The sequence below is a fragment of the Malaclemys terrapin genome, chromosome 6 (genome assembly GCF_027887155.1).
Source record: "Malaclemys terrapin pileata isolate rMalTer1 chromosome 6, rMalTer1.hap1, whole genome shotgun sequence".
NCBI classification, from domain to species: Eukaryota; Metazoa; Chordata; order Testudines; family Emydidae; genus Malaclemys; species Malaclemys terrapin.
The window spans coordinates 21,151,613-21,295,791 of NC_071510.1; positions in this window are offsets into that span (position 1 = coordinate 21,151,613).

Genomic DNA, 144,179 nt, shown 5'->3' on the forward strand with positions numbered 1-144,179 from the left:
GCTCAATAAATTTTGGAAACGAAAAGAAAATCTGAGACTCTGTGGAATGCAAACCCTAAAATAATTTTTTGCTTAAATATGGAGGAGCATTCTGTACTAATATTTTGTTTCTTCTACCTCATTTGGCTTCCTGAATTCTTTTCCCTTGTCCTCTTCAAGCCCCTAGTAGCAATTCTCACTGACTTCAGTGAAACTGGTCAGGGGGAAAGAATAAAGTACAGAAATCTCTCCTGCTGCTGAGCTCAGGCAACAAGCAGCCCATGGCTCCAGCAGATGTTTCTCCTTTAAACTAAAGACAATCAAAAACTTTGGAGACTCATTTTCACTACTCATCCAGGTGCAAATCCCAGCAGAGTACAGAACTAGAAACTTTTCACCTGACACCAGTAATGACGTGCTGACCTGAACAGTAATATCAGCAGTGGGTTGGACTAGATGATCTCCTGAGGTCCTTTCCAACCCTGATATTCTATGATTCTATGATCAGGATGTGAACTTGGGAGTTCAGGACCAGAACAACTGAGAAGGCTTCACCAAGACGCAATGCAAATGACTAGAGCTGGTCAAAAATTCTTCGATAAAATGTTTTCCATCAGAGAATGCCAATTAGTCGACATCAAAATGTTTCACAAAGACAATTCAGTTTTGACAAAGTCGCAGCAGAACCCAAGCAGAATTCAAAACCTGCCTGCCAAGTTTCCTGCCAGGTCAGCCAGCCAGGTCCTTGGCAGTCCACCTGAAAGCCCTGGCTCCTGAGCTCTGAGGCTCCCGGCTACCCTTCAGCCTGACAGGTGAGAAGATGGAGAGCTGGGAGGCCTGACTCCCAGGCTTATGGTTCCTCGCCAGTAGGACTACCCGTGCTTCCAAGGTCTACAGCATCAGAGCAGCCACCAGGCAGTCTCTCCTGGAGCCAGGGCTCCATTCTCTTTCATGAAAAATTTTGAGTTTTGGGTCCGAATCAGAACTAAACCAGATTTTCAAATACCAAAAGCTTCTGTGAAATGGAATCTTCTTTCTCTGCACAACTCTGCAAATGACTTATTTATTTTGCGCTGCTAGATTCTCTCTCTCTTTGGGCCCAGTCCTGAGGGTTGCTGCGTGCCTTCAATTCAGCACTTTGCTGGAGGAACTCAGACCCCTACAAAGAGGCAATGTTGCCTAGTGTATAGCGCACTGGACTTGGATTTGGGAGACCTGAGTGCTATTCCTGGCTGAACCACTGATCTTCTGCGTGATCTTGGGCAAGTCGCTGCACTGTGCCTCAGTTTCTCCATTTGTAAATTGGGGGGAATGATACTGACCTCCTTTGCAAAGCATTTTGAGATGTACTGCTGAAAACCACTAAGATGTACTGATGAAAACCATTATTACAGGATCAGCCCCAAACTTAAAAGTTCTTTCTTCTTTCTTTCTTTCTAATAAGAGAAGCTCTTCTCCTCCACTCCCATACCCTTTCAGCAATATTCATTTTGTTTTACATTTTTTATGTTTAAAAAGGCAAAAGCCTTCATGTAGTCTACTAGATCTCAAAAGAAATTGCCCTTTTGGCTTTATCGTTAAGGTACATTTATAAGTACCCCTTGCCCTATTCTTGACATGACACTCCTTGGCCATTTTTTATTAGAAATAAAATATTAATCCATTTGATTCCGTGATTTCCGAGGGGCATGAAGGAAATCTCATTTATGTTTCCCAGTGGAGAAACAGTTTCTCGAAAGGGGGTTTGTCTCTAATGCTCCTTGTGTGACCCACAGGAGAGGCAGTAATCCCACCACTTTCAGCAAAGCATTTAAGCATGTTTCATTTTAACTTTGGAGGGATTACGCTCACAGTGAAGTATATGTTTAAGATTTTTGTTGGATCTGAGCTAATCATTCAGCCTTCACATGAGGAACATTTAATAATTTAATCCTCAAAAAGGAGGATGCTCCAGTAACCAGGGCACTAGGCTAGGCGTTGGGAAACCAGGGTTCAAGTCCTTACTCTGCCACCGACTTCCTGGGTGACCTTGGACAAGTCACTTACACCTGGAACCTTAAGGGTACTTAGATGTTGCAGTGCCTAGGTGGCCTGCCATCCCAGAAGATGTTCAGCCTTGATTTGTGTGTCCAGGCCATGGTGAGTTGTAGACACTTAAGAAGGGGATTTTCGGAAGCTAGTAAGCTGACCTAAGCTAGCCAGAACTGAAATGGCAGGGAGAGGAGAGTGGCTAAGGAGCTGTCCTGGTGCACGTGACTGACAGGTGCCTCCATCTGTGAGGGATATCCTGGAGTTTGGCATGTAAGCCAGGTCAGCTGCTTAGGTAGCCCATGCTCTTGTAGCCAAAACTATCTTGCTCCTGCTCAATACCTCTCTTATACTCACCCTACATTTCCCTGTGCCCCGGCTGTCTTTTGAGAGAGTGCTCCCCTGCCCTTCCACATATTGGTGGCCTGCCTTTGGCCCTCCGGGGCTGGCAGGGAACAGATGTTAGGCATGCTCTGAGCACACTTACAGGATCAGGACCCACTGGGGAGATGTGATTCTCAAAGGCAGTGAGGCAACACCTACTTGGTAGACTTAGCCCCCTAAAGAGGCACCTCGGTACCTATAAGAATCTGGGCCGCAGCTCCCTATCTGTAAAATTTAGGTAATATTACCTTCCTATCTCACAAGGGTGCTGTAAGAATACTTTAAAGATTGTGACACTATAGTAACGGGTGCCAGACAAGTACCTAAGATAACGTCACATTGACAGAAATTTTAACCTGGTCTATGTTGTTCCAAGCCCCAGGAGGGTTAACCATATTTTTATCTCATACATATATGGCCCATGTAGTTACCCTCTATTACCTAAAGAGGCTGAATTCGAAATGAAGATGCTGAAAAAGGGAGAAAAAGTGGAGCAATTAAAAAAAAAGCAGTACAGAGGGACTATGAAAAAAAGACAGAAGAAAAAAATCTAATGAAAGATGGAAAATAGATAGATGTGTATGAAAATAATAATTTAAAAATAATAGTAACATAATTTTAAAATTCGGACCTGGTATAAATGCAACATTTATAGAGAGAGGTTATATGTATATATGGCCTGAATTTTAAAACTGCATGCTCGTAATTTCACACCCAAAACTGCACACATTTGTATGCCCAGTAAGTGGGAGCAGTAACCACAGCTAGAGAATTGTCTTGTGGATGGCTTCCCCTCTGATTTACAATAGGATGACATCCCTGGTGTAATAGCAATTGCATGGTAACTTGAGGAGAGTATTCCTGTATGTTTAGGCATCTTAATCACAAGTCTTTTTGTCCTTCAAGAAAAACTTTTACTCCATTACTTCTTGCTCTTCATTTCATCTCCCTCCTCCCAGCTAATCTGTTCCTCCTTCTCTCCTTCTGCACATGCTTCCTTTTCAACTGGTCCCGTTCTTCTCTGTTCCCCTATCGGTGCATCTCTGATGTGTGGTCTTCCTTCTCTCCTGTACATACTACCCATGTCCATTTTCCTCCAGACTGTCTGCCAAGTGACCTGGTCTTTCTCTCTCTCTGCTCCCTGAATGTACTGCCCAACACCCTGCTCCCTTCAACATCCCTTTCCCACTAGGATTTCCAGTCCTACTGGCAACGCCTAGCTCCTGCTGATAACCCCAGTCCCTCAGGGTGATTCCTATTTCTTTTCCTCCTACGTGGCAGTGGCCCTCTAGTGTTGTGCCATCCTTCTTTACTGTTACAGATATTCATTGCAAAGAAGAGCCTGAATACCGGTAAAGTAGTTGTAAACAGGAAAAAAAGACCAGCAGAGCAGAGATGGGACCGATCTGAGAGGATGTGTTGCAACTGGGACTACAGTCATATATATGATGCATAGCTCAACAAAGACATGAAGATATCCATATTAGAACACGGCATACACATTTTAACCTCTGGGGAAAAAAACACCACTATCAATCAATTCTGACCTATTTCCCAGTTGCAATGACCTTTCTTATAACTACTAGAAAAAAATATGGTGAAGAAATCTCCTCTAAAAGAGAATGATGCAGGTATGCAGTCTTCACATATTTGTATAGTAAGGTTCCAGTTCAGCACGATACTTAAGTACATGCTTAACTTTAAGCACAAGTGTAGTCCAGTCCCTGTTCAGCAAAGCAATTACCATTTGCTTAAGCTCCACTGAAGTGCTTTGCTATAGAGGAATGGGATTATTCCCATGTTTAAGATTAAGCACATGAATTGGGACCTGTAGACAAAAGTCTTGCAATTAGAGCTTTGGGCTATACCATTATTTTTCACAGTTTTATCCTGTTGCTGCAGTTTGCTGACGATTTCTTTCCACAGCTGTGAATCATCTAAGAAGCAGCAGCAGATGAACTAAGTGATATTTCAGTAATGTTCTGCGTTCATTAATTGCTGAGGGGGGAAATCCAGCATGAAGCAGTAGATGCAGACTGATTCACTCGAGGCAAATGCTCTTTGCCACAGCCTAAGCAGTAGCTGCTCAGGGGCTGAATGGATAATGAAACCTTTGGAACTTTATATTTTACTGATTTTTTTAATACAATTTCAATCTCAAAGTTTATGCAAGAAACACAGACGACTGGAACATTTTTATTTAGGGCTCTGATAGCAAAATATAAGTACCTTACTTGCACAGCAGAAAAGGAACTATTAACAAGATTTGCAGCTATGCTAGGGCACAAATGTGATTAGGTTTGGCAGAATGTGAATTTTAGTTTTTTATAATTGCAACAGATAATATCAATATTTATTTTTAAGTATTCTTTTAAATATTTATCAATTTAAATGTTCACAATTGCAGGAAGTTATGGGAGAGGTCAGACAACGGGGGGTGATTAAACATTAATTATTTAATGACAGAAGACACTAATATTTGAAAAGTTAAAGCTTTACCACTGTTAAAACACAAACTGTCAGCCTCACATATACTAAGTAAATATCCTTAATCAAACCACAATAATTTCTTAAATAGCATTTTTCTTATTTTGTCTATCTGTGAATTTTGATTATTATCGATGAAAATACTTTAAAGCAATTTGTGTGTGTGTGTGTATGCCAAAATGGACAATTACCAATAAAAATCAAATGCTTCCAAGCCTAAATATAATGTGCCAAATCATTTACAAGCTGTTGAAAACTTATTATTGAATGGATAAGCCTATCTTATGACTCAGGAATTTTTCAAAATATCCTCCAAAGTATGCAGTCAGGTTCAGTCTCACAGCTTGGACTCAGATCTGAAGGTCCCCCAGATTCGAGGAAAAAGGGACTGATTTGGAAATTTTGGTTCAGGCAAACCTACCATGTCTGGCAGAAAAAGCCTTTTGTTTTTATTAAACTAGCATTGTGGGTAATACTGGGGGAAACTCAAAGACTTTACAACTTTGGTTCAGACATGCTTTGATAAGCAAGGTTGTTGTGATTACCGCCCGTTGGAAATATCTCTGTTATTTTTTTCAGAAAATAAAAACAAACAAAAAATTACAACTCCCTCAGCCCAAAACACTCACCCACAAAGTTTGCAAGAGATGAAACACAAAACATATGTTATACATCTATGGGAGGGGAAAGATGAGGTTCATATGGGGTCACCCCTCCCTCCCGCATCTTCCAGACCCAACGCTGTACAGGATGACTTCTCCCCACCTATTAGTGCATAAAGAGCCATGTGGCACCTCATTCCAGAGCCATGTGGTCTGAGATGAAAACAAAATTCCAGGGAGGAGGCAGCCGTGAGGGTCAGAGAAACTCTCAAATTGGGAGAGCAGACGTGGCAGCAGTTTGCAGCAGGGACTGTGAGATGCTGATGTCATCAGCCTACTTTCCATACTGTTCATTCTGGATACACTCTTCTGTGCTGATTGGCTGGTTGCGCCAACCCTCTACTGTTCCTTGATCCCATTCTGTTCACTGCAGTCTCACCTCCACCCGTTCTCCATGCTCCCCTTCACTCCCTCTGCTTTCCTGCCCTATTCCCCTTATTTCCCTCCCTTCTATGACCCCTCCCTTCCCTTGTCTTTCCGATTAGATAATCCCCATCCACCCAAACCCACCCAACAAAAAAAACCCACTAAACCATTAAGTAAGAAAGAAAGGAATTTTACAAGCCACCACGCATAGAATTATAGAAATGTAGGGCTGGAAGGAACCTCAAGAGGTCATCTGGTCCATCCCCCTACACTGAGGTTGAATTAAGTATACCTAGACCATCCCTGGCAACTGTTTGTCTGTTCTATCCCTTTCTCCCACCCTTTGCCTGTCTTATACATTTTGGTTATAATCGCTTCAAGGCAGGGGCTGTCTATTTGTCTATAACTGTACAGTGCACAATGGGGACCTGATCTAAGTTGGGGTCCTTAGGTGTTAGTATAATACAAATAAATAAAATAATAATAATAATAGACTATGTTATTTATTTTGTAAGACTATTTATAATTCTGTATCTTAAAAACAGGAACACATTAACTGAGTCCTGCAGTTCCTTTGTATCTGTCCTTAGATACTGATATGCTCCTACCAATGTATTTACTGTTTTAGAACTTAATCTATTCATAAATTCAGAGCAAACTAATATGATTGTGACACAAACATGCTCAACCAACACAGAGCCGGCTGGATAGGTTAACAAGTCTTTTAAATATTGACAGAATTCTGAATTCACCTGTTCTGTCTTCTGTGAATTTACTTCCATAATTTCCCACTGTTGTTATGCAACAGTCTCTAACAGAGGCCTGGTCCACACTAACCCCCCACTTCGAACTAAGATACGTGAATAACGTAGCTGAAGTACCTTAGTTCGAACTTACCACGGGTCCAAACGCAGAAGGCGGGCTCTCCCGTCAACTCCACGTACGCCTCTCGCGGAGCAGAAGAACCGGCGTCGACGGCGAGCACTTCCGGGATCAAACCCAGAAGATCGATTGCTTACCGCCAGACCCGGAGGTAAGTATAGACGTACCCTCAGTCATAGATTTGGGGTAGAAATCAGAGTCTCCAATTTTAACTATTAGGTGAAGGAAGGGAATTCCTTTAGCTATATTTTAGCCTCTTATTCCTGTTCCAAGGTTAACCAGACTTTGTATTTTGTATTAGCCAGTTTGTAAATGATAAAAAGATGCTATAGCTTCTCTGAATTGGTTTTCGATTGTGTTCTAGTATAGTTTAATTTCTCTGTTGTCAATTAGATCCAGGCAGATCTCCACTGATACTCCAACAGTATTGTCGTCAGCCTATAATATGTTAATCCCTTTGAAAACGTATTCAATTGCTGTAGTAAATGTCGTGCTTCTGTGTAGAGTACCTCATAAGCATGTTTTATTTCAAAGTTCCTCTCATGCTTAGAGCAAATTTCAGTATATGTGTGGTAGTTTGATGGAAATGCAAACATGCAATATACCTGAGAGATCTTCTGAGTATCACTGGGAAACTTAGGAATCAATCCTTCTTTTACAAACAGCCAACCAACCAACCATTAGTTTGATGGCAATTGTAGAGAATTTTTTGAACTTTCACACTGGGATTTAGGACAGTATTAGATGCCAGAAGTTTAGGAAGATTTCACTAAAGGAGTTCTTCCCTCTATTTCATTTTCTTTTCATTGTTTGAGCAAATTACAAAGACTTCCTTCTCATTCTTTAACCTCCATTCTTAAGAGACATCATCAGCAATATGGATATATTCTTCAGCTTTCTTTTCAGACATAGACTCAATAGCATGAAGTAGGCATATGGATATATGGATGTTTCTTGGGTCATTTCTCAGGTTTGACCAACAATCTTGTATTAATGTCAGTATTGATTCCTTTTAGTTCTTCCCTCAATTTTCCCTCTTTCCTCATTTGCAACAGCTAGTAGTGGATCATGTGACTTTAAATCTCTCTGGAGAAGTGAAAACAAAGTCCTTCGGTTATTTATTTAAATTGCTCATTTTGCCCTACATTGAATGAGATGTTAACTTAAAAGAAGGTTGCAACTTTTGTGTAAAGTTCAGACCTCTGTCTTTCAGAGGTTTTTATGGCATAATCATTATTTGAGGTCTGCAGTAGTTTGGTGTTGAAAACAACTAGTGATCATCCCTGAATTAAGCTGATTTTGAATTGCTACTGGAAGGCCTGGAACTGGGACTTAAATGGTCATTATGGAGCTACATTTTAGGGATGGCAATGGCATCAGGAAAGTCTCACTTGTAGGATCATCAAACTCATTGATGCTTTGCCCTTCTGCAATGTTTCATTCAGTGGCACATTTGCTCTATAAGAATTTGAAGGCACCAATTTTCTATACCTTTTATGATGACCACAAATATTTTCTATCTTGCTCCTTAAGAACTTTTGACCGTTTACATTTTAGTTTAGCAGAATTATCTGTTTTCATTAGTTAAGTCCATTCAATCGCTTTGTTCCTCTCACTATGTCAGTTTCGGACATGTCTATATAAGACTATTATATAAAGACATACAATAATATTTGGTAACTACTGAACACTAATCGCCTTTTTGCAGTATTGATTAGCAGCTTTCACATTTACTACAGTTAGAATGAAAACAACCAGCTAGTGAATTAAACATCATGAAGACTGATAAATAAGATGAAACTAGCCAGCTTTATATACAACGACATCATCAGATGCCCTGCCCAACTTCCAGAAGTTTCTAGTAAACTAGTTCACCACCCCAACTGATCTCCCTTTTTCAACATACTGTGATAGTTTATTCCACCCACTAGCTATACTTCTCTCTCTCTCTCCAATCATGAATGCCTCACTTATTCCACTTCCCTTCTAGGCTTTACTCCTTGGGGGATTCTGTGGGACAGAAGACACCCCTCACTCCCGCAGATTTCCTGTGTTTCCCTGCAGAAAATGACAGGGAAGCAAGGCAAGCCACGCGGGGGAGGAGAGGGGGGGCAACCGTGGGCACAGTTTTGGGGGGGATTGCCCCCCTCCAGAGATGAGGCATGAGAAGGAACACAGGGTTACATGGCACTGCCCCCCCTCATTCTGCAAGCGCACGGCTGCCCAGCTGAAGAGGCTGTGTCTCCGTTTCCCTGACTCAGCAGCCGAATGCCGACTCCTGGGTCCAGGTGCCAGTCAGGCTCCCAGCACACAGACGGGGAGCACTTCTGTTTTCTATTCCGTGCAACAATGAGTGCCCGCAGTGGGGCTGAGTTAGGGGGGTGGGGGAAATGACAGAAGGGAAGGAATGGGGGGAACAGGGCAGGGGGAGGAAAATGTGGGAATGAGGGGAGGGGAGTGGAGAAGAAAAGGGAGTAGGGGAATTGCGGGGGGAAGCGGGAGCCCAGCATGTGGCATCACCTCGGCAGCAGCTGGGGCTCCTCCATCAAGCAGGCCCATCTAACCCTCAACCTGACAAGCCCTACCTCCCCCCACCTGGACCCCTCTTACGAGCCCCCCACACCCAGACCCCCACCCCACTGATCCCCAACCAGCTGAACCAGGACCCCCACTCTATCAAACCTCACTCCCCCAGCACCTGGACCCCACACACTGAGTCCCCCACACCCAGCCCCCCCTCCTGAGCCCCAACCCCCAACACCTTCACCTGGATCCCTTGCAGAGTCCCACTGGCCCTGCACCTAGAACACCCCAACGAGCCTCTGTGCATCCAGATCTCCCACTGAGCCGCCCTCACTCACATTGCCCAACACAGAAACTGCTCACCCCACACCTGGATCCCCCCACACTAAGCCCCTCCACACTTGGATCCTACTGGGCTGACCCTGCCCACCCACACCTGGTGCACCTGGTACAGAGGGGCGGGGTCCTGGGGTGTTTCTGGGACAGGCCCAGCCCTTGCACTGTGTCAGAGTCAGGTGCAGCCTCACTGCCGAGTCGCTGTACCAGGGGAGCTGAGGGCTTCAGGATGATCTTCCAGCTCAATGCAGCCAGTGGCCTGTGCTCCCCACTACCATGCTGGAGCCACATTTATTTATTGACAAATAAAATTTGCAGAATTTTAAAATATCGTGCACAGAATTTTAAAATTGTTGGCGCAGAATTCCCTCAGGAGTAAGGCTTATACACAATTCTGTAACACTCTTATTATTTCCTAACACTAAGGGGGGGGAGGGATAGCTCAGTGGTTTGAGCATTGGGCTACTAAACCCAGCATTGTGAGTTTAATCCTTGAGGGGGCCACTTAGGGATCTAGAGGAAAATCAGTACTTGGTCCTGCTAGTGAAGGCAGGGGGCTGGACTCAATGACCTTTCAAGGTCCCTTCCTGTTCTAGGACATAGGTTTATAAATTAATGGAGATATCCTCATAGGCATGACAAGAACTTTGGGGTTTTTAACATTTGTCCTCTAAATTTTTAGAATGAAGTTTTCATTCACAGGATGAAGAACACAACTTTCATGCACAGCCTAATGTTTATAGTCTTAAAAACCTTTCAAATGAATATTATGTGTATGGCTAATAGTTCAGCTTCACATAGAAGTTAAAAAGTGATTTTTTTTCCAGTTTTTGCCCATTTTTTTATGAATTACAATTGTAACATCACAGCAATCGCTCCTTGGGCTGGCTTTTCTGCACTGACTGTTTTCTTCACAATACATTTTAATTGGACACAAACTTAGTTGTACAATAGTAGAAGGAGCTGCAGAACCTCTTTTCACAGCATTGTTTCTTGTGCTGTTTCTAGGGCAGCTAGCTACACTATGAAACAGATAAATTATATTTGTTCTGACTACTAGCACAGTAAATGCCGTGCCATACCTTGGTATACTGGATAAAAAGAAACTATCGCTCTTGTTCCTTTTGCTTCTTGAAGTCATATATACACGATCTCTTAGTTCTTGTTAAGAGCACATTTTGGTCTCTACACATAGGCCCACAACAGTTACTGTATACTCTGGGCAAATCGGGAGGGACTGGCTGGGGTCTAGAGCTAGCAAACTTGATGGTAAACACTGGAAAAGCTCTAACTAAGCCTTTCAGTTAAGATGGGAAACTTCTGTTCAAAGGATATGCTCTTCAGTCCTGGGTTTGCTTTCATGACAAGTTGACCAACTCTGTACCACAGAACCAGTGGGTTCTTCATGTTTTATTTTCCTGTCATTTAAAAAAAATGGCTAAGGGTTGCAAGCTCCACTATGCAACCAATTTGTTTTGATGGTTCCTCCTTTTGGACCAGAAAAACAGGTACATTTTCCTGTAAGACTTCCTTTCCTCCTGTCCCTCTACCTCCGCCTCTCCTTCCCCCTCCATATTCTCTCTCTCCTCGAATTTTATTGCTCCCAAAAGAGCCAGGATTATTCTTCCTATACTTCTCATTCACTTCTCAATGTAATTCGATTTATTTTCAGATACATCCTGGTTATCAATCAGAGCTAGCACAATAGCATGAGAGCTGAAGTTTCTGTTGAACTGTTTCTAAATAACTTAGATTCATTTCTCTGTCATTCTGTATTTAGAGGATGACAGAATTTACAAAGGGTAGATTTCTACCCAGACTTCAATAGATCTGAGCTTTTCTGTTTTAGGAACAATGGAAAAATTTATCCAGTCAGGTTTTAGTGGTATTGATGGAAATAGGTTATATTTTTATTTTTCCTACCACGGGTACCAAGTTAGCTACATGTGACTGCATTGATTCTACTAGATGTAAGTAGTTCTGTTGTCTTGTTTGATTTTTCTAAATCCTCTTTTTATTACGATGGCTGTGAGAGACAGACTGATGTGTGCGATTTGATTAGATTGCTATTCTGTGTCCATAATGTGTGTTTGCATGTATGAGAGAGTGACAACGTTGTAATGTCAGCTTTGTAAAATTGATAAGCACTATAGAATGGAGATGAAAGCAAGGAGAAATTATATGAGCCTAATATTCATGAAACTATACTATTCCATCAGAAATAAAAATAATAGTCATCTGCTTCAAATACTCACTCTGTTATTTTTAGTCACAGAGCAGAGAATTTCTTTTCATTCCTTTATTTAGCCCTTATGTTCTCTCTATTTATTGCAGGTACTCATTCCTTTCATCTTTTTATAGATATATTTATTTACATATGTTTACAAAGGAAACTTTTTTCTGAAAACACATTGTTTGCTCAGTCTTTGTCTGTACTGTTGTGCCCATACATTATCAGGATCTACATCTTACTAGCTTTATTTAACCCGTCACCTTTGTTTAAAATCCAGTAATACCTGTGTGACTCAGCTTTATTTGTATATATTTCTGTTTCCTAAGGTTTGGGGGAGCATGGAGTAGCCTTGTACAGCTTGCAAGGGTTGTTTTTGGAGGGCCCTCTGGTAAGCCTCCTATGACTTAAGAGGGTGGAGGTAGATGGTAGAAGCAGAATCTTTAAGGCTTCTAGGACTTGCAGGATGGCCCACTAGCCACCCAAAACCCATGTTGAGGGGAACTAGAGGCCCTGATGAGCCCCTGCCCTCAAGCACTGCAGGGGTTGGGGAATGGTCAGGCCTCACCAGCAAGTTGATTCACTTGCTGCCTCTAGGTTTTATTCATAAGGTTGCCTCTGGTTGTGATATGTGAACACACCTTTTTTAGACCTTTCCTAAATCCTAGATCTTCTGCCTCCAGTATAAGCAAAATGGTGCTCAGCTGCTTTCTCAAATGTACAAAGAAACACAACCACACCAACACTGTTGTCAAACAACTCCACTTGCCCCCACTGTACAAGGAGAAACATCCGTGCAGCTGCTGCAGTCTGTAGCTCAGATCTAGTCTCTCTCACACTAATGTTAGCATCTTCTCTGTCCCTGCTCTCACTTTCTGCACCAACAGCATGAGGATTCCCCCTGTAGCTCTTTCACCTTGTCAGCTCACATTTCCTATCTCAACCCCCAGCACAGCTTTTCCCCCCTCACTCATGCAACTTAGTGTGTCTCTTCCTCTGTTATTGGTTTTGTTTCCGAACATAGTCATTTATTCATCATGCACTATTTTTACAGTACACAGTTGTCTGTAGCAGATACCACATACTGATTTAATCCTGTTGCGGATCCAGTCTGTTCATAAATAAAGTTGCATTGCACTGTATTATTTTCTACAACAAAGGTGGTTGCATTCACCAAGAAAGATGGCAATTGTGTGACACTGTATCACTCGTGTAACCAGGAAAGATATATTTTATAATATATCAATTTTAGGGCTGTTGATTAATTGCAGTTAACTCACGTGATTAATTCAAAAAAATTAACTGCAATTAAAAAAATTTATCGTGATTAATCGCACTGTTAAACAATAAAATTCCAATTGAAATGTATTAAATATTTTTGGATGTTTTTCTACATTTTCAAATATATTGATTTCAATTATAACACAGAATACAAAGTGTACAGTGCTCACTTTATATTTATTTTTATTATGAATATTTGTACTGTAAAAAACAAAATAAATAGTATTTTTCAATTAGCCTAATACAAGTACTGTAGTGAAATCTCTTTATCATGAAAGTTGAACTTACAAATGTAGAATTATGTACAAAAAATAACTGCATTCAAAAATAAAACAATGTATAACTTTAGAGTATACAAGTCCATTCAGTACTATTTCTTGTTCAGCCAATCGCTCAGACAAACAATTTTATTTACATTTGCAGGAGATAATGCTGCCCGCTTCTTGTTCACAATGTCACCTGAAAGTGAGAGCCGGTGTTCACATGGCACTGTTGTAGCCAGCATTGTGAAATATTTACATGCCAGATGCACTAAAGATTCATATGTCCCTTCATGCTTCAGCCACCATTCCAGAGGACATGCATTCATGTTGATGACAGGTTCTGCTTGATAACAATCCAAAGCAATGCAGGCTGACACGTGTTCATTGTCATCATCTGAGTCAAATGCCACCAGCAGAAGGCTGATTTTCTTTTTTGGTGGTTTGGATTCTGTAGTTTCCGTATTGGAGTGTTGCTCTTTTAAGACTTCTGAAAGCATGCTCCACACCTCGTCACTCTCAGATTTTGGAAGGTACTTCAGATTCTTAAGCCTTGGGTCGAGTGCTGGAGCTATCTTTAGAAATCTCACATTGGTACCTTCTTTGCGTTTTGTCAAATCTGCTGTGAAAGTGTTCTTAAAACGAACATGTGCTGGGTCATCATCCAAGACTGCTATAACATGAAATATATGGCAGAGTGTGGGTAAAATAGAGCCGGATACATATAATTCTGCCTCAAGCAGTTCAGTCACAAATTTAATTAACGCTTTTTTTTTTTTTAATAAGCCTCATCAGCATGGAAGCATGTCCTTTGGAATGGTGGCTGAAGCTTGAAGGGACATACGAAAGTTTGTCACATAGATACCTTGCAATGACGGCTACAAAAGTCCCATGCAAATGCTCGTTCTCACATTCTGGTGACATTGTAAATAAGAAGTGGGGCAGCATTATCTCCTGTAAATGTAAACAAACTTGTTTATTTTAACAATTGGCTGAACAAGAAGTAGGACTGAGTGGACTTGTAGGCTCTAAAGTTTTGCATTGCTTTGTTTTTAAGTTCAGTTATGTAACAAAAAAATCTACATTTGCACTTTCACGATAATGAGATTGCACAACAGTATGAGGTGAATTGAAAAATACAGTTTCTTTTGTTCAGTATTTTTACAGTGCAAATATTTATAATAAAAATAATATAAAGTGAGTGGTGTACAAAACATTCAAAATATTTAAATAAATGGTATTCTATTATTAACAGTGTGATTAATCACAATTAATTTTTTAATTGCTTGACAGCCCTAATTAATTTACATATTACAGTTTATTCCGCTCACCTGAAAGATGCCCAGGGTATTTTTATGTGGAAGACTGAACAAGGCATTTTATCTGCCAACTTCAATGTATCTTCCTTACACATGAAGATCTACTATGGACATAGTATAAAAGCAGTAATCAGAGGCATTGAAAGTCACATATAGGAAACTAGGGAAATAGATATAGATAGAATGGAAGTACACGAGTACTTAGGGCCAGATCCTTAGCTAATGAAAATTGGTATAGCTCCACTGAAATCTAGAAGTGGGCTGATTTTACTGTGGATGCTTTCTCCAAACTGTCCTGTGTTATGTGGGAGAGAATGCAATGAAAGAGTATGTATTTGCTCATGTGCCTATAGACAGAATGCATGAAAAAATTAATAATCAGCACTCAAATAGTCCAGCTGTGCTAGGGGCTCTCTGATTCTGTCTGGGGAATTGCTCTTGGGCAGTTAGCAGGATTGGGAGAGACTTTTTATAGGAGCAGGAAAACGAAAACTGAAATATGGGATTGAGAGTCAGAAGAAGGAGAAATTACTATTCCGTAGTGAGTTCTTCCGACAGGGCTGAGCTAGTTATGTTTATTTTTGAATCAGTGGCAGGTTGCTTCATGGCATGATGCTACTTCTGGTCATATCTTTTTTGCTTCTAGGATTAGGCATAACTTTTTCTCATTGCTTTTAATGGAAAAGCTTTTATGGTTTCTGATCATCAGAGGAAAAATCTTCCTTCCACTTCCTTATATTTTGGACTTGGGAATAGAAAATATTTTCCCTTCTCCCTTAATAGATTGGTAGCACAGACATTTTTTCTCAGGGTTTGTGCTGTTTTATATCAAACTCTTGCTACCTCTAGTTTACAGTAACTAATTGTGTATTTGGTAAGAATCTGACTTAGTTCACACACAGGCGCACACACATATACTAACCCAAGTAATCAATACAGTATCATTCAGAGTCAATAAGCAATGCTATTACTGCAGCATCATTTAAACATCTGATGGCATGTCATTATTATTAATTATTGCTATTATTAATTATTATTATTTCCTTCTTCCCACCAAGAAAAAAAGAACCCAAGACGAATACTCCAAAGGGGTGTGAAAAGAGCTCATTGGCACAAGCATTACAAGAACTTTTCTAGCTGTCACAAAGAGCTGTGTGATCTGCTTACTGTCTAAAATTATTGGTGAAAGCACTTCTGCTGCTACCACTACCACAAGCTTTCAACTTCTGTCTCTTCTTGTTTCTAATTATGAACATTTCTTCCTGGACTGCACATATCTTTGGCTGAACCTCAGGTTCAACACTGGCATAGCCAATAGAAATTGACATTTCCCACATCCCAAGGTTATCCTAACATTGATTAAAACAACACACTGCATTGCACTATTAACCTCTTTCCTTATTATTTTCATAGATTTTTATGCTGTTTTCAAACTAAGGTATTAACTAACACAACTCCAAATAGAACTGAGTGTCAGACCTATTCACATCCTTACCATGGTCAGACTTACATGTTGATGCCATTTACAGGAATGATACTTTCAGAATGCAATAATTTTATCAGAGAAATCATAATAGGTACCACTATTATGAAACATTATGCTCCCCACAGACAGAATGAAAACTGTGAACATATCAGAAAACAAAAACAAACAATCCCCCCCACCCTCTCCCCCAAAGAACTTTAAACCAAACCCCAACCTGACTGAAACAAATCTATTACATCACCAAGGGCCAAATTATGAGCCCTAACTTGAACAAAACTCTCATTTAAGTCAAGTAAGAATTATCCCCCCACCCAGCACACCATGCTATACGCAGTATGCAACATCCAAACACATAATCCAATAGTGCATCTTTAATGACTTTGTCCAGTGCCATCTTAGATGTAGAGATAGGCCCCAAACACAGACTTTGGATCTAAACCTGGATCTGAACTTCCCCAGATGATCATAATGGTCCCTTCTGACCTTAAAGTCTATGAGTCTATGAGTAAGTATCAGCATGCTTGAATCTGGGGGGTTGTTTTAATCTGTTGTAGATATATTGGCCTGTTGTGAAGCAAGGTGTTAGCCAATATCATATATTTCTAGATGACTTGTACCGAAGCTAAGCTGTTACAAACCAAACTCCCAGGATGCCAAGCTTCACTGTGTATTATTAGCAGGTAAACTATTATTTATGTATGCAGAACCTTTCAGAAGTGATGCCAAATATAAACAGTGTTCTAGGATAATTGGAAAAATTGGTACAGGTCTATTTAAATAGATAAGGTGCTAGAAATAATGGGGATAGGTGTGTCTGTACCCTGAAAAACAAAAGGTATGAATTAGATAAGATAAGAGGAGAAAGGTCTGTAATAATTGAGGTATTTTCTGTTTGATGTTAAGAGATAGGGTATAAATGGAGATTGAAATGAGGTCATACCTTTGGAGTAGTGAGAATGTAAGCTGCAAGCCTACTCCCCAGACTGGGTAAAGTATTAACTCTTTCTGTACAGTGCTGATATATTTTTGATTTGTAATCTGATTGACCTTGGTTATCTGGTGTTTTTTAATAGAAGAATCGAACCCATTGGTATTAGAAAAGACTGCCTAAAATTCAGAAGTGTTCAAATCTGGAGTTTGGGTTCAGGTTCATCTCAACTTACACTGTGGAAATTTTAAATTCTTGAGTTGTTGGCTCAAGAAAAGTACTTTATCCATTGAATCTGAAACATAGGAGATTAGAATTACTTAAAACATACAATTTCTGTATTCCCTGAGACTAACTGGAATTCATGTATAGAATACTCTGGTACCTTTCTGCTTCACTGAGCTTCTGGTTCCACTTCATTAGCTCAAGATCAGGATGGGAGTTTATGTCACAATCTCATCATAACTACAAGTCTATTACTAGGTACCATACATCAATATATGGCTGAGAAAAATACCTGAAATATCTGGTGGGAACTTCCAAGTAGCTTAATTATCAAATGCTTTGGAATTGGTTCGTTCAGTAAAGACTGATCACATCATCTATCTTTAAAAAAACACATTTTTGTGGTTCTACTTTTTATGAGGAACAGAGAGAATCTGTTCTGGGTAGAAATAACCAATACGGTACACAAATGCATAATTTATAGCATACAGCAACAATAATACTTATTGCCTCATTCTTCTAAGCCAGTGGTTTTCAACCCTTTTTTCCATTTGCAGACCCCTACGAATTTCAAATGGAAGCATGGACGCTCCACTGTTCTAAGCCACACATTGCACTGTCCTATATTTTATTATGTGAGATGGTGGTTCCCAAACAGAGATGCAGCTGCTTCCCAAAAGGGTTTTACTTGTTCTCAGGCACTATTCATAGGCTACATAGCGCCCCCACTGTTCTTGTGACAAGGAGTGCCTGCCCATCGATATTGCCAAACTCCCCTCAGATCTCTTCTTCTGGTCTGCAGCACAAATCTGAGCCCTCGATGCAGCTTGCTTGCTAATTCAGGAGTCTCCTGTGTCTCCAGAGTTCTCTTCTGTATTTCACTCTTTCCCCTTGGCTTCAACTTCCACCCCTCTTCTTTCTGTAATTATGTACTAAACCCTGCCCTAAAACAGCCTCTGGGGCACTGTCCTGTTACGATGGCATCGCCCAATCAACTTAAGTGTTACACTGATGTGAAAGATTCCATAAAGGCTGAACACACTCTGCTGCTCTCTGAGCTACCAACAAGGTGACAGTGCCATGCACTCTGTCACACCCCCAGGGCAAAGGTGTGAAATGCCTTTGAACTGAAACAATCTCCCCATGATCAGCACAGTGCATAACCTGCAATTAACCACAAAGCTAAGGGAAAGGGCAAGAGAGATGGAATTAAGGTTTTGACAGTTGGAACTGTCTCTTTCCTAGGTTTCTTTTAGCTTAAAAGAGGCTGAGCTGGAGCAAGAGCTGCAAGGACAGTAAGCGTTGTAATCACGGACACATATTAAAAAGGCGAGCACCGCAGAAATACAAACACATACAACGCTATTGAGATTATGTAGTTGTGTTGCGGTAGAATCTGGCGGCCCAATTGACAGAGACACTGTACAGACAAACAGCCGCTGCCCTACAAACACACCATTTCACTAGGTGTTCCAGCTTTCCCTTCTCGTCACGATAATATGGGATGACACCTACTCCTCTTATCTAAAGACAAAAACAAGACACTCCTAGTGCCCCAGCCCTCTTTGCCTCCTACTCAACATTTTAATGCCCATGGGCATCATAGTCATTTGTATTAGCAGCTTCAGCTCACTTGCATGGGGTTGGGAGTGGGACGACAGCATCATGAATTATTTTGTGTCTGAACTTCAAACTAATTAACATTATGATCGAACATGTACAGTTTTAGGCCTTGCCAATCTTGAGGTTATTTATACTGATTTAGATATGCCCCTAATGTAAATTGCACTGAACCACATTAAACCAAGCCTTGCCCTAGTGCAGATCTATGAGTGTAACAACACTGGTGCAAAACCCTCCAGTGTAGATGAGACCTTATTTTCTAAAGTAGGCACCTAAAATTAGACACCTAAATGGATGCTTACTCTGGGGAGTTAAAACAGCTGTTGAGGCATCCAAATATTGTTATAGGGACCTAAATGCAGATTTCAGTGCTGAACTTTAGTCTCCTGTGTTTGAAAATTGGACCAACAGTTTGTTAGTGCCAAAACCTTGGGCTAGATAAGCCTGGATTTCGAATGCCAAGGAAAGAAAAGGCAAAGGCAGAGAACAGCAGCAGTTCAGGAGCTTTCCAATTACAGTGTGGCCCATTAGTGTGATATGAGCTGTCGAAAAAGACTCCAGTGCAGAATTAGTTTCTAGAAAGTACTCAAGGTTGAAGAGTTAGAAAAAGTCACCAATGGTCAAAGATATTGTCTATTTTGGTTAGTGGCCTATGTTCTTATATTATATTCAGCCTTATATCGCTATGAATGCAAAATACCAGAATGAACATGTTAAGTTTGAAGTTGTCGTAAACAGATAGTTAAGGGTTAATGCCTCTTTTACCTGTAAAGGGTTAAGAAGTTCACCTAGCCTAGCTGAAACCTGACCAGAGGAACCAATGGGGGGATAGGATGGTTCAAAAAGAAGGAGGGAAGTTTCCTTTGTTTAGTTCAGTTTAAGTTTTGACCGGAGTGGGAAAGCTCCAAAATTCAGCCTCTTATCAAGTAGTAAGTATTCGTGAAGGAAATAAATAGGTTTATGTTTATTTTTTTGTAATTGTCCTGGGCATTAGGGAATAATCAAATTGGGTATTTTTTTGTGTAACTAAGTCTTCTGTGTTTTAAATCTGTTGTCTGTAAAATCAGCTTGTATACTGTCTCCCAGAGGGTTTCTTTTACCGTTCTTTTCTTTAATTAAAAGCCTTTTTTTAAAGAACCTGATTGATTTTCCCTTGTTTTAAGATCCAAGGGATTGGATCTGGACACACCAGAAATTGGCTGGGGAAAGGAGGGGGGATGGTTAAATTCTCCTTGTGTTAAGATCCAAGGGTTTGGATCAGTGTTCACCAGAAAATTGGTGAAGAAGTCTCTCAAGGCTACCCAGGGAAAGGAGTTAGAACTTGGGAGTGGTGGCAGCAAAACCAGATCTACAGAAGGGGATCTGGGGGTTATAGTGGACCACAAGCTAAATATGAGTCAACAGTGTAATGCTGTTGTAAAAAAAGCTAACACAATTCTGGGATGCATTACCAGGAGTGCTGTAAGCAAGACATGAAAGTAATACTTTTACTCTACTCTGCACTGATTAGGCCTCAACTGGAGTATTGTGTCCAGTCTGGGAGCCACGTTTTAGGAAAGATATGGACAAATTGGAGAGAGTCCAGAGAAGAGCAACAAAAATGATTAAAGGTCTAGAAAACATCACCTATGAGGGAAGATTGAAAAAATTGGGTTTGTTTAGTCTGGAAAAGAGAAGACTGAGAGGGGACATGATGACAGTTTTCAAATACGTAAACAATTGTTATAAGGAGGAGAGAGAAAAATTGTTTTTCTTAACCTCTGAAGCTAGGACAAGAAGCAATTGGCTTAAATTGCAACAAGGGAGGTTTAGGTTAAACATTAGGAAAAACTTCCTAACTGTCAGGGTGGTTAAGCACTGGAATAAATTGCTTCGGGAGGTTGTGGAATCTCCACCATTGGAGGTTTTTAAGAGCAGGTTAGACAAACACCTGTCAGGAATGATCTAGATAATACTTAGTCCTGCCACAAGTGCAGGGGACTGGACTAGATGACCGCTCGAGGTCCCTTTCAGTTCTATGAAAACAGTGAAGAGCTGAGTCAGCCCTATCAGGATCTGAACTCCTGTTTCTAAGGAGTCAGGTACTTCCCAACTGGACTTTAAGATTTAATTTTCTAAAGCACCTAAGTGACTTAGGAGCCTCAGTTCCATTTTTAAAAAGTGCCTTAGGCACTTTGGAACATAAGTCCAATTAGCACTCAGTGATGCTATTATTATTTATTACTTTGATCATTTATTTGTATTCCCGTAGTTCCTCGGAGCTAGAACACAGAACAAGCTTGTAAGTGTTTAAGTCACTTTTGAAAATGGAGCTTAGGCTCCTCAGTCACGTAGGTGCTTTTGAAAATTCCACCCATAGCCCGCCACACTCTTTTTTCCCCTCCCTCACCTAAACTACCCAGATCCAGAGAATGAACACTGTGGAAATCTTTTTATAATTCTTTTAGTTGTAAATTCCACTGGTGTTGTGGTCTTTCCCTTCACCTAGAGATACCATACTTTAGAAGCACAGGTTCAATCACAGAATTGGATGGTGGATGTTTTTCTAAAAGCTATGCTCTTGTTCAAACAAGAATTATGTCAGGTAAGTTCTATTGTCTGTGTTAGCAAGGAGGTCAGACTAAATGATTGCAGTGGTCCCTTCTGGCCTTAGGCTATATGAATCTCTATCTATCTATATATGAATGTTTCATAATGGCTGCCTCTTTTCCAGTCCCTTTTAAAATTTTGCAGAAAGAAAAATGAAACAGTTCTGCATTCTAACCCTCCCCACACCCCGCTCCTTCAATAGGCCTCATACTAAACTAAATGGCTCATTGCTTGGAATTAAAAAAAAAATCCCCACTTCAGTTTCACAAAATCACTGAACAGTAGCAGCAGTAAATTACAAAATTCCAGATATATACAATTTAGCACTGACTAAGCCCACAGGAAGGGTTTATGCTTGTGAAGTGTATACAAGACCTTTCTTGCATTGCAGAGGCCTACAAGCAGGATATTCATGAGTTTCACTGCGTCCTGTAGTGATAATCCATCTTGTGCCATTCAGGCCCACAAAGTTGGTGTCCAAAAGGTTTGATTGTTAGGAGAGGTGACAAACCTTGCACCATAAAGGTCTTGCCTGAAATGTTGGAGTTGGAAAGGACATGATTGTACTTATGTTTGCAAGACATTCAGAGAGAGACTGAATCCCATGTTTAAGAGACTGTGATACAAGTTCACCCATGCTGTAACTCCAATTTTTTTCTTGGAATTCCAGCAGGAATAGATTTACCTATTGCTGTCTTGTTGATTTTTCTCCCTTCTGCCTTCATGGAGGAGGATAGAATTGCAAAATAAGCCAGATATTTTATGGGGTAGGAACAGAGTTTTTCTTCTTCTGCCACATCAAGTGTTGGCAGGCTACCAGACTAAATGGACTATTGGTATAATCCCATATAGGAACACTTATTTGCTCTTCCTACATCTGAAGCTGAGATTTTTTATATAGGTTTATAAAAACAGTTTTCCATACAATTACATAAGAGAGCTTGCATTTTTCTAGCTTCTTTTTCAAGCAAATGGGTGCACAAACATGCATATATTTGTATGCACAGATCCTAATTCAGATCTCTCTTATGCTGGTTTTACTCCTACATCAGAGGTTCTCAAACTGTGGTCCGTGGACCATCAGTGGTCCGCGAGCTCCAGGTGATCCGTGGATAGTTCCCTCTAAGGTGTGGCCACACATGAGAGAATGAAGGGCCACCCACCTAATTAATGGAGCCATGCAGGCATGGCTCCACTAATTAGGTGCCTGGACCCTGGAGAAGATGCACATGTAAGGTGAGTTGGTGGCCTTGGGGGAAATAGGGAGTAGGTGGGAGGGGGTGGTGGGATGAGAAGAGGGGGTGTGGGGAATTTGGGATGTGCAGGGCTGCGGCGGCCAGAGAAATAGGTGACTTTCCCCAGCTCCAGGGCTGCGGCTGCAGGGGAGAGACGGCCCTCCTTCTCAGCCCCAGCTTGGGGACTGCCACAGTGAGGAAGAGAGGGCGCATCATTGACCTACATCATTCCCATGAATTCAGAGAAATGGCTTCTCATACACTTGGCCTAAAGTTGATCAGAACCCAGCTCATAGTCACTTAGTGGCAAAGTTCTCAAATACTTCTTGACAAAACATTTCATGAAATTCCTATGTGAAACAACCTTTGATACATTCTAATGCAATGCCCATGCCACAGGAAGTGTTCACACGACTACAAATGTACTGAACCAGCAGTTTCTGCTTAGCGTATGCAGGTGGCATGTGACCAATTTTGGCATGTGACCAAATTTGGTCCTCTGGTTGGGTTATTAACTTCCCTGGCCTGGGCTGGGTACTGACAGAGAGTATAACTCCTTATGTTATAGCAAGCTGCTTATATTGCAAATACATTGACTGCTGTTAAAAAGTCAGCCATTACCCACAGTTAGAACTAAGCCTTTGAAATAAGAAGTAACTGGTTGGTATCTTTTGCCAAATGTTGACTAATTTTTCTTTGCCTTCCCCCCCCCCCCCCCCCGCAAAAAAAATACTAAGGTGAGAAGAAAACAAAGCAAATCAAAGTAATGTAATGTAATGTAATAAAGGAAAAGAAGGAAGTGGGGCAGTTTCCATCCACTAGGAATTAATCAAATAATTTTAAAAAGCCAGACCAAATCTTTTCAAATTTGTCTGAGGTCCCTCTTCCCCGCAACATTGCCTGCTCTTTATCAGCCATGTCTTTTAATCACAGCTACTGTGCCTGAACGCTGGACAAACTATTTGTCCTCTTAACAATATGACTGCATAGGATGGTCTATTTGTTTTTTGTTTAATGGAGATAAAAGGTCATCAAGTCCAGCCCCCTGCCTTCACTAGCAGGACCAAGTAATGATTTTGCCCTAGATCCCTAAGTGGCCCCTCAAGGATTGAACTCACAACCCTGGGTTTAGCAAGCCAATGCTCAAACCACTGAGCTATCTGTCCCCCCTAGTTGCCTGTTCTTATTTGCAAACTAGAGAAAACTACAGATTACAAGAGAGAAAATTGGCACATCTCTAAATATACCCACATGGTATTTTTTCTTTTAAAACATACTTTCAACTAACTTTCTGCGTCTGATGACCCTTTTATTCACTTTTACCTGTATCTTTGCTCTCTCTTTTTCTTAAAAGGTGAAATGTCCTTTTGAAAATCAGCCTTCTCTAGTGAGTGTGAAGTAATTGGTTTCTTTTATGTCAACCTTTTAACCACCAAAAAAAAAAAAAAAAAAAAGGTATAGGGCACTGTGAAATTATCAAGGCAATTGAACCTGCGTGTTTCACACTGAGAATTAGCATTGTTAGGTGAAGCTGTGAAGATAAAATCTCTAGCCTTGAGAATTTTTTATTGTGAAATGGTTTCCTTATCAGTGAGGTTAATGAAGATGTCAGCAAATGGGATGAGGTTTTGCCAAATGGAATTGCTTTCACCTCCAATCCAACTTGGAAAAGGTGTTAATCAGTACATTAATCTTATCAGCAGTTGAGAAGACAGCTTTGGAACTGGCCATTTCTACTTTTCATTAGGAAAAACTGAAAAGATAATTATTCTCAAAATCCATATTACCAATATTATTGCCCCTTCTCTCTTTACCTCAAGTGCATACTTTTGCAAAACAAAGACAAGGATGGATGGATAATGAAAGGATGGCTAGAAGAATTAGTCACAGACAGATAGGAAGCTTGCTTGAGAGTTTTTGCAACTTAGGTGAACAGTCATGTCTCTTTCTTTCACAAACAGGCATAGAACTATTTGAGGCATTTTGCACATCCATGCGTACTGAAAAACATCAAACAAAATATGGCATGGATATCTCTTAAAATATTAAGGAATGTAAGGCAATGTACCTCAGGGTTTACATGGTTGCAACTGAATTGTTAGTGAGCAATTTGTTGGTTGGATACCAAAGAAAAATGGGTGGTTGTAATTGTTGTTAATTGTACAGTACAGTGGTTAAAAAGAACCTCCGAGGAAGCACCTGGGTATATTGTACTTGGATTATGTTGGTAAATTTAGCTAGCATTGCCACAAAAAGTAACGTATTATTTACAATTGTGCAGCACTCTGTTTCATGCTATCAGTGTTCTTTGAAAGCAAAGCAATATGAATTAACTAGCACCTATCCAGTACAGGAGGCTGCTCTGAAAAAGAAATACTGGTTAGACAATGTCTGACATATGGTCATTTGGTTAAGTTAGTTTGTTTTAAACTAGACAAGTTTCATTTCTACCATTGGCAAATTCAATTTAATTGTCAGTTTCAAAATATTTTGAACTTTTTATTAATACCATACAGGATGGTTCTTGTGTTTGTTCAGAAAGAGTTCACGACTCCCAAGCTTACTCTGTGTAACGTAGGCCTTGTGTACCCAATAAGTTGTATCACTTCAACTATACCAGTATGGTTACTATGAACACAGTTATACTGATAGAAAAATACATATGCTGGTGTTGCTTTTCCCTCTATGGGAAAGGAAATAAGCTACACTTTTGTATCAGTATAACTACATCCACACGAGGAGTTACATTGATATGATTCTTACAATTAAAAAACAACACCACACTGCTAACTAAAATAGTTCTACCAGCACAAAATCTGGGTGTAGCCCAGGTCTTAAAGACAGGATTTAAATTGAATTATTAAAATCCAACCTTTTCTATCACTTCTATCAAATCTACTTTCTGAACTGAGTGGAGATCTCCATATATGACCCTACATCTGCATTTCTAAGAAAATACTGGAAGTCATGCAGATAGTGTTTTAACTAGAGTTTCCAAAAGAAAAAAGGTTATTGTCTGGCTATAGCTACTTTATAATTTCCCAATTGTGTCTGATTACACGAACTGATGAATACTCACCAAAAATCTCTGCTATTTCTCTACTGATTTTGATTTCTATCATTCTAGAATCTGGATCCCATCATCGTAGTGCTCAGAAACGCTGATACATGTATCCACCCAACACCATTCTAAGGTTTATTCCTGTGTTAGAAATGGAGAACTGAGGAACAGAGAGGCTAAGTGACTTGTCCAAGGTCACAGAGGAAGTTTGTGTCAGAGCCAGGAACTGATTCCAGATCTGAGTTCTGTTCCAATAGTGTTCTCAAAATCCAGAGACCTGTACATAGCATGTTCTGGTGGCCTCAAAAATGTCTTTGTCTGTTTATCTTCCTGTATACATTATATAATGCAAAGGAAGTAAAGAGGGAGGTGGATGATTCAGAGTCTGTTTGGATTACAGAGGGTCATTGCATGCTTGGATATGTATTTTCTTTGGGCCCAACACTTGTAGTTATTGTGAAGGCAGTTGCAGATTACACTGTATAACTCTGTGGACCATGACTGATCTGTTGGCTATCTGAACCTGCTTTTATTGTAAGGAGTCACACAAACACAAGCCTGTGAGAAAGGAAACATGTGAAGGAGAATCCCCAGAGTCCAGAGAAGGATAGAGTACAGTTCTGGTATTGTAAATATAGTATCAGGAAGCATTGAAATACAATATAAAAATGAATAAAAAAATGAAACAATTAAAGTGTGTTTTCTCAAAATTTAAATTCTTTTTTCTTCCTAAATATAATTTTTCTTTGGACCACAGTCAAACAGTAAAAAATGGAACGATAGAAGAGTAGTTAGTCACAGAGCAGCATAATGGATACTCGGAGGAAAAATTATAGGGTTAGGAATGTTCTACCAGCCCAATAATTTGATTCCCTTAACATCCTTAAAGTGCTTCATAATCAGGTTTTATATACTCTGGTTTAAATTCTGCTATCAGTTTCTATACCACTGACGTCAAAAAAAGTTACACTACTGTAATTAAGAGAAGAATCTGTCTTTGTATTATTTCATTTTTATTTGAGCAATGCTTCGCCTTCCATGTTTTGTGCCTTATACAATTATAGTTGAGTGTAACAGCACTTTTTCTGTTAAAAATCCTGCTTTTATGATATACAAAACTCAGACAGATAAATGAATACAGAACTATTCACTATGAGGACCAACAGAGGCTGGAAGTTTTGTGAATACAAGGCAATCATGTATGCCTTATCATCACCACCATGTTCTTCAGTAATGGCCCATGGACACTTTGGCTCAAAATAGTGGCACTGTAGGGTTTTGCACCACTAATGTAGATTTTTTATTTATTTTAATATCTAACAAAGTGAAGTGAAATGAAGGGAGGGTTCTCACAAAGCTCATCACATTCCTGTGGTCAGCTGAGGAACGGTGTTGATCCGTTCCAAAGGGAGTCCTGTCTGGTTCTTCAGCCAGGTGAATGATGGCTTCAAAGGGGCCTTGTGCGTAATGGAATACTGCAGGGCATTCTGAAGGCTCTCACAGTAGGATGGAGAAGGCCAAGAAAGAGAGAAAACACATAAAAAAAAGGTGCTCAAAGCTTAAACTTGATTTATAATATCTGACCCTCGGGAAAAAATAGCAACTTGAGATGCAAGGGTATAATAATAATTAAATAATAATAATAGAATTAATTCCTAATAAGACTGTCAGGAGATTAAGATTTTTTTGCACTTCAATAATTCAAAAATGACTTCTGAAAACACAATTTTGCAGAAGATTAATCCACAATCAGGGCCGTCTCTGGCTTTTTGGCTGCCCCAAGCAAAAACGGCAAAGCAAAAAAAAAAAAAAAAGAAAAGAAACCTGCGGCGCGGCCGGAGCGTGGGTGCAGGGGGACTGGCTGGGAGGGGGTGGGGGAGCGAGTGAGCGGGAGAGAGAGAGAAGGGGGCGGCCAGGGCTACAGCAGACCCCTCCCGCTGCGCCGCCTCCTGCCGCCTGCCACGAGAGCTCCTCTCCAGTAGGCGGGAGGGAAGGAAGAGGACTGCCCTGCAGGTCAGCCGGAGCAGAACAAGAACAAGAACAACAACAACAAAAAGCGGCCGTGCCGCCCTAGGATTGGGCAGAATGCTGCCTGCAACAATCTGCCACCCCAAGCACCAGCTTGCTCATCTGGTGCCTGGAGCCGGCCTTGTCCACAATGTGTGGACTAACCACTTTGACTATTGTAAAAAGAACAGGAGTACTTGTGGCACCTTAGAGACTAACAAATTTATTAGAGCATAAGCTTTCGTGGACTACAGCCCACTTCTTCAGATGCATACCTAACACGGCTGCTACTCTGAAACCTTTGACTATTGTGTTGTTTTCTTAACAACTGAGTTATTTAATTTTAATAATGAACTACCAAGCATGTTCAATATTTTTTATTTTGTTTCACTGAAAAAGGTGATAGGACCGATTGGAGCAATGATCTGCCACCTGAAAAAATGCACTAACACAGCCTTGATATGATAGACTGTAAGGTGCGTCAGAAGAGGCATTATAGACCATTACGTCAATGGCATGAGCACTGATCTGAGAGTCTGTGACACTTGAGAAGGAGCCAGTGCTGTCTGAGTGAGGTTACACACATTTTAAAAGTCCTTAATTAAGTATTTGCATGACAATTAAGAGAAGCCTGAGAGGCTATCTAGTTAATAACACATCTTAAAACTCCTTAGTTATACACACAACAAACAGCCCATAATGCAGCTGAAGGAGTTATTAGTGACAATTATTGTACCTAAACAACAGATCTTAGTTTTTGGCACAGGAACATTTTTGCCACATCAGATGAGGCCATTGGTCCATCAGGCTAATATTCAGCTTCAGGAAATCTTCATTACCAATAGTGTGGCTGATGCTTGCCTAAAGGAAGGCAATGTAACAAATCAAAACAGAAAATCCCACAGTGCTTATAATCCAGTGTGCTGTGTTGTAAATGGGTCAAAAAGTCCTTCCCAATTTTGAAGGCATTTACTTGGATGTGATCTGATAACTTTTATTTTACTTTGCAAATTGGGATCTACAAGTTTTATTATTGCTCTTAAAATGCAAGTACTATCATAAGTAAAACATGCAAGGGAATACTGCAATCTATTAAGGAAGGGCATTAATTGTATATGCAAACACAGCTGTTGTGGGCACATTTTAAAATGAAGATCTAGTTAATAATTTCCTTTGGAAATTTCGACTCAGACTCTTCTGTCTTGTGTAGGTTGAAGATAGAATGTGAATGTTACTTAAGTAGAGTTCTTGATGCTGAGTAATATACTACCCTGAGTTATTGAATGAATTACCAAAAATTTGTATATATTACTTAGGTTCATACACAAGAGAATTAGCTGAAGTATTTCAATGTCTTACCGAACTATGCTGTACTGAAATACCAACCACAGCCAGCAGCACGGTGACTATTCATGTGTAAGTCAAACAATGACATGGATAAATGAAGGAGGTATATTTCTCCTCTGGGTTCTTCAAGCTAGTTGCCCTCTTCCTTACGTCTTTCCTTCTGTTTCCTGAGAAAGCTATTAATTACTAAGCAAAAGCAAACAAGACATGATTAAGTGGACACGTCTTGCAAGAGGATTTAAAAGTGTTGAATAGTAGCTGTATTCTAACTATAATTACTGCCAACAGCACATCGTTATAGTGGCCAGAACAATATGGGCTTACAACTACATGATGGATTTTTTCCCTGTTAAATTAGGGTTTGGGAACTATATTGAAGCTGACGTTGTATACGTGAAGCATTCTATAGCCAGCCTGAATATCCAACGCCTGCTATATAAAATTGTAGATTTTAAGAAGCATGAGAGACCATTATTCTCACTGTTCTATGTCCTCCTGCATGACAGAAGCCACAGAATTTCACCCAGAGATTCCTGCATCAAGCCCATAACTTCTGGTTGAACTAAAGCATCTCTTAGAAAGACATCTAATATTGTTTAAAGACTTCAATTAACAAAAAACTACACATCCCTGAAATAGTGGGCTCATCCAGGATTGGATACTATTCCTTCTTCTCAATTATCAACAGAATTATTCACTCAATCCCAGTAAGTTCTACCTGTGCAATAACAATGCAAAGACAATGGGATTGTGCGACAATTTGGAGAATCTGTCTATGTAAAACTTCTGGATTCTGGTTGATGATATAAACTTGTTATTATGAAATTGTTGTATCATAGAATCCCTCACTGTGGATTTGGATTCCACCATTTGCTGACAGAGCTGTATAGCATCCTTCCCAAACCAGGTCCAACAGTGGGTTGTTACAGCTTTAATGGTCCCCTTTTGAGGTGGAAGCACCTTGGAATAATGGCTTGGATGAAGCCTACAGAAACCACCTCAATTAAGTTTTTCTGAAGGGGACTAGAGAGGTGGAGGAAAATCCTCAGCACCAAGAAGAAGAAACCAGGTGTTATTGATGGAACATATAAACTTAACGGATTTACAAAGACACACTGGAAGTTTGGGCAAGAGAGTGGGACATATTTTCATAGCAAAGGAGATCTTGTTTAACTGTTGGATGAGCCAAGAAAGAAGAAAGTTATCTGAAAGAGAGAGAAAGAGACTCTCCAGGAAGAGGAAAAGCCATGAGCTGCAGGAAAAAGATCCTGGATAACCCAGAGGACTCCACCCTAAGCCCAAAGACCTCTCCAGAGGAAGTGAGGAAACAGAGGCAGGGAAATGTGCATAGATGTGTTTATTATTTTGTCTAGAGCTATCTTGTGTTTCTTGTGCTAGCTAAGTAAAGAGTAATGATGTTCAGAATCCTGTGCAAAGTCTGTGTGTCTGTTTGCTTCACCTATCACGTGCCACTGCAGAGTTAAACTGTATCCCAAGAGACACAACTGACTGGAGTCATGGGAGAGAGCGTACTGAAACTGTGGGAGAGCTTGAGAGGTCAGCAAGGGCTGGGCAGTCGGACTATGGGTCTCAACTCTTGGAAGGAGGTGCTAGACCCTGACGTGTGCCTCAAGACACCAACTAGGGTCAATGCCTGGGCTCCATTCTAACTCAAGAGGCGTAAAGCACATGAGCCCCAAACCAAACAGTCTGGTGAGAGTCAAGCCAGCATGGGCAGTTCTACCAGACTATGGGTGTATGACAGATTGCACAGATGTAACTTTGGGCTTAATTTAGCTTGAAGAACCTTTGTTACAAGTGATCATGCACAAGAAGGGAAGAGTCCAGCTGGACTCTTGGATCCCAGGCTGAATTATCAGGCCTAACAGTTAGAACAAACATATTTTTACTTGCACTCTGACCACATTTGCGATGGAAACATTTGAGAGATACTAGTGATGGAAGCCATCACTCCCATTTTACAGGGTCACTTTTCCAGAGTGGAAACAAAGTTTGGCACTGAATGTGGTGTGCCTGGTTACCAATAACAGATCACATTCTGTAGGGTAGCATATGATTGTTCACCTTGGGCAGATAGTGTGATACCTCTTTGCAAAAAAAAACCCCAAAAACAAAAACAAGTCAACTGTAAATAGGCATGGTCAACACTTGTGTGCAGTTCAAAAGCTATAGCAGGAGAAAAAAGAAACTGACTTTGTTGCAGATTGCATAGAGTAGAAATGATATTGATATTCCGGTATAGATTGTGACAATGTACTGCCTTTGCTATTATCACTGGAAACAAATCAACAAAGGTTCAATCGCTGGGGCCTGACATCAAGACACGGGCTCCTTTGAGATTACTGGCTCATCACCTCTAGAACCAGCAAAGGGAAATGCCATCCTGTAAGATAGAGTCTTAACCTAGCCCTTCCCATACTTCTCAGTGAGAGGTACATCCTAGCTAGACCCCATAAAGATGGATCAGTCCTGGTATCAAAAAAGGAGGAAAAATAAAGGATGCAGGAGAAAAGTGTCAGATAGACGCTACCAGCTTGTACAGTGCTTCTCCTGCCAGATGGCTCCCCTGCAGGCCGGAAGGCTTAGTGCCCAATAAACTCCACAACCAGGTACCTGTTCCTCCTGCTGCTACAGATTCTCCTGTTTGAGGAGCCTTCCTTTCACCAGTTAATAAAGAGGCAAGAGGAAGGGGAACTGAGGTCCATCACATCTAGGAGAGAAGGAACTCTCCTGCTTTTACCTGAGGAAGGGCAACTATGCTTCCTAATACTCTCCCCTTGCATTAGCTCCCAGAACTATATTTAACCATCAGGATAACTACAAGAGAAATGATCTTATTGAGGCTACACCTTGAGGGGGGTGAGGGAAGAACTACATATGCTGCAACTCAACTGTTATATAAGACTTAATGGTGTCCCAAACAATGGGCTCCCAAACACCTACATTATAAGGCAAAAAGTAAGACATGAACTAAAAGACTTACCAATAACCTATCACAGACTCTCGTTTTGATTAGATACACACGACTACTGCACTTTCTGAATCAACATTCTTATTTCTTCAATTTACAAACATTTTCATGCTACCAAAAACAATTCCTTAGTGAAAACAATCGATGTTCTAAACAAAGAAGAATTATTCCAAGTGAACACTCTCCCTGTGTGTCTCTTGTCTTATCTGTGTTAGTCTTTTAGGATGTAATCTCCCTGGGCAGGGACTGTCTCTATTTACATCTCGTATAGCACTGAGCACACTGTCAGGACTAAACGGGTGAAAAATAAATAGGGTTGATCATTTCTCTCACTTTTTTCTTCTCTGGTTTGTTTGTACTTGGAGAACTGGTATTTGGTGGGCCAAATCCTCTCTCCTGGATGAAGCCAGGTTGAATGGGCTTTTCACAGGGATACTCTGTGATGGACAAAAATGCCCCTCCCCAGTCTGTGGCTTGCCAGTAGAGCCAGTAAAGGTCTGGCACTATAGCATCAGGGCTGCAGTAGAGTTCACAGCAGCTCAACCTCCTGCATAAGTGGGTGGCTGGTGGATCCTTGGAGAGGCAGGTATCAAGGCTTCTCATCTGCTATCCTATCCTACTCCTGAAACATTCCTCTGCACTACAGTGGAAGGAATCTCACAAAGCCCTGTTTCATGATGGGTGAGAGATGCAGCCCCCTCTGTGGAGTGATAGTGCATCTATTTTGCTGCCTTGTGGGCTGTACACTCCCCTGGGGAGGGCTGGACTCTCTCCATTAGTACTAAAAATAAACAGCTGTACAATGAGAATGTAGTATATAATTGTCATTCAATGGAATAAATAACGTGTATCTTGCTACCTTCCTTCTTTGCATGTACCCAAACCTTCTGTTTCTTGTCTATCCATATAACTAGAAGGTTGTTTTATATTGGTTGTGTGGAAATTCTGCACGTTTCAATCTCCATGTCACCCTATAATGTCCACAGCATACAGCCTTGAAAGAGGAAAAAATGAGTAAATTCAGGCTAATCCTGTCTGTGCATAGGGAGAAGCAAGTAGAGTTCCCCTGTAAAGGGAACATATATCTCATACTATCCTCTTGCAGTGACTGATGAGCAGACTTGGGATAAAATGTATGAAATGAGCAGCCGTATCTGTTTCCATGGTTGCCAGGCTCTTAGCATTGAGCAGTATGATAGCACCATAAATACAGTAATAGAGTTCAGCATGATCGAGTGTCATGAATGCAGCAAGTGGGTAGTATTAATTGCAGAATGCCAGTCATAGGCACAGTTTTCCTGCTGCCACACTAGAGAATGTGGTGCAGACAACAAAACAGTAGCACAGGGGTAGGCAACCTATGACACACATGCCAAAGGCGGCACGTGAGTTGATTTTCAGTGGCACTCACACTGCCCGGGTCCTGGCCACTGGTCTGGGGGGCTCTGCATTTAAATTTAATTTTAAATGAAGCTTCTTAAACATTTTAAAAACCTTATTTACTTTACATACAACAAGTTTAGTTATATATTATAGACTTATAGAAAGAGACCTTCTAAAAACGTTAAAATGTATTACTGGCATGCAAAACCTTAAATTAGAGTGAATAAAATGAAGACTCGGCACACCACTTCTGAAAGGTTGCCGACCCCTGCAGTAGCACAATCTTAGTGGTGTACAGGTTGTCGGTTAGGAGCCTCCCTAGCATATTGGACAACACCTCATTTCAAGGATTCCCTCTCCCCCTACACTTCTGCTGTGTACATAACAACAACGTGAACTCTTGTCAGGCTCTGATAAAAATGTGAAATGTTAGTTCATGAAATATGCTGCTACAGAGATCTTAATATCAATGTAGTCTCGTTCTTATTGTATCAGGGGGTAGCTGTGTTAGTCTGTATCTACAAAAACAACAAGGAATCTGGTGGCACCTTAAAGACTAACAGATTTATTTGGGCATAAGCTTTCGTGGGTAAAAACCTCACTTCTTCGGATGCATAGAGTGAAAGTTACAGATGCAGGTATTATATACTGACACATGGAGAGCAGGGAGTTACTTCGCAAGTGGAGAACCAGTATTGACAGGGCCAATTCAATCAGGGTGGATGTAGTCCACTCCCAATAATAGATGAGGAGGTGTCAATTCCAGGAGAGGAAAAGCTGCTTCTGTAATGAGCCAGCCACTCCCAGTCCCTATTCAAGCCCAGATTAATGGTATTAAATTTGCAAATGAATTTTAGTTCTGCTGTTTCTCTTTGAAGTCTGTTTCTGAAGTTTTTTTGTTCAAAGATAGTGACTTTTAAATCTGTAATAGAATGACCAGGAAGATTGAAGTGTTCACTTACTGGCTTATGTATTTTACCATTTCTGATGTCTGATTTGTGTCCATTTATTCTTTTGTGGAGGGACTGTCTGGTTTGGCCAATGTACATGGCAGCGGGGCCTTGCTGGCACATGATGGCATATATAACATTAGTGGATGTGCAGGTGAATGAGCCTTTGATGGTGTGGCTGATGTGGTTGGGTCCTCTGATGCTGTCGCCAGAGTAGATATGGGGACAGAGTAGGCAACGAGGTTTGCTATTGGGATTGGTTCCTGGGTTGGTGTTTCTGTGGTGTGGTGTGTAGTTGCTGGTGAGTATTTGCTTCAGGTTGGTAGCTTATTGTAGCTTTGCCAAAAGGAATGAATTCATTTTTGTATTGTGTCAGTCGGAGCTTTTCAGCATAAGGATAATATAACATACATTTATGTATTTCTGTATCTGTCTGAGCTACTTATAGATATATAAATATTATAGTATATGTGTTGGGTTTTTTTTCAAATGACTGATTGGCCGTCTCCCCTTTCCCTACAAAGGCCCAGATCCTTGGATCCAGTCAAGCTGCACTCGGCCCTGAACCTGAGTTAGGAGTAAAAGGAGACTTAAAGCCGCTTTTGTGTTCCCACATTTCTGGGAGCAACTAGGGACTGATTCAGCCCCTGTATGAGTGCGAGCAGCCTCGGGGTGCTCTAATTTATTTCAGATTATTATGCCAGCTAGGAACTCTCTGAGTACTAGGAGTTCCAAACACATCTTCCATCTCCCTTCACTAAATGGGCCAAAAGAAAATTGCAAAGAGCCAGCCAGAAAATGCCCATATGAATCCCCCAGATTAAATTATATTATTAGGACAACTTTATGTAGCTTTTGTACATTAAAGTAGCAAGGGTTGTATCAGGATTGGAGGCTCTGGAAAATGTTTACAGTCCCATTAAGCTGTATGAAGGCACAGAATGGTCATCTAATGAAAATGTAAAAATCAGAATTATACATGAGAATGACATACTTTATATTTTTCCCCCTTTTAAATTAAATTAATTCATACATAGTTAATTAGATAAGATTGAAAATTTAATGGGATATTCCTCATTCATCACACCATAAACCAAACACAATCTGCGTAGGCTAAGGGAGAAATGTCTACCATCAGTAGGTTATTGCATAATTGTTTATTTCAGGGCTTCTAGCACCATCTTCTGAAGCATTTGGTACTAGCCACTGTTGGGGACAGGACACTGGATTAGAGGCTGTGATTTGGAATAGCAGTTACATTATTGATTTAATTTTGGTTTGTAAGATGCACCAACCAGTTACTTAATTGGCCTCTCAGAGTTGGTAAGACAACTCCCACCTGTTCATGCTCTCTGTATGTGTGTATATATATCTCCTCAATATTTATTCCACTCTATATGCATCCGAAGAAGTGGGCTGTAGTCCACGAAAGCTTATGCTCTAATAAATTTGTTAGTCTCTAAGGTGCCACAAGTACTCCTGTTCTTTCAACCAGTTGCTATATTTCCAGTACTAATAAAAGATCTATAATGATCATGTGAACCTTATCCAAACTATTAGAACCTCTTGATTCTGCAAAACTGGGCTGAATTTCTCCTAAGGATAGAATACTTTCTTCTTCCTGTTGGATTGGAAATACACAGAACAATACAGTGATACTTCCTTGCAATAATTACATACTTCCATTTGCAGCCCTGGCTGGAACGTCTTGGTGGGCTTGTCTACACATGAAATGCTACAGTGGCACAGCTGTACAACTGTAGTGTTTCAATGTAGACACTACCTACACTGACGGGAGAGGTTTTCTGCTGGCATAGGTAATCCACCTGCCCAAGAGGTCGGTTTAACTATGCTGCTCAGGGGGGTGAATTTTTCACACTCCTGAGCGATTTAGTTAAACCATTTAATTTTCTACTGTAGATCAGGTCTGCTATACCCTGCTATCAGTATTTATACAAAGTCCCAGTTGACTTTAGTAGGGAGTTCAGATTTACACTGATGGAAATGATAGCAGTTTGTGCCTCCACAAGATTGTACAGAGTGAGATACAGAACTTGGCTCAATGGCCTTATGAAATGCTGCATAAGTAAAGAAAATTTGCAGATGGTGGTAAATTTATAACTAAGCAGACTATGGGAAATTTACCACAAGAATGATATGTTCTCATATAGTCCTCAAGTCAAGTTCTGCTATACTGTATTTTGTGAATAAGGCATATTAAGTGAGCATTGTCCCTGGATGCCAAACTGGATACAGCGCTCTTACACTGTGTAACAGTCACATCTGCTAAGGCAGTTTTTAGCCTGTGATCTTTCTCTCTGGCATAATGTGTACAGTAAAAGACTGAGGACCAGATCCTCAAAGGTATTTAGATGCCTAACTGCCATAGGAATCAGGCATCAAAATACCTATGAGGATCCGGGCCTAATAATCAAGACCCAAGAAGAGTCTTCTATGCCCAGCTCGGCCACTGATTGGCTTTAATAATCTTTGATAAATCAATTAATCCCTCTACTGCTCTGGAAGCCATCCTTTCGCGTGAAGATGCCCTGACAGAGAAAGATGTGCAGAATGGGCAGAGATGCGCAATGTCACAGAATACTCTCAGGACTTGCTCTTGGTGCTGTCTGTCTCAAAAAAAGACTCCTCTATGTAGTCCTGGTAGGACATTATGATAATCTGTTGTCCTTAACCACCAGATGTATCTTCTCTAATTTCACTGTGTTATTCAAATAGCTGGTGATGGAGCAGGAAGGAAAACAGAGTAGAAGTGATAAAAGTCCTGTTTGGGGTTGAATTTTTTGTTGCATAATTTTTTTTTTTTTTTAAATGCTATGCCATGATTGTGCAGGAAGTGAAGAAGAATGCCCCTGCTTCCAGTGTACTGTCCATGAAATCCTGATCAGGAGAACTGTTCCAAGTGCTTCTCAGTTTGATTAATCTTAGTTGTTTTTATCTAGTGACAGAGTAAAGTGTTTCTTGCTCTGAGGAGTTTTTGAGTTATTTGGTGAAGAAGATTGCTTGGCTCTGGAGACAACTTTCTTATATGCACAAAGACACAAAATCTCAGCTTGTGTTTCAGCATATGCTGAGGCTGTAGAGGTGCTGTGGGATGTATGGACCAAAACCCATGGGTTAGGCCATATCTCAAACCTGTCCTTAGGCTATTCAAGGAAGCTAACCCATAAAATAATCATAGCCTGTTCGGGGGATAGTGTTGGGCCTATGTGGTCTGTGAGCTGCCACCTCCTCTTCCTTGTCGTCGGATCCTGATGTGCCCGATATGAACCCAAAAGAGTGAAGGAAGCATACTGCTGCTGAATAGACTCAAGCCTACTCCACGGGAGTGTCTGTTTGCCTCAGGAGGTTCTTGTCTGTGGCTGAGGTAATGAAACCATACAAAGCGGATGGCATCGGGTTCTCCCCAGTTATTTACAGCGGCATTTTATGGCACAAACTTTGGATCCTCCACTTACCATTACACTTGCGCTTAAGTGGGCATCTGGGACAATACATTGGCAGGTGCATTTTCTTGGCCATGTACCCACCACACCCTTCGGCCATATTAATCCCGTGTGCAGCTTCCTTTGGAAATCAGCTGGGACCTCAAACAATATTTGAACACTACTAATATTGGTGCAAGTACCCAGGTTAGTAATGGCATCCCTCTGAAAATGTAGCCCACCATCTAAGATTCCTCTGACGAAAAGTTACCACAGTTCAAGCAAGCAAACGGGGAGGTGGGAACATAACTTTCAAGTACCAAGGTTTATTTTATTTTATAACCTATTTTCTTGTTCTGTGAAATGGACCCTGGCCCAGGAAATAAAACAGTTCGGTTTAAACTGTTTGGCAAATGTTGACAGAGTGGATAATTTTAAATAGCATAACATTGTATTTTGGAGCAGTCCAGAGATCAAACACTACACAGTGGCCCCACATTACAGCTTTGACTGAGTGTTTATGACAATTATTCAAAATAAATAGCTTCATCTCAAAACCTGAGCCACAGCTGGAAGCCAAATTAAGCTGAAGGACAGCTTGCCAGTGTCTCAAGTTCTATATTATTCCCAACTTCCAGCGAAAACTGCCTTTATCATTTTAATCCACATAATATTTTCTGCTATTATAAATTTATTAAGCAGATTATTATTCATCTGTGTGGTATGATAATTATAATTAATTTACTGAGGGCTCGTTTTGCTGCTTCTCTTAATGTGGATCTGTGGTTTTGAATCAGTTGGTCAAAAAACCTAGCAAAGTATATGGAAATCATCCAAACTGGCAAAGCAAGACTAGCTTCTCACCCCATAAAGAGTAAATATTTAACTTGCTAATTTTACATGTGGCTGAAATGTTCCTTGCCTCTCTTAACAGATCATGTACAGGTTTCTCTTTCATATATTTGAAAATCTGCAAAAAAAGGTCTCTTTGTGTATGGTCAAAGAATCTTCCCATCCAATAAAGGTGGAAGGGGAAGAGCTCAATAAAATATTAAAGGATTTTAGATTTCACACCCCCTTCCCATTCATTGTCAGGGAATTTAATGTAATGATGTTTGTAGCCATGTTCCCTTTTCATAAAAAGGCAATGGCAGGAACCTGAATATCTTTTAAACACTCACTCTCCCCCCCTCCCTTTCTCTCTCAAAAGTAAAAATTGAAACCAGTAATTATAAAAGGAGCACTATTATCCTAAAGAAAACAGCAGGGAAGCTCTTTGATTATTTATTGAAGATACTTTTAAAGAGGGTAGCACTTTGATCATGAATGTCCATTTTCAAAGAATCCCTAACCCTATTCACGAAGAAGGAAGAGAGGACTGTATTGCGATATTAAGGAAACACAGTTTTTCATAACAGCAATGGGCTGTATATGAACTGAAAAAGAGAAGTGTCTGTATATGAACTGAAAAAGAGAAGATATCATTGTAGCCTCGAGCAATGCCTAGGAAGCATTATTAATGGCCACATGAATTTAAGCATGAGCCATATAAGAAAAGACAAGGGTTTTCTATACAGATGATTGAATATGAATGATACCTTATCAGTGTTCCCCAGGAGAGTTCCACAGGATCTCAGATGCTCACTTATTGTTTATACAGTGTCATAAGACAGTCAACATCTATTTATGAGCTTTCCTTCTCCACACCAGAATTAATCTGATACCCCTTGCATTCCTAAAAATAGAGAACTACATTTTGCATGGGGGAAAAAAAAACAGATCTAGAGTCAGATCCTGCAAGATGCAGAGTAGCTCTTGTAAGTTTCTGAGCACTCTCAACTCAGTTCATATCTCCAAAGCTCAGACCCATTGAAATATATGCTGAGAATCCCATTGACTTGAATGAGAATTGGATTAGCTCCACTGAGAGCAGAGAAGGACTGAACCGATTAGGGAGAAAATAGATACTCCAAGCAGGCCTACTGGCCTACTTGCTGTTTGGGTGGGTATTACATAAAGCACAACTCTACTGTTTACCCTATTCCCAAGCTGTGCACTTTGGAGTAATGACTTTTTAAAACTGAGCATGCAGAGATTATCTGAAGAGAAACTTTGTGATGTCTGAAGAGACTCTCTCTCTTCTCAAAAACCTTCTTTCTTCTTATTTATTGTTTGCTGAGCACTGCTGAGGTCCTTGCCCCAAAGAGCTTAGACTTTGTGACTTCTGAGTGCTGTTAGCAGTCATTACATTTGTCTCTGACTGTGAGACAGGAGAGAAAGCATCTGGAACACTGGATAGCAAATAAACTCCTCAAACACAGTTAATCGAGATATTGCACAGCTGCATAGCTCACAGGAGAGCCACCACTGAAAAGGAGGCCACAGAGTGGCTGAAACCTTTCTACAGATGGCTCCATCCTGCTCACAGTTCTTGTTGAGCAACACAGCATTGATCTCCATGAACAGCACCACTATCCGAAGGAAGAAGAACAATGGGAATGGCCAATTTTACTCAGATTTGTTCCTCCCACATACATAGTTCTCTGCCTCCAAATGCTTCAATCCACTGTCACCTGCTGCTACCTGTCAGTAGCAGCTCGTCAGAGAGAAAGCAGATCCCTCAGCTCCACAATAGCTTCTGTCTAACCGGTCCTCTTAGCTGAGCTGCTCTGCTTCCTCTCTCCCATGAATGGTCCCTCAGCTGAGCTCATCTAATGGGATTGTAACTTTTAAAACCTCTTCTCCCCTGCTGCAGATATTAATGTTCTAGTTATGTTGAATAGTGCCTTGGGGCACAAAGGGTATGGAAAGTTCCCACATCTCTATAGCTGGGGGTTCGCCCAGTGTCGGGGAGACTTCAATAGACACAGAGGTGGTGTAGCTGGTTCCTACAACAGCCTCCCCTCCCCATCAGCATCGGGCATGTGGTAGTGGCAGTGAAGGAACATAGCAAAAGACAGTGTGTTCTGGAAATCCCCAGCTGGTGTCCAGTTCCCTGGAAACACAACAATTTCAGTTGCCAAGGATAGTAAAAATAATGTCTTATTACTCCCTTCAAATAAATAGATTTACCTCTTAAAACAAAGAGAAGCCATTTTAACAGGTGAGGTTATTTATGATTGTGGGTACCCCAGTGATGATGTTCTCAGAAGTCCCTAAATATCTCCTTCGTCCTTCCAACAATCCCCTCAACATCTCTTCCTTCCTCTCCTCCATCTGTCTACTCCATTGGTTTTTACAGAGTGTCCAAACATCCAAGGGAATTATAAGAGATTTCTGAAAATTTGTATTTACAAAAAAACAGGCAGTTGAAAACCTTGTCCCTGCTGGTGTACGCTGTCTCTCGCTGTCAGTCACTGTGGCAACCTAAGTCACTGTTTACAGTCTACAGGAGCCAGCGTGACTAGCAGCAAATGGCAGAGCATGCCAGCAGGGACATAGTTTTATTTCAAGCTAGAAAAGGTTACCATGAGTTAATCTCAGAATCCCTGTTCATTTATAAAACATCACAAGACAGAAATGACTCAAAATATGAGCGTTTCAGTTAAAATTGTTTAGAACTAAAGATTTTCATTTCACCTGTATCGTACAGCTCTCTTCCCCCCCTTTCTCTCCCTTAACAACTACATAGTTCATAGATCCATACATTCTAAGGCCAGAAGGGACCACTGTGACCATTTAAGTCTGACCTCCTGCATAGACCAGTCCATAGGACTTCCCAAAATCATTCCTGTTTGAACTAGAGAACTAGTAAAGCTTGAGATCTAAACAGGATAGGTCTAAGTCATGGATGCAGAGAATTAAATGAACTGAGATATTCTTTTACCCACCCTTTCTATTATTAGTCCAGTCCTGCAAGCTACTAAGCAACCCCTTCCAAAGTACTCAGCAGCTTCAACTCCTGTTGAAGTCAGTAGGAGCTGGGGGTATGCATCACTTTTCAGGATGAAGCCATGTTTAATTAACTATATAGAGTAGTTATAGTTATAGATATTCAAAATATATATAGCATTTTTAAAACTGGCTAGATTTGTTATTTCGGGGACTTTAATGTGGTTATATACAGGGGTGTAGATGCAGTTCCACAAAATGCCAGTAAGTTCTAAATGGGACTTTTCTGCATGATAAAGTTAACAATGGGAACCAGAGACTAATACAATCACTACAGGTACCTACCATAAAGATCATATATATGTAAATGATAGAGTCTGAACTGCTAACTTTGCACCATTATTACTTGAGAGACTTGGTTGCTCTGCAGTTTGGAGAGTAAAATAATTCCCAATATTATATACAATATTGATATATCAGTTTGAAAAAAACGAGGGATAGCCTATTGTGAAAGGCAACATACTAATGCTACGCACGTGAAAGAAATAGACCCACAGTAAAAAGTGTGCATTATTTAAGGTTATGAAAATGTCCTGAACTCTATGGAGCGGCTGAATTGTAGTGAAAAATATTTTCAAATGTTTTAGTCAAATCAAAGATACATCTTGGAAGCATTTTAGTGACCTAGTGGGTGTCTTCTTCACTGTCATGAGGGAGAACTGTTTCTTCCAAGATAAGAGGTGGCAACTCCTAAGGATGCAGCACATTAAGGGCAAAACACTCCTATATGATCATTCCTTTGATCTGCCCTGCGGAACTCCATTGCATGAATTCATTCCATGTTATGAATATCCTATTAAGATAAGAGGAGTCCAGCATGAATCAGGGGCCTGATCCAATCCCCACTAAAATGAATGGGAGCCCTTCTATTGACCAGGTGCTCAGGGTACGGAATATACAATAGAAATGGACACTGAGATTCAGAGAGAAAACATTTATGTCTACACTGCAAGTAAACAGCTGTGGCAGGCCCATGTCAGCTGACTTGGGTTTGGAGGGCTTGAACTGTAAAACTCCAGTATAGACATTTGGGCTCAGGCTGAAGCCTGGACTCTGGGACCCACCCCCTTTGTGGGAAGCTGATGCTGAAAAGCTGAAAAACATGACGCAGAAAAATGAGTGCCTTAGGTGCATTGGGAGAAGGGGGAGGAAAACACACCCTGAATGCTGATTGGCTAGAATAATGCAAAAGGTTTATTATGCATTTCATAAGGGTCAAAGTGACAACCAGACACAGTGGTTGTCATGTCAGCCACACTAGTGTAGTTGTGGAGTAACTCCAATTAAGTATCACCTTGCACATGGCTTAGAACAATAGGCTGGTGAGGAGTTTACTTTTCCTCTTATTAGAACATCCCTTTCCTATGAGAACATTCTCTCTTTCTGAGAAATGCATGATTCAGCATACATGACACTAGTAAAGGACACCAACTGTAAAAATAAAGTGAAATAAAATAAGAAGATTGAACAGCTGTTAGCTTTAATAGGTGAATTTAACAAGAAATTTTAAAATATTTTCCTACAAATGTGTCTATCACATTAATATACAGTTAAGTGCATTAAACAATTTAACTGTTAATAAGGTGTTAAGATAGTAAGATCATGTTTGAACAGAATTGTCACTCTTCTCTTTTATTTTATCTCATCTTTGATTCCTCCTCCCACCCCAAGAATTTATGCACATCCGTTTATTTCAGAATCCTGTGCAGGCACTTAATTTTACTGTCAAAAATAAAAGAATGCATTCTTGTATCTGTACAGAAATCAGCAGACTGTTGTCTTAGAGTCTTCCCCATCCTTTTGAAAGCATATATTTTATTTATTCAACAATGCAATCATTCCACTCTATCCCTTGACACAAGTCACTTTGTTGACACGTGTCTCTCATGTTAGTTGCTTATAAATGCACATAACCTGTTCTTTTATAGTAGACAGAAAAATCTAAGCTATGAAAACTGTGCTTCTAGATCTTTGTTCTTGTAGACATTATCCAGGTCATGACTTTGTTTTTTCTATATTTCTTACACAACTAATCTAAAAACTCTCCATCCTTTTCTCAAGTAGTTGTAAGATGGTTGTTATTGTGCTGTTTGTTTGTTTTTGCCAACCAGCAAAAATCATTTCTGAGAAAGTGGAGAATTGAGGCTCTTACTTACTCCCAGCCCCCATTTTTTTTTCAGTTACCCACGTCCAGTTTACTTATGTCAGTCAAGAAGTTGTACCTCAAATGACTCCTCCATAATGTCATGTCATGCCAGAAACAATCCATTTAAAGTGACTATCTAGAATATACCGGTCTAGAATATACTTTTCTGGTTAGCCTACACACAGCAACTTATTTCTGCAAATGCACCATCATTCTTCGTAGTGTTGGTGGATGAATTGAGACCTTACAGGAAGATTGAATCTGTGTGAACCAAGATGGGGTAGATGTTTATATCAAGATTACATGAAGGATTATAACCGCCAATGGAGAATAAGCAACAGCACTCATTGGTCAGCCTTAAAAACAAGCAAGGAAAACGGCTACTTGGGAACCTGTTTTTGGGGGGAACCCAGTACCCCAGGCCAATTCTGCAATTCATAGGCTGATTCATTTCCTATTGCAAACAGTGAGAGTAGAGGTGACTGAATACTTAGGCCTGTGCAACTGTAATTTATATTAGTGTGCATATGAATTATGATACAGTCTTTAATTATATGATCACATTGTATTTTACTCACAGGACCCCTGTCTCATTTTGTGCACAGTATGTGCCTGCTGTGAGGGTGAATCAAGGATGTGTAGTGAAGGAGGCTTTTGTCCGTAGGACCCTGCCTTTCTTTGTTTTTAAAATGAAACCTGAGCTTCTCCTTTACGGGGCCCAGAGGCTGGCTGTTTTAACAAGGGACTCATATGAGCCTCCTCCAGCTTATCAGTGCAGCATCCTATCTTCACCATCAACCTTCAATTGCCATAAACCAAGTTAATAAAAGGGGAGCAGGGGAATTTGGATCTGGGGGTCCAGTTTCCTCACATCCCTCGGTTTTCCAGAGCAGTCAGATTTTTCTGTGCTTGCCATTTATGCTATATTTCTACCATGCTCCATTTTCTCTATGAAGTGGGGTAGGAATTTGCAGTAGGGCCCATTCATGTGTGTGCATGCATGTGTGTATATGTAATGGGCTCGTGAGTATTTTAATAAGAAAAAGTGACCATGCATCTCCTAGTCGTTCATGTAAAGTGGCACAGTCAGTTACTAATTACTCTGTCACTAGGTGTAACTAATGCCCACCATGGCTGTTAGCTGCTGATTGCCTTCTGAGCCTCAATTCAATGTCATGTCAGGCAAAATTATTGTGGCAATGTAGCAAAACTAATTAGACAATGATGACCTCAATGGTGGGCAGCTATCTTTGGTGTCAGCCTGGATATCTTTGGTTTTAAGAAAAAGACGACAAAGTGCAAATGTATTTACAGTTGCAAAAACCTTGGTGCTATCATCTTTTATTTATAAGGACATGTGAATAATTACTATTTTATCAAACCATCCAAGTGAATTCACAGTTCTTGGCAGTTTTGCCACATACTGATTTGGCTTAACTGAGTGAGTATGTATTTGTGTGTGTGTATATGCACACTGGTCCCGATTCTTTTCTCACATTGTTTTCACACTGGTGTAAATTCATTGAGTTCAGTGCAGTTATTCTGGATTTACACTAGTGTGAGTGAGGTGAGAATAAGGTCCAATATACAGATCACATTTTCGAAATGGCAACCACCTTTCTCTGCAATTGCAGTTTGTACCTACAAAATGAACCTTGCATTTTATGCCAGCAAGTCAATCACAGGAGAAAATCAGCTAGTTACAGGTGCAAGTTCTCAAATTAGCACCCACGGTAAATTTTTTTGTGGTCACAGAATGCATCTACAAAGAGAGGGGTTAGAGCTCATCTGTTTAAAATGTGACCTTTTATGTGTTTCGTACAAATGGCTCTGTTGCATTACTTGTTTGCAATGTTAATGTGAAAGCAATGTGAGGTTTTCGTTTCAAAGCAGCGTCCTAATAAGGGAAGAGTATTTCAATAAATGGTTTCCAGCACAAATCCAAATTATTATTATTATTATTGACTATTTGTACTGTCCTAGCACAGTCTCCACACATGAGATCATGGACCCATTGTACTAGGTACTATGCATTATACTCATAGCGCAAATTATACAACTCCTTGCAGGCTTGCGTATTGCAATATGCTCTACATGGGGCTACAGTTTAAATCTGTTTAGAGATTAAAGTTAATACACAATGCACGAGCCTGCTTGATAAGTCATGAGTCCACTACACAGATGCTCTGGTATCTGCACAGGCTGCCTGCTGGTTTCCAGGTGGACCTTAAGCTGCTGGTTTTGACCTCTCAAACCCTGAAGGGTTTGGGACCTGCCTAATGGAGAAAGCCACTGTAGGGAGACAGGGTGGCTGCCCTCCGAACCTGAGGGTAAAGGGCCTTTCCCTCAGCCTGAGTGGGCGGGGCCAGCCCAAGCTCGCTCCACCCCCCGGAAGGGGAGGGGTGGAACAGGAAGTATAAAGGGCGGGGCCCTTAGCTCAGTTAGGGCAGCACCAGGGAGGGAGGCAGATGCAGATTGCTCCCTTCAGAGCCTGCTGCCACGCCAGGGGAGGCCCTGGACCCGTGCAAACCTCACCTGGAGGACGGACTGGGGCTGCCAGGACTGCCTGCTGCCGAGTACCCAGAGGAACTGGAGGAGTCAGAGGGGGAGCTGGAGCTGCCAGCAGCTGAGTACCCAGAGGAGCTGGAGGAGCCTGAGCCTGAGGGGGAGCCGGAGCTGCCAACAGCGGACTACCCCGACGCACTCACGGGACCAGAGGGATTCGGGCAAGCGATCGGCTAGGAAGTAGCCCAGGGACAGAGCTGCACAGTGGTGAGTCTATGTAGCGGGACGACTGCGCTGACCCAGTGGTGGGACCCTCGCCCTGCCACTGTCAGGGCCCTGGGCTGGAGCGCAGTGGTGTAGGGTGGCCTGCGTTCCCCTACCCGGCCGAGCCACGCCGGGACCTTTGCCGGCGCTCCCCTGCCTGAGGGGCGTGCTACAGACCTTTGCCGGCGCTCCCCTGCCTGAGGGGCGCGCTACTGACTCTGGCTGGCGGCCGCCCCACCGCTAATTCCCCGTGGACGGAGGCATGACCCAAGCCGGCCAGTGACCTCGTAGCTCCCCACCTCCCCCTAGCGGGTAGGTGGGCCGACACGGATCACAGCCACTCCTTTCCTTATGTGGCACACCACTGTTGTGATCAATAGAAACTCTCAAGGGGAATCCCTTCACTTTAGAGCCTGCATGTTCATTTTCCTAGTCCTCCTAATGAATTTAACTGATCATAAGGAGACATGTGACCTGATGCCTATGCCTCCATGAAGGGGAGTAAGGCGGTATAAGGGGCTTGCTCCCTGCATAGGCTACCCAGATTGTGGGTCACAGCAGGAAGAGAAGAGTTGCCTCCACAGGACAAATAGACAAGAAGAGGGCAGGTAGGCAGGAGTGGGCAGAGCCTGACTCTACCTATCTCAACTTGCCGCTGGTACAGTGGAGACAGCAGGGAGGAATAAGTAATCTGAGCCACATATATTGCTAACTCAGATTACTTCTCCAGTGGAGCAAGGAGAAAACCATAAACCAGATTGTGACTGAGGCACATTCTGATCACTAGTGTGCTTCCAGGGCAGTGCAACTGTGGGCTTACTCAGGGCTTGGGGCAAAGCCACGATCTAGTCCATTATGATCAAACTCTCTATATAACAGAAAATTATTCCAATACCCAAAGATCTGTGGTTTCAAATTTGCTGTGGAAACGCCAAAAAGTGAAAATCTCAGAAGAGAGGATTTTGCAGGAAATCTGCATATACAGGTACACAGAGCTTGACAAGAATAGATCAACACATTATTCCATGTTTAAATTTAAATTAAAATTAGTCAGCAGTGGTGATCATTTAAAATTAGAGAAGACAAACACAAGAGAAGGCAATGAAAAACAGGACAGCCTCAGGGGAGAGTGTGCAGACATGTTGGGAGGGATTGCTGAAAGAAATGGATTCATAGGAAGATGTGATGGATGGTGTGATTGGCAGAATAGAGTAGGCCTAGGAAGCCATATGATAGCAAGTATAGAGCCAAAAGTGGAAGGAGACAGGGGAGCGGCAAGGGAGAAGTGAAGGAAATGGAAGCAGAAGTGTCGGGAAATGAGAACAGAGATGTACAGGGGGTGGAGGCAGGTTTTAAAAACAGGTTTTTGGAGGCAATGTCCTGGAGCTTGAATTCTTAGTGGTAATACACTGGAAGCTAATGGAGACAGTCAAAGAGAGAGGAGACAGGACAATGCTTTCACTAGCAGCCCTTTGGAAAGGCTAGAGAGTAGGATCACTCACTGTAGAGAAGGATCATCCAGAACTCCCAGGCAAAACTGCCTTTTTCAGAAGTGATGACTCTTCTCTACTTCCCTATCTGTTACTGAGCTGGCTAGGATCAGAAGCACTAAAATGATTAAAAGGAAGGAGGAAAAAGGAAGCTAACCTTCACTGAGAGCAATGAATATTGCCTCATTTACATTTCTTTATTCTCTCCATATTACAGACTTCATTTTGGGCAATTGTCCCACATTTTATAGGGTCAATATTCCACACTTGGTCTTCGGTGGAATGAAAAGCATGATGGGTGAAGAGATCAAATTCAAATGTAAGTTACCATAGGGACCTGTAATAATGTTAATGAAAACTTTTTATGATAAAAGCCTATAATTATAATACTTTCGTTTTCTGCCTAAGTTCTAAAGTTCTAATTTGCAAGAACTACTGTTCCATATAGCAGGTCAAAAGTAGCTCTAACGCTAAGTGAAAATCAGCTTCTTGTACATGAGAACAATTTCCATAACACAGATGATTGCTGGAGATGTGGTGCTTCAGTGGAAAAAGACAATTTTTGAATTCCAATTGTAGCCTAACTCAGCCCAGAGTCGAGCAGTTTTGGCAATCATCTCAGTATCGACTGCACGTCATAACACAGCTAAATGAAAACCCAGCTAAACTGTATATGTTTAAAGAGACATGACCTCATGTAAATCTTTGTTTTAAAATTCTGTCTACAAAGCACAGAGTTTCTGCATTTCTCTTCTCTACTTTTTTATTAAAGACAATGGTATCCTTGGTTTTTTTTAAGAGAATGATGGTGGAATACAGGGAAAAGGAGGGGAGGATGAAGAGAAAGCTGAGACCAGAAAGGAGGAGCGCATGGGTGTTTTGGAAGGGGAGAGGATGATAGCCAGTGTAATGTGGATGAGGGACAGGAGTATATGTGGGTGAATATAAGAAGGATAAAAGAACAGAGGTGTACATTATGGGTAGAAGTAGAGTGTTGAGAGCAGGAAGGAAATAAGCTGGAGGGAAGAAAGGAGAAAAGGATTAAACCTGAAGCAAAATCTTCTTATCACGTCCTCAGTGACGCTTGTGCAAACCCTATTAACATTATGTATACAGTATTTAGTTGGCCACCTAACTTAAATGGTGCAGTTTCAGTTCACTGATTGGCTGACATAAGCATGATACATGACTATCCCTTCCATCTGTAACGAATTTCATTTAATTGTTAATCACAAAATGGAATGAAGGTATAGACACATTTCAAAGGTATACACCCCAAATTATTTTTTTCTGCAACCATTCATCTCAAAAAGCCTTGCTTGTATCTATGTGCATGAAAAGCCCTTTAAAAGCTGAAAGGAAATAGTCAAAATATGAGTCATTATGATATATGAGTATATCGGGCCTATCTACTGTCATTTGGGAGACAGATAAAATAAAGTAATTACCACAGTAATTAATGAATCTCGACAAGTCAGCAATGCAGCTCATTTCAGGTACATATACAAAAATCTAAGAGTGAAATCCTTTGAACTCAGTGGGAATTTTGCCATCGACTTTGGGGGGGGGGGTTGGATTTCATGCCAAAAGTCTAGGAATCTGAAATCAACCTAAATATGTTGTGAAATTAGGCTTCATTAAGAGATTTCCAGTTGCTCTTGGTTTTGAAATATCACAAGATCATCAGCCTTTCTGCCTGTGAACCTGGCCAAACCCAGGAAGTGTAAAGAAGTATGACATTCTTTCTTTAAAGTGCAGGTTTGGTTTGAGTTTGGGGTGAAAGTTCAGGTTGGTCCTTACTTTATTTGGACCTCTTTCTAGTGGGCTGAATTGACGTAATACAGAATGGATGGCTTGTAAACATGTTGCTACTCTGTTTTGCACAGACTTTCAATTAATAACTGTACCAAAATAAAATTCCTTCGTTGGCTTTGGATAGAGGCACGAGAAGGTAAAATCAATGGAACCATAAAAACCGCAATCTCTTTTCGTCACATTTTATGACCTCATCACAAAGGAGATCCTCGAGGTTATCATTCTTTGCATTACTCTGTTAATGGACTGAGCTTGATCATCCTATTCTATTGCATTACCTTTTGAACTAGTGTACTTTACAGGATAGCTCCATAATGGTCTGTTGTTGTTGTAATGAAATCTATGAGTATGATCCCATTAGAGAGCTAGATAAAGCCTCTGCATCTGAGGTCAGTCTGGGGTCCGGATAGCAATCATAATCCAGATTGTTGATACTAGACAGCCAATAGTCACATCTGAATTAAAGCCATTTGGCATCATGTGATAGAATACGGCATATCAGCACTGGCCCAAACAGTAAGTGGCTGATCATTTTATTAGGAGTTCATTTAAAAAGCAAGTGGAAAATGTGCCAACCAGTTACAAGATTCCATAAGGTCCTGAGAATGAAGGAGCAGAAGCTGTGTGGAAGGAGTCCAAATTGCCTTTGAATACAACTGAGAGTGCTGAGCAAAAACCAAGATCAGTCATTAGGTTTTTTTGTTTTTGCTTTTGTTTATGGTTGTGTGTACTACAGCCCTTCTTTTACTCAGTCACAGCAGCGAATATTATCTTTAGACTCTTTAGCAAATATAGATATTTTACTACTGACTTGATGGTTTAGTTTAGGAACACTACAAGCTTCCATAAGAAAGAGTCACACTTGAGGCAAGCTTGTTTTTTTCCCCCCTCCCGTGGGCTCAGTGTGGTAGAGGTATCCTAGAATTATTAGTGTCTTTTATACCATCTCCAATGGAGTAAGGGAGCATCAGCTTAAGTTTGTATTTGTGTAAAACTAAAGTTGCATTGTTGAATCCCACTACTAGAACAGCATGCAAATTGGCCAACTACCAAACTGTACCACCTGTCTTTTTTTCTATCTCAATGCTTCTAATCAAATAGTCTGATTACTGAACTATGCCAGTGTGAGCGCTTTTAAAATGCACCCTTTAAATCGCCCAAGCGTCTGAGTTACGCCTCTATGATTTCCATTGACTGCAACAGGAAATATATTACTACTTACTGTGCACCACTTAACAATGGGGGGCAAAGGGTTTCAGACTTAATATGTTGCAGAGAGTGGGTAAAGGAGAAAAAATTAGGACTCCCATCCCAATCCTGCTCCCATGAATTTAATGGACGTTTTGCCATTCATGTCAATGTGAGAAGGACAAGATCTTCAGTATGAATCTAGCAGTCACATTTCTAACTACCATAAATGGAGAAACATCCACCAGAGCACCATGTTTTTCCCTCTAGCTCCCACAGCAGTCATGAGAGTAGCAGCAGCAACATAATCTCAGTTGCCGTTTTGTTTCACATCCAAATGTGAAAGTGCCCAAAGTTGGGCTTCCTTAAAATGTCTGGGCAGAAGCTAAGACTGGGCTGAATTTGTACCTAAAACTAGGTTCAGTTCAATGAGCTAAAATCTGTTGGCCAGAGGCAGTTTTTCCAGTGTAAGGGATAAAATAATTTTAAAAAATCTTCTCCTTTGACCCAAATTTTACCAGACTAACAGAATCATTCCCTCTCCTCCAACACCACAAAGGCCTTTCTATGCAATCACCATACATTTGGGGCTCACAGATTTTGTGGGGGAATGCCTAGATGGGGGGAGGTGTGGGAAGCTGGAGAAAGAGAGCCATTCTTCACAGCATCATCTCCCTTCAAACCTGTGGGAATTTCCCATATTGAGCTGACACTGTCCGCATTACCTTAAGCAGAATTCCATTATTCCCTTCTATAAGATTAGATTTTCGCCCAGATGTCAGTGGGAAACTAATGAGAGCACAACTCCTGAAGGAACTTTGCTGCCACACGGGTGTGAGGAAAAGACCTTGTAGCTTGCAGGGTATTTGCTCATTATGAAAACATACCAGTTTCGTATAATGCAGTGGCAAATCCAAAGTGATTTTGGAGTGCCATGGCTTTTGCCTACTGCTGATCCCCGATAATATGATCCAAATTGCCTAGGGAGGTTGTGGAATCTCCATCTCTGGAGATATTTAAGAGTAGGTTAGATAAAAGTCTATCAGGGATGGTCTAGACAGTATTTGGTCCTGCCATGCGGGCAGGGGACTGGACTCCATGACCTCTCGAGGTCCCTTCCAGTCCTAGAATCTATGAATCAAAGGGAACTTTGAGAGTTCAAATGTGTGGAATTTCCAGGCCCTCCTGCAGATTTTCCAGCAGATGGTAAAATCTGGCCTCATGTCAGACCAATCCCAGTAGGCCTTCAAAGCATGGGTTGAAAAAAATTCTGTGGAGGACTGGACATTACCGTCACTTCTCCTGTGTCCCAAATGTCCTGGTTTCTTATGCCCCTCTTCCACAAAGTTTTCTGGTGAGGTAGTGAGAGCTCATGGGCCTGCCTCTTTGCCAAAGAAAATGATAATCATATTCCTTACAGTTCATTTACTTGATTATTTGCAGCTACTGCATCAAATGGTTGAATTATGAAGAAATCTTCTAAAGGATTTAGTTCAAGTTGTGAACCCTGGGAATTGTTAACTTGCTTTAAAGTGGATATCAGAATAAAACATATCAGCACTAGAGGGACAATCTGAAGAAATTAAGATAAATGAAGGAAGACATTAAGAAATTCAGAGAATTAAGGAATTCAATAAGGAGATTAAAAGATTCAGTTGGTGTCTTGGGATAAACAGTCCCTTATCAATAATCCTTCCCACCAGAAACCAGTTAGCCATTAACCAGTCAAGAATTTTCCTTGAGGGAATTCTACAACAAACAATATTGATACAGAAATCGGCTAAAAAAAACCCTTTTTTTCAAAATGCAAATGGGAAAGAATGGCAGGGTGAAATTTACTCTGAACCACATAGGAACATGCTTAACTTCAGCCTTACTTAATTTACAGGGAAAACAATGCAGACTCTCTACAAAAAGCATGGCCTGGGTCCAGCAATATTTTTCAGACCAGCGTACAGCCATCAAATGGTAACAGCTTTCAGATGCTGCTAACGTACACCTGAATCAAACCAGCAGTCTTTCAGTGAGAAAGCCTCACGTCCCTTGAGCCACTCAGCCCCACAACTAATCCCATTATAAAATTAATTACATATAAGATGTGTGTGTGTCTTGGTATGGAGGTTAACTGAACTTCAGTTCTTATTGCTCTACAGAAGCCACTTGTCAAATTTCACTGCTTAAAAAAAAGGCACCTACCACATGCTGACAGCAGCAACAATGATAAGCAACAGTAAAAGGCTGTGATATTCATAAACATATATTTTGTCCACTAGCAGCACTATTATCATCATTTCAATCTTCAAAGTATGATCACTCTCTAGTTGCCTCAAATTTAATATCAGAATCTCCTGTTACTAAATTGAAGAAATCAGTGCCATCTTCTCCTAAGCGGGGAAATTTATTCAATGTAATTTGATGTAAGATAGCTTTTGTACCCGTGGCCACTCTGCCCTCCCATATTAGAGTAATAACGGAATAAAATGAAATACCAGCAGAAACTTTACAGTAAAAATCTGCTTCCCTGACAAAGGTTGTAATGGTGAAAAAAATGGAGAGAGTCTCACACACAACACACAAAGAGCAAACTAATGAAGTCTGTGATATTTGCAATCGTTCAAATAGCTCCAAGAAAAGTAAAGCACAAAACACAAACCTCAACTTAATTTTAAATACAGTGATATTTAGCAATTATGCCCATGTAATATAAAGCATCATAGAGGTTTGGGGAACCTGTATATATATATATAACTTATGAATTCCAGTTTAATTTTATTTCTGCACTTTTAGGCATTATGGGTGTTTTACTGTAATTTTGCATTACACTTCTTGTGTCAAAGAGAGTTGTGCCTGGTGTCTGCCTCTGCATGAGATGCTCACTAAGGACCATCAACTGAATATGTTCTGCCAGAGCAGAACAATGGTTATGCTAAAGGGTGTGACCAAAGATGCAATAATCCAGTTTTTCAAGTCTGGACTCCAGCAGGGTGGTTACCAAGCAACAGATTACCTCACAGGGGACCTTGATCACCAGAGGGGAGACTTGAAGCTGATTAGGAGGGTCACCTGGCAGAGAGCAAAAGACCATGTCTGCTCAGAGCAGCTTTTTATCACTGACTAGAACAAAGAGAAGGTTGTACTGGAGGAGTAAGGTCCAGGAGTGGGGACCTGGACCTTTGGAAGGACACTGACCCAAATCCCAAAGAACACTCAAGAGTGGTGAGGAAACTGAAGCAAAAGATTGCATTCCAGTGTTTCTTATTTTGTAGGGAACTGTATATCTCTTGTGTGGTCCAAAAGCAAAGAGTGATTGGTTTAGAAATCCCTCTGCAATGTCTGGGTCTGAATCATATGTCCTCGAAGGGTTAAAAGGGAGTACCTACTAGGGTGGAGTTCTGGGGAGAAGATGTGCTTAAACTACTGGGGAGTCTTTGGGGTTCAGCATTGATCTTGGGCCCTAGGGCAGATGGACAGTGGGGTCCCACTTTTAAGATGGAGAGTTTATGCTCAGGGCGTGAACCTAGAGGTCAAAGGAAGTCAGTGCCTGGAGACTACTCAGGTCCAGGAAGAGTTTAAAGCACATGCATCCATCATGTGGGTCCAAACACAGCAGACTGGTGAGTGTTCGGCAGGGGGTTCTCAACCAGGGCTGTGACAATACAACAACAACAACTTAGTTAAAAAGCCCTTCAAGTTCAGTTGAAGTCACTTACCTGTTAAAAATGACACTATGACATGCAGATTTATTCTCTCCTGTGGATTTTCATATGATTACTAAATGTCACTCCTGAAAACTCAGCCTGGATATGAGAATCAAGCTGAGTTTTTTCTGCTCCTGGCATCATTATCAATAATAAAGATTATATGGTCAGAACTGAGCCAGAAGTGTTGTTGGTATGTGAACCAGAATGTAAAAAAGAAAGAGTGTAATTACACTGCAGTTACAGGGCAATTATGAAGTGTATCCCAAGTAGTTAATGCTCTAATTATGCAATTTTGTAATAAAGTATATTTATCAAAATATTCTGAGCAATTGCAGTGTATTAAATATTAGGCTACAGGGGTAATAAGTAATTCAGTCATATAATTAGCTTTCTAGCTATCTGTATTAGTGATAATTGCAAGAATTAAAATGAATAGCCACAGTGCAATTGCACTCTCCCCTTCCTCCACTATACTATCTCTGGGCAGCCTCATCTGCTCCCATGACTTTAATTATCATATCTATACTGATGACTCCCAGACCTCTCTGTGGCCCTCACCTGTCTTTCTCTATAAAGACTTGCATCTCTGGCTGTCTCTCTGACATCTCCTTCTGAACATCCCACTGCAAGTTCATAGTCAAGATTTCAATCACTGAACTACTTTTAAATCTTTCCTTTTATATCCTCACACACACACCCATCCCTTCCTTCTTCTCAGCTGGTAACACCACCATTCTCCCAGTTCCATAGCCTGCCACCATGTTCTCTCTTCCCCCCCCCCCCCCCCCCATACAGATATGGGATTAGACTCTCAGCTCCAGTGGAACTATATTGATTTACAACAGCTAAGAATCTGGCCCATTGTCACTAAATCCAATTGATCTATCTTAGGTACTTATACACACCATTATGTACTCTCTCCATTTTACTGGTGGGGAAATTAGACGTAGAACCCAAAGGTATTTAAGTGCTTAACCCCCAGTGATTTCAATGGGAGTTAGACACAGGGTATGTCTATACTTACCTCCGGGTCCGGCGGTAAGCAATCGATCTTCTGGGTTCTATTTATCGCGTCTTGTCTAGACACGATAAATCGATCTCGGAAGTGCTCGCCGTCGACGCCGGTACTTCTGCTTTGCGAGAGGAGTACACGGAGTCGGCGGGGGAGCCTGCCTGCCGCGTCTGGACCCGCGGTAAGTTCGAACTAAGGTACTTCAACTTCAGCTACGTTATTCTATTAACACATTAACTGTTATTCCTATCTCCTAGAACTGGAAGGGACCTTGAAAGGTCATCGAGTCCAGCCCCCTGCCTTCACTAGCTGGACCAAGTACTGATTTTGCCCCAGATCCCTAAGTGGCCCCACCAAGGATTAGAACTCACAACCCTGGGTTTAGCAGGCCAATGCTCAAACCACTGAGCTTGTTTCTATTGCCCCAAACCCTCTTCTCTCAGTCCAAGATGCTCATCTGGCTGCCTCTTTTCTGTCCTTTTCCTATGTCCACCTTCATGCCTTCTTTCTTGCTACCCTCTGTGGCCTTGTCTTCACTGCTAAATGGTGTGTTCTTACCTTGGAGTAACTAACCTTCACTGAGGTAAAAAGACAGTGAAGACTAGGCACTTTAGTTTTATCATGAGATAAAGTGGGGCCTATACCTTCTCCTAGGGTTGACTTCATGTGGTTTACCATTGAGTAAAACTCAATTGCTTTGTCTTCACTGTCTTTTTACCTCAGGATAGGTCATGCACATTAGTTACCCCAAGGTTAAAAAACCAAACACCTATTTTAGCAGTGAAGACCAGGCCTGTAACTGGTACTCTCTTCCTGACCCTGTCATGCTCTCTCCTCTCTTCTAAGCTGCCTCTCAAAACTGACTTCTACAAGAGGGCTTATGAGCTGTATTCATATTAATAACTACGGAAATTGCCTGTATGGAAAGTACAGTAATATTAGTCAAATATTCAATGCATGTTAGCTGTCTTCAGTGTGATCTAGCTGTTACAAACAAGGAGTAGATCCAGGACCATGTGACCAGCCACCTCTCTATGGACCACCAGCAACTGCTTCATGGTTCACTTATGGTCCACAGACCACAGTGTTTGAACCACTGCCTTAGACCCCAGTTCTGCAAGCATGGGTAGATGTCTTCACTCATAAGAAGTCCAAATGGCAATAATGGGGCACCATACAGTTGTGACGGTATGCTCATGCAGATCAACTTGCAAGACCAGGACCTTAGCTCTAAGCCTTAAATCATCTCAGAGGGTATTATGTGGTTGTTGCTGCTGTTGAGTAAAAGCAGGAAGGGACTCTTTTCTTTCATTTCTTTATTTCTGGGGACATAGTTTTAATTTGAACATGAGGTACCATATAAGGATAATGTGAAAGATTTGTACTCATAGTCATTCTGCCATAGCTCATAAAACACACTGTTGATTCCAGAACAAATAAAGCTCTTTCCTTTCATCAGGAAGTACAAATAATGGAATTCTAAAAACTACAGGATAGAATCTATTCTTTTTAATCATTGACTTTGGAAAGGAGATGGTTTTTCATGCTGCTCAATGAACCACACCAGAACACTTGTTTTTGATTACCACCAAAGAAGTCCCTACTGACACCATGTCATTGAACTCAGTTCTATTCATTAATACGTTAAATCAATGGAGAATTAAAGAAAAAACTTAAAAGGAATATAAAATGTAGCCAACTCAAGTTTGCCTCAAAAATTTGCTTGTCCATTTGACCTTAAATAAAATAATGGTATAACATGAAAACTTGTAAATCACTATGATTTCATTACTCTTAAATTCCTGCTTCTGAGACAGACAATTCCCAGATATAGACACAGTAGACAGTATTGGCAATATTTAATTCATGATATGGAGCCCAATGATGTTGTCAAGGAAATTCTCATTTCTTTTTTTGTCCTGCTACTGTACATGCACCTATATCCAGAAGAGAGGTACCCTGTGTACAACATCAAGCAATATGTTAACAGATCAACAGGCACCGGTGATGGTGCATCTGATGATGACTGCTGGAGCCAGTTGACAGAAATAGAAATATCCAAAGGGACAAGTGTGATCAACATGTTAGCTGCTTTGATGTTCACCAGAAGACAATGCTGGCTTCAAACAAAATCCTTTTGCATTGCTGGTCCAAAAAAAGCATTGGGCTACGGTGCTCACTGCAGTGGACATTAAGAATTTTTCCATTCATATGCACAGATATGTTTCTAAAACAAAGAAAAGTCATACCTCTGAAAACAATCTACCAGTACAGTCCCAAGATTTCACATCTTGAAAGTGGAATTTGGCCATTTTATTGACCATAAATCAACATCAACAGTAATAAAGAAAAATGCTTTTTTTTTTTTAAAAAGTAAAGCTGTCTAAAGTAATGAGTGCTAATCAGCCTATGTATATTAATCGAATCTAAGGGGCTTTATCACTCTGCAGGAATTTTCTCAAGACTTAATATTCTCTTATATAAGGAAAAAATTGGAAATGATGATTGGGAATGATTAAAATATATAATTGGAGGAAAATATTCATTTCAGCCATAAATGAAAATTGGCAATGAATGAGCAATGAATTTCTGCAGTGCTTAGTGATGCTATTTAAGAGAGAACTATAGTTCAGATTAAAATATGCTGAAAGAGATTTAGGGTGGAAAAAAGACATGCAGGTATTTTAATTTCTAATTAGGTACTCTGAAACAGTGAGCAATTTCATTGAGGCTAAATTGTCCTTGCATCTTAAGGCTTTAAAGCCAGTTTAAACAGTCGAACAATTCTAATCATTTCACAAGTGAAATCCACAGATTAAAGTGGAATTCTTTTAGACCACATAAAGGGACACATTCCTTTTAAGAAGACATAAAGGCCATGTTCCTGAAAATTCAGGACAGTATCCACATTCAGGACATCACTTAAGCACATGCTTACATTTCATTGAAGCCACTGGGACTAAAGCACAAGGTTAAAATTAAGCATGTGCTTAAGTGCTGTTCTGATTACAAACGTATATAAGCATGTGCAGTATTGTCAACTTTAAGCATTCAAAAAATGAAGCAACCCCTGATCCCCCACAAAAAAAACCCCCCAAAACATGAGACTGTCTTAAAATCATGAGATGAAAAGAAAATTGCATTGCTTTTTGCCTTCCATCTGGACTTTTATCTGTAGGGGGAATCTGCCTGTCCTCACTTTGCATATGATCATTTCACCTTCACAATTCACCAAGAAATACATACACAGAACTCAGGCCTCCCTGTTCACTGTTCTCAAGGGACTCTACTTACCCTCTTCTAGTTCTATCTCCTGGGGTGTGGACAATGGCCCTCCAGTCCTTCTTCCTAGCTATCCTGGAAAGGCATGTAGACCATTCATATTTTCCCTCCATGCACCTCCACAGTCTTCTATACACCACCCTCTCTCTACAGTCACTTGCCCCCAATATTTCCCTTCCTTTCCCCTCACTGTCTCATTCTCCTCTCTACTAAGTCACATCCTTCTGCACCTCCTTAGTCTCCCCACATTTCTCTACAGACCCTCAGTCTACCTCTTGCCCCCCACATTTCCCAGCACCCCTCAGTCTGCCATATGCTCCTCACAACCTCCTAGAGACCGACTGGTCCCCACAAGCAACCCAAATATTGTGAGACTCATGATAAAATTAGGAGAGCTGGCATCACTGCATGTACTTAAGTGTTTTCCAGAATCAGGACATTATGTAAGTGCTTGAAAGATGCCTCCTCAGCAGGACTACTTACCCATTTAAAATTAAGCATATACATAATTGTGTGCAGGATTGGGGCCAAAAAGTTTGAGAAAATGTTAAACAGATAGTACAGCTTCTTGAATGTCCCTCGGGGATTAAGAGGCTTGTGACCGCTAAATTAACTGGCAATATTCAGGGATGTATGGACAAAGCGAAGGAATTAAATTTGCATTTATTCTTCACTGAAGTACACTTTTTTGTGTAAATGCTTTCTGCTTTTTATATGTTTTGTTACCTGAATATTTTTAAGAAAAGCCATTTAAATGTTGAAATACCATTTATTATACAATAACAACAACACAGTCAATCCGTGACAGGACCAGAAATAAAATTGGGTGGGGAGCCTCCTTGTCCCCTGAGATATCACAAGAGAAGACACTCCTTCTCTCTTGATATAGGGCTACAAATAAATATGTAATCAAAATAATACAGCACAACATTTTAAAACCATATAGTTTCTAGACTTCATTTCTCCCTTTTCTCTGTTTAGTCGCCTTTCTGAGCATTTACTATCTTATTCCTCCAAACTTAAAGCTTTTTGTTACCACATAAAAAGCAATCAGCTGAGACTAGATGCTTCCCTCCAGAGAGAAAGCCTGCAGGAAAGGAAAAATTAACTCAGAATTCTCAGTGGCTTCAGGCTATAGTGAATCTAAATAAAGAGACTCTTCCTTTCATGGACTGGGGTATGCGACAGTGCAGAGGAGTTACAGAGAACCCTACTCCCAAGTCCATGGCTCTCCAAGACCTGCTCCTTTATACTGCCACCACCAACATAGCATCCCTAAATGACTGTCCCAGCCACAGTACATATGGTGTGTGCATATGCAGATAGTTCTACTAAGCAGCATTAACCCAATCTATATATCTACGAGTCAGTGATTGGAGCGTGTCATGCAACCTGCCCAACGCTCTTTCTCTCCATCCTCCGGAGTAATAGTTGCATAGTAACTGCAAAGCACCACCTCCACAGCCTCCACTTTCCATTTCCACAGTTAAAGGGCCTTTCTACACCTCCTTACTTCACACAGTTTGCTTCCAGGCTGCACAGTGGAAGTAGAACACAGGACCACAAATACCCACAACTGTTGTTACCTATTTGAAATGTTACAGAAAATATTTCTAGGAGTCTCTGAAATGAAGACCACTGAACCCTGAGTTGATGGTGAGTGTTTCCATTCAAGTAAACTTCTGCAAAATCACAAAACTCAGAGTTAAGGGAGTTAAACTAAAATTGGCGAAAAGGCATGTGAGAGAGAATGAGAATTAAATCCAATCTCCATTACACATTTTCAAAGGATGAATCTCGCCATGCAAATATAGGACAAAGGGTGCAGAGCTCAATCTCAGAATGATCAGAGATGCATATATCTAGCTTTAGTGCAATGTTTTAATCAAGCCGTTTATGTGATTTGCAGAGATGAAGCAAATCAGTTGTGGAATATGAATTATGTACCCATGATCCTGTTACTGGGGAAAGAATCTCTCCAGTTATCAATACATTGCGTATGTCCCAAATTGGCCAATTGATTATTAATTACCTTAGTGCTGAAAAAAGTGAGAGGGAGTGTGGTGCTGATGTATCTAAATGAGGACAAAGAATGCAACTGCAGTGTTACACAGGATAAGCGTCTCAGTAGATTGAAAATGACAAAATGATAGTATGGAAACAAAGATTCACTATCTGAATATGAGGGATATACACAAAATCATGTAGTGTAGCAGACAGATCGGTTTCAATAACAATGCTATTATGAATCCTCCATTAGGATATGATAACAAATCATAATCCCACCTTTAGGCATTTATAATTGTACCTCAAAACCCTCTTGCCTCAAAGGCCACAAACCTGCAAGCTGCTCTGCATAGGTGTGTGGGTCTCCTCACACCAAGTAGCTTGCAGGATCAGAGCCTAAAGGTAGAGATGACATGGCTCAGTAAGTCTTTCCCAAGGTTGGGTTCTTCTAGGTTCAGATATAGCCATTAAAACAAATTATACTTTATTGATTTTTCTTTTTAACAAGGAAGAGTGGTATATCTTTGGATACATATATTTAATCCAAAATATGCTGCTTTCAAATTCACTTTCATTACTGTGGAAGAAACAGTGTTGCTATGGTTATGTGTTTGTCAACTGTTTCCAGTATAAACTTCTTTTTATTCATGGGTATAAAACGTGGCCATCCATCGGAGGTACATTGCTGACACTACTGTGTGATGATGCTGTGGTCCATTTTATTCTGACACCATGCTTTATCTTGTTTTAGAACAAAGGTATTGGCATTCAGACACACAAACTGGAAAAAATGGTCTGTCCTTAGTAACTGAGTTTCTGCAGAAGTGACTTTTGAAGCGCTCCTAAAGTGATCCATACCTGATCACTGTTGTATTGAAACATGCATCAAGCTGTTCATGAAAACAACATTACATATAATCCATGTCCCTCAGTTGTGATGCCTGTAAAATGGGTTGGTAATACATCTGTTACTCAAAGGAATGATGCAAGTGTGTGTAGTGTCTGCTCAGTGCTTTGAAATACTAAGTGTTGTGGAAGCACTAGTTATTCTTATGAAATGCCACCATACTGACTTTTTTGAAAAGTAAGATTTTGTTGCATTTTTTAGAAAATATGTTCAGAGGAAAAAGAGAAAAATATAGTAATAAGGTATGTACAGTTCTGATAAAATATAGTAATACAGCTTACACATTTGTTAAGAGAAAATATTACCCTCATGGTGTCAATAGTCTTGTCTCAGTTGAAAGGAGATAAGCCTTAACTTAATGATTTAATTATTTAAAATTTCCCCACATAACTCTAAAAGCCAACATTAAATATTCAGGGTCTGAGTCTCCAATTCCTTATGCCCCAAGTGGTCATGTGGAGCTGCACAAAGGGGTGAAAAATGTTATGAAAAGCAAATGGAGTTAAAAGATATGTGACACTCAATAATTTTCTTAGCTACATTTAAATATACCTTTATAGGTTTAAGCAGACGACTGTGTCTGTACTCACAGTACGACTAGGAGACTAGCTCTATCTGCTCCTGACCCTCCCCCTTAACTGGCTGCTGCAATCATCTCTCATTTAGATACCCCACCCGCAACAGAATCATCCCCTGCTCCTGACAACCTCCCCAAATGGCGCCCACCTCCAAAACAGCCCAATGGTGAAGAACAAGCCCCACTCCTAAACTGCAAGTGGGACAACACTTCCCATGCTGATACCACCCAAAATGCTTCCCATTCCCAACACTGTGCAATTGAAGGGGAGGTTCCCTATCTCCTGACATTGGCTTCCCGAGAAGAGCAACCTGCACTTGCCACCCTGACTCTCATGGCCTTAGCAATAGCTTTGCACAATGCAGGATCCCTGCACTGGGTCCAGCAAACCAGCTCCCACTCTCCACCACTAATTACTGCACCATCTCTTTCCCAGGTTGTGGGGCGGGGGTCTCTTACTGCAGAGAGGAGCTGAACTCCCAACCTGCTAACATCAAACTTAACTTCAAAACCACAGAGTTCTTTTGCACAAAGCAGAAGAAAAGAGAAGGCATAATAATGGCATAATTACAAGTAGTGAGAGGAAATATCACAGCCCTACCATGACTCTACATTACTTCCTGCCATGAAACACTGTGGGTGCCTACTGGAAAAACAGGTTCTTTTTACACATTCATTTGAATTTAAACACCTACCTGTGTTCAAATCTAGTTTTTATATTTGCCTTCCATTAATATTCTAATGAACACATTTAGTGGCGGGAATGTTGGCTGCAGCAACACATTTTAAGCAAATGTTGAAGCATATTCACGGACAGCAATTTTCTCATTCACAATCATGCTTATTTGTACCAGAAGTCTGATTCTAAGCATTATACTCATCCAATCAAAGACCAGGCGTATACCATGTGACCTGCGCACCAAGTCAAAACAGCTCAAAATGTGAATGTCAAATACTCACAGAGAACCGTTTGCAAGCAATCTGCAGACTGAAACAGGTTAGTACAAACCATTCATAGAATAAATGCGAGCAAGAAACAAATGTGTGGAAATCATAATCAGTTTGCAGACAATAAGGGAGTAGAAAAGGGCTAAATTTGATTAATAAATAGCTTGCTGCAAATAGCTCATCAGCTGTAGTCTCTTGCTTCATTTAAATGGAACCCAAAGAAAGAGGAATCCAGCTTGGAGGAGTTTGTCATACACTTTCAATCATTTTTGTAGGGTATCTTGAGATGCCAAAAAAATGTGTCAAGTTTACAAGGGAGAGTGTTGGGAATATTTGATAAAATACATGTTCTGACTTACAACATGCAAATAAAGTACAGTTTTACTCCACCTTTATTTCTTTAATTTGTGCGCATGCAGTAGTGAAAATAGAGCATTTTCTAATTCAAATAAGCACCCTCACATAGTGAATGCAGGTTTAGTGTAATCCTGTTGAGAGCAGAACATTCAATTCATCCCAGCCTGTCATGCACTGTGGTCTCCTCAGTGGGAAATCCCAGCTTCCACAACACAATTTCACTCTAACGAAAAGAGTGTTTCAGTCTAAAAGGATTTAAAAAGAATTAGGGATCTCGAGAAAGAGGCCGAGAGAGAAACAGAGAGAGAGTGAAGTAGTTTAGTTTCTCAGCAAGTCTAAAACTGCAAGCTAGAAGCACATTTAACATTTGCACCAAAAGAAAAGTTGAACTTGCATTTGGAACAATCATTACCTAGCTTGGATTAAAGAAACTTTTGTACATGGATGCTGGGAAGTAGATAATATTAGGGACAAAATATTCAAAGGGGCGGGGGGCAAGGTCTGCTTGCAACTAACCTCTTTGCGTACAAGTACCTGGTGTACACATACGGTCTTGCTAATTGTACAAAGAAATGTAAACATATGATGTACAGAACTGATAGGCTATCAAAAAAGAACAAATACTATGCTGTCATCCTGGAGGTGAAAGAGTGTTAAAACTATTATTTACTCAGCTCCCTTGATGTGCTCAGCTCTGTACAAACAAACTCAGTTCCTGTCCCTTAAAATCCATCCCAAACACAAGAGGGTGCCATGTCCAAAGTGAGGCACAGATTTGGGAGAGATCAGTGAAAATCTTTGAGAAAAAAATGTGTTAAAAAAAAAAAAAGACCATGGGAGGGAGCATGTAAGCACGATCATGGGCTTGTGAATTTGAAAACCTGAGATTCAGTTCCAGCTCTGCCCAGGGCCGGCTCCAGGGTTTTGGCGGCCCCAAGCAGCCAAACAAACAACCAAAAAATAACCGTGATCGCGATCTGCGGCGGCAATTCAGCAGGAAGTCCTTCGCTCCGAGCAGGAGTGAGGGACCGTCCGCCGAATTGTCGCAGAACAGCTGGACGTGCCGCCCCTCTCCTAAGTGGCTGCCCCAAGCACCTGCTTGGTAAGCTGGTGCCTGGAGCCGGCTCTGGCTCTGCCATTAACCCACTGCATGGTCTGGGCAAGTCACGTCACTTCACCAATATGCTTCAGTTTGGGCATAAAAACACGCAATTAATTAATCCATTATTCAACAACCTGTTGAACATGGTCCTTTGTCTGAAAAGAACCTATGATTGGGCTGACTCTTGACGCTGAGTTATTATGCAGTCTCCATGCATGGTGGCACATAGCTTTCGCTGGAATTAGGAAGGCCCAGGTAGTACCACCTGTGGTTAATTTTTTTCTTCTTTTAGTCATAATAGGTTTTTTGTATTTACAATAAAGTTTTAAAGTCCACAGTAAGGTTGGATTTCAGCTTTAGAAATTTTTGTTCACTGCTTTTCTAGGTGTCATGACCAGTGGCATCAACATGAGGACATCCTTGCAATTATATCCATTATTAATTAGAATACTTAGTATTTACATAGCACTTTTTATCCAGGCATCTGAAAAAATCTATTTTTAGAAGGTAAGTAAGCTTTAGTTGGGCACTGATCCTGCCAACATTTCAATTAGATTTCAAGCCTTTATAAATGTTTCTGTTACTTTAAAAATAAAATTAAAGGAAAATTCAAAACAAAAGTTGTTCTGAACCAAAAAACCTAAAAAGTTTATTTTAAAAAAAAATGATTTTTTTTATTTCAGAAATTGTTTTTTATTTTTTTGAAGAGGATAATTTGGTGAACCTGACATGAATTTGAAAAATGATTTGGTGTTAGTGAATATGCATTTTTGCCCCCCCTCAAAAAATCCCCCCACCTCACCTAATTAATAATAATAGAAATAATACTATACTACATTTATATATCACTTTTCATCCCACTGCCTACTCTCCTCAGGGCTTCATCTTTTTCTAAAACATCTGCCTCCATTAGGGGATACAATTTATTTCTCCTCTATGCCCACTAGAGAAAGTAAGTCCTCATAAGGTTAACAGCCATAGAATGAGATTCAAATGTTTCAAGTTACCTAAATGTATCCCCTAAAATAAATACCTGTCCAATAGAAAGTAAAAACTGCTTTCTTTATATCACTGATAACTTTTGTATTGTATCATGTTCCCTGAAGCAGCAGGAAGTAACCTATCAGAGCTGAATATATTACAATAGACAGTCCTATACCTTGCTAAACAGAAAAATGGCAAAATAACTTGTCTTCTAAAGCAGGCTAGTAATTAGAGCAGAGCAAACAGTGGAGAAAATTTGATGTGAAAAGTCATTTGAATTCTAAACCAAATTCTCATTTGACCATGTGCAAGAGGCTTTAGTATTCACTGTCCAGGAAGCTTCAAAGGCTAAACCTTTACTAGCATGAATACTCATGAAAAGATAATTTTAAAATTATATACAAATTTCAGGTTGTGTGGTATATTTGGTTGTAAAAATTGCAGTGACTGTTGTGTTTAGTTATAAAATGTGTGTGCTATTGTTTCTGTTCCCTGATTAGTTAACAAACATAGTATTGTTAATATCACAGCTGAATAAACAATTGGAAATATGTTGTGTTGGTAAATTACCCAAGGAATTTGCATAAATTATAGACTCAGAGACTCATAGACTTTAAGGTCAGAAGGGACCATTATGATCTTCTAGTCTGACCTCCCGCACAACGCAGGCCATAGAATCACACCCACTCACTCCTGTAACAATCCCCTGAACTATGTCTGAGCTACTGAAGTCCTCAACTTGTTGTTTAAAGACTTCAAGGTGCAGAGAATCCTCCAGTAAGTGACCTGTGCCCCACACTGCAGAGGAAGGTGAAAAACCCCCAGGGCCTCTGACAATCCTTCCCGACCCCAAATATGGCGATCAGCTAAACCCTGAGCACGTGGGCAAGACTCACCAGCCAGCACCCAGGAAAGAATTTTCTGTAGTAACTCAGATCCCACCCTATCTAGTGTCCCATCACAGGCCATTGGGCATATTTACCGTTAATAGTCAAAGATCAATTAATTGCCAAAATTAGGCTATCCCATCATACCATCCCTTCCATAAACTTATCAAGCTTAGTCTTGAAACCAGATATGTCTTTTGCCTCCACTGCTCCCTTGGAAGGCTATTCCTGAACTTCACCTCTCTGATGGTTAGAAACCTTCGTCTAATTTCAAGTCTAAACTTCCTGATGGCCAGTTTATATTAGTTACAAGCCACAGCGCAAACTGTAAAATGTATATTTGATTGTAATATTTGCAATCTGAATGATTTGAAGAACCATGGAAAACCATCATGAATAATTCAGAATAATGAACACATCTGAGAATTTTGTGATCTGTTTGCAGACAATTTGTGAAGAGAAAAAAAGATGAAATTCACTGAATTAAATTATTTGTTGAGTTCTATAATTCACTGAACTCCTCTGTTTGTTAGCTAAGTGATGAACAGAGTCTATAGTGAAGTTGTCACCAATGTCTACAAGATATAAAGCAAACTTCTATCAAAGCATAAGAAGATTGCATGCTCCAATGTAAACTGTACACTTCTTATTCATAAGCATAATAATGCCTGCCATTCTCTTATGAGAATAAATAGCATCTCCTCCCAACTACTGCTGTGTAAAAATCTTACCATACTAGCAATTGTCTATAACTCAGATAGTGCTTTTGCTCAGTTGGGCTTCTGAGCGAGAAGTGTTTTCTAATGTTTCAGTTTTATACTTCGTTTAGTGTTTTAGAACAGATAAATTCTCCAAAAAGTGTAGGGCAAATTTAGGTGCCTAATGTTAGGCACCTAAAGAAACCTGCCTGACTTTCCAAACATGCTGGGCAGATGTAGCTTCCATTGAAATGAATGGGAATTGCATATGTTCAGTGCCAATTACGAAGGGGCTGCTTATTTTGCAGTCTCAATAGAGACCTGGATGCCTTGCTTTTGATACCAAAGTTAGGGAATTGTGGCTATGAAGAATACTGAGAGTCAGTTTTGATGAGGCTGATATTTTTGTATGTTTTAACTCCATACAAGTTAATAAGCCAGTAAAATACATGTATAGCTCTCTATTTTCCTACTGTGCTCCTGATGTTTCTAGCTCAGGCTCACTTCATCTTTGGTTTGTTTTAAAGGGGCTAAACATTCATTTATGATCTGTAGTCTCTTTGGATGGCTTTCATCTCTTTATTCTGGCTGTTTTCTTAGTTCTTTTTTGTATTTTTAAGTTCAGTTTTTGGTCATTAATTTGAGAGAATTAAAGTCAGTAATTTGGATTTTCAGTTCTTCGACATAAATTTATTGTCATGTTTTATTATTACCTTTTCATTTTATAACTATTCAAAGGAATTTATTATAGTTAATTTCATAGTAATGTGTCTGGATTCTGTGAAGTCCACTGCCAGAGATATTAAGAAACCCTTTCGAGTTTTGGCGATTTGTTTAGTGATATTTTCTGCTCTCATTTCTTCCCATTTGTGAGCTGTTAATTTTTGTGCCTTTCTCAAACTTGTTATTTCTGCTTTAGAAATTTTTTCCAATAGAGATGCTATCTTTGGTCTTCATTTTGCATACAATTCTTATATTCAGTTGTTACTTGCTGTAGGGGATTCATACATGTATAGTTTACAGAGGGCTTTTTGTGCCCTTAGTTTTAAACTACATTAAAACTCATAATTCATAACCCAGGCTGATCAAAATCCTGATTTGGGCTTTGTTTCTTCTTAGGCTTGTGCCAAATACAGTTAGTATATTGCCATGTCAGTTTTGAGTTTTACAAGGTGAGAAGCGAAGCCAGACAACAGTAGCTAAAGGTAAAATATAAATGGTCATTTAGGATTTTAGAAAGGGCAAATTGTGAGCAAGCATTCTGAGAAATATTCCAGCGATTTCTGTAATTTGGCAGGGGCAAAGTATGCTGTTGATAATGCAGCCAGTTTGGACTAGCAATCAAGACATGAAAGGATGAAGGAGTTGAGCTCCAATGTTGGTAGTTTTGCTGGATTTTTTGGTGGGGGGGGGGAGAAGAGGGTCTGCAGGGCAGATAAAATAGACCCCCGCCTTTCTTTCCCCCACCCCTCCATTTCTGGAATCTTCATACCCCGAAATAGGAACAGTCTTTAGCGTCTCTACCATTCCTGTCCTTCTCTATGAATCATTATCCCTAAACACGCTAGCTCAAACTGCACAGTCACACAGATGTTACCCCGTTGAAGTAATTTACTCCAATAGCTCCAATCCATTCTTTTTTTTTTTTATTTGTATCCCTTTACAAGTGTTACCGGGTAGCAGATTAAGTCTCTCTATATAACTGCTGGGCTCTTCTGTTGAGTCACTTTAGCTTAAGATGTTAAAATCCTGCATTAAGAGTCAGGGTAATTACTTCTGAGTCATGCTGGCAGATGGTTCAGTTAGCTCCAGGAGTTTAATTTTTTGTGGAGGAAAAGTAAGGGAAATCTCCCAAGCTCCAGCCATAAAATAAGCTCCTCCCACAGGAAATGTCGCCCAGAACAGATTGTACAATTCTTCAAATATGACTACACATGCTCTCTGGGTTCAGCTCCCTCTGAGTGAGGTCTAAATACACTCCTGGGCTCTGCATGGCTCCTGGGTTTAGCTTCTCCTTATAATGGCTAATTTGCTGGGCTGGGCTTCAGGAGCTGTGCTCCCATTTGTGGGGCTTAGATGCCCCATTGGTCTCTTTGGGCTTGGCTCCTTCTTGGCCAGCCGGAAAATAAAGTGGCAATATCTCCCAAGCTCACTCACTTGTGAGGACAAAATGGGCTGCCACATTAGATTGTGCAGATCTTCATAACACGATCCAAGATGATCCTCCCTCTCCTTTCTTACATGGTTTGATAGTGAATTAGTTGTAATGTAGCTATTTTAAGTATTATTGTTGGCAGCTGAGCTAGCACCCAATGAAATGAATGAGGCAGGTCACACCCCTTGGAGCTATGATTTGAAGTTCTGAAAATGCAGGCAGACATCACTGCATCACTTACCCATTTGTGATTCATGTTTTCAAGACTCTCTGGGCAAGTGTGTTGTCCAATGTTGTCTCAATCTATTTAGCTTATGGAGGAGAAAATTAAAAGGTAAACTTGAAAAAACTTTAAAACTTTAAATGTATCTACTGAGAATAGAGGACTCAAATTTAGCAGACAAATGCAGAACAAGCGTCAAATGCTGGAGGTTGATGCTTGACAAATTCAGAGTGGGAATAAGATGAACATTTTTCACAGTGAGAGTAATTAAGCATGGGAGCAACTTTCCAAAGGATGTTGTGGATTGTGCCTGTCACTTGAAATCTTTGACTCAAGATTGGTTGTCTCTCTAAAAGATAGGTTCTAACTCAACCAGAAGTTATGGGCTTGATGCAGGAATCACTTGTTGATATTCTACGACCTGTGTTATACAGGAGGTCACACTACATATCATAACAGTCCCTTCTGCCTTTAAAAATCTGTGAATGTATAATGTAGTTGCAGAAACTATACAGACCCCAAACAGCATACAATACATAACTTCCCATATTCAGAAGAAAAATATGCAAAAGCATTTTCATTTCTATACAGGAATACTTTAATCATTTAAATCTTATATGACATAATAGAGTAGCTTCTGAACAGCACTAGGGTTGCCAACTTTCTAATCACACAAAACCGAACACCCTAGCCCACCCCTGCCCCAAGGCCCTTCCCCCCACTCACTATATTCCCCCCTCCCTCAGTGGCTCACTCTCCCCCATCCTCATTCACTTTCACTGGGCTGGGGCAGGAGGTTGGGATGTGGGAGGGGGTGAGGGCTCTAACTGGCTGTACGGGATCCAGGGTGGTGCCAGAAATGAGGGGTTCGAGGTGCAGGAGGGGGCTCTGGGTTGGGGCAGGGGGTTGGGGTGCAGGAGGGGATGAGGGCGCCATCTGGGGGCGCAGGCTCTGGGGTGGGGCCAGGGACAAGGGGTTTGGGATGCAGGAGGGGGCTCCAGGCTGGGGGGTAGGGTAGAGGGGTTCAGGGTATGGGAGAGGGCTGTGGGTTGAGGCAGGGGGTTGGAGGTCAAGGGGGTGAGGGCTCCATCTGGGGGTGCAGGCTCTAGGGAGGGGCCAGGGGATGAGGGGTTTGGGGTGCAAGAGGGGGCTTTGGGGTTGGGGGGTCTCAGGGCTAAGGCACGGGGTTGGAGTGCTTACCTCGCCCGTAGGCACCCTCCCCCACAGCTCCCATTGGCCACAGTGTCCCCACCTCCTCCTGCCTAGAAGCCGGCATAGGCACCGACTCCATGGGTGCTCCAAGACTGAAGCACCCACAGGGAAAAATTAGTGGATGCTCTGCACCCACCGTCAGCCAAGCTCCCCTCCCTGCCCCACCTCCTCCTCCTCTGCCTCCTCCCCTGAGCACACCTCGTCCCCGCTCCTCCACCTACCTCTCAGTGCTTGCTGCCACCAACCAGCTGTTTGGTGGCATAGCAAGATCCAGGAGGGAGGGGGGAAGAGCGGGAATGTGGTGCGCTCGGGGAGGAGGCAGGGAAGAGGCGGAACCTGAGTGGGGCTTTGGGGAAGGAGTAGGAATAGGGGCAGAGAGGGGGCGGACTTGGGGTGGGAACTTTGGGGAAGGGGTTGGAATGGGGGCAGGGCAGGGGTGGAGTCGAGGTGGGGCCGGGGCCAGGGCCAGAGGGGGGTCGAGCACCCACTGGCATGAGTAGAAGTTGGTGCCTATGGAAACCGGACCTGTTGGCCACTTCTGGGGCGCAGTGTGGAGCCAGGATGGGTAAAGGATAGCCAGCCTTAGCTCCACATCACTGCTGACCGGACTTTTAACGGCCCCATCGGCGGTGCTGGCTGGAGCGGCCAGCGTCCCTTTTTGACTGGGTGTTCCGGTAGAAAACCAGACACCCGGTCACCCTAAACGGTACTGAAATGCTTGAATTATCTCAATTTCCTCTCTGCTTTAGCTTACCCAGATAATTTAGATCAAACATCAAAAGCCGATACCAGTGGTTCTCAACTTATTTACCATTGTGGGCCGCATATGCAACTCTCTATGCATTATGTGGGCCACATTCACACAATATATACACTACCTCTATGGCCCTGAGGATGTCACATGGACCACAGCTGTGTGATGATTGGGCCCCAAGTGGCCCATGGGCTACGGGTTGAGAACCACTGGCCCATAGTATTAGCAATCTCTCTCTTACAGGATTTTAAAAACAGTGGGTAATCATAGGGTATCTTACATGCTGCAACACCCAGAGTGGGCAGAATGTACCTAATTATTGCTTTGTGATGTGAAACCTCTCAAGTTAAAGTAACAGATATTCATACAGTCCGGGGTGGGGAAATCACACAACTGGTTTATCGTTTTCTTCCCTGCCCTCCCACAAAACATGGACTTTCTAGAAATAAGGTGATAAAAAAATTATTGTTATTAAGCTTTGTCCTCTCCAGGAGGGAAGAGAAGGAAAGGTTCTAAATATCAATTATCTATATGCTGTTTCCTGTTATTGCATATCATTTTATTTATTGTTTTGTGATAAATTCCAATCAGTAGGAGAAGAAGAAATACACAGAAAAGATTACACAGTAACTCACAAAAGGATACTAATAAATTCAGAGGCTACCAATCATATCCACAGAGTGAAGTGATTCCATTCAAAACACCCAATGCATTTATATGTAAAAAGGTCAGCTAAGTAATAACTAACAGTGCAATAGCTGAAAGGTAAAATAAAGAAAGAGACAAATGCATCCCTGGTGTAACTGCCTTGAAGTTAGTCGCTATATTCTCTTCCTGCCCCCTAACAAAAACAAAAACTATTGATAGATTCATTTGAGTTAAGTATCTAAAAATTCAGATTGTTATACAATGTTCAGAAGCTAAAACCTTCCCCCCCTCTCTCCAGGCCTGCCTCACTCTTTCTTCCCCTCAACAAATCAAACTGATACAGAATGCAGTGGCTACCTGCTGAGCAACACAAGTTGCAGTGAGCACATCAGCCCAGTGCGCCACTCATCCCAATCTTGACATTCAAGGCCTTCCATGGATTTGGCCCTTTGCTAATTCTCCTCCATGACAATAGCTGCACATGACAGGTATGCTTCATTGTCAGTGTCAGGATGGCCAAGCGGTCTAAGGCGGCAGACTCAAGGCTCTATCTTCCCCTCAACTGGGTGTTCTGGTCTCTGAATGGAGACATGGGTTCAAATCCCACTCATAACATGCTCGGGAGGGAGGAATAGTTCAGTGGTTTGAGCATTGGCCTGCTAAACCCAGGGTTGTGAGCTCAATCCTTGAGGAGGCCACTTAGGGATCTGGGGCAAAATCAATAGTTGGTCCTGCTAGTGAAGGCAGGGGGCTGGACTCAATGACCTTTCAGGGTCTGTTCTAGAAGAGAGGACATCTCTATTTATTTATTGGAACAATGAGTTTTTTGACTCTCTAGTAGAGGAAGGTCTCTGGGTGCTGACAAAGAACTTTCTCAACAACTGCACCAAGAGAGTGGAACTCACGACCACAAGCGATAGAAGTGACCAAACCTCTCCACTTTCAGAATTAAGGCCCTTCAGTGGGATTACTTGCATGCTTAGAACTAGGCACATAGTAATGTAATTAACTATAATGCTGAATCAGGACTCAAGTACAACATTTATTTCTCCAATAATTCCTTCCATAATTCAAAGATCGCTTTAATTTAAAACATACTACAGTCAAAACATGCAAGTTACTCCTCCAATGAAGGGAAGGGCAAGCAAAAGATGCTATGTTATTTTCTAAAATTTGTAAGGTACTCTCACTCTGTGGTAGTAGTTGTGACATAACAACCTAGATAGTGAATGCTGAAATCTTTCTGATAACTCCATAATTTAACATCAGTGTGTTAGCTTCTACTAGTTTATAAAACTATTTTTCATGTACACTTGCTTCCAGTAATATTTGCCCTACTTACTGTCCAAAAGAACACTGAAAGCAGTTTTAGCCACTTACTGACTTTAATTAAATAAAAAGTTCTCCTTGATATCATTAAAATGTACACTCAATAAATTCTGACTATACCATCAGTCATCACATTATGACTATATTATCTACTATATTTGATTAATCTACTCTGTTAGTAAGGTCTTGTACCCAAATATTCTTAAGTGTAAAACAAAAATGATCCCTTTAAATTTTAATAAAGGTCCAATGTGGCCGAAGAGGTCATTTATGAAACAGCTTATGGCTTGAGGAAGTGTACAAATTGGCTCTAACGGACAAGTGGGCACTGCCATTCTTATTGTTGTGTATTCCTGCACAATAAGTGTAAAGCAAAAACATCACAGCACCAGATAACACTGATTATTGAATCATATAATTCTCAGAAGTTTAGTATCACCCCCGCTGATTTGTAATCAATCACAGAATCGTAGGACTGGTAGGTATCTCGAAAGGTCATCTGATCCAGTCCCCTGCACTCCAAGCAGGACTAAGTATTAGCAAGACCATTCCTGACAGGTGTTTGCCTAACCTACTTTTAAAAATCTCCAATGATGGCGATTCCACAACCTCCCTAGGCAATTTATTCCAGTGCTTAAACACCCTAACAGGAAGTTTTTCCTAATGTCCAACCTAAACCTCCCTTGCTGCAATTTAAACCCATTCTTGTCCTATCCCCAGGGTTAAGAAGAACAATTTACCTTCCTCCTCCTTGTAACAACCTTTTATGTACTTAAAAACTGTTGTTATGTCCCCCTCAGTCTTTTCTTCTCCAGACTAAACCAAACACAATTTTTTCAATCTTTCCTCATAGGTCATGTTTTCTAGGCCTTTAATAACTGTTGTTGCTCCTCTATGGACTTTCTCAAAATTTTCCACATCTTTCCTGAAATGTGGTGCCCAGATACAATACTCCAGTTGAGGCCTAATCAGCACGGAATAGAGTGGAAGAATTACCTCTCATGTCTTCCTTACAAAACTCCTGCTAATACATCCCAGAATGATGTTTGCTGTTTTTTTGTTTTTTGTTTTTTTTTGCAACAGTACCCTTACTTCCCTCCCCCTCAACATCAGTCCTTCTCTGCATAAACTACTGGGTTCAACCTATTGTTTATAACACAAATGGAAAGCCAGCTGTCTCACAAAATTAAATAATATTGTGTTTTTCTAAGGCCTGCATGTACTAAATAAATTAATCAAGAAAAGGATAAGGTTGTTCTGTGTAGTATTTAATTCGGAAAAGTCCCTTTGTTAAGGCAGAAGCCTCTATCCCTTGCCTGCAGTTTCCACCCTTCAAACTGCTGATTGTGTGAATTGAATGAATTATGTGTTCCTTCCAACACCATTCACGTATACAAAGATTGCTGCCTCCATTTCCTGACCTGTCAGGGCCAGTTCAACTAAGACTGTGGTGATCTGCAAAGCCATTCCCATTTCACTTTGCCACCCCTCCACTACAAGGCCCAGGATCTAATGTGCTAATTTCTCCCTTCTATTTGCCCCAAACTGTTCTCCTAGGTTCTATTCCACAGGGAAGGGTGTCTAGAGAGAATGTGTCCAGAACTCTTAAGTGTTTCTATAAGGAATTATGGGGTATATAATGGAGAGGGGTTTCCTGTTAAATCAAAAAGGATTGAGGGGAAGGAGAGGTAAGGTGGATATCTGATGTTCCACAGCCAACGAAGGGGGAAACACTATGATTCCCAAGGGACTTCAGGTTATCACCACAGATCTCTGTTGACACAAAGCAACTCATACCCCACACCATGCAGTATTGCAGCCTGATTAGTAAACATCCCACTAATATATCAATATGCCTCTTGTGGTGTGAGGGCCCTATGACCCAAGGACCCCTGGAGCTGTAGGCTTGGCAGTATGGTCTGAACCAGACTAGCAATCTATCCTCACCATCCTTTTGTTTGCCTTGCAGCACACTATGTGCCACCTAGGAAAGATTGGTTGTGGCCTGTCTGTATTTTACTGACATAAATCCCCCTTGCAGCACATCAGAGATTTTGAAATGTAGTGTACAATAAATGCTCCTCTGTGAGGCTTTATATAGACAGCTCCAATCGATATATAGCAAGAACAACTAGAGGCCATCTGGAAGAGCAAATGGGGCAGGTGTGCAAGGGAACAGTTTTCAGGGATGGCAAAGGAGCCCAGGCAATATTAAGGAGCCGCTCACAAGCACAGGCGAGCTGGAGTTACAAGTAGTAAATAATCAAACGTATTTGTCGAATCTGGTACAAAGGCCCCCACACTCCACTCTTACACAGGACGATCTATCAAAACGATAAGCTCATGATATAAATTAACGGAAATAAAGTGGCACTTTTTCTTTCTTGAGTTATGAGGGTACCAGGAACAATTTGCTTTTACGAAGCTATGTTTAAGCTTTCATTTTTTTAACATTGAGAGTACAGAACAAGATTCTAATTTGTATGGCTCTGCATACAAAAATTATACAGTCCCTAGCACAGGCAAGATACATAGCACACTGTTCAGGGTGGATAAACAGTCTTAGGGTATGTCTACACTGGCAAGTTTCTGCGTAACAAGTTATACCACTTTTATTAAAGCGCTGGAATTAAACCGCTGTTGCGTGTCCACACTGTGCTCCTTGTGACGGTGGAGTGCATCCACATTAGCAGCTCTTGCAATGGCAAAGACAGCAGTGCATTGTGGTAGCTATCCCACTGTCCAACTGGCTGCAGGTGCTTTGGGAAGGGTTTGCAATGCCTCATGGGGCAGGCACAGTGTCACATGATGCAGGTTTCCCAATCCCATTGTTCCATGGGCATCCTACTACATTGCCAGCTGCTTTTCAACTGAAGTAGGAGGGGGCAGAGTGTGTGACAGGGAGAGTGTCTGTGTGTACGGAGTGGGGGAGGAGAGACAGTGTGTTTTGGGGGACAGAGAGTGTGTCAGCATGCTGTCTTGTAAGTTCAGACTGTGGCAGGAAGCAACCAGTCCTGAGGCAGGGGGAGGGGGAAACCCTGACATCAGCCCCCACCTCCCTCCCTGCGCTCGCTGCTTTCTGTGCTGTAATGTAATACAGCGCTGGACCCTCTGCGCTGTAAGGCTTACGACTCTTGTTGAGGTGGTTTTCTTGCAACGCTGCAACTGAGGAGTTTCTGCACACTAAGTGGCTTGGCAGTGTGTACACTTCGGGAGTTACATCGCAGAAAGCTGCTTTACTGCACAGAAACTCACCACTGTAGACAAGGCCTAATATAACCATTGTTTGACAGTGTTCCAGACACATTCTAATACAGCAGTCACCATTGTTAAATAAAATCACAATTGCCTGCAGCACTAAAATGTGCGGCTCTCTTAATTAGCCTACGGAGACAACTACATTTGCAGACAATTTCTCTGTGTAAAATCCCCACATCCTTGAACATGGTGGTCACCAGGTTCTCATTTCTGAACACAGCAGAGTTGTTCCCCAAATACGTGCACACGATCAGTCATGTCAAACTGCATGGAAATGACTTGCACACTCAGTTCACCACGGCACCTGTTTTGAATGGGTTGTGTGTGTTCACTAGCACTAACATCCAATCACCTGGAACTCAAGACCATTGTGAAACATCAAAACGATAGAAAACGCCTTTTCCACACACTTACAACTAAATACAACTTATTAGATAAGGCATGTGCACTGCAGATATAGGATGAGATCCTGAGCTGGGGCTGAGGAGTGCTTGCTTTGTAATGGAGGGGCTATTCAGGTACCTAGCCTGCCCTAAGAACCAGTGACCAAGAGAGGTGTTTCCTAGAAGTAGTTCTAGAAGTTCCATGTTACCCAACATACTCCTTCATAGATGGAATTCTACACACTGGTTAACCAAGCCAGATTTAGGATTGGGTCTATAGCTTATAGCCACAATTCAGAAAATAACTGAATTATTCATATTGCCCTCTTTCATTAACCGTTGCATGGTTAATGTCTCCTATCAAGTTCATGCTGTTGTGGGGACACAATTATTGGTATACTTAATAAGCGTAATTAGGTAACCAATTGTTTCCATTCTCCCCTGAGGACCGCACCTTGAGGCAGTGGGAAGGCTTGGACGTTATGCTGGTGAGAGTTTTAACTCCTGGTAGGGCCACCCAAGCTGGACAAGTCAAAGGGTAGGGATCAGAGGAAAAGAAGTCCACTAGCTGTCTAGGTTGTGTTTTGAGTGATGGGGCCAACATTCTATCCTTGTGAAAGAGTTAGCTCTGGAAACACAGCAAGGTGGCCATTCCAGCCGACAGGATGTCCAAGCCTTGCTCATGCCCCAAGCAACATCTCACCATTCAGGAAGAATTCAGACTTAGAATTATTTCAATGAACATACTTAGGAATGGTTTGCAGAGATATCATGTTTTCCAAGATAGGGGGCAGAATAATCTAATGGAATAGTCACTAAAGTAGGACTCAGGAGTTCTAAGATTTTTTTCTGGCTCTGCTCCTGACCTGCTGGGAAGCATGGTTCAGCGTTCACGTCACGCTCCCCATCAGTGCCTGGCTTGGACTGGGGAAGCTAATGATCCAACCAGCAGACCAAATTCAATGAATCCTGGTCACATGACCCCGGAGACACGTTGAGCATATGCCAAGAAGAAGACTGACCTGCTGTGTGACCTTGGGTAAGCCACTTCACGTCTCCTTGCTTCAGTTTCCCCATCTGTAAAACTGAGATGATGATATACTCCTTTGTAAACTACTTTGAGATGAAAAGTGCTACCTAAGAGCTAAGCAGGGCTGCCCAGAGGATTCAGGGGGCCTGGGGCAAAGCAATTTCAGGGGCCCCTTCCATAAAAAAAAGTTGCAATACTATAGAATACTATATTCTATATTCGAAGTGAGGTTCTTACCCACGAAAGCTTATGCTCCCTATACTTCTGTTAGTCTCAAAGGTGCCACAGGACCCTCTGTTGCTTATATTCTTGTGGGGGCCCCTGTGGGGCAAATTGCCCCCACTTGCCTTCCCCTCCCTCCCCCCGTGGGCAGCCCTGGAGTTAAGTATTGGTATTAGTATTATCTCCGTTGAAATGGGAGCAAAGTCACAGTACAGGTGCACAATTCATGTGCATTACTGTCTTGTTGTTTTCCATGTCAGATGATTATGGGATTTATAAAGTAAGAGATGAAGCTCAATATACTAAACCTGTCAGGTATTCAAAACAATTTATTGAGATCTGATACATATAATAAACTTGGACAGCCAGCTCCCTGATTTTAATTTTCTTGCAACTGATGAAAGCAGTTTGAATAGAAAATATCCTGGAAAAGCTTGGGAGAAATCCAGGAAACCAGGCATAAAGTCAACCCCTCTTGTTAAGTCTAATTAAAATAAAGTGAGAATCCAGAACAGTGGCCTGTTGCTCTCATTGATTTGAGATAGATGAAAGGATGCCATATGAGCATCAGAAAGGAGCACCATGAAGAGAATAGTGAGGCCATGAACCAAAATCTCAGATCCAAAAACCTATGAACTTTATGACTTGTACCAGTCTCTAGTAAGGAGGAAGAAATTAATGAGTTCCTAGGAAAAAAACCCTGCCCATTCCATGTTCTCTGTTTCCCACCCCCCTGCCACTTGCCAGTGTATCCAATACATAGATGCTCACTTACTATATATAGTACTCAACAGTAGTGCTAATACTGTAAAATAAATCAGAGAGTTAATTACTGTTTCAACATCTTGTTCCTTCTTATTCTAAAAGTATGGCTATTCTTCCTTATATCCTTCCTTTATACTAAGGCCTTGTCTATACTTGAAAGTTGTACTGGTATAACGGTCAGTTAGGGATGTGATTTTTTTACCAATGCAGTTCTGTTGATACAGTCACTAGCGTGAAGCAGTTATGCCAGTATGCCTTATACCAGTGTAGCTTTCCCCACTTCCTATACTATTCTGATAGAAGGACGTTTACACGGATGTAATTGAGTCCAGGCTAGTGAGGTTGTAGTGCTGACCTATACCAGTGTAGTTAAAGTGATGCAACTTCTATGTGTACACAAGACCTAAGTCCTTTTACATTCTTCTGTCATAGAATCATAGAATATCAGAGTTGGAAGGGACCTCAAGAGGTCATCTAGTCCAACCCCCTGCTCAAAGCAGGACCAATTCCCAGCTAAATCATCCCTGCCAGGGCTTTGTCAAGCCGGGCCTTAAAAACCTCCAAGGAAGGAGACTCCACCACCTCCCTAGGTAACGCATTCCAGTGTTTCACCACCCTCCTAGTGAAATAGGTTTTCCTGATATCCAACCTGGACCTCCCCCACTGCAACTTGAGACCATTGCTCCTTGTTCTGTCATCTGCCACCACTGAGAACAGCCGAGCTCCATCCTCTTTGGAACCCCCCTTCAGGTAGTTGAAGGCTGCTATCAAATCCCCCCTCATTCTTCTCTTCTGGAGACTAAACAATCCCAGTTCCCTCAGCCTCTCCTCATAAGTCATGTGCTCCAGACCCCTAATCATTTTTGTTGCCCTCTGCTGGACTCTTTCCAATTTTTCCACATCCTTCTTGTAGTGTGGGGCCCAAAACTGGACACAGTATTCCAGATGAGGCCTCACCAATGTCGAATAAAGGGGAACGATCACGTCCCTCGATCTGCTGGCAATGCCCCTACTTATACAGCCCAAAATGCCGTTAGCCTTCTTGGCAACAAGAGCACACTGTTGACTCATATCCAGCTTCTCGTCCACTGTGACCCCTAGGTCCTTTTCTGCAGAACTGCTACCTAGCCATTCGGTCCCTAGTCTGTAGCAGTGCATGGGATTCTTCCGTCCTAAGTGCAGGACTCTGCACTTGTCCTTGTTGAACCTCATCAGGTTTTTTTGGCCCAATCCTCTAATTTGTCTAGGTCCCTCTGTATCCGATCCCTACCCTCTAGTGTATCTACCACGCCTCCTAGTTTAGTGTCATCTGCAAACTTGCTGAGAGTGCAGTCCACACCATCCTCCAGATCATTAATAAAGATATTAAACAAAACCGGCCCCAGGACCGACCCTTGGGGCACTCCACTTGAAACCAGCTGCCAACTAGACATGGAGCCATTGATCACTACCCGTTGAGCCCGACGATCTAGCCAGCTTTCTATCCAGCTTTCTATGTCAGTGTGAAGGGGCTTAATGTTAAAGCAATTTAGATTTCTATCCACTTTAAGATGTATTCAGCAGCTAGAGGGATATAAAGGGGTCTTTGTGCAAAGAAGAATCAGGTGCATTATCCTGCTCCAAATCCACTTCTGTCACCCTGAGTTTTTTGTACGGTACAAATAAAATGCATAGGAGGTTTAGCTCTAAAGGAATCTCCTCTTCTCCAAAGAAGGGACGCTAAGCATAATACTTAGTTATGCAGCTTGTGTACTATGTTCACTGCTATCACACTGAACAATATTGCCTCATTGTTTCCTCATTGTCTCTCATTGTCCATCTGTTGTCTCATCTTATACTTCAATTGTAAGCCCTTTTGGGGCAGAGATTGTCTTTTTTGTTCTATGTTTGCACAGCATCTAGCACAATGGTCTATGACTAACGCTCCTAGGTTCTACCATAATATAGATAAACAATAATAATTATAATAATCTTTGAAACAATATAACAACTTTTCTAAGAGGCTATAACATCCTCAACATTTTGCACTTGTTCTTTCAGACAACCCTTCCCATGCCTAGGATAATGTTTTGCCTCAACAAGTAATCTTTAACAGCAGAGTGGCTATGTCTTGCTGCAAAGTTCTACAAATCAAGAGGTTCTCTCTTTTATCTGCCTACAAGTACTAGGAATGGTTTCCTCATCTGGAACATCAGCAGCATTGTACTGACCTCCCTCATTGTTCTGTACTGCAGGGCCACCCAGAGGATTCAGGGGGTCTGGGGCAAAGCAATTTTGGGGGCCCCTTCCATAAAAAATGTTGCAATACTATAGAATACTATATTCTCGTGGGGGCCCCTGCGGGGCCCGGGGCCTGGGGCAAATTGCCCCATTTGCCCTCCCCCCCCGGGCGGCCCTGCTGTACTGTGCTGTTTCTTTCCCTCGCTAGACACCAAGGTAGAGCGTGCCTGTTCCTCTTCCATTCTGCAAGGTGCCGGAAACACCCCCGTGCCAAAGGCCAGCAGAGGTGTGCTGGCGTGGAAACACTAGGATGGCTCTACTATACTTGGGAATTGCTTCTACACCGTAGAAGTCCCCGGGTAGCTGGCTAAATTTCTTTGCCCGGAGTGTAACATAGGGGCTGCAGTGGGTGCAAAGATCTGGCCTATTATGTTTACACGTAACAGATTGCATCTCCTCAGTGCCACGCTGCTTCTCTGCAGCACCCTTATTGGCTGAATTCAGCCCTAGAATGGATCCTTGCCTGCGTATCTGGGTATCTCTACAGGGCAGTTTATTTCAACACATTATGCTACCAATCTTCAGTTAATAGGTTTGGATTTTTCCTGGGAGGAAGTAAGAGGAGAGGTAATATTATCATCCTGGGGTAGTGCCCCATCTGCCCTTCCATTGCTTGCTCTGCACTCCAGATGACACCATCAGACTCCCTATGCTTTACACAGGCAGCTCAGTAATGGCATGTGAAGAAAATTGAGCAAGTCTGGAGAAGGACAATTTTAGGTCATTGCTAAAAAAGCTGTGCTAGAAATATACAAGTATGCCGGGAGATTAAAAGGTGAGCAAACTCCCTCCGTCAATCTGCTTTGAAGCTGCTGACAGAAACCTGCCAGGTTTGTATAAGACACGAATGTGTAAAAAAGTTTAAAAATCAGGTTGTATTCCTAAAACATACTCTCAGGCTAACACTCGATATTAAATCTCCAGCTACTTTTTGTTATTGAGAAACCCTCTCTTTCTCTCTGCAGGTTATGTGCTCTCAAAATTACACTAGCTTTCACTCTGGAAATGTAATTGCCTCCTATGTTGTATGCTCTGCACACTTGAACTGTGGGTGGAGACAGTGCTATGTGTATCAGGCTTTCAGCATAGTATTTTTTTTTTCATTATTTTGTAGAGTTAATGCAGGTTTCTCCTTGCAGTCATTTGCCAAAATTAAAATTATGGCTATCTGAAAAACCCATATCAAACATTTCAGAACATGGCACTCTTAAGACAGTTATTCAGTAACACAGAAGAGGGTAGAGGATATCAGCTAATATGAACTTTCAAATCCCTGTGACGATATCAAAATATTTTAAAGGTGGAAATTAAATTAACCTTTTTCCATTTTAAAAAAGAATAAATATAACTGGGGTATCACTGGAACCCCTGGATGTACAGCATATGTCCAACAAGAGCGCATCTGTATGCCTCTATGAATATATGGTACATGTCCTCATAATCAACTTGCTGAAAACAGAACTTCCCTTAAATACTATGACCACAGGCGTGCGAGGTTGAGGAAGGATAGGTGAAGAGGAGAATGAGACACAAAGGGTTCACTCCTTGCATGTTTTTTACTTTTCATTATGGTGAATTGTGATCGTGAACTAGCTTTGAAAGAAATTTGAAACAGAGCCAAAAACTCAGTTAAAGTCTCCTACGTCTGTGACAGGTCTGTGAATGGCAGAAAGCAAAAGATGAGACTTTGTTTAAAGATACTAAAGGGAAGCATTTTAACTTTAAGAAAGGATGGACAAAACTGTGTTGCCCATTTCCTGGGGAGGATAGTTTTGCTTTTTATTCCCTGGATGGGTATTACGCAGTTATGGAACCTACTTAAGAAGGCAGGTACTATTATTATTCTCAGTGCACATACTTGACAAGTATTTCTTTGCTATCCTAAATTCCTGTAAAATGAAGCCAATAATATTTAACAGTTTCATTTCACTTAGTTGACAGCCTAGAATTTTTATATGAGAGGCTCAGAAAGATCATAAGAAAACCATGTTCCAATATTGAAAAGGTTGCAGCCAATCAGATAAAAAATTTCCAAAGCACTCAACTGATATATTGGAACCTTATCCTAAAGTATTTTCACTTTATTCTTATTCTGGAGTAACGGCTGTTTGAAAAGACTCCTGCTTCTCCAAGGGAGGGTCCTCTGTTGTAAGATGTTTGTTGCACATACGCACTTCAGTGTGACAATCACAAAAGAGATAGGACTTTTCAAATGAATAAAAATGGTGAATTTGCTCTGCTAGTGACAATATACATCATCTAACTATATAATATGTTGTTTGCAACTGTTACCAGTTTATTCATGAAAAAGCATGCAAATCCTGCAAGTGTGGCAAATTTTAGTACCGATGATTATTTGTCTGGAAATTTTACCAGAAATGTGTTCTTACATACAGAAATAAGTCACTACTTTCTGTACTCCTGGTTAAAAAAAAAAAAAAAAAAAAAAGATCTGCCTTCTGAACAAGGGAGCAGAAACAACATCACGTGACTTAAGCGACCAATCAAAAACAATGAATAGCAAAGAATCATAGGGCCAGAGGCTGAACATTGTTTGCATAAAATATTTGGCATAGAAGTCAGGATTAACTTGTGAATTATTTACAAACAGAAGAAAGGGCTAACTTCACTAAAAAATATAATTTTATCTGCTCTACTCTAAATGCACATGCTATTTACAGGCCAGCTGATCGGTCATTACCCTACCAAATACAATTATGTACATCACATTTTTGCATGCATCCCTGTCTGGCATCTCCAGGCATGGAAGGACTCTGTAAGCTCTTTACAGCATCTAGCACAATTGGATCCTGGTACGGGCCTGTAGCTCCTAAGCACTATGAATAAACAAACAGATAATGACAACCACCACCCCCACCTCTAGATGGGGTCAGGATGGCCATGCTTTTTTGGGGGGAGGGGAGGAAAGATGAGAGTGGCCCTCTGCCCAGTCCCCTCATCTCCACCTCTTGATTGAGTCATGGAACTCCTGGATGTATGAGTCTAAGGCCCCCACGGTATTGGAGGAGTATTCTGCAACCCAGAGCACCACTTGCCTCATTGTACTGTTGCCCTGTTCCAACCATACTGTGATTTGTTTGTTTGGGTTAGTCACTTGGGGCAGAGACTTTGGGCCAGTTCCTCAGCTGGTGTAAATCAACACACCTCCATTAAAAGCCAATGGAGCTTGGCTGAGTTATACTAGCTGAGGATCTGGCCCTGTGTTTTCCCTCAAGGTTGGTGCTCAGTAAATAGTAGATAAAATATTCCCAGAAGATCTTATTGCCAAGGATGTCATTACAGTGCTGGAAATGCTAATTCTGTCATAGTGTGAAGGTACTCCCAGAAATACCACTCGGTCTTCTAGGAATGAGAATCTAGTACATTAGGTCAGAGGTATCATATGCAAAACATTATGCCAAAAGCAGCTGAGGGATGCAGGGGACTAATGCTTGTGGAAGGAAAATGGGTTTTGTAGTGAGGAAAGGAACTGGGACATATGGAAAGGGGTTCCTCAAAGACCCTGACAACTTTTGGCTACCCTTTCAGATGTTTATCAAAATGAAACCAACACAAATTTCAGAACTAGAACTGAGCCAAATTTCGGATAAATTTGGATAATAAAAATAGAAGGAGAGGTCCAGAGTCAGGTGACACAAATCTTTGGAGATGCGGAAAAGATGGTATGAAGTGAGAAAGTCTGGGACTGTTTGGTAGCTAAGATAAATAAGAGTCCATACAATAGAGGTATACAGAATGATACAGAGAAAGTAGATTGGGTGGTTTTAATTTTAAGTTATCTTTATACAAGAACCAGGGGATATCCAGTGAAAGGGAATACATTTAAAAAGAATGTATATGATAAAAGGAAGTACATTTTAACACAGTGCATTATTAATCTCTGGAACTCATTGCTACAAGATAGCGTTTAGACCAATAACTTAGTAGAATTAATAAAAAAAGATTAGACATTTACATAGAAAATGAGAACATCTACAGTCATATCAGATAGAATAAAACAAACCAACATGGGTTGTAAACCCCACTAACTGCTGGTGGGTAGGAAGAAATCCACTGATGCTGTGGATAAGTTATTTTTTCTTTGCAATTCTCTCTTTCAAGCATCTAATTCTGACAACTCTTGGAGAGGGGATAACAGACTAGTTGGAGCACTGTTCTGATCTGGGATGGCAATTTCTATGTTCAGACAAAACACAGCAATTTCAGGTTCTGATAAGGATTTATGACTTAAAAAGAAAATTAACTCATGCAGGAATATTATTTGTATCAGTGTGTGCATTAAGATCTACAGGACTGATATAGCTAAGTTGTGCGTAGATGAAAAAAATATTAATGCTAATTTAAGTAGCATGACTTTTTTAAACTGCCCTTTTACTCACTTCTGATCAGAACCAATTAAAGTTTGTATAGCATTATTTTGAAAACAGTTGAATAATTAGTTCATATAATTCTAATATCAAAAATGCCTCAGTCACCAAACAGATTTCATTTGTTTATTTACTAATCTTGTAATCTTCTTGGTTGAAATAATAATTATACTTTACACTTCTGTGGCGCCATCAATTAGAAGATTTCAAAATGCTTTAGAAGTATGCCTCAGTACCTCTGTGATGCAGGCAGCATTATTATACAGATGGGCATATTAATGGGATTAATACAGGTTTAACTGGATGAAAGTATATGGTCTGTTTTACACAGGCAGTTAGACTAGGTGATACAATAGTCCCTTATGGCTTAAAACTCTCTGACTCTATGAATAGAGAAACTGAGGCACAGATTAGTTTAAGGCCTGAATTTTCAAAACTGTTCCAGAGGAGGGGAGACCAAGCAGCTGTGAGGGGAGGGAAAAATAGTGAGTGATTATTTTTGATGGAAGGTAAATCAAAATGTTAAAGCAGAATTTATTTTATTTGTATGTATGTATGTATTTTGAGGGAGTCCCTTCTTAAAATATTGGCAGCACATCACTGATTGCAAAAAAAAATAATTTAAAGCTCGACTAAGAGGCTGAAGAAATAAGAAGTAACTGCGGGGGTGGAGGGCATTTTAAAGGAACACTCAGATTTCAGACAATAGTTACACATTGGTCATACGGTATGTGATTGTTACATCTGGTCCGGAAAGGTCAGAGGTGAATGTTCTTTGTGATGGCACAGAACTGTGATCTTATTTCATTATTAGTAATTGATTTAAAATACATGCCATAGTTGCAGAATGAGTCAGATCCTATTGCAGCTTGATTTTGAAGGACAAAGCAGACCTCTCCTCCTAGCGTTCAGTCTACCAGTTCAGCAAGCATTTCCATCTCATTACTCTATAGGTTATTAAATAAAACCTAGTTAGCAAACACAAAGGGGAAAAGGCATTTGCAGGAATGGCAGTGATGGGAAGAAGGGAATTTTCAAGTTATATAGTAATGCACTCATGTCTCTGTGTAGCCCTAACTCACAGCTCCCAAAGGGCAGCAAATGTAACTCCTGAGAGGAGATTATTTAAACTATGTACAAGAGACAAATCTAGAAGTGAGCTATGACTAGAGGAAGAGGGGATTAATCTATTGTTTATTACAGTTGAGTAAATAATTCACAGTGGATAATGTACTCAATGAATTTAGCCTCGCTTTATGCTTGTGGAATGACCGAACAGATCGCAATTTCCCTGAAACTATTTGTTAAACTAAGTCACCTGATTTTTTGGGTGGACTGATCATAAACAGAACAGGAGTACTTGTGGCACCTTAGAGACTAACAAATTTATTTCAGCAGAAGCTTTTGTGGGCTACAGCTCACTTCTTCAGATGCATAGGGTACATCTACACTACAGGGGGGAGTCGATTTAAGATACGCAAATTCAGCTACGTGAATAGCGTAGCTGAATTCGACGTATCGCAGCCGACTTACCCCGCTGTGAGGACGGCAGCAAAATCGACTTCTGCGGCTTTCTGTCGACGGCGCTTACTCCCACCTCCACTGGTGGAGTAAGAGCGCCGATTCGGGGATCGATTGTCGCGTCCCGACGGGACGCGATAAATCGATCCCCGAGAGGTCGATTTCTACCCGCCGATTCAGGCGGGTAGTATAGACCTAGCCATAGAGTGGAACACACAGACAGAAGATATTTATATATTTATGATCATAAACAGTTCACTATTAGTATTCAATGTTCAAAATTGAAGCTGTGTTGGCTAGTTGTGGTTGGTTCCATAAATCACACGCTATTTGTGTGTTCTCTGACTGGATCAGCACGGCTTATAAATAAGGAGAGCACCCGAAGAAGCCCATGGGAGTTTAAATCTCTCAAGGGAAGGAAACAAGACTAATTAAGCAATTACACAACATTTAAAACCCTTTCTTTGGGCGGGGGGGCATACAAGACTTATTTGAGGCATCATTACTATAAAGACAAGCTACTGTAAGACATCAGTGAGTGCCGAGTTTACATTTGTGTCTTATCACATTTACATAAAGTAATTGGACATGTGTACATGATCATTGTTGCAAAGGGTGCCGTCAAACCCTTGTCTGGATCATTTTCATTGCCACAGTTGTCCCATCATATATAGTAATGGGATTCTGATGTCACCCTGCTTTATATTTCCCTCTCTTATGAAACTGACAGTGATTTAACCTGTGTTTAACACAGAGTGGACCATGGACAAGGGCTGGCTGAGACTCATCCCAGGTGAAACTGATATGATTCTGATTAGAATGGGGGAAGAAATGGAGTCGATTTTATCAAAACTCCTAATAGAAGGGAGTATGGCCCATGATTCATCACTAAGGGTCAGGTATAAGTGCTTGCTACTAGTACTTTTTAACATCTGCTCTTAAAAAAGGCTGCAGCCTTTTCTTCAGAATGGTGACTTCACCCCAATTATCCAAGCCTTTCTCATCTCAACATTGCATTACTCTAATAGCCTCTGCATAAGCATACCCTCAACACAGATTTACTGCAACACATTCTGCACAAGCGTGACCTGATCATTGCCTTATTGCAAGGTGTTCTGCATGGCCTTAAAAACCATTCAGAAATTACACCTAGCACAGAATGTGTCTGCCGGTTTACAAAGTAGTATTTTCCATCGGGGCACATCATGCCTGTGCTCTATGATATAGTTTCCTTAGCTACCAAATGTTTTCCAGGTGAAGCTGAAGGCATTGGGTTTGACCTATAAAGAACCCATGTTTCTAATCATTACTACTCAAGAGAACTCCTCTTTCCCTATGTAATGCCGCAGCAGATAAACTTGGTTGACTCATATGAGCTAACAATCTCCTTGTCTGAAAGGGCTGGCAGTCGGATTTTCTTGGGGCAGGTTTCTTGGGCTTGGAATTCACTCTTTCCTTGCGATTCCCCAAACCCCTATGAGCCACTGATTTCAAAAGAAGCAAAATAATACAGTGCATACCATGCTCCAAAAATGAACGGCGAAGCTAATTCGCTAAAAAAGCTGCTTAACAGGTGAATGGAGAACGCTGTTCTTCTGAAAACATTTCAAAACAAAAATTGACAAAAGCCATTGAAGCTAATGGCAGAACTCCCATGACTTCAAGAGGAGCAAGAATTGATGCTAATAAAATATCAGCCAGACTGTGAGCTGACCCCATGCAGGGGTGAAGGAAGACAAATAGCTCGGGTGTGCAGCAGCACTAAATTCCCCCAACAGTGGATAGAGTGAAATTAGGGCTATGTCTCTCGCACTGTGGAGCACACGCTAAGAATCCCAACTGTGGTTCTTGCTGCGTGGTGGCCCACTCCCAAATGCTGGGCTGTGCATTCAGGGCACAATGCAGCTCTATATACCGTGGACAAAAATTACACATGCATTTATTATAACTGGTCAAAAACTGGAACATTTTTCTTACATTTTGTATAAAAAGTGTGCTTTTTTTTATGGACAACATTTTAAAAGCATTTTTTTTTCTTACCCAGCTCTAATATTTTTACTTTAGCACCAACAATCTGAAATCATTTCCTCCCACCTCCATCTGAGATTGCAACCAGCTAAAAGAGCAGAGGGAACATTTTCCCTGGATGATTTCTCTTCACTGTTTTACGTGGTGATGTTGAAGCCTCAGCTGTTGTAAAAGGAAACACAGAACCATGAACTTGGCAGGTGAGTGAAGGGAGAACTGATTTGCCAGCCGCACACATTTTATTTCAAATGTCAATGTATTTACATATATTTTTATTTTCAAGGCTGCACTTCTATCCTGAGAATTAATTTGGAACTTACAAACTAATTTTTTTTTAAACTAGCTGTACAGTTCAGTTTTATGTGACTTCTAAGAAGGGAACAGGTAGGAGACAAGCACAGGAAATGAGTTTTTAAAATAATATATCGTAATATTTTATCACTTTTAGCAACACCTAAGGAGTGCTAGGTGCTTTACAAACAAACAAGAAGTCAAGATCCCTGTCCTCCGAGTTTGTACATTTTGGACAAACCTTGCTTGCCTTTGTCACGGGAGTAGTCTCATTAACTTTAATTATGTAAATCAAGCGGATACAGCCCTGTATGCCTAACTCCTCATAATATGCACATTTCAATACTGTGGAAGTGACAGTAAAGGTGAACACAGTAAATCATAATGCTGGCTTTCCCCCATTAAATCAAAATAACTTTTGATGGTGGAATAATCTCATTTTAAAGGGCATATTAAATGTAAATATTGGAGATGTGTGTGTGTGTATATTTGCATATGTGGTATCCTCCGAGGAACAGTAAGTGTCCTTTTGATTTTAGTAGATGGGCGGAGTTTATGCTCTCTTCCTTTAATGTATCCATTTAAGTCTCAATTAAGCATAGGAAGAAAGAATACTGAGCCGTTAGAAAAACTAATATCCAGGCAGCAGCTGCAGAAGATAATGGATGGACTTACTTTTTACATTTTTAATCGCATGGACTGGATGAATTATTTAGGAACCTTAAATATATAATGCTTTCAAAGCAGGGAAATGGACCAGGTTTCTAAAGATATTGACTTCCAAAGTGCTATATGAAGAGGCCAAGTATTACATTTTTAAATATTCTGATCTTAATCTTTACATTACAGACTATCAGTGTATTGATTGGAGCAGTGTGCTTTCTTTCTTCTTGTGAAGGCCGTTTGCAGATATCACTAGCTGTCATTCTGGGAAATGCATTATTGTATCTTCTTTATCTTCCCCCATAATCAGAGGCTTCCAGAGAGTTTGTTTTTATCAGGGTTGTTGGGTTTTTTTAAAGCATGATGTGTGGTTCTAATTTTCATGAAGAATAGCTTTTTTGTTCCAGTGTTCAGTGATCATGGCGATGTCATTAACTGCACCTTTGAATTGCACAAAGGTAAAGGTGCTGGTCTAGATCTTCTCTGCAAGTCAATCCAACTGCTCAAGAGGGTAGGGGGAGCTGAGTTAAATTACCAGGTCACCTTGGGAATAAACAGAGTGAGTATCAAGGGGGAAAAAAAGGCAGTTAGTCAGAATTGTAGGATTTCACATTTACTGTAAAAAGAGATTTACCAATTCTAGGTAGAAATGCTACATCAGCATATACTTTAAATTATCAAAATGGTCTTACAAGCTTTAAACAAATGCTCCAATTTAAATAAACTCCAAAGCCCTTACACCATTCAACAAAGAATAGGGAATGTCAAGATGTGTCCTTACGCTCAAGGTCTCTCAGTAAAAGCACATAAAGCAAGAAGCCTGACAAAGTTCTCCTTCTTTCTTCCCTTGGGACCTACATACTGCTTACAGCATAGGTGGCACATAGCCTCCTGTGATATTAACGTGTAGTGGGACAAATTAAGAGCTACAATATGGTTTTAGTTTAAATGTCTCAGTTTTCATAGATCATCAAGCCAGAAGGGACCATGGGGATCATCTAGTCTGACCTCCTCTATAACACAGGTCATAGGACTTCCCTGAATTAATTGTCTGAACTTTTGTTTGAATAACCTTAATGGGTGGTTTGCATCTGACAAGTGACTCTAATAAACACATGGTGGGGAGCACTTTGTGGAGATGCATACTTTAGTGTCATTTTAATTACACCTATAACACACCATTAGAGACAGATAGTGATGAAAAAAAATCACATCTTAATTTTCAATCACAGGACTGATATTCTTTTACTTGTAAACTCAGCAAATTTGATGTAGAAATCCCTGAGATACAGTATACTTGGTATTCCACAATGCAACTTTTACCAAGGATCACTTTTCAGATGAACATCACACATTACATACAAAAGCCATCAAATATGTTTAAACTAGTGATGAGTTCGCCTTAAAAGACTTGGTTCAGGTAAGTGCCCGAAAATTCAGATGATGAATCTCAGCTATAGCAATCTGATCTGTACAACTCAGTTGGAAATCTTCCAAGAGAAAGGTTTGCTGGTGAGGTTTCTTTATTTCTTACATCCAGTGTCTACGCTGAAGTACAAAAGAGCAGTCTTTCTCAAGGTATATGGAACAGTCACCTACATTCCTGCCTCGTACCCAGAAGTACTGAGGCTTGGAAATTTCTTTTTATTTAAATAAAACCAAAATCTTTTGCGCTTTGGGATACAACGTAGGGTTAGTTTTGACTTTTAACAAATTTCAAATTATGTATGGCAATGGGAGTTGATCTGCTGGACTGTTTTGGTCCATACACTACAGTACTCAACTCTATTGTGTAAGAATATTTAAATATTCAGTTTTATTGACCTAATAAGAGCTTGTCTTTCCTTGGCATTTTGGCTAAGATAAAGTATAATGCCAGTTTAGCAGCTGATATAGCATCTATTGGGAAACAGTGTCCTTATATACGGGCGTATGGACTTGATGATCCAATAGGTCTTTGCCATCTCTAATTTCTATGATTTACAATGGTTCCTTCCTGAACAGTTTTGGCTCAATGTGTAAATATGTTCTTGAGGCCCAGATTAGTGATCCACAGGATAACAGTGGCTCTCAAACTTTCACATTGCCACTTTTAGGAACAACCTAAAATACAGTTTATTAATTAAAAAGGCTAATAGCTATTATGTTATGTACCTATATCTAAGGAGAAATACAACAAAGCATTGACTCAGCAGATAACACCACTGTCATGTAAATCAGTCAGTGTCCACAGACTGCTGTTCATTGGATTCTCTGCTACTATAATGATCTATTGTAAATATGGAGGGGAAAAGCATGGTCACCTTTTACTGTCTAAACAGATTATGGTTTATGAGCTGCAGGGTTTTTTTTCCCCTTCTTAACACAGCAACCCTGATTTTGAACTAAATCCTGGCCTCAGTGCATCTGCAGTACAAGATGGATAGAGCTGAGAAGTGTGCAGTGGCTCCATGGTTTCAGAAGCTGAAGCCGCACTTTTCAGGGACGAGGGTGGGGGAAATAAAACCCTTCCACACAGCACTTACACGGTCAAACTTTTTCTTCTCCTCAGGTCAGAGTCCATCCCTCAAGCTCTTGGGAATAACATTTGGAAGGAACTGCATGTACATGATTCCTTAACACCAGATGGGCAAATCAGGTTCCTGTCAATCCATTTTATGTGGACTGGGAAAACTGAATGGATCTCCATGGACAAAATGGGATCTAACGTAACTGTGGATGTTCTCATTACCTAAATAAATACCCAGAGCTAAAGAAAATGAAACCTAATTCGTGTGAGTTGCAGAACTTTGAGGCTAATGGAATGTCATTACCACAAATCCCTGTGCAAATAAACAAACAAAACACCCTAGCCATGAAGATTAGTTCACCTACCAAAACCACAGTACTAAATTTGACTTGCATAGAATATTCAAATTCTCTGTGTGTCAATAATTCTTTGGATTATGCATCTAAGCAACTTTGCTTTGGTTCTCCATAACTCATTATATTTTGTATCTTTTAAGTGTAATTCTTCTACTTCCAGTCATTATTGTAATGTCCGATATACCATATTTTCTTTGGTTATTGTATGATCAATTTTTCTGAAAATAAATGTTAAAAAGGAAAAGTGGAAAAATATATCCCATTATGAGAGAGCTATTTGCCAATGTGATAAAGTTGAAAGTAGTTAGTGTGAAAAACAAACTGTTACTCTAGCAGGATATTGATTTATAGTGAAATCTACAAGATGTATTGTAAGATAGTGAAAAACAGGCATGGTGTCATTACTGTAGTATCGGAATGCCTCTCAGATATTTATTACTTTATATCTGTAACACCCTTTTAAGGTAGGGAAATATCACTATTTTACATTTAAAAAAAAAAAATCTTCATTTTGAATCAACATTTTGAAACAAACCAAAAAAATTTCATTTTGGCTTTTGAAAACCCAAAACATTTCCATTTTCCGACTTTAATATTTTCCCACCTTTCTCTCCCCCCCCCCTTTTTTTTCCCCTTTATTCAATGGGAAAAAGGGGAGAAGTTTTTGTTTGTTTTTAAATAAAAAACTAGGAGACAATGGGGACAATCACAATTTTCCCACCTTTATACTGTTTTCCCCAACTGAAATAAGTTGGAAAATATTGCCAAAAAGTGTGAAAAAAATACCAGAATGAAAATATTTTACATCAAAATTAAACAAAAATGTTTTCATTTCAATATTTTGAAATGAAAGTAAAACCATTTGCACATCATTTTGAAAGGAAGTGAAAATATTTATTTCAGTTCAATTAGAAATTGGTGGAAAACAATTTCTTTAATAAAAAATTTCACACAAGCATTTTTCCTGGTAATATGTTGTGGAAAAAATGTCTGTTTTCTGGCCAGTTCTACTCATTAGGCGCTCTCTGGCTCAGTATGGTACACAGTGTTGAAGGGATCCCTGAGTTTCCTTTGAAAATCTCAACCATTCCATATATATTACATTTAAAAAAGAGCTATGTTAAAGGAACATTAAGGTTGCAAAGTCACTCAACATTTGGAAATGCCATAATTAAGATCATCCATGCAGCCTTAATTCATCCCTCTTCTGCATATGCATGATGCTACTCTAAGTACATGATTACATGCTAGTTTTTCTGCAAGATCTCTGCCACATTCAAGGCAGCGGATGGTGCTCACTGAATATGGTAGCTGTTCAATATATTTTTTTTATCCTCCTCATTTAGTACATGGACCCATGTGTTATTTACTGCACACCACCCAAACCCTGCAATGAATACAGAGTTATTAATTTCCTCATGGGATTTCTGAGGGTGGTCTTGCCATAAGATCTTAAAATCACTGTGTGTAAAGAGCTATTTCCACAACACCTGTGAGTGCCATTCGTATTCTTGTCTCCCTTTTCAACATGAAGAATTGAGGCAAAAAGGTAAAGCCAACATTATCAAAAAGTATCAACTAATGGTGGTGCTCGGTTTGAGACGCCTAGTCCCTGGCTCTTCAGAATACTTAGCACTTTATATGTTCAGAGCAGAGATCTCATGACCTCAGTTTCCATTGAGTACTCCAATCTTCTGCACATCAGACCCCAGGTGTATCAATCTGAGAACCCAGAAATGTGAAAACACATTAGGCACCTCTGAAAGATACACAATTCCTTCCCTGCTCCCTTCTTCCAAAGGGATTAGTAGTCTGCTGCTGGCCCTGTCCAGTATAGTATCACTGTCTACCTGTGTGTCAGCTCAGAATTGCATTGTTGCACTGCACCTCTCCACCCACTGCTTGCCCACCTGCATGGCTGTAAAATGGCTGGTCACAGAATCCCTGCTTTCCCTCGTGCCTGCAGTAGTGATGAGGGGAGGCTGCATAAGTGCATGGGAAGTACGTTACCCTTATGCCCTGGGATGGCCAGACAAGACTGGACCATGATATGGCCCTTCTTTTTAATGCTGGTTCACTTGCTGTGTATATTTTATTTTAACTGTTAAATACATACATAGTCCATGTCTATGTGGGCTACAGAACAAGTAACAGAGGAAGGCAGAAGAGACTGGGTTTGAATTTTGCAAAATCTTGTTAGCTGAGGGTTTGGATTTGGCCTCTGTTCCATTTTTGAAGCACTCAAGTTGGTGGGAGGCAGTTGATGAAAAGGTTTTTGTTTTGGCCCATGTCTAGCAATTATTATTCTCGGTGTTTATTTTTGTGTGCTACAGAGCGGTAGTTACTTTAATATTTAACAAACTGTTTGTTATCAAAAAAGGAAAAAAATAGATTGAGGTGAATTTGTGTGTGTTTTCTATTTCCTAGCACACTTGCTTTCTGTGGTTTCTGATGTTATTTTTTCTTCCATGTGTTTCCGACAGCAACTTTCCACTTATAACTCCAAACTTTTGAAAATTATAAATTAGAGCAATGTAATGAAGTCAGAACTCCACATTTAAAATTTAATACACACACACACACACACACTTCGTAAGCAGAAACTTGCTATCTAACAGTAGTACAGTAGGATAGCAGTATTAAATGGTTTAATTATGCTACTGGTTCAGTCACAATAAATGTTGATTTTACAGGAGAAGTAACTTTTATCAGAAAATATTAAAGCATTTGGAAGAGAAGCACCTTTAAAAAGCACAGAACTACAATAAGTCTTGAAGCACTGATCTTAAAGGTCATTGGTATTATGTATGTTTTGCCATATTTGTTAGGCTTCATGGCTTTTAATAAGTTGCAACCCAGAGATAAATAAAATTATAAATGCACAAGTAGCATAGTCTAAATTCATTCCAGGTACCTAAGAGAGAAGGAATCAATAGGTTTAATCCATTTCTGGGAAGACTAGTCTATATAGTCATGAGGGGGGAAAAAAGTGTTACAAATTGTAACTGACAACTTGCAAATCATTGAAAGTTGCCAGTAACAATTGTTTCTAATAGAGGTAAGTGAAATATCAAGACACCATCTTCAAAGCTGTAGACTTCTATTAGTCAAGAGATCCATTTTCTAATTACTGTCCCCCTTAACTTGCTTATCTTACCTTAAGGTGCTGTTCCAAAGCTTATCAATAAAGACCACCTTTGAAATGGGAACAAGCAGTTAACATAAGCAGATGGTTCTCGGAAAGTAGTTGTGTGATCTCTTCACAAAAGTGAGCTTGGACTAACACTATTTTGAATGTTCATCATGAGAACACAGATTTTACAAAAATTGTAGTCTAATTTTTTGTCCTATCAACATAGGAGATATTAACATTATTACATCCCTATTGAGCATACCATGAGAATGCTGACAAAAAAATGGATTGAAAATCTTCTTAACTTGCAACAAGATCTCAGTTAAGTTTGTATGCACTGCAAGATATGAAACGAAAGCACTGCATAAATTAATCATATTATTAATTACTGGTAGGCTAGAGGGACACAAATCAGAAGCTTGTACTTGAATCAAAAAACAGACAAGTGAAAATACCTGAGAATCAGTGGGTACTGTTTTCTCCTGATTACTAAGAAGTTTCCACTTGCTTTCCACAATCCCAGTTGTGTTCTATTCAGACTCTCTCTCCCCTCAAGTTTCCAAATACCCTGATAAAACCTGCAAAAACAAAATAAATATACACAAGTAAATTTTTCCTTAGGGAATGTCTACTGGAAAGACAAGTTCATTTTGTAAAATTTATTTTGGGGAAAGATTCTCATTGCTATGAATGAGCCCGATTCTCCTCTGGTTTACACTTGTGTAAGTCAGGAGTAACTCAGCTGGAGTCAATCAAATTACTCCATGTAGTGGGGAGGGACTCACCCCTGCGGTGCCTCCTGCTGGTGTCCTGGGAATTAGCTCATTTTCCAGCCTTGGAGTACCTGCTGCAGGCCAGTGTCCCACTGCCGCTTGGCCCCCCATGTCCCTCCCAGGACTCCAGTGCCCTGTTATCTGGGGTGCTGCCCTTGGCAGTAACCTCTCACTCTTAGGGACTCCTCTCCCCAGGGAACTCCCACCCCCTATCCCCACCTCAGTCATAGGTTTCTGCCAGTCACCAACTAGCCCCCGCTCCCTGGGGTAGACTGCAGCATAAGCCACTCATCACAGGCAAGGGGGTTTTGGACCTGCTGCCCCTCTCTGCAAACCAGTACCTCTATGGGGCCTTGGACAAGGCCCTGCAGCCTGGGGAGTTGCCAGCCTGGAGCTCCCCAGCCCCTCTGTCCCTTCCCGAGCCCTGCCTTACTCTAGCTACTCTGAGCTTCCCAGCAGCCAGGACCCTCTCTCTCTCTCTCTGAAAGCAGAGAGAGAGAGAGAGAGAGAGAGAGAGACTGACTTTCTGCTCCCTGGTCCACTGCCCTCTTATAAAGGTCAGCTGTGGCCTGATTGTGACGTGGCCCAGCTGTGGCCAGTTCCCCAATCAGTCCAGGTTTTCCCCTACCACAGCCCTCTCCCAGGGCTGTTTTAAGCCCTTCATGGCCGGAGCAGGGTTACTGTCCTGCTACACTCCAAGTGTAGAACTGGTGTGAGAAGACAATCAAGCATGTGATGTCTGTGATCCCATCACCAAATGAAACTAAACAACCACATGTCAGAAAACAAAGATTATTCCTGCTGGTTTTTTTTTTTCCCAGTAAAAAGATAACTGAACAGGAACCTACTGTCCACACACATTCATTATAGGCTAGATTGGCATTATCTGTCTCTCAATGTATAACAAATGTGCATCCTGTTCTAATAGTCATGGAAGAAATCCAAGGACTGAATTATAGTGCAGTACAAAATAACGTTTACATGTAAGCTATCTTAGTTCTGAAGAAACCAGTGTCTCTCAAACATTGCACTATAGAAGCCTGTGGAGTCTGGTGTTAATTCTCTGCTGTGTAAATATAGGATGTTGGAAACTGATTGTATCTGCAAGTATATCCACTATATGTTTCTACCAGATTCAGTGATATTCCCCATTTTAAATAGAGAGAATTTCTTCCCAAGTGGTAGAAACCTGAAGAAACTTTTTTAAAGGCTGCAACTACTTGCTTCTTCCTTAACTAGAGTGTCTTGCAAAGAGTCTGATTAAGAGCTAATAAAATACTGAGCTTCAAAACCAGTAACATGGGTCTGTTGCTGCCCCTGGAACTAGTCTCTCTCTCTCTCTCTCTCTCTCTCTCTCTCTCACACACACACACTCTCTCTCTCTCTCTCTCTCTCTCTCATGGAAAATACGTCAAACTAGAAGTCAGGAGGTCTGGGTTCTAATCCTGGTTCTATCACTGAGTGGCTGTAGGTATATCTATGCAGCATTTTGGACTCAGCATAGCAAGCCTCCCAGCTTGGTCAACAGACTAAGGTTAGCGGGGCTCACACGAGCAATCTAAAAATAAATGTGTAGATAGCGCTTCAAAGTTGCGACTTTAACTGGAGCTCAGGCTCTGAAGCCTAGGGACTAGGGTGGGCTCAATTTTAAAGCACTGTCTACACAGCTTTTTTTTTTTTTTTTTTTTTTTTTTTATTTTTTATTATTAAAGAGTGCCAGCACAATGCCTGCTAGGCAAAGTCTGTCCATCTCAGCTGGGAGGCTCACTCCAGAATGCTGCAGGTCTTGATTGCTGGGTTTATATAGAAGCTGTGAAACACAGGAACAGGAAATTGTTCATGCAATTGGAATCCACCTTGCTCTGGACTATGCCTCTGCTCCCCAGCTTGACTTCTTGGTATCCTGAGCTGGCCTGACTTTGATTACGGATTCATGGTTCTGCTCTTAAGTTTGTCTCCTGCTGCTGATCTCCTGGTAACCTGCCTCTGGACACTTGACTTTTGGTTTGCCCTCTGGCCTATCTTGGACTCTGACCACCCGGTAACTGATCTGACCTGGCCTGACTCCGAACTCCTGCTCCAGTTGTGACACTCTATGACTGGAATATTGGAATTTCCATGAGACAAGAAATGCCAATTTTCAACCAGCCCAACATATAACCCTACAATGCTATTCTTTTAGGTCACTTGTCGGAGTATAACTGACATATAAATCCTGTTTTACCTTCAGAATGTAGAGTTTACACAGCCTAACAGCAAAATAGTACTTCACCAAACTGAGCTGAAACCAACTGCCCTTAAAAGGCTGTCTGGTGACATAGCTAAGTTATATTCTGTAACGGATCACTCTTTTCAGTATAAAATGCAGCTGCTTCACTGAATAGTATATGAAGTCTATGTTTTATTATACAGTGTGTGTTTCAGTATGCAATGTACGCAGTATGGTTTTCTATGTGATGTATACTTTTCACATTGAAGTTTCCGAAGATGATAGGATGAATTACATCCCCAATGGCCCCTCATAAAAGGTCAGAAAAGGCAAGAATCAAAGAGGACATATTAACAGAACAGAACAACGGACAAGGTATTAATGGTATTTACCTGGAGTGTTTGTTAATAAAACCTTTCCAAGTACAGGGATATTTCAACAACGGATAGTATGTATTGCAAGAAAAATAAGAAATATCAGTCCAAAATTATATGCCAACATAATTTGTATTTTAAAAAAAACCACAGGGGTTCTGCCTGAGAATTTGTTGTTTTTGCGTGGGGGATTTAAACAGAAAATAACTGCCCACTTAGCCTGTTCAAGTATCTACCAAAATTATTGGTTTGTGACTGCGTCACATTAATAACCTGAAGAGTAGAAATAAGACAAAGATACTGCTTAAAACAGCCCGGCCTTTTCTGCAATATCTTTATAGTGCCATTTATTTCTTTAGCAGAATGTGCTTTATGGCCTCATCTTGATTTCACAGCAGAACTGGAAATTTTTGTATTAAAAAGCTAATATGATTTTACACAAGCCAATTCTCCGAGTATTTGGTAGGCAGCTGGAAAAGTCAAAACAGTTGACAACTGCAGGGTAAACTGGCCTGCAAACAGTGTTAGCTGAAGGGCTCCATTATGCCAGGCACCTCTTTGTTCTTCCCAACAAATAAGGTGAGAGCAGACAGTGAGGCTGCGACTCTTTGCTGAAATAATGTGCATGGCCCTATACCTCGCTGCCATGTATTAACACCACAAAATAAGATTCCTCTTAGAGAAAATGAAACTCAATAAGAAAAGAACAAGCCCAACAAAATGGTACACATATTTATAACCACACAACCAGGCTTATGGCATAATGCATTATAGTTTCACAAACAATCAATACAAATTATTGGATATAAAATTACTTTTTGATTACCACTGTGAAAATACAAGCTGTTGGAGTCATTCCTCACACCATTATTGATTTTCCTCTACTTTTTCTATTGCATTTTTAAAGCACTCTGTGTCAATTTTTGAGTCTCCATTCTATAGTTAAATGCTAAGCAAATGCAAGAAGAATAAAGCTGGGAAGTTTTGGGGGTGGGGAAAGTTCTAGCTACTTCTCAAGTTTTCCTCTGTGTAACAATCTGTTAAAGATTCAAAAACATGTTCATAGTCAGACTGTGCTTGTATACAGAAGCACTAGAATGTTTCTAACCTCTTAACCCCTTCATTTATTTCATGTTATTAGCCTTTGCCACTCAGCAGCAGCTTCCATCATGTGGCACTTTGCTTCCTGCTGGTTCCCATAGCAATGGTCAGGTCATCTGTCAAATAACTGAGCAATACGCTATTTTGTCAGCCCTCAAAGCTGGTAAGTGGGTTGTTTTATTTTTCATTTGTCAAGATGTCAAACATTTAGCAACAAACAAGGCTCTTCCTGCATTTCTTTCTCTACTGGGAGACCAGCTAGGAGTTACGGAGCAGGGCGGAGACTGTCATGCCAATCCATGCTGATTTATTCAATTTTATAGCTGGATTAACTGAAGTTCCTGGAGTGTACAAGGTTTCCAATGGATTTGGTGTTCAGCAGAATTGGAGCTGGCTAATAGATGTAAGATGCCCTTTGTCATGTCTCCACACATCTACACAGTGGTGGATGTGGGCATCTGTGGTTTTCTCTGTCAGGTTGAATGGCAATATATCTCCATCCAGCTACAATTTACTCCTCTCTTCTCACATCACATGGATGCATGTCAAGTCAAAATTCCCCCCCCCCCAAATATATTTATACAGAGACGAGTCACTTCCTGCGCTATTGAAGACCCCTCTGGAGTGCAATGCAACGGCTATTTAACAAGCACACAGCAACACACTGCACAACAATTTAGGACAGACAATGGGAAAAGAACCCATTTAAAGTCCATTTAAAACTTCAGGGGGAATAATATAATTACCTAAGCTAAATTTAGGCCAAGACACCAAGTGTTGCAACCCTACTCTTGCAAAACAATGGGATACACAACGATGACAAGTGACAGTTTCCGGAGTGATGAGAAAGTATGAGACAGTATTAAATGAAGATATTGATACAATAGGCATCACAGAAACTTGGTGGAACAATGATAATAGATGAGACACAGTAATACCAGGGTACAAAATATATATGAATGACAGTAGATCATGCTGATGCAGGGTGTGGCACTATACATGGAAGAAAGCATAAGAGTCAAATATAATAAACATTTTAAATGAATCAAACTGCAACATAGAATCTGTATGGATAGAAATTCTATGCTTGAATAATAAGAGCATAGCAGTAGGAATCTACTACCGACTGACCGAACAGGATAGTGATGGTGATTGTGAAATGATCAGGAAAATTAGGGATGCTACAAAAACAGAAATCCCAATAAATAATGGGGGATTTCAACTATCCCCATACTGACTCATGTCACCGCAGGACAGTATGAAGAGAAAGTTTCTAGACATCATGACTACTTCTTGGAGCGGCTAGTCCTGGAACCCACAAGGGGAGAGGCAATTCTTGATTTAATCCTAAATGGAGTACAGGATCTGTCCAAGAGGTAAATATAGCTGAACTGCTCAGTAATATGACCACAATGTTATTACATTTAATATCTTTGTAGGAGGGAAAATACCAAAGAAGTGCACCATAGTAGAATTTATCTTCAAAATGGGGATGATAGTTAAACAGAAATCAAAAGGAGCAGTCACTAAGGTGAAATGCCTGCAAGCACATGGAAGCTATTTAAACTCCATAACAGAGGCACAAAGCAAATGTATATCCCAAATTAAAAAAAAAAAAAAAAAAAAACACCCACACACCAATAAAATGCCACCATGTTAGATAACACAGGAAAAGAGATGGTTAAAGGCAAAAAGTCATCCTTCAGAAACTGGAAGTGAAATCCTAGTGAGGAAAATTACTTGGAGTTTGTTCCTTTTCAAGTATAAAAGTATAATTAGGCAGGCTAAAAAAGAATACTCAAGAAAGACAAGACCGTTGCAGAGAAGCTAAATAAATTCTATGCATCAGTCCCCACTGCAGAGGATGAGAAAGATTCCCACACCTGAGCTGTTCATTTTAGGTAACAAATCTGAGGAACTATTCCAGACTGAGGTGTCAATAAAGGAGGCTTTAGAAGAAACTGATAACTTAACCAGCAATAAGTCACCAGGACCTGATGGTATTCACCCAAGAGTACTGAAGGAACTCAAATATGAAACCAACAGTGGTATGTTACCTAGTGCGTAAATCAGCCTCTGTACCAGATGACTAAAGGGTAGCTATGGTAACACTGAATTTTTAAAAAGGCTGAGGTGATCATGGCAATTACAGGCCAAGAAATCTAATTTTAGTACTAGGTAAATTGGTTGAAACTATAGAAAAGAACACAATTATCAGTCACATAGGTGAATGCAATACATTGGGGAAGAGTTAACATGGCTTTTGTAAAAGGAAGTCATAGCTCCTCAATCTATTAGAATTTTTTTGAGGGGGTCAACAAGCATGTGAACAAGGATGATCCAGTTGATATAGTGTACTTGGATTCTTAGAAAGCCTTTGAAAAGGTCCCTCAAAGGATTTTAAGCAAAGTAAAGCGTCATGGGATAAGAGGCACAGTCCTCTCATGGATCAGTAACTGGTTAAAAGACAGGAAACAAAGGGAAAGAATAAATGGTCACTTTTCACAATGGTGAGAGGTAAATAGCAGGGTCCCCCAAGGATCTGTACTAACACCTGTGCTGCTCAACATTCATGAATGATCTGGAAAGGGGGTGAATAGTGAGGTGGAAAAATTTGCAGATGACACAAAATTACTGAAGATTGCAGTCTGTTTTGGACTTAACGGAGAGTTACAAAGGGATCTCACAAAACTGGGTGACTGGGCATCAAAATAGCAGAGAAATTCTATATTAATAAATGTAAAATAGTGCACATTGGAAAACATAATCCCAGCTATGCATACAAAATAATGGGATCTAAATTAGCTCTTACCATTCAAGAGAGACCTTAGAGTCACTGTGAATAGTTCTCTGAAAACATCCGCTCAATGTGCAGCAGCAGTCAAAAAACCTAACAGAATGTTAGGAACCATTAGGAAAGGGACAGATAATAAGACAGTAAGCACCATAATGCCACTATGTAAATACATGGTGTGCTCATACCTTGAATACTGCCTGCAGTGCTGGTTGCCCCATCTCAAAAAAGATATATTGGAATTGGAAGATACAGAGAAGGGGCAAGAAAAATTATTAGGGGTATGCAGCAGCTTCCATATGAGAAGAGATTAAAAAGACTGGGACTGTTTATTTTAGAAAAGATACCCCTAAGGGGGGGGGGGGGTATGATACAGGTCCATAAAATCATGAATGGTGTGGAGAAAGTAAATAAGGGAGTGTTATGTGAAGGAAACCACCACAAGAACCAGAGGCCACCCAATGAAATTAATAGGCTTAAGTAGTACTTCTTCACACAATATACAGTCAGCTTGTGGAATTCGTTGACAGGGGATGTAGTGAAGGCTAAAAGTAGAACTGGGTTTAACAAAAGTTTAGATAAATTCATGGATGATAGCCACTGATGGGCCTATTAGCCAAGATGGTCAAGTACTGAACTCCATGCTCTGAGTGTCCCTAAACCTCCGACTATCAGAAGCTGGGACTGGACATCAGGGGATGATAATTGCCCTGTTCTGTTTATTCCTTCTGAAGCATCTGTCACTGACCACTATGTGAAGACAGGACACTGGGCTAGATGCACCATTGGTCTGACCCAGTAAGGACATTCTTATATTCTAAAGATGGGGACATATTGGTAATCTGTATACTGTATGAGGGGCGGTCAGGATTTCAGTGAAAAAATTCGATGTCACAACTGTTCACTGAAGTCATATGGATTGTGGAATGGCTGATTAAAATTTGAATTGAAAGAGGGGGAAAAAACGTGTAGGGGAAGGACACAAAGAGCACTGTACCAAAAGTTACACTACATTGGCCAGAAGTGTAGAGATGACATTACCAAGGTATCCAGCGGTGAAACAAGCCAAGAAGCCTCATTGCTTCTTTTCACAATACAGTGCTTATTGATCTCAACTTGTTGGGTGCTTGAAAAACCATTCACTCGAAGGTGCTGGTATTCAAATAGTAGTACAGGCAGGGAAATAAGAACAAGGAGCCAAATCAGATAGATTTTGGATAAACAAAAATTTCACAGTAGTAGGGTTTTATTTATTCAGCTTTCCCCTTAAGAGATTCATTCATACCAAATAAGCACAGTAATAAGTTATCAATAACTGGAATTCCATTCCCATAATGCTCATTCAAGACAGATGCAACTCATATGTAGCAAATTGCAAAGGCAATTGCTATATTTAAAGAATACTTATTAATGACAAATTTTGTCTGCTACATTAAAAGACACCTTGGACTCAGTTCTGCATCAAAATATTCTTCTTAACAGAGAGGAGCGTTCACTATTGGAACAACTTACTTAGGGATGTGGCGATTTCTCCATCATAGAAAGTTTTAAAATCAAGATTGGGTGTTTTTCTAAAAGATATGCTGTTGCTCCACCAATTATGAGCTTCATGCAGGAATCACTTGGTGAAATTCTATGGCCTGTGTTGCACAAGAGGTCAGACTACATGATTATAATGGTCCCTTCTGCCCTTAAAATTTATAAAAGTATTAATCTTCTTCAGCACCAGGAGACTATGAAAAGAAGAGGAGAAGAATCCCAAGACTCCAATCTCCACTGTAAAAAAATCTGGAGGCACTGGCTGGCATGGTATTATTCATATTTTGTAGTGATAGGACTAAGGGACAAGTTACTTCTTCAGTGAACATCGCACACCCTGAAGGTATCTTTGTGCTTTCAGCTAGAAGTATGGCATCTGCTAACGCAAGCCTTTGGAATGTTCCAATTGTCAAAATATTGAGAGCTGCTGTCTGGCGCTCAGTCCCCATTTTGACACTTCTTGAGCTGACCTCAAGATCTGACACCATTGTTCAACCCTTGCTCAGTTAAATATCCTCCTCATTCTCACCTCCTTATTGGTTTGCTACTTGTGAGTGGGGATCTATACTGACAATGTGTTAATGAGAAAGAAATTACTATGGTCACTCAGAATTGTAGCTTGAGTAAATTGCAATTAAAGATTCACACTCAACACTCCATGTGTACTTTTGAATCTATGTTGAATTCCGAGTGTGTAGAATGAACAAGGGTGCATGGAGCTATGTCTCTTTATACAACCTCGTCTATAGACTACTATGTTTTTAAATAAGATTTTCACATGCATACCGGGTATTTGTGTACACTCATGGCTGGTTAGCTGGGTACATTCATGGATAAATGTCTAATTTACATATGCACATACTGTGAGAAAAATCGGTTCTTGGGGCACTTCTGGCTTGGCCAGAAACAGAATGAGCTGGAATTTTCATGAGAGATTCTGTTCAGTTCTCATAGTTTTCCTCCCCAATTTTGCATGCTTTGGATTAAGCTTTGTAGAAGAATCCAAACTCTGGCGCTTATCTGCATTGACATTTTGCATCTTCTGAGTTTTGTCCAGCACTAATGGCTCATCTGCTAATGATCTTCGATTTACATTAAAGTGCTGGTATGTAAATAATTTGCAAGGAACAAACTACCAGAAAGGAAACATTCTCTTCCACTTACATTTCATTTTAAATTTCTCTAATCATTAGCTAATTAACTATGGACAATATAGAACGACCTGTTTGTCTGAAAAATTACTTCAAATGGATTTTTGAAGAGTATAACTGCCCTTCTTCATTTCTTATGGCACCCAACTGTGCCTTTGCTATGAATAGTTCTCCATTCTGATTAAAAAGACATTAGGGTTGGGTCTGATTGTAGCAAAAAAAAAATGCAGTTTCTAAAAAGATTAGAAAATCCTTAGACAGTGGGATTCTCTGAACCACAGTTAAAATAATTAGCTATATTATTAAATTGGGCAGGTATTTTATCTGAGAGTATTGTCTCCCCCAGTCATGTCATGCCAATACAGATGCATGTAGGAACATATGCCTAATTAGTATCCCAGTGGAGCAACCGCCTGGGAGACAGTTTAGGATCAGCTCTTAGGGACCAAGAAAAAAAGCAGGAGACACCCCCAGCAACCTTCTTAGACCCCATCCCAAACAATCTTACTTTAGAGATTCATGCACACTTCCTTCCCCTTTCCCTCCAGAACTCTGTGGTGCACACTATTTAATATCTGAAGCACCAATAAAGTAGAGTGCAGGCCAGGACCAGTGGAAGTTTGCTCAGGAGGACAAAAAACTCATTTAAACGTGCAACCCACTCCCAATGAGCCCTGAATCTTTGGACCATGTAGAAGGAATGGATCTCCACTTCCAACCATCTATACCACAGACAGCATGTCACAAGATAGGTCAGCACAACATTCATACCAGTAGATTGTTACCATGTCCCTTTGTGCTACAACAGCCCTGCGCCGGGACAGGGCCCTTTATTACCTAGAGATACTCAAAGTGAAATCTTGACCCCATTGAAATCAATGGGAGTTTTGTCAGACTTCAGTGGAGCCAGGATTTTATCTTTAATTGTCCAAGTCCCCCCCCCTTTGCCAATTTATACTTTGACCATTAATAAGGCTGGAAATTGAATGGTGGCAGTATTTAACAAAGAACACTCATAAGGACACACAAATCTTAAGTTAGTGACGTGTGAATTTTTGCTGTTAAGGAGCTAACATTAATGGACAACTTTGTCATTTGACTTTATCTGTATTGGTCTCTGTCATCGGTGTTTGATTTCCTCTCACAAGTCAGACATTCATCCCTGATTTCAAAAGTGCACCACTCATCAGTAGTGTGGACTATACTTATAATTCAGTATTAGTTTCATTTGTGGTTCTTGCTTTGACCATGCCACCCCTCATCCCTCCACTGGCTCCCCATTACCACATCAAACATACGTTGTTTTGTTCACTTTCAAGGCCCTTCACAGCCTATCCCCACTGTGCCTAACATTTGTCATTCTCTATTGAGATGTTAGTTCTTGCCTCTGATTGGCCAATGATGCCAGCCTCCATCACCCATTTGTTAACTTTTCCAAACAAGCACTTTCATGCTGCTTTCTTCCGCGCTGCCCCTCATGCTTGGCAGGAGCTCATCATAAACATCCACAAAGCTAGCTCATTATCCTCCTTCAAATCCTTCCTTAAATTTCTCTTTTGGTGAATCCTACAAATTAAACTTGACAACGATGAGGATGTTGGTGTGCAGAGACTGACATGTTGATCAATACTGTCTCATTGTTTCCTTGTACTCCCCAATCTGTCCATCTGTTGTCTCTTGTTTATACTTAGTCTGTAAGCTCTTTAGGTCAGGGACCATCTTTTTGTTCTATGTTTGTACAGCGCCTAGCACAATAGGGTCCTGGTTCATGACTGGGGTCTTAGACACTATGGCATTACAAATAAAACACACCACCACCACCTCATCTGAAGTAGGACTCCTATTCAAAAAGCTCATGTTCCCTTCATAGGGCATTACTTACTGCGCTTAATTTTTCAAACAGACGCAGCAATAGAAAAGATTAAATCACCTATAAAACAACTAGATTTATAGCGTCCCTAACAGATCACGGGAGTGAAACCTGTTACAATCAACTTAGCATCTGAAAATATTCAACTAACTCTTATGAATACCAAATACATTCACAAGTAATAAAATTTTAGGAAGTTTTTCAGAAACAAAAGATGTGTCAAAATTGGTCACAATTTTGTTTCACTTGCAGTCCCATTTGTTCTTTTGTCTGATCAAGGGTGAGGACAAGAATTATGCATCTTTCTCTTGCACCAGATTTACCGTGACAGGTGATAGCCCACAAGTAAAAATAAAACATCATTATTCCTCTCACACAAAACAGAACTACATTTTCTTAAAATCAAAGGCAAGCTGCTTTTTGCCAGGTACACTCTCTTTCTCAACATACTGCCTTGCTGTCAGCTAATGCTGAAGCATTAAATGGCATATATTTAGACATCACTTGATCAAACTGAACAAATGGACAAAGTCAAAATTCTAAAACCACTTCACTGTTGAACAGCAGCATAGATTTACCCAGTAGACGTGTGTCTAACATATTACACTTCTATGATATTTCTTGTTGTTAAACCTATTTTGCTTTGTACAGACTGGTTAGTTCTTGCATTCTCAGTTTCCAACCTTGACTGCTGGGGCCCTCCATATATTTAATGAAATCTACTAATAAATCTCCAATTCTCCTCGAGTAAGCAATCCTGCTGCAGACTCAGCTCTCTCTCTTCCTTGACTTTACTAGAGACCAAATAAGATTTGTGCTCTGATGGTGTAAGCATTTACTTTATCAGAAAGCATATTAGTTGGGCATGTCTCAGCATAATGTGTACCAAAATCAGAGGGTAGGACTAATTTGCTCTGCTATTAAGTGGATGATAAAATGATTTAGGCACATAGATAAGGGGTGGGGCACTTTAGGAACTACATATAAGGTACCTCATCCTAAGTCTGTCAGAGTCTCAGAGCCTTTTATGCATTAAATGACATTTATAAGAAAGAAAAGGCTTTGCCCAGAACTTAGAAATGTTTACCTTAGATAAGAGAAGTTGAAAAGTATGAATTCTCCAATAGTAGTCTCCAAGGTTCAGCACTGTGAATTTACTTGAATTTTGTTATGTAGTTCTGTCAGCTTTAACTGATCTCTTCAACATAAGGATACAAAGGGGAAAAGAGGAGAAAATGTAATCTAGGAAATATATTTAAACATCTGGAGAAGGGTTTTATTCATCACTTTTCACCAGTGGGATTATGCAAATGAAATGGCTGTGTCAAAAATAATGTCAGATTAGTATAAATCATATAGTTACTTAAAATAGGATCTGACATTTGAACACTGGTGAATATTGGTCCTCCTTGGTCCACTGTTTTCATGATCAGATCTAATGAAAGGCTGCTTTGCTTGAACTAGAAGATTCTGGTCTTGAAATCCTGTTAAAAGCCCATTTATACCCCTACAGCCACATTAACCATCTCCAGATTTCACCTCAAATGTCTGCTTAGCCTACTGAAAGAGAATAGTGCTGGACTAGATGGTAGCTGCTTCTGCAAACTATTAGTTTGTTAGAATCTATTTCATCCTGTAACTTTGGTAGGTTATCATTTGTACTGCAGTAGTGCCTAGGAGCCTAGTATCAGCCCAGGACTCCATTGTGCTAGGTGCTGTACAAACACAAAACAAAAAGATGGTCCCTGTTCCAAAGAGCCGACAATCTAATTCATATAACAATAGTCCTACTGCTAGTGTTAACAACATTGCTTCTAGAGTTCTTTATTAATGGTTATTTGTATTGCAATAGCACCTAAAGGTTCCATTCAGAATTGGGGCCCCACTGTGCTTCCCACAGGAAGCCACGATCACTGGTACAAGCACATTAGACGGTATTGATCCAAACAACTTACACATCTGAAATGGACAGACAGGGCCTCATCCAACGTGCTCTGCCATTACTGACTCAATGGAACATTCCTTCATCCTGCTCATCCCACAGAAACAGACTCAGGCTCACTGAGAAACAGAAGGTTCCTATGTTAGATTCGCTGAAAGTGTCTCATGTCCTCTGTCTTCTACCCCTCTGGATTCCTTGCTGGCAACTCCAGCATCTCTCTCCCCTACACAGAGTTTTTACCTTCTCATACTACTGAATGCTTTGGTTTAGTGTTTCCCAAACCACTGAACACTGAATCCCCCCTCAGGAAAATGAAACCAATCACAGCCCTGCTGAATTCCACCATGTGTTGTTAAAGGCCTCCCATCCCCACGATATGGTCCCTCAGCATAGACTGAAGATCTTGATAATCTGATGCTGCTTCTCTTTTCTTACGTGTTTTGATAAATAGTTAACAATACTGACAAAATATCATCACAGGCATCTGAGTTTGCACTCATTCAGGTCAATGGGGCAGTTCACATGTCAGTGCTATTTTTGGGTTTCCTGCAAATTCAGGGAGATATCTCCATCAGTTACACATGGGTCATGTTTTCTAGGTTTTCTTTAAAACTGCAACAGTAGATAGACAGACCTTTTTTAAATGAAAGCTGACACTTTGGAAAACAATTGGGAGATCTGTCCATGAACTCCTAGGCTGGCACAACCCATGCTTTGAGAAACATTGGATTAGTCCTGCTTCGGTTCTGTCTATCCTGCTCAGTCGAGAAGAATCACCCCAATATCCATGCCTGCCAGACTCTGAAGTGAGATTTATTGTGCATAAAGCATTGAGAGACAAACAAACAAATTCCATATTAGGAAATATTTCTGCTAAATTTCATTCTCTGTGGTACAGAATTAGAACATGTTACGGTTTGCCTCACATGCAATATCTAGTTGAACAAAACAGAAAATCTTCATGGGATCCCATCTCAAAGCCTCCTCATGTAATGAGGAGAAAATACTTGTTTCTACTACAGCCTGCCCTGTGGAAATAAAGGAAACTACATAAGTGTTTTTCAGCACCAAAACAATGCAACAGGAAACTAAAAAGATAGCCAGTTTTAAATTAATTGGAAGCATTTTTAACTGCTAATGTGAGACAATGTTCTGGACAAACCAACGTTCTATTCCTATTTAGAATCAAACCTAAAATTCACTTTCCTACAGTAGATGTTCCAGAATGTTTAAGCTGAGTTTATTGAAATGTACGTGGTTTCAAATGTGTTGTACACAAGTTATCATTTCATTTGTTTTCAAAGTAAAGCTCCAACAAGCCTCAGCCTCAATGTGATCAGCAGATACAAACATATAACAAAGACTGTTCCTGCAAGCTAATGACCTAAATAAATAAAATAAAAATAAGTAATGACCCATATGTTACACTGGAATCCATATAATTATAAAAATGTATTAAAGGTGGGGGGTTATATTTAATAAGCCCTAATAAATAGTATTTTCCACACAATCATATTTTATGGCTGGAGGGGACTACTTGGATCATTGAGTTGAATCACCCAACCCCTATAAGTGTTGGAGTTAGTCTGCTCTAAGTGTCTAAACTTTATATCCAATTTTCTCTTGTATTCTGAAAGAGCCCCCAAGAACTTCCCGAGGCAAACTATTCCATTCTCAGAATTATCTTTAATATTTTTGCCTTTTTCTCATCTCATCTTAATCCTTCTGACCACATTAAATAATTCCTCCACTGCCTTTTGAAAAAAAAAAAAAGAAAGAAAAAAAAAAAAACCACCACACAACACGCACTACCTCCCAGGTAGTTAGACTATTTTCATGTCTCCTTTTTGTCAACTCCCTTCTAACTGTGCTTATCCATTTACTTCAGTCTCTCCTGATGACACCATGCCCTCTAATACTGTAATCATTTGTGCAGACCTCCTTTCCACCCTCTTAAATTTATCAATGTCCTTTCAGTATTACTTACTCCACAATTCACAGTTCTAGTTGTGGCCTTTAAAAAGAGGAATTAACACCTCTATAGACTTATCAAAAAGTGTCCCTGCAAGCATGGCATATCCCATTACAATATTTCCTTTATAAAATTACAATTGCCTCATGCACTCATGCTTAGTTTGTGATCTAGTATCACCTCCAGATCGCTTTCTGCATTGCTGCTCTTTCTCTCGCCAGCTGACATTTATGTTTTTACTGGGTAGGGTATTGTTTCTCCACCACAAGTGGTATTAGCTTGCATTAGTCCATATACTGAAGCTCATTCTTTTATTCTATTTAAACTTCTCCCATGTCCTTCTGCAATTTCACACTAAATTCCCCTGTCTATACAACCCTCCTAATTTGACTTCATCAGCATGTTTGATGACTATGATAATTACCTCAGGTCTTATATGACGACTATAACTAACTCTCAGTACAGATCTGTGGTGAAGCTAGCTTGATACTGCAAATTAGGCTGCACTAGAGCAATCTTTCCCGATGGCACCTTCCACTAGAGTCCTATATGCTAAATAAAGTCAAAACTTAGCAACGGTATTTTCCCTCTAAGGGAGCAGTTAGGGCCTTCCACATCCCATGGGAGTTCCAAGGATTTTCTCTTCCTTAAGGAATATGTCAGAGAGATCAATGTGCCTTGCATTCACATGCATTAATAGGGAGGCCACAAGCAAAGGAGTTCATCCAATAATATGATACAGGGTTTCTGCTAAGCTTGATTTTATTGTTGCCTTGACCTACTGTGGGTCCCTTTGGGAGAGTCACCTGTAATTACCTCTGAGCCCATTTTCCCTGCCAGGTTGGGGCTTCCAGAACCCTGTCTCGTTGAGCCAGACACGTTAGCCTGCTGCAACACAGACCCAGCTTCAGGTCCATGCCCCCAAAGCTGCAGACTTAACTGAAAACAGTTCAGCAGGTTACCTGTCTCCAGTACCCAGACACCCAGTTCCCAATGGGATCCAAACCCCAAATAAATCTGTTTTACTCTGTATAAAGCTTATACAAGGTAAATTCATAAATTGTCCGCCCTCCATTGCACTGATAGAGAGATAGGCGCAGCTGTTTGCTCCCCTGGTATTAATCACTTACTCTGGGTTTATAATACACAAAAGTGATTTTATTAAGTCTAAAAAGTAGGATTTAAGTGGTTTCAAGTAATAATAGACAGAACAAAGTAAGTCACCAAGAAAAATAAATTCTAAGCCTAATACATTAAGAAACTGATTACAAGTAATATCTCACCCTCAGAGATGTTCCAATAAGCTTCTTTCACAGACCAGACTCGTTCCTAGTCTGGACCCAATCCTTTCCCCTGGTACAGCCCTTGTTAGGTCCAGCAGACATCTCAGTTGGTAAGCAGGGGTTCTCTCATGACTGGCATCCCCTTCGTCCTGCTCCACCCCCTTTTATAGCTTTGGCACAAGGTGGGAATCTTTTGTCTGTGTTTGTCCCCACCCCGCCTCATCAATGGAAAAGTACAAGGATTAAGATGGATTCCAGTACCATGTGACATGGTCACATGTCACTGTAAGACCCCTAGTCTCCATTCTTCCTGGGTTGGCCCACACCCACACATACACAGGAAGGTTTGCAGGTAAATAAACCATTTACAACCAATTGTCCTAGTCAGTCAATGTGAGCCATCAAGATTCTAAACCACCATTAAAGGCCCACACTTTGCATAATTACAATAGGACCTCAGAGTTATACTTCATATTTCTAGCTTCAGATACAAGAATAATACATGCATACAAATAGGAGGAATATATTCAGCAGGTTATAACCTTTGTTATGATACCTTACAAGAGAATAAAGCATATTCCAGTTACATCATAGTCACACTCCTAAGCATATTTCCATAAAACATATGGAGTGCAACATCACACCTACTAAATCCGCCCCCATTCGTTTGTCAGTTTTGCCAACTTGCTGTGTCTTGACACCTATATTGTGAATGCTCAGGCAGAGGCTGTCATGTTTGGTACTTGTCTGGACACTGCTTAGCACAGTAGGGCCCTGATCCTTCCCTGGGCTATTTAGGCACGATCATAATTTATTTAAAAAAAAAAAAAAATTGTGGTAAAGTTTCAATGAACTGAGGCTCAATTACTTATGTGCAAGTTTTGATGCAATGCACTAGCACAATCAATGCAGTCAACTCCCTCTCTATCCCCCTGTGCCCTCCTCACTATGCCCTCCTCCCCTTTAGCAACACTTCACTCAGATTCACCTACCACAAAATTCTACCCCATCATAGTCCCCATAACTCCCCAAATGTCCCCAAAGCTCCTGTTTTGCAACTCCTTAGCCAGCAACTTAATCCTAAGCATGTTCCCTCAACCATACTGCCTCACCTATGCTGCCGCTCTCCCTGCCCCCATTCCAGTAGTCCCCTGCTCTGGTAGCTGTGTTCTTCATGAGAAGTGGAGCAGTGGTACTTGTTCCTCTCCTCCTGCAGCACCTCCTCCCCTATCAATGTCATTAACACTTCTTTGAAGAGAATTCTGGGGCTTAAAAGCATGTTGAAAGAAATTTGTTTTAAGGGCAGGGGGACTATGAGGAGGACAGGAATTCAGATTCTACCAGTGCTTCTGCCCACATGGGGTAGGTTCCGTACACCAGGAACTCAGAATTTGTATTACATGACTACCCATGGGACTAAACCAATTATGCTAAAAACTCAGAACACCATATAAAGTTCCAACATGAAAAAGCTGAACTGAAATTTCCCCAAACAAAAGAGCAGGAAAATGTGCCCACCTTGTGAATATAAAAATGTGCCCACCTTGTGAATAAAAACAGGAACGGCTGTATTTCCACAGAAATTCTGCAGAACTCAAAGACAAATTGGGGTGTCTTGTTTTGCATGGCTGCCATGTATTGTTTTTCTCAGCAACAAAAGCCCTGGAGACTGAAGAGCCTTCCTCTGTAGTTTTGGTTTAGTTTTCCTCTTTTTAGAGCCCAAACAGGTCTCTCATAAATTGCTCATAGTGCAGGAAGGGCATACAAAATCCCAGCATGCACATGGATACTCCCTCCCTACCAATACAAAATATTGAATTACGAAGAGGTAAGTACTCCCCCACTTCTGAACAGCAGAGTTCCAGATTTCACCCTCTTTTCTTTTGCACCATAAATGGCATGGTGCATTAAAAACGGTGTTAAAATGACAAACTACCAATTTAAGGCCACATCTACACTTGGAGCTTGGGTTGAGATTCCCAGCTCATGTAGACATACTCTGGGCAGTCATGTTACCATGGCTGCAGTACTATTTTGAGAGCTAGCATGAGTAGGTCTACTCGAGCTGGGAATTGCACCAAGTTCCCAGGGTAGAATTTAGCCTAAATTGCAAGGGGTTTCTTGGACCTCTGTGCAGGTGAGGGGGCTCTATAGAGAAACATGCAATCTGGATCTTGAGTATTCAGTCTGAATAGAGCCAGCCTACAGCAAGGTGGATTGATTTTTGGTTCTTGTGCTTTTGGGTTCTGGATTCTAAGAAATAAATTAGTGTTATATTGCAACCTTTCAGAAACAGCATTTTATGATTTTTTCCTTTAACCTCTCTGTGCAGGCCTTGAACATAGCACATGGCAATCAAACTACTGAGGATGGTGTCATGGAATTTCACTTAGCACATACAGGGAGTTCTCTGACATCCCAGCTAGGGTTGCCAACCCTCCAGGATTGGCCTGGAGTCTCCAGGAATTAAAGATTAATCTTTAATTCAAGATTATGTCATGTGATGAAATCTCCAGGAATGCATCCAACCAAAATTGGCAACCCTAATCCCAACATGAGTGTGTTTGTCATCAACTGAGAGGACAACGTCCTAGGGGACATGCTTAAAAAGGCCTCAGATCAAGACTGAGGGACTTTTGCTGGGGTGACTTTACTGAAGAGGACACAGAAGCTACTGAAGGCTCATCTTAACAACTGACTCTTGCTGTCAGCCATTAAAAAAAGGGAACACAGATGGCCCAGAGATTAAAATAAGGTGGCAGCACTGGAAGAGTTTCATCTAGAACTAGGAGAAAAGATCTGATTTTTAAATTAAGAAGTGGAGCATCAGGGAATGAGTCCAGAGCTGATCCGTGGCCTCCCACTCATGGCCACACAGAAGCCTCCATATACATTCGGAAGGGCTATAGGCAGTTCTATCAGGAGTGTAGAGTGTCAGTGTGGGAAGCCTGGATAGCATTAGTACAAGCTCAGCTCTTATTCGGCTTGCAGTTGTACAGGGTCCCCACTCCCCTCTCTTTTGTAACTCATAAGGGGGAGGGATAGCTCAGTGGTTTAAGCATTGGCCTGCTACACCCACTCCTTCAGGGGGCCATTTAGGGAACTGGGGTAAAAATCTGTCTGGGATTGGTCCTGCTTTGAGCAGGGGGTTGAACTAGATGACCTCCTGAGGTCCCTTCCAACCCTGATATTCTATGATAAGGTGGTCTTTTCTTTCTGCCAAGGAATTCGGCATCCCATATCTCCAGCCCTCTGGTTTTTATGCAGCTTGGATGGTCTAAGGTGTCTTTTGCTGGATTCTACCCAGATATTTAACTTCTTCTCTATGCAATGTAGATACTAACTAGGATTTTACTCTCTTGAATTCTGACTAGCCTAAATTACAGCCGGCGCCTGGATATTACAATATCATGTGGTCTGGTGATCTGAAACTAATAATTACTGATGCTGTCCTTTCTGATCACTGCTTAATCATTTTTAGTTCAGATTTGCAATTCCACCCATCCATCATTTGCCAAACAAGCACTTAAGCACCTTGATGTTTTCTTAACCTCTGTGGCAGAAAAGTCCTTATGCCTAACCTACCATTATCGATAGATATTGAAAGTACAGCATTCAGAGTTTGATTTGTTTGCCACACACTAGCCTGTTAACACCCAAGCACTAATATTTTTGCTATTCATGAAATAACCATGCATTTTCAATTTGAATATTATAGATTGACTAGCTGTTTTGCCTGTATGACAGTGCCCCCAAAACCAGCGAGATGGGACTTCAGCCCACTTCTTCGGATGATAACTGAACAAAGTTAAACAGAAAAGCAGTAGTCCACAAAAGCTTATGCTCTAATAAATTTGTTAGTCTCTAAGGTGCCACAAGTACTCCAGTTCTTTTTGTTCAGTTAGTCATTCCTGAACCCTCCCAACCCACCTCAACCTTGTGTACCCGTCACATCCCTTTTGTCATTTAGACAGTGAGCTCTCTGAAGCAGGGACTTTGTTACATATCTGTACAGTACCTGGCCGGATCCTTGTTTGGGGCTCCTATGTGCTACTGCAATACAATTAATGCATAATAATGCACATTTGAGATGTCCTTGCTTCAGAATGAACCAGTCCAGTATACCTGCACAGTCTACAGTCTTTCTTCCTTCATACTGCAACAAATGGGCATCAATGTGAACGTTCACCTGCCACTCACGGCTACGTTTTGGATGCCTATCTTTTTTTGGTTAGAAGAAAGTTGTTTTTATAGAGGCCTCTCTATCCTTTCCATTTAGGCACACAACCTCCCTTGGTGAGGCTAGCTGTTTCTTTTACATTCGCTCAATTATTTCCATATGCTCAATGGATACATCCAGTTTTATTACTTCCATGAGGACCACAATCTGTACCATTGACCTTGCATCCATTAGACTGGTTCAGGGAAGTCAGATGTTTGTTAATCCTTACTCCAGTGAAGTGTTTTAATACACACACACACTCACACAATATGTAAATATGCACTAGTTCTTTCTGCCTATAGATCTTACCGATCTGTCCACTTTTAACTCCTTTAGTACCCACAGACTAAATAAACTAACCTACCAATGTCTAATGTGAATGTGGATCTCAGCAATCTTAAACTCTCTTTCAGTATTTCTACCATAATTTTGACACCGAGGCTGCACCAGAATCCTCTCTGTCATCAGTGCAAAACATGACAGTGAATTATTTTTTTTAAAATCACCCCTGGAAACAATTACCTGAGAATTGCTTCCTTTACTGAAATACAAAGTTTGACTCTCCCCAGGCATACCCAGGATGTCTGTAATACACAAATATATGTTGTAAAAGAATGCTGTATAAGAAGATGCTATTGGAAACATAGAGGAAAAGAGGTGGTCTGTATGGCAGCCATGAAGATTTATAGTCTGATACATGCATGCCACCACAGAACATATTCAAGAGACAGTCATTGAAATCAACTAACTTCTGTCCTTCTAAGTAGTTTCCCTTGTTACTTTTTGCTAAAAAGTATCTGACATCTTAGCTATTTATTTACACCTTTGTTGAGGTGCATTGAAGACCACAAACTGCCCTAAAAAGTTTTGTGCTGTTTCACAACTGGACAGGGCATGGCTAGACCAGTACAGTTTACGCTAGACCAGTACAGTTTACCCTTCCTTTTCTACTGTAGGATACTTACCTTTAATTTTGTAGGATATGGTGAGGTATCCCCTTTCTCTCAGTTACTTTATGAGCCTAGCAATGGACACATTCAGGCATAGGTAATGTTTTAATACAGATGCATGCAGTGTTTGATCCATCAAGGCACTGAACACTCTGATCCTAATCCAGCAAAGTACTTAAGCATATGTTTAATGTTAAGCATATGCTTAAGTGCTTAGTTGGATTGGGCCCAGAGTGTCTTCGCATCTCTTGGCACTTTGCAAGATCGAGCCCCCTATGATTTCAATAGGGCTACTCACATGAGTCAAGCCAACAGTACAGGGCTAAATGGCATTAACAGCAGGTATATTTCCTCCAATTTATTCAAACATACTGAATAAAAAAGAAATCATTGAGAATAACTGGGCAATATGATCTGTCTCAACCATGTGCAGAAATTTCTCCTCAGCCTCATCCCTACAAGAAAAAGACACCAAGCATTTAAAACGGATGCCATCTTTTTCTTCCATTCCGTTACATTACAGTTCTATTCCTTACATTTCACTTTGTTAAAGAAAAGAACAGACGTGCGTTGTTAAAAAGGCAATGCAGAGAGACGAAAATAATCTTTACAACTTTCAGTCCTTTCCCTCTATTTGTTACCGCTTCCTAACTCTTTCAGAGAAGAGAAATAGGATAAATGATTTGCAAACTGTTTTTATATTGCGGTAATGCCATGAGCCGGGACCCCATTATGCTAGGCACTGTACAAACCAAAACAAATTGATGGCGCCTGCTCCAAAAAGCTTACAATCTAAATATCAGACAAGAGATAACAAGCAGAGACAAACAAACAGGAAAGCACAGGAAAGACAGATGGGGGAGCAGAAGGATTACAGCACAAATCATTACATGCCCAAGATCAAATTCAGCTCCAAAGTAAGTAGATGCAACTCAGCTGGAAACCAGCGGAAGAACCACCTCTTATGCCAGGCCCACATTTGACTCCAAGAGACATCACGAACTATCATCCAACCAGCACCAATTTTGTACCTATTGTCATCATCCCCATCTTTTCCTAGACAGGAAAAACCGAAACAAAGCCCCAACACTGATAAATTAAATCTGAGGTAAATCCTTTTCTCTCTTTTGGTGTCTGGAACTAGGCACGGCACAGGGTTAATACTCAGCTCTTCGAATTTGGAGCTCCTGTTCAAATATAGGACTATATCACAAACGAAAAGAGATTTGATCATTTTAACCTAGACAGTAGCCTCTGCTCAAGAATGGGCCAAGATTAGAACAGAAGGGTTGCTAAGGGTCAGGATAGAGACATACAGACAGAGCTGTGTCAGGGAAACTTGCACAGCCTCTAATTGTACTGTACAGAACTGCTTCTTGCTTCTGCTATAAATCCTTTGTTTCCATAAGCATTAAAACCCAGTGTACATTTCTCATTAAAATACATTTTCCTTGCCTTATTTTTCATGATAATTGCATTTTAATATTTTTCCAGTGATTGCATGTATACATTTTTACAACTGCCAACTGAATCACAAGTTGAAATTCAATACTATGCTTCAGGTCTCTGATGGTATTTATAAATCTAACATTTTAAATATAAAATATTTCACAAGCATACAAAATAAAGAGAAAGGGAACAAAATTGTGTGTTGCATTTGCGTTGAATTTGATTTTTAATATTAATGGCCATTAGGCTTGGTATCATTTGGCAAACACCACTTATTATTTTAACACATTTTTATGCATTGCAGCTGAGTATAACATAGCACTGAAACTCAGCATAACATTAATAACTAGATTATTTCTACTAGGGTTTGCATCTGGAGAAACTGGAAGTAGCAGTCTGAACTGTGTCTACTGCTTTCAAGGTATAAGAAGCTAAACTTGATCTTCCCCAATTCCCAGCATCCCAAAGGAAAATGCCTTAGAGGAATGCATAGGAACAGAGCTTGAAAAGCAAGCATATTTGATGGTATGTTTACCTTAGTGTGCACCTAACTCAGGTGCAAATACCTGATGTACGTGAGCCAGTCTGGATGCATGCAGAGTTAGATAGATGCCTATCTAACCATGTTCATGGGGAAATATTCAGTACATGCTCCCATGTAGAGTATTTTACTAGACAAGTTTACTAAGGTCCATCATTTTAAGGTCTATCGTTTTAAGCAAACTTTCTAGATGGGATGGATCTGATGGGGGTGACATATGGGTGAGTGCAATCATTGTAAGAGAACATTTAGTTGAAGGTTAGCTGCTGTTTTTTAGCAGGATAAAATTTCTGTCAAATGCACAGAGCATATGGATAGCTGCCTCTTCTTTTGCATGATTGTAATACAGCAACAGCAAAAGGAAAAAATACAAAAACCTTAAAAGTTATATGTAACTATGTGCAGTTACACACTTGCTTTTGAAATCTTACCCATAGCAAATATTGATAGGGCAGCAGTTATAGCTAAAACTCCCAAACTATAAGGTAAACCATCATAGTTTACCTGTGAGCTACAGAGTGACACAAGGCAGGAGGGGAAGTCTCAAATACATGAAGTTATGGCAGATACTGATGTAGTGGGAGATTCTCAGAGACCCCAGGTACTTCAGTAGTTTTAGAAGGAAGACTTGCCTAGATCAGAAAGCCAATAGAAGAATGAACATCTCCAGAGGTTACAAACAGTGATAAGAGATGGATAGCCTGAAGAGAAGAGTAAAGTGGCACATGAAATCAGAGAATAGTTTACCTGCAGAGAAGAAATCAATGAAAATGATGAACTGCTATTCAAGGGAGATAAACTGATTATTCTAGCTTCCATGAGAAGGGAGATGCTACAGATAATCCATCAGGGCCATTGGGATTTGAGATGGGAAAGCAAGGAAGCTATGATATTATTCATTAGCCAAGTATTTATCTTATGTTCTTGAGATCCAAATGCTTAAAGTTTTCTAAAGCATTGAGTGATTTCATTCAGAGACATCTTTTGCAAACTGTGGATACAGATCTGTTTTACTCGAATGATGGAACTAGATGTACTTCAATAGGAAATTACATATCACACATGCTTAGAGGAAGAAACTATAGAACTACCACTAGTACCATTACAAAAAGAAGGACTATTATAGCCAATTATCAGAAACAAACCATTCAGGACTCCTTGTATAATGAATTGAACACAAAGTATCAATATACCAGCAATTAGCTACAGAAATGTTGGATGGGGTTTGGGGACAGGATATATTATATGAATACGAAGCAGATATTTAAATAGTTTGTAAAATAAAAAAAAAAATAAAAAACCAGTGCAGCCTGTCAAAAGACTAGTATGGACTTGAGATCCTAGAGCAGCATTGGCTTTCACAGAAAACACTTCATTCATCTACACTAAGGCTCTTTTACTCATTTCTGCCAGTGAAAAGGGAAGTAGGTACAACTATAAATTTCTCACACTTTAAAAGTGCATTTATACTGCCAGAGCAGTGTAATAGGACCTTAGTATAAATAACAGATTAGAATCAGGCTCTCCTAACTTTCTGGAAACATTGGAACGTAGGTGGGTGGTAAAAGAATCCCATGAGAGACAACAATCAGAGATACAAAGAGGTTAATGGCAAGCGGCTTGCCCAACATACGCAGTGGGGAAAGTGGCAAAGCATAGGCAGAAATAGGAGTCTTATTTCTCATTCCTGAACTGTAATGATCAGACTAGAATTCCAAGCTTCAGAGCTTGGACTAGCTTTCCGGCCCAACTTACAATCAATACTTCATGCTCTAAAGTGGTCAAGATGAAGAATTTCCCATGGGGTTTAGCTTGCACTGCTGAACTCATTAAATTACAATGATTGTATGTTGTTACCTTTTTTCTGTCTCATTGTGGAAAGTCTGCCCACTATTTTTTCTCATAGATGTTCGTTACCTCTTACCAGAGCAGAAAGAGGAAAAATAGGAAGTCAGGCAAGAGACCATCCTGGCTTAACCAGATCTTCAATGATCTAAAAATAAAAATAATAATAAAAAAAAGAGTCCTACAAAAAGTGGAAACTAGGTCAAATTACAAAGGATGAATATAAACAAGTAACACAAGTATGTAGGGACAATATTAGAAAGGCCAGGGCACAAAACGAGTTCAAGCTAGCTAGAAACAAAGAGTAACAAGAAAACATTCTACAAATACATTAGAAGCAAGAGGAAGACCAAGAAGACCAAGGACAGGATAGCCTGGTTATGCAATAGGGGGGACAATAACAGAAAATGTGGAAATCGGAGAAGTGCTAAATGACTTTATTGTTTAAGTTTTCACCAAAACGTTTAGTAGCAGTTGGACATCTAATTTAATGAATGCCAGTGAAAATTAGGTAGGAGGCTAAAATAGGGAAAGAACAAATTAGATGTCTTCAAGTCACCAGGGCCTGATTAATTGCATCCTAGAATACACAAGGAGCTGACTGAGAAAATATCGGAGCCATTTGTGATTGAAAAGTCATGGAAGACAGGAAAGATTCCAGTCCAGAGGACTGGAAAAGGACAAATATAGTGCCAATCTATAAAAAGGGGAATATGTACAGCTCGGGGAATTACAGACCAGTCAGTTTAACTTCAGGACCCAGAAAGATAATGGAGCAAATAATTAAGCAATCAATTTGCAGACACCTAGAAGATAATAAGGTGATAAGTAAGTGAGCATGAATTTGTCAAGAACAAATTGTGTCAAACCAACCTAATAGCTTTCTTTGATAGGGTAACAAACTTGCGGTTGGGGGCGGGGTGGTGGGGGAGGGGGAAGTGGTAGATAAAGTGTATCTTGACCTTAGTAAGGCTTTTGATACTGTCTCGCATGACTAGGAAAATACAACCTAGATGGAGCTACTATATGCATAAATGGTTTGAAAACCATTCCCAGATATTAATTATCAATGGTTTACAGTCAAGCTGGAAGGACATATCAAGTGGGGTCCCACAGGGATCGATTCTAATTCCTGTTCTGTTCAACATCTTCATCCATGATTTAGATCAGGGATCGGCAACTTTTGGCATGTGGCCAGCCAGGGAAAGCCCCCTGGCAGGCCGGGCCATTTTGCTTACCTGCCGCGTCTGCAGGTTCGGCCGATCGTGGCTCCCACTGGACGCAGTTTGCCGCTCCAGGCCAATGGGGGCGGCAGGAAGTGGCATGGGCCGAGGGATGTGCTGGCCATTGCTTCCCGCCGCCCTCATTGGCCTGAAGCGGTGAACTGCGGCCAGTGGGAGCCACGATTGGCTGAACCTGCAGATGCGGCAGGTAAACAAACCGGCCCAGCCCACCAGGGAGCTTACTCTGGTGAGCCGCGTGCCAAAGGTTGCCGATCCCTGATTTATATACTAGCATAGAAAGCACATTTATGCAGTTTGCAGATTATACCAAACTGGGAGGGGTTGTAAGTGTTTTGGAGGACATGATTAAAACTCAAAGTGATCTGTACAAGCTGGAGAAATGGTCTGAAATAAAAAGGATGACATTCAATAATGATGAATGCAAATTACTCCACTTAGGAAGGAACAATCAGTTGCACACATACAAAATGAGAAATGACTGCCTAGGAAGGAGTACTGCGGAAAGAGATCTGGGGATTATAGTGGATCACAAGCTAAATATGATTCAACGGTGTTGCAAGAAAAGCAAATATTCTGAGATGTATTAATAAGAGCGTTGCAAGCAATACACAAGCAGTAATTCTTCCACTCTGCTCCACCCTGATTAGGCCTCAACTGGAGTATTGTGTCCAGTTCTGGGCACCATGTTTAGGAAAAGATGTGGACCAAAAAAAAGCAACAAAAATTATTAAAGGTCTAGAAAACATGACCTATGAGGGAAGATTAAAAAAACTGGTTTAGTTTAGTCTGGAGAAGAGAGGAGGGGACATAATAGTTATCAATTACATAAAAGGTTGTTACAAGGAGAAGGGAGAAAAATTGTTCTCCTTAACCTCTGAGGATAGGACAAGAAGCAAAGGGCTTGCATTGCAGCAAAGGTGGTTTAGGTTGACATTAGGCAAAACTTTCTAACTATCAGGGTAGTTAAGCACTGGAATGAATTGCCTTGGGAGGTTGTGGAATCTTGATCATTAAAGATATTTAAGAACAGATTAGACAAACACATGGCAGGTGGTCTAGATAATGCATAGTCCTAGCTGAAGTGCAGGGGAATGGACAAGGAGACCTCTTGAGGTCGCTTCCTATCCTATGATTCTGATTCCATGAAGTCTACTCTGGGGCCTTGTTAAGCCAGTTTGTTAAACTGGAAGGCTCTCACATACTATAGTGATGTACACCAGTACAAAACCCTAACATACAAACATAACACCCATTGTTGCTTCCAGATACTAGTTCATGGACATTCACATTCCAAGTGGGATTGGCACTTTTAGGAATTTGTTAGAGACAGAAATCAGAATTGGGCCCAACAGAAAACTTATCTGAATCCAAAGTCACATGAAAGTTATTTTAAAATAATATTTTTAGTGTCTTCATTAATAATGTTTGCCTTAAAACCTCACCGGAACAAAATATTACTACCCTGCCCTTTTACACAAGAACTTAGAGAATGGCCCAAGCAGTAGAAATCAGTTGTGGTTTCAATTCTAAGATGAGAGGATCTGAGGGTTTGGTTTGTGTCCATCTCTTCTTAGCACCACTTTCAATTTAAAACACAAGAAACATTGAACAGGGTTGTACTTTTCTTCTAGAACAACAAAAGTAAGGGTCACTTTCAAACACATCAAATACCACAATAGTTAGAAATGGCAAATGTCAAAAATTCAGAGATTCAGTTGGGAGAAATACCCCCCAAAGTTCTTTTTACAGTATTTCGGCATTTTCTACCCCTGTCTAGACCTGGAAGTGAAGATGAATATGAAAACAAAAACTTACAAATTGTCTTCAGTTGGTTTAGATTGACATATCTCCACTGAAGTCAATAGAGCTACAGTATATGTAAGCCAATTTAGGATCTGGACCTATTTTTTTAAATTTTAATGCCCATTTTTCAAAGCGGAAAAGAGGTAGAGTCCTGGTACAATCTGAGTTTTAGGCAAAGGTTTGGGGAAGAAGAATGATCTTGTGGTTAAAAATCACATCACTGGGTGGCAGGAGAGCTGGCTTTTATTTCTGTGTCTGCAGTAGCCTTCCCATGTGAGATATGGACAAGTTATTTAACTTCTCCGTTTACTTCTATCTAGAAGCGGGAAAATAATAGTGCTTTGCAAGGATATTGAGAGTTTAAATTCTCAGGCCAGAGCCTCAGCTGGTGTAAATTAGCCAAGTTTCACTGAAATCAATGGAGCTGTGCTGATTCACACCAGCTGAGGGTCTAGCCTACTGTTTTTAAAGGTGCTTTGAGAGCAGTGAATGGAAGGCATCATAGAAGCAAAGCTCAAGATTTTATTTTATCAGAAATGGTTGGCTCATGCTTTCACATGGCCCTGCTCTATTGGACCCTTGCCTTTGATTTCAATGAGTGCGCCACCAGGCCCCGGGCAAATGTAACTTCTTCTGATCCAACAAACCCAACAGTTTGCTAACCTACTGTTGAAAATGAATAGACTGAAAACTAAGTGACAGTACAAGACAGTGGTTAGGGTGCTACCCTGTGATTCAGCAGACTCAGGGTATGTCTTCACTACCGGCCGGATCGGTGGGCAGCGATCGATTTATCGCATCTAGTCTAGACACGATATATCGATCCCCGAGCGCTCTCACGTCGACTCCTGTACTCCAGCTTGGCGAGAGGCACAGGCAGAGTCAATGAGGGAGCGGCAGCAGTCAACTCACCATAGTGAAAACACCGCAGTAAGTCGATCTAAGTACGTCGACTTCAGCTACATGAATTCAGCTATGTTATTCACATAGCTGAAGTTGCTTAACTTAGATCGATTCTCCCCCTCCCCCCCAGTGTAGCCCAGGCCTCAGGTTCACTTCCCTACTTCTCCTGTGACCTCAGGCAAGTTACTAAATCTCAGTGCCTTGGTTGTGCCAACTATAAAGTGGGATAATAGTAACTTCCCATCTCATAGGGGTGATGTAAAGATAAACACATTAAGGTTGTATGGGGGCCATATATGTACGTAAGGTAGATAGATAAATGGCTATCAGTTGCACAGAGCACCTTAAAAACAGGCATAAGCCTGTTAAGCCCCTGCATCTATTTACTCATCTTGCTCTCACGTATGAAAGGAAAGTTGCGTTGCTACAAGCTGCTGTTGCAAAAAGGAATTCATGTTACCTGATATAGGGATTTCAGACCACCAGATTTGCTTTCTCTAATATTTAGAAAAGATGATACTTTAATAAAAAAAATAAATAAATAAAAAACAGCATTAAGTGGACTTAAATGATATTACAAGACAGATGAGATGATCTCATGAAGATAAAGGATTTGAGACTGGCCTTTCACAACAGCCCTATTTTTATATTCCTAAAGCAGGATGTGTGAACTGTATAATGTTTTGTGGCCTACAGTTGATGCACAAGGTCTGATGTGCTTGACAAGTGGCATATTGGCAAGGTTTACAGAGCTTGAAGGATAAGCCAAGGCTAGTCTATAAATAATATTAAACAGGAACTTATCCCCACCCCCCACTTCTTCAGTGTACTGTTGCCTGAATTCTAATAATAAATCTGGAAGGGACAGTTCTGCTGGTATTTCAAAAACACTGTAAAACATGCACACTATATAGTTCCTGGGGTAGAAAGCACCTCTCTCTTTTTAAACGGTAAAGCTATATACCATAAGGATGTTATACATCATTCATGTGACATATAATAAATCTCTTTATCACTGCCTTTGCAGTAATTTAACTGAGATACAAATCAACCTCTTTGAGCACAGGAGGACTGGTTAAAAAAAGTGAGATGAAATCAAAAGCAAAAACACATGCAAATTGAACACTTTATTGCGATAATAAAATATCTAAAATAAAGATTAAAACACCACCAAGGACCCTGGACATCATTTGGGCAGTGTAAAGTAGCTCTAAAGTGAATGTAAATGAAAGGCCAGAGACATGTAAAAGTGTTTTGGAGTAAATGGGAATTCAGGCCTGAGTTTCAGAAAATATAATTTGATGAAAGCCAAAAATTCAAAATTATGGCTCACACTTGACTATTTAAGTTCACTGAACATACTCCATTTTGTTTTTTTCTCTTGACAAAAGCAGTGATGTGCGAAGGCTGAATCACAGATTTGGGACACAAAACAAGTATACGGAGTATTGTGCTAGGAGAGGAAGGTAAAGCAGCTCCTTTTTCTGAGTTTTTTATCCCGTTCCAACTGGAAGGAAAGGTTAAATGGTTCCTTACAGTGGGGGATGAGTGGCAGCAGATGCTTTGAGAGATGCGGGCAAGGGAGGTTTGGCAATTGTGATGAGAAAGGGTTTGCTACAACCACTGCTCAAGTGTCAGAGACTCTTTCCCCTCAATCACATCCCCACAGCCACACCGCTTCGATAGCCCACTTTCAATGGATGAGCTCCCAAGAGCATGACCCAAACACTGGAGCTGCCACTGAACCTTAATTTAAGAAGTTTGGGTTTATTTTCAGGCTCAAATACAGCAGGTTAACAGTGTTCAGAAGGCACAAAATCTACTACCTGTCCCAGTTGTGGGGGTGGGGAATAGGACTTAAAGAAAAAAAATCAGTAATACAAATAGGTGTTAAACACCATGAAAGAATAATTGTCATGGCAAACTACTCAGGCATAATTTGGTACATCATCGCCCCCACTAAATGTGTGATGGATAATTTACTCCCAAGACTCTATGTGTAAATAGGGTAGAATAGGGGACTTCTTTTGCAAAAGTAATCTTTGAAGAAAGGCCACAGAATGGTGTAGAGGCTGGTGTAAATCTGAAATCAATAGAACTACACTGATTCACACCAGGTGAGGATCTGGTCCCTTGTCTCCTGACACTATTAGGAATATAATTAAATGAAGAGGAGGAATGCTCAGAAATGTGGTGGAAAGACATTTAAATAAAAAGAATAATATTTAAAATAAAAATCTCCTGCATGTTATACAGACTGTGAGGAAAATGCTGTAAATCTCAGGGCAACCACTCCAAGCTATGCCATAGCTATCCATATCCCATCCCCCCTTACATCGCAGCACCATAGGGAATGTCTGGTGCCAATGATCCCTGGCTGTGCCTGATCTCTGCCCACTCCCTAAGAGGACATGACATTATTAGCATTAATTTATTCAGAAATTTTTCTATGGCTTTTTTGAGGGATGATGCCACAGAAAAGAGCTGTCACTTTACTATCATCAAACATAGATATACTGCTAAGAGTGTGCAAAGTACTTTGGCCCCTATCCAAAATGCCCAACGGGTGGTGCTGGTTTCCATAAAGTTGAATAGTAGTTGTGTGTGGAGCAGGGGAGAGGGTGTATGTGACAGATTTGGGACCATTTTAGTGATTTTTGTTGTTGTTACTTTCATCTTCTCCATGCCTAAAAGTAGAAACAATATTTGTCTCAGGGAGAGACTTAGTAAACAACTGCCTGCCAAAAATTAAATTTACGATATTCTAGGAAGGGGAAATACAGAACAACATAGCAATAGGATATAGGTTAAGATATTTGGAATGTCCTATGGGACATTGTAATTTTAAGATAGAAAATGTAGTAATCATTACGTCCAAACAACAACAAGACAAAAGACAAAGAGAAATGAGTCTCCAAAGCTGGCCTACATTTTTCAGTCAGTCCCATCAAAGACATTGCCTTCAACTTTTTTCTTTCTATTTTGTTCTTGTGCATTGTCAATCAGAAAGGCTAGAGAGTTAGAATATTTATTAGTTAACTTTACCTATTTATATATTAGCCATCTCTCCATCAAGTTCTAATACTTTAATTTCATTCTTTAGATCAGGGGTCGGCAACGTTCGGCACGCGGCTCGCCAGGGTAAGCACCCTAGCAGGCCAGGTCAGTTTTCTTTACCTGCTGACGTGGCAGGTTCGGCCGATCGCGGCCCCCACTGGCCACTGTTCGCCGTCCCGGTCCAATGGGGGAGGCGAGAAGTGGCACGGGCGAGCGATGTGCTGGCCGTGGCTTCTCGTCGCCACCATTGGCCCGGGACGGCGAACCGCGGCCAGTGGGGGCCGTGATCGGCCGAACCTGCCGCGTCAGCAGGTAAATAAACTGGCCCGGCCCGCTAGGGTGCTTACCCTGGCGAGCCGCATGCCGAACGTTGCCGACCCCTGCTTTAGATACTGGAAACACCACATTTGATCATACATACTTTATAGATTACATGCACACTACTTGTATGTATTGTATATTAGCTCATTTTAGTGTCAATGACAGCCCTTGTAGAGTATGGTATTATTCAGGGAGAGTATGGATATGACAATGTCCAGTGCAGTTTGTATTCAGGTAAAAAATTGAATTTAAATTCAGGTCACTGTGGGGTTTTTTTGTTTGTTTGTTTTTTAAGTAAGGCACAAACTGCTGAATATTTGTTCTTGTTCATGCGGTGCTCTTTCCCCCCACCCCAACTCATTTTGTGTGTTTCTAAAACTTCAAATGCTTTGATTTTCCCATCAACTTTGAGACACTGGGAATTCTTAACATTGTCATTCTCACACACACACACACACACACAAAATAAAAAGCCACTTAAACTTAAAAATTACACTTACAATTTTTTCATCCAGAAGTAGAAGTTTTGATGTTGTCTCCTCAGAGGGCATATGGTATAAAGGACCAAGCACAAGTCTGGGAACTAAGTTTTCTGCCATTGATGGCCCTTCATAATACGGTTTACTTCTCCAGCACTTCACAAATATTTATTTGTTCCTTATAACACTCACATGAGGTAGTTAGTTTAATTCAAATATGTTAAGGGATGTTATACAGAGGATGGTGGTTAATTATTCTCTATGTCAACTGGAGGCAGGACAAATAGTCAGGGGTTTAGTCTGCAGCAAGAGAGATTTAAGTTAGATATTAGGAAGAAATGGTCTAACTATAAGGGTACTTAAGCTCTGGAATAGGCTTCCAAGGGAGGCTGTAGAACCATCCTCCTCTGAGGTTTTTAAGGACAGGTTAAAAAAACACCTGTCAGGGATGGTCTAGGTCATGGATCGGCAACTTTTGGCACGCGGCCAGACAGGGTAAGCCCCCTGGCAGGCCAGGCTGGTTCATTTACCTGCCACAGCCACAGGTTCAGCCAATTGCGGCTCCCACTGGCCGCGGTTCACCGCTCCACGCCAATGGGGGCTGTGGGAAGTGGCACGGGCCATTGGCCAGTGGGAGCCGTGATCGGCCAAATCTGCGGACGTGGCAGGTAAAACCGACTCACCAGGGGGCTTACCCTGGTGGGCTGTGTGCCAAAGGTCTAGGTTTACTTGATCCTTCCTCAGCACAGGGGGCTGGATTGATGACCTCTCAAGGTTCCTTCCAATCCTACATTTTTATGACTCTGTAATTGATCTCATTTGACAGATAGGGAAATTGAGACATGTCCTAGGTACATATCAAATAGGTGAAAGAAACAGGGGCCTGATTCACCTTCTCACATTGTTGTAAACTAAGAGTAACTCCAATTCAGTTAAGTGGGTATTCAGGGAAAATCAGGGCCCAGGACTGTAGAGTTAGGATTTCCAGGGGAGGGACTAGAATTTTAGACTCTCTATTTGACTTCCCTCTATATAAACAAAAATCAACAACTGCTAGGCAAGACTATTTCCAGCTGGAATAAATAGGTCACAAGAACAGCTAGAACGTCAGGTGGATAAGGATGGCCTGAGATACTATAATAGCCATACTGGTAGTTTTACTTTTCCCAATGAAAAGGGATAGCTATTTGGAAATGGTATTCCAACAGTCCCAAAGGTTATTTTCTTAAAGAAAATATCTGGGTGGGAGTTTTATTTTATTGTTCAACAGTCATTGAGCATCTTTGGTGGTGGGGGCAATAAAAGTCAACAGTATATAAATGTTGTGTTAGTAGATTTTGAAACAAAGCTTGGCAAATGATACTAAAAAGCTCAATTTCCTAAATACTGGGAGATTTCACTGAGGGCTACCATTAATAGTAGAAGCTGGTTAAATTAGTCATTCCAAACAAATTAGTATTTTTTATTTGTTTACAAATTATTCACAAACAGGTTGTCAGGTTTGTGAATTTGTTCATTCTTTAAAAAATTTTTATTAACACTTTCTACAAACAAAACTTTAGCTTATGGTTAGTTCATGAACTGGTCTCTCTGGGTACTGGCACTTTATATTTGGTTACCTGAGTCCCATGGTCTTGTTTTCTGTTCCCTGATTGGAAGACATACGCTATATTAAAAGGAATAGTATATTTCTCTGTAATTAACTGAAAATCTTTGTAACTGTTTAAAGAATATATTACACAAGTAACTTTTTTCAAAATGTCCACTAGAGCACTTGCAATGCAAATTCTCTCAGGAATATTTGTGTGTTAACATTTGCAATAGTTTTGCTTTCTGTGAACTTTTCTGAGAGTAAATTCACTCACCTGAATGTTAGTGAAAAAGTAAATCACAGGGATTGTGAATTCCAGCAGAGTTTATTCATAAGAACATTCATACATACTTGTTTGAGGTCTTCACTCAGCTCTGTACTGGACATGGAACCCAATTAATCAAGGTACTTAAACATGTGATGTACCTACCTTTACATATGGGAATAGTCCTCTTGACTTTCATGGGACTATTCATGTGCTTAAAGCCAGGTCCACGCTTAAGTAAAGTGTTGAATCAGGACTATAATGTTAGTATATTTGGCAGTATTAAAGCATGGGTCAAAATAGTGGGTGATCTGAGGCATCTTTAAATGAGTGCCTTTTTTGAAAGAGAAAATTTGAAACTTTCAGAAACTCCCCAAACTTTTGTGGTGTTTAAATTTGAGCCTGAATGCAATCTGAATTTTGAAAGTGTTCTCAGGAGCGGCGCCAGGGTTTTTGGCGCCCTAGGCGGGGGTCCTTCCACGCTCCCGGTCTTCGGGGCACTTTGACAGCGGGTCCCGGAGAGAGTGAAGGACCCACCGCAGAATTGCCGCCGAAGACCCGGAGCCTGGAAGGACCCCCCGCCGCTGAATTGCCACTGAGGGCAGCATAATGCCCCCCCAAATCCTGGTGCCCTAGGCGACTGCCTAGGTCACCTAAATGGAAGGGCCAGCCCTGACTGTTCTTGATCTTTAAAAGTCTCCATCCTGCTAGGCACTTAAACATGTGCAGAGCTTTAAATACAAGGGATGACTCCTCTTGCTTAAAAGTTATACATGTGTTTAAAAAAAGGCTAGTGCATGATCAGGGCCATAATGATCTTGAAATGAAAACCTGGATATTAATAATCCCCCAATTTAGGGGAGTACAAAATGAGTTGGGGCCTCTCTCTATATTAAGAGTTTGGATTTTAAAGAGGCCAATATTTTCCATTACAAATTATAAAACCACTCTTAACTGAAGCACAACATGAGTTAAATACTCTTGAAGAAGCAGCTAAAAGTGAGAGGACATGTTTTGCTAAGGATGGGAGAAGATAATCATAGCAAAAGGATTAGAACTCCTGAAGAGTCCATAGGGAATACCACTTTATTGTACTTTTAATAACACAGAAGAATTATAACCTAAGAGAAAGAATATGTATCACAGCATCATGGGAGCTGCTGGCCACAGCAAATGAGAGGAAGTGAGGTTGGGAGCTCAGTAAATTGCTGGAATGAGGTACTGCATTATAAGGCCTGCTTTCAAGGAGAAAAGACTGTTAGTTAAAGTTGACTTTTTCTGAACTAAAGTGGGAGATTGCCATTGAGATGAAAAACTGCAAAGTTGGAGGAATGGCCTTTCTGTCAAAATATGGCTAGTTATTTCTCTGGAACAAGAGCAACAAATATAGAAAGATTGTGTGCGTAGACATAAAAGGGTAAACAGTGCAGACCTTTAAGAAAAACTATATGAGCATTGTAAAAAGAAGGGAAAAGAAAAAAGACGAAGTGATGCTTGGGGACTGCACCTCTTTAACCAGTCCCTAAGCTTCATTTGTGCCTGAGCTGGAGGCTTGGGACAGTTGTCAAACTGACAGCTTTGGAGAATGAAATCCTCTTGTTATCCACAAAACAGTTACAATGTGGGGTGTGTCAGTGTAATCATCCCCATTCCACTTTTCCAGTCTGCCTCAACCCTGACCTGAAGAGACCATCAGTTAGAAGGCAGTCTGGTCTCCCAGCTTCCTGGACCCTTGGCCTTTCTGCTGAGTCTGTCATCAAGGGTTCCAGCTGTGATGGGAACACTTGTTCACTAGGAACAATGCTAAGATCTCCAATTCATTTACAGTTGTCACTGAACTGTGGGAGAGGTCCAGGTTGGATATTAGGAAACACTATTTCACTAGGAGAGTGGTGAAGCACTGGAATGCGTTACCTAGGGAGGTGGTGGAGTCTCCTTCCTTGGAGGTTTTTAAGGCCCGGCTTGACAAAGCCCTGGCTGGGATGATTTAGTTGGGAATTGGTCCTGCTTTGAGCAGGGGGTTGGACTAGATGACCTCTTGAGGTCCCTTCCAACCCTGATATTCTATGAACTGCCATCATGTGGTAGCATTTTTCAGAGTAGCAGCTGTGTTAGTCTGTATCCGCAAAAAGAACAGGAGTACTTGTGGCACCTTAGAGACTAACAAATTTATTTGAGCATAAGCTTTCGTGGGCTACATCCCACTTCTTCAGGGATGCATAGAATGGAACATATATTGAGGAGATATACACACACACACACACATACAGAGAACATGAACAGGTGGGAGTTGTCTTACCAACTCTGAGAGGCCAATTAAGTAAGAGAAAAAAAAAACTTTTGAAGTGATAATCAAGATAGCCCAGTACAGACAGGTTGATAAGAAGTGTGAGAGTACTTACATGGGGAGATAGATTCAATGTTTGTAATGGCTCAGCCATTCCCAGTCTTTATTCAAACCTAAATTGATTGTGTTTAATTTGCATATCAATTCGAGTTCAGCAGTTTCTTGTTGGAGTCTGTTTTTGAAGCTTTTCTGTTGTAAAATAGCTACTTGCAGGTCTGTCATTGAATGACCAGACAGCTTAAAGTGTTCTCCCACTGGTTTTTGAGTATTATGATTCCTGATGTCAGATTTGTGTCCATTAATTCTTTTGCGTAGAGACTGTCCGGTTTGGCCAATGTACATGGCAGAGGGGCATTGCTGGCACATATCACATTGGTAGATGTGCAGGTGAACGAGCCCCTGATGTTATGGCTGATGTGATAAGGTCCTATGATGATGTCACTTGAATAAATATGTGGACAGAGTTGGCAGCGGGCTTTGTTGCAAGGATAGGTTCCTGGGTTAGTGTTTTTGTTCAGTGATGTGTGGTTGCTGGTGAGTATTTGCTTCAGGTTGGGGGGTTGTCTGTAAGCGAGGACAGGTCTGTCTCCCAAGATCTGTGAGAGTGAGGGATCATCTGTGGTAGCAATTTCCAATGACTGTCAACATTCCCATTATCTGTATTATCCTTTGACAGTTGAGTTCTGTTCTAGCAGAGACAACTATCTGTTGGGGCAGTAAAAATAAAGGGTATAGAATCATAGAATATCAGGGTTGGAAGGGACCTCCGGAGATCATCTAGTCCAACCCCCTGCTCAAAGCAGGACCAATCCCCAATTAAATCATCCAACAAATTTTTGCCCCATATCCCTAAATGGCCCCTTCAAGGATTGAACTCACAACCCTAGGTTTAGCAGGCCAATGCTCAAAACCACTGAGCTATCCCTCCCCCCATGTTGCAAGATAATAAATGTTCATGTTCAAATCCCACTGACCTCAATGGGACTATATAGGGCTAACTTATCTTAGTATTCCCATAAGCAGGAGGGGCCATAGGCACCTGAACAAGCCCTGGTGCATAGTTACATCCCACAAGTATACTGCAACCTGGAGAAAATTCACCAGAATCCTGCTTCCCATCATGATGGCATCTCCACAACTGGGCTTGTGGATGTGCCACGTGGTTTATAAGCTGATCCTGTTCCTTCCTGTTTTTTTTTCCACAACTCTCAGTCGGTTTCAAAAACATCTCATTGGATTGCACAGCATGCACCTTATATATTTTTCTTTCCTCTTTCAGTTCATATTTCTCCTTCTCCCGCGTACTTAAAGGATCAGATCTCTAGTTTGTTTATACAGGGTCCCTATTCCCAAATTTAGTCCCTGTAACAACAGTGTGAGATATGATGCAAATGAAAAAAAAATGCTAACATAAGAGAAAATGAGAAGGAGTGGAAAGTAGGGCCAACTAAGCTGACAACTTAAAAACAGTCAAGTCAGAACAAGTAACTGCTGAAACAACTAACCATTATGAATATGTTTACAATAAATAAGGGAGGCAGAAACCAACTAAACTAACTGTTTACTATAAGCATACTCACAATAAAGTAGACAGGAAATGATACACTTGTCTGACACAATCTGCAAAGTGATTGGTCCTGACATGCAAGAAGTTAGGAGCTACAAAAAAATTTATGCTAACTATGTAGTGTGAGACATGAATTGAAACTGTGGTATCCCCCTGTACCTAAATCCCCTGCATCTGGGCCTGGTCAGTGTGGGCACAGCCTTCTATTGAGGAACCTTGATCTTATAATGGGATATATTTCCAACATCTGGAATGCTGAACATATAAAACTTTTATTACGGAACCCCTGATTCAACAGCTGAGCTGTTTGATCTGCTAGCGTGAATGTATGGAATCTGAGATATGTCCTTATGTAAAGTAGGATCTACTCTCATTAAAGTAAATGGGAGTCTTTCCATTTACTTCAATGGGCTTTGGATCAGTCCCCAAAGGAGTATATCATTATGGCCATGATTCAAGAAAGCCCGTAAGTATATGGTTACCTTTAAACATCTCCTTTAAGTCCCACTGAGTTGAAGTTAAGCACACGCTTAAATGCTCTTCCTAAATAGGGTCTGTGTAAGTGATTCCAAGGGCTGATTTTACTTTGCCTATAAAGCCATCATCCAACAAAGCACTGATCTGAAAGTTAAGCATGTGCTTGAGTCCTTCACTGCATTAGGGTCATATTGCATTATGGAGAATCAACAAGCTGAAATACTTTTGGATACCAAAAATTTGCACGTGTATGTACAAAGGTCACAGTTAAACATTATTGAAAGATATTAATGTTTGAAGAGAACGTCCCTTATACATAAATGGGGAATATTGCTTTAACACACGCTTTTTCTCTCACAGTGGAAGAAATAGTAAGATCCCTGTATACAACATTTTTGCAGATTTGACTGAATCAAATGCCAATGAAAGACACGTGGTTCTAACAGTACTGGAAAGTGAAGTCTACTATGCATGAACAGAATGGACCAGCCCCTTCGAGAGCCTTTCAAATTCTACCCCTCCGTGGAAATATTACAGAAAGAAAACGTAAAATGTTTCTACAAACGAAGAGCAGAAACAGGAAAAGTTTAAGCATTCAAAGGGCAGTAGAGAAGATTCAGCTCTGCGAGTTGTTTCACTAAGGTGGCTGCTAAATGAAAGAGAAGAGATATTGATAGTCAACAGTGCTGACTGATTTGAAAATACATAAGCATTGTGGAAAAAAGAAAAAAATAACCCTGTAAAGTGGAGAGAATAAATCTGACAGAGTTAACGTTAGTAAGGTCTTTAGGTAAGATTAATTTATTGGAAGAGTCAAAAGAAATGCAAACTGAGGAGTCTGTTAAGTGGATAGCATGAAGCAATACACCATAGTGAAAAGTGGACTGAAAAACAGAACCAACAAAAAATCATAAAAAAAAAAAAAGATAAATTAAGGGGATTTATAAAATGGTTTGGAAAACAGTTGTGATAAAACTAGCACAAGGAGGTTTGGAACCCATCTAGCTCTCTTTCAGTAAAGGCATCCATCAGGACTAAAGCTTCTTCACTATACCACATACAAGCATTTTATACAACACCATGTTACACCTCTACCTCGATATACACCTCTACCTCGGGAGCCAAAAAAAAAAATCTTACCGTGTTATAGGTTAAACTGCGTTATATCGAACTTGCTTTGATCCACCGGATTGGGCAGCCCCCCTCCCACATTCCCGGAGCACTGCTTTACTGCATTATATCCGAATTTGTGTTATACTGGGTCGCGTTATATCGGGGTAGAGGTGTATTATAATACTAATACATGTACAACTGGATCATTTAAACATGTTAAATAATGTCGCTATTCCATTCTTGGGCCAGTTAAGTACTAGCAAGCACCTAACTTTGAAATGCTGTTCTAAAACTTCTGTTTATATCACAAGATGAAAGTCTCATTAGGGGTGGAGCTGCGACTGGGACATGAAATGATGCAACTAATCAAAATCATAAACAGAAGGAAACTGTAGTAGCAGGGTGATGCTGTGCATCCCCCAATAGTTTATTCAGTACTTACTGTAGCTCCCCATGATATCCATTCAATAGTTCTTTCCATTTCTAAGTGGACTACAAGAGTGTTTTGTGCTCCAATTTAAATGATTTAAGTGATGAGACTCCAGCAATCCCCTGCAGTGTAACAGAACTCATGGCTAGGAACTAATTCTTGCCATTCAACCCAAATTTTCCTTAATTGTATGTCATTTACCCCACTACATTCATACCCCATTAGACCATCCTAAATCATTTCATTTTCTTATTAGTGTACACACTCTTCTACTACTCCCAAGACATCATCTTTTAGGCTTGGTCTTAGTTTAGCCTAATTATACACCTTTAGTGCTTCTAATTTTTCTTCATAAAGAAAACTCTCCACCTCTTATCACTTTCATTGTTTCTCTGAATTGTCTCCATTATTATCTGGTATTAAATAGCCAATCTAGGTGCAGTGCTAGTGAGAGGATCTGCCATTAGGCAGAGCCAAAAAGTTCATGTAAAATTATCCCCAGCCTGCACTTGACAAAGAGTTAATCTAAACAGCAAACAAATCTTTTTGATATTTAAATAAGTTCAGATAATATTTTTTAATGTGCAAATGTCTGCACTCCTCAGGACTGGCCAGGCCCAAAACCAGAGAAGGGATGTGAATTGTGTAAATACCACCAAAGTGGAAGCAGGCACGATCAGAAATCAATCTATCTGTTTAGGTTTTTCTAGTATGCTCGATTACTGAAGTATCTAGGCACTCATCTCATGAAAAAAGCAACTGTTCTTGCAGAATTTCCTGATCACTTTTGGAGGTACAAAAGAGGCGAATAGTCTTGGAAAATTTCAGAAAGGGCCCTGATCCAAAGCCCACTGAAGTATATGGAAAGACTCATATCGACTTTATCTGGCTTTGGGTCCAGGCCATATGTATTCATCTTTTGGGGTAGTTATTTAAAGAAGAACTTTTGAATCTTTTGAAATTGACCCATCTCTAGTTATTACCTCCGTGATCCCATGAGGCGATCTCTGCATTTACAACCCAGTATCACAATGGTTTTAAAAAAACAAAACAAAAACAAAACAAAAAAAAATTGTGCTGTAAACTGATATGTAATTTGCTGTCCATCAATGCTGGTATCATTTTGACATAATTTACTGTTATTTCCATCCCATTAAATATCCACGGTTCAGATTATTCTCCCCAGATGTATTACAGTAGCTTGTATTTTTTCCAGCTTTAATCTCATTTTATTTTGTTTCTATTCTTCTAGCCTCTACACGTTCCTTTATATTATTTTTCTGACCTCCCTGGTGTCTACAGCACCTTCCAGTTCTGCAAATTTAATTAATTTGCTGCTCAGTCTTTCTAGATCATTAATAAAGACATAAAATAAAACTAGGGCTAAGACTGATGTTTACACGACCCCACTGGACATCTTCTTGCCAACTCCTCCTTCCCCCCCTCCCCAACATACACACACTCACTGTTTTTTATCCTTATGCTGTGTTTACAATCTCTCAGCCAATTTTCAAGCCATCTGACAGGGCTCACATCCAAGTCAGTTTGAATTAATTTTTATAGAAATAATAATTGGAGGGGCACTATGTTAAATGCTTTGTTACAGCATCTTAACATCTACTGCATTCCATTCATCCAATAATTTTTCAATCACAGAACAATTTCATTCTGAAGCCTTGTACCTGAACCCACCAAGCCAAGGGCTGGGGCAGGGGGGAGAAGGGGTTAGAGTTAGACACACACAAGCTCTAAGATACTGCTTTTCTTTGGAGATTTCAAACTACTTTACAAAAGAAGTACCATTATCCCCATTTAACATATGGGGAAACTGAGGCACACAGCAACAAAGTGACTTGCCCAAGGTCCCTCTGAAAGCTAATGGCAGAACTAGGCCTAGAACCCATTCCAGTACTCTATAAACCAATACATTGACACTAAGATTGCATTGAAACCTACTGTACATCAGTAATATTGCTATAACAGAGCCAACCTAATGCTTTGCAAACAAAATGGAGTAATTGAGACTTCCTATGTCAGTGGTAGGATCACGCTTTTAAAAGTGGAAGCCACTGATTTCGACAGCACTGTAATAGAGTGGCAAGATCAAAACCATCAGATGGGTGCATACCAAATGAATCAACATACACTAAAGTACTTCAGAAAAATTCAATTGATCATTTTGAGATACAAGATTAAAAAGATAACTCATCTTTTCATTAAGTGGAAAGGGTACATGCATTTTTATTTTGCCCTCAAATGCTTTGTAAAAAAAAAAAAAAAAAAAAAAAATCCATGAGGAAGGTAATAGCATCCCATTTATTCAAAATCTATTAAACCAAATTAACTCACAATTGATTAGGCCCATACCGGGTGAGAAGCTGACAATTTAAGCAGATGCTCTTGGTGTCAAAGAAACAAACAGCTGCACATCTAAAACACTCCCTTTCCATAATAATTGCTGAAATTTCATCCATCATTCAGTACTCTTACGAGAGTATATCGGAAACTATTGCTATTGCATGTATAAAGAGCAGCACAGTTACTCTCAAACTGTTATAAATCTAGAAACACTGACATCTATTCATCTAACAGCAGGACAGACTGATTGCAAAGAGTGTGGAATGGTGCAAGATGAAAGGGTTTTTTGAGGGTTTTTTCCTCTCTCTGAAAAAATATTAGAAAAGTAAAGGCGAAATTTATGTTAATACAATATTAAGAACTCACGATAACAAGAAGTCAGGATTTGCAAAAGTTAGGGTTCCTACAGGGACAGTGGGACAAATCCTGTTCTCATGTACACCAATGTAAATCCAAACTAAAATCACTGTAGCCATGAAGTTACTCAGGATTTATATCACTGTAAATGAAAGGAAAATTCTGCCCGATTATCCTGAACATGTTTTTTCTTGTTAAATATACACTTGGCACACCTGTTCCTTTCCTCCTAATTATATGATAAGTTGTAAAAGCCCCGCACAAGTCTGTTCCGCATTGAACAGCGCTCGATTTACACACACTGCTATTATTCCAGCCTCTTCCATTCCACACAACAGCCATACCTTCCTCCACACATGGAATGCCCTTCCTGAGCTCATCCACAAGGCCATTTCTCCCTCTATATTAGAGTCCCTCACGAAGACCCACCTCTGTCATGGTGCTCATGGGAAAGTCACTGCTGCCAATATTAAACTTGGAGTGATTTGGAGATGTCCTGTTTCAATAATAACTATACATTGTTCACATCACATGTATATATGTTGCCCCCTTTCCCCTACTCTCCATTTATTTGTTGGTCTTCAGATTCTGAGGTGGTTGGGGAAAGTAATGTGCCTCCTACTCTGTTTGAAAAAGGTTTATGTGACCAGGTGCACCACTCACCGCTGGTCTGGTGCCTCCTCCTGGCCATTCTGGGGATTAGCTCATCAGGTCAATGCTCATTCCCATAGCTGCATGCCATCATTCCGTCTCTCTCTGTTCTGCAGCCCCTCTCTCACTCCAGGAATTGCAGCATCCTCTTTGTGACTAAGCCCTCCAGCCAGATCACCCAGTGTTCCCCCTTTCTGGGGTATAGCAAAGTCTTCCCTTCAGCAGCCCTAGGCAGTCTTCCCATTCACTGCCCGAGGTGCCACACTTTTAGTGGCTAGTAGGGAAACCCAGACCTTCTCTACTCCGCATTCCAATCCAGGGACCCTCAACCCAGCAGTTCTGGACTTTACTCTCTCAGCCATCTCTGCTCCTTCTCTGGACTGCTTCCTGCCACTCTTAGCTCCCCATCTTACTCTGGGTGTACCAGCTCCAAACCCTCCTCCCTCTTCTGAAGGAGTGACTGCCCTTTCCCAGCAGCAGCCCCTGGCTGTTGCCAGCTGCCTGGCTTTTTAGGCCCTGCCTATTCCTGCACAGCTGAACCTGCTTGCCATCAATTCCCTGCACTCAGGCTTTTCCTCCAGGTGCAGCCTGTGGAGTTAATAGGCCTACCTGGTTAACTTAACCCTTTCCAGTCCTGTGTGTGGTGGACACCCCATCAAAGTGTAACATTTTGTGACTGCTACCGGAAATAATAATATTGCATAGGAGATGCAATGTGGCCAGATTTAAATGTTCCTGATAGAACTTTTTTGTGTTTGGCTAACTTAACAGAGATTTCAGCTGTTCAGCATTCTCACTGCATTAATGTAGCCTTTCCTATTTTGTATTAAAGAGTTTCTTAATCAGACTTACTGATTGGCTTGATTGTATTGATGCTGTTTTTTGTTTTTTTTTAATATTGTCTTTTCCTCTCAGCTACACCCAGGAAATGTATACTAGCCTGCTTGTTACTGAACATACTGTGTGCACAATGCTGGGGATCAGATTGGATGACTCGACTATATAAAATTATATGTACTGTATTTTACTTCTGCAAATGAAGTTTTCCAATGCAGCCATTACTTTTTGCTAATGTTTCCTTAGGCCTATTATACAACCACTGATTTATGAACACATACACAGGGGTGCTGGAACAATTTGTGGGGGTGCTGAAAGCCATTGAATAGAATTGTAAACCCTGTATATAATGGAAACCACTTCAAGCCAGGAGGTGCAGCAGCACCCTAGTTCCAGCACCTATGCACATACATACATACATACACACACACACACACACACACCCCTGTACTTTCATATATTTTATATACACACACGCACGAGTAACTCGGTCAGAATCCTTTTCTATATTAACCAGTACTGTACACAAGAAAAAAAGAGAGAGATGGGAAGGAGCTGAGAGGATTTCATGCTTCATATTATTTGTGGACAAGGTCCTCTTTTGGGTGATTAATATCTGCACCTGATGGAAGTGTGGTTTCAATTATGCATTTGAATTATGGATTAGGGCTCTTGTCATTTCTTGCTCTGCTCCTTGCTTACTCGGTAAACTGCAAACAGATAAATAGCTGTCTTCTGTTAGAGTGTCTTCTCTGTTTTCAGATTGAATTCATATTTGTCCTAATAAGAGGTATGGTTACCAGACACGTGACAGCTAAGATGCATCATTGCTATCGATTTCCTAAATGACCATCTCAGATGGAAAAGAATGGGGAACCCAACTGGCTAGTAATGTTCGGGAAAACCATTTTACAGTTGTGTGCAGCCATACTTTTTCCCTTTTGCAATTCTATAAGGTTTTCTTTCAAGTTTATTAAAAGGACAAATTTCCATTGGTCCAGCAATTAATATTTACAAATGTTTGCTCACACTAGCAGAATTCATCAGCAGCAGTAGAAGTGTACTTGCAAGGTCTGAAAGCTATTTATGCCACTCATGGTAACATAGTGCAGTTGTAAAAGGAACGTGTGGCAGGTGACAGTGGCTTAAGCCTTCAATTTGTGAAACACCCAGCATTACCCCTCATCCCTCAGCTTTACAATTTCTCCTGTACTTATTCTTCACTTAAGGGCCCCATAATATTTTCTGCTAGTATCACAGCACTGAACAGCGGAATGCCTCCCATTAGTTTGTGAAGTCACAATATAAAGTAGTACGACTTGCACTATCCTTCTATTAAACATGGGTAATATGGTACCGCAGAAAAGGGCTCTTTGTATTTTACGTTTCCACACCAAGGGGCAGCTGGTATTTAAAAGGAGATTTAGAATAATGGAATACTGTGCCATG